The 142,537-nt window shown below is 37.8% G+C and overlaps 7 protein-coding genes and 1 long non-coding RNA gene across 20 annotated transcripts; 4 read left to right on the top strand and 4 right to left on the bottom strand.

The window, feature by feature from the left end:
* The first annotated feature begins 43,912 nt into the window (after positions 1-43,912).
* On the top strand, positions 43,913-60,288 carry LOC108258200 (cyclic nucleotide-gated cation channel beta-3). The gene is made up of 18 exons (XM_017456726.3): positions 43,913-44,139; positions 45,185-45,239; positions 45,547-45,634; positions 46,633-46,793; positions 47,039-47,362; positions 47,450-47,658; positions 47,791-47,841; positions 47,936-48,022; positions 48,111-48,175; positions 48,256-48,378; positions 49,101-49,242; positions 49,507-49,666; positions 56,105-56,202; positions 56,294-56,377; positions 56,462-56,580; positions 56,682-56,834; positions 57,412-57,562; positions 57,820-60,288. The coding sequence occupies exons 1-18, from the start codon at positions 43,990-43,992 to the stop codon at positions 57,838-57,840; spliced, it is 2,241 nt and encodes a 746-aa protein (XP_017312215.1). The 5' UTR covers positions 43,913-43,989; the 3' UTR covers positions 57,841-60,288.
* A 5,434-nt stretch (positions 60,289-65,722) lies between these two features.
* Positions 65,723-86,177, bottom strand: cpne3 (copine III). Of its 3 annotated transcripts, XM_017474626.3 has the most exons (17): positions 86,047-86,175; positions 82,072-82,212; positions 81,780-81,959; positions 80,670-80,744; positions 79,951-80,022; positions 79,500-79,580; positions 77,716-77,805; positions 76,806-76,904; positions 76,627-76,713; positions 76,445-76,504; positions 76,213-76,346; positions 75,172-75,226; positions 75,037-75,088; positions 74,786-74,919; positions 71,277-71,513; positions 70,913-71,027; positions 70,291-70,431 (listed from the first exon to the last, which is right to left on the bottom strand). In XM_017474626.3, exons 2-16 carry the CDS (start codon positions 82,201-82,203, stop codon positions 70,917-70,919), a joined length of 1,599 nt encoding a protein of 532 aa, XP_017330115.1. In that variant the 5' UTR covers positions 82,204-82,212; positions 86,047-86,175; the 3' UTR covers positions 70,291-70,431; positions 70,913-70,916. The 3 variants fall into 3 exon arrangements, with proteins under 3 accessions (XP_017330106.1, XP_017330115.1, XP_053538378.1); XM_017474617.3 differs by lacking the exon at positions 70,913-71,027 and having other exon boundaries at positions 65,723-70,431; positions 86,047-86,167; XM_053682403.1 differs by lacking the exon at positions 70,291-70,431 and having other exon boundaries at positions 70,476-71,027; positions 86,047-86,177.
* A 7,764-nt stretch (positions 86,178-93,941) lies between these two features.
* Positions 93,942-106,343, bottom strand: cremb (cAMP responsive element modulator b). Of its 6 annotated transcripts, none has more exons than XM_047156954.2 (8): positions 106,178-106,343; positions 105,190-105,336; positions 104,722-104,814; positions 102,310-102,377; positions 102,081-102,211; positions 101,806-101,961; positions 97,345-97,501; positions 93,942-94,946 (listed from the first exon to the last, which is right to left on the bottom strand). In XM_047156954.2, the coding sequence occupies exons 2-8, from the start codon at positions 105,226-105,228 to the stop codon at positions 94,814-94,816; spliced, it is 777 nt and encodes a 258-aa protein (XP_047012910.1). In that variant the 5' UTR covers positions 105,229-105,336; positions 106,178-106,343; the 3' UTR covers positions 93,942-94,813. The 6 variants fall into 6 exon arrangements, with proteins under 6 accessions (XP_047012910.1, XP_047012909.1, XP_017330093.1 ...); XM_047156953.2 differs by having other exon boundaries at positions 93,942-94,490; positions 106,178-106,309; XM_017474604.3 differs by lacking the exon at positions 105,190-105,336 and having other exon boundaries at positions 93,942-94,490; positions 106,178-106,306.
* LOC124628355 (uncharacterized) lies at positions 100,483-105,194 on the top strand. The gene is made up of 2 exons (XR_006982857.2): positions 100,483-100,939; positions 101,830-105,194. It is a non-coding gene; the product is annotated as an uncharacterized LOC124628355 (long non-coding RNA).
* Positions 106,344-108,520: 2,177 nt separating the features above from the next.
* fam168b (family with sequence similarity 168 member B) lies at positions 108,521-116,408 on the bottom strand. Of its 4 annotated transcripts, none has more exons than XM_017478848.3 (7): positions 116,251-116,408; positions 114,660-114,748; positions 114,446-114,529; positions 113,543-113,685; positions 111,958-112,138; positions 109,829-109,953; positions 108,521-109,732 (listed from the first exon to the last, which is right to left on the bottom strand). In XM_017478848.3, the coding sequence occupies exons 2-6, from the start codon at positions 114,727-114,729 to the stop codon at positions 109,841-109,843; spliced, it is 591 nt and encodes a 196-aa protein (XP_017334337.1). In that variant the 5' UTR covers positions 114,730-114,748; positions 116,251-116,408; the 3' UTR covers positions 108,521-109,732; positions 109,829-109,840. The 4 variants fall into 4 exon arrangements, with proteins under 4 accessions (XP_017334337.1, XP_017334320.1, XP_017334312.1 ...); XM_017478831.3 differs by lacking the exon at positions 116,251-116,408 and adding an exon at positions 116,161-116,222 and having other exon boundaries at positions 108,521-109,751; XM_017478823.3 differs by lacking the exon at positions 116,251-116,408 and adding an exon at positions 116,161-116,215.
* Positions 116,409-117,940: 1,532 nt separating this feature from the next.
* Positions 117,941-129,465, top strand: abcd3a (ATP-binding cassette, sub-family D (ALD), member 3a). Of its 3 annotated transcripts, none has more exons than XM_017474481.3 (23): positions 117,941-118,097; positions 118,548-118,581; positions 118,970-119,068; positions 119,517-119,605; positions 120,125-120,194; positions 120,610-120,707; positions 120,791-120,914; positions 121,009-121,065; positions 121,155-121,297; positions 121,401-121,470; positions 121,565-121,634; positions 121,750-121,847; positions 122,058-122,149; positions 122,528-122,619; positions 122,700-122,772; positions 122,885-122,948; positions 124,076-124,153; positions 124,361-124,426; positions 124,525-124,614; positions 124,730-124,849; positions 124,962-125,066; positions 125,165-125,221; positions 128,582-129,465. In XM_017474481.3, the coding sequence occupies exons 1-23, from the start codon at positions 117,988-117,990 to the stop codon at positions 128,657-128,659; spliced, it is 1,977 nt and encodes a 658-aa protein (XP_017329970.1). In that variant the 5' UTR covers positions 117,941-117,987; the 3' UTR covers positions 128,660-129,465. The 3 variants fall into 3 exon arrangements, with proteins under 3 accessions (XP_017329970.1, XP_017329953.1, XP_017329961.1); XM_017474464.3 differs by having other exon boundaries at positions 118,545-118,581; XM_017474472.3 differs by lacking the exon at positions 120,125-120,194 and adding an exon at positions 119,749-119,818 and having other exon boundaries at positions 118,545-118,581.
* Positions 129,466-129,705: 240 nt separating this feature from the next.
* Positions 129,706-135,167, top strand: acp5b (acid phosphatase 5b, tartrate resistant). Its single transcript, XM_017474491.2, has 6 exons — positions 129,706-130,488; positions 130,653-130,843; positions 131,531-131,658; positions 131,784-131,975; positions 134,451-134,598; positions 134,678-135,167. Exons 1-6 carry the CDS (start codon positions 130,416-130,418, stop codon positions 134,915-134,917), a joined length of 972 nt encoding a protein of 323 aa, XP_017329980.1. The 5' UTR covers positions 129,706-130,415; the 3' UTR covers positions 134,918-135,167.
* A 78-nt stretch (positions 135,168-135,245) lies between these two features.
* On the bottom strand, positions 135,246-141,653 carry f3a (coagulation factor IIIa). The gene is made up of 6 exons (XM_017474503.3): positions 141,429-141,653; positions 141,157-141,265; positions 139,371-139,564; positions 139,079-139,263; positions 138,071-138,239; positions 135,246-135,953 (listed from the first exon to the last, which is right to left on the bottom strand). The coding sequence occupies exons 1-6, from the start codon at positions 141,505-141,507 to the stop codon at positions 135,808-135,810; spliced, it is 882 nt and encodes a 293-aa protein (XP_017329992.1). The 5' UTR covers positions 141,508-141,653; the 3' UTR covers positions 135,246-135,807.
* Between the last annotated feature and the right edge of the window lie 884 nt (positions 141,654-142,537).

The following is a 142,537-nucleotide window of genomic DNA, read 5'->3' as shown; positions in this document are numbered from 1 at the left end:
CTATAAGGTTCCTGTAAATAGGGAATTCCTCAAGTGTTCTTTAAATGTTCTTTGTATAGTGTCGTTAGCCCCCCAAAAGGGTTCTACTGTGGAACCCTTTCTGATAGAGAAACACTCTGGTCTAGTGCTCTACATGTAACCTTTAAGGGTTACCCAAATAGATAACCTCAGATTTGACCTTATTTACAGTAAACCGTGTACAATACTGTATACACAGAGTAGAGACATCACAATCCTCCAAACAGTGTGTTAGGCAATGCGGACTGAGCTACAGATTGAGATATCACGTACAGTAGGCTTGTAACTGAGCTGAAATGGTATGGAGCTTCGAACCTGACAAAAGTATTTGAATATGAGTTTTGTATATTTGAATTATATATGTCACATTAAATAATTTTTATCCTATGGTATATTTAGTACATTAAATTTTTTTGCTAATGTTTTTTTCTTTGTTTTGTATTGGCTAAGTGTAAGATTTCATTGTTCTAGGCCCATTACCCTTGTCTCTATATACACTCTCTATATACACTTATTCATAAACATGCTATTAGCTTACCAATTAGTAACCAATTCAGGATCCTTTTGGGAAAAGCATATGCTTTCAAGAGAGCATAAATAAAATAAAAATGCTACTCATAGTCCCAGTGTAACTATTAGGTAATGTTCTAGTTTAGGTTACACTAATATTATCTTGCTGGTGATTGCTTAGCTGCTTAATAGGGAATAAGCTATTTCAATAGAACATAAAAAACTGTTCACTGGCCTCATTGCAGTTCATATCACCCATTTGGAATCCATTTAACTCTACTCCATTAACTCATCTCCTCACTTCACTTCATTGACGCAAGCTGTTTTCTTGGGTTTGACAAACATAGAAATATTTTGCTTGTATCTTTCTCATTTGTAAGTCGCTCTGGATAAAAGCATCCGCTAAGTGAATAAATGTAAATGTAAATGTAAATGTAAATAAGCATGGAGAATTTTAAAAGAAGGATTTCATTAAACTTGCTCTCTTATTGTTTGTTCAATTTCTTCTGCAAGGAAGCTGCTCTGAGTGACTGCTGGAAACTCAATCATTTCCTTCTTTTTCATTGCCATCCACTGATGGATTAATTCCCTAAGCAATTGCTGGTGTTTTAAATTCAGATTTTAAGGACATATTTAAATGCAGAATGGTGATCTCGGATGTGAAAGTGAATCTGCATTAACAGAATGAATAGAAATTTGTTACTAACACCTAAAACGTCTCAGAGTTAGTGCTATCGTGGGACAAATATCCTAAAGTCTTTGATCCACTGATTTCTGCAAAACTCATATCAATCACATCTTTTTAAAGTGCTCTCAGTAAATGCAGTGAGGCGCTCAGTCTGTCTGGAAACAGTGTCCACACTGTAACAGAATGGGAAGTGGCTGTATTTGTTTGGGATCGACTTGAAGTGCATATGGTTCCACTTTCCACCAGTGCCAAAGGCCTAGAGGCCAGTCACTCTCTCTGCTTTCCTCTCTCTCTGTTTCTGTTCTGTATTTAGAATCATATTTAATAAGGTCCAGGCATACATAACCTTATATATCCTATATGAAGAAGCAATGTTTTGTTTTGGAAGTCTGCACTTTTTGAGCTTCTACTCCAGTATATATTTCTGAGTGTCTAGAAATGTATTCTTGTCCAAGAACAATAAATGTCACATTTCTACATTGCCACGTTTCTTGAACTGGATCAACCTTGTTTTCTGTATTTCGCATGCCTACATGCTATTCTAATTGTTCTTATAGAATATTCTTATTCTAGTATTCCTATCAATTATTATTGTAAATGAAAAATCTTCTGCTAGACTTCTGGGAGCAAACTACCAACACACAAGCGCACAGACAAACCTAATTAGTGACACAGGAAACTTAGCGTAGCTTTGCAGTTAAGAAAATAAATAAGCTCTTAAACAATATTAACGTATAAAGCCTGGCAGCATTTCAGTTCCCATGAATATTGCACAAACATAACTACTGCCAAATTTAATGACTCATTTACAAGCCAAGCTCTAAATTTACAAATGCCATGTTAACATTAGAAATTAGAACTAGATCATTTATGTGTGTACCTTGGATGCAGATAGAAGCCATTTGCTAGATTTGTCTCACATTCATCATGCCCTGCAAGTGGATTTCTAAAGGGGCTGATTTGCTTAAAATGCACTGCCAATGCAACAAGCAAGTATTAGAGAATCAAATCATAGCACTTAATGCAACTGCATGGAATGGCAAAGACACTGTACAATATAGCAGTTTGACAAAAGCAATATAGCAGTTTGGCACACTATATCACACTTGCCTATGTCCACGTGAGAGAGAGGAGGAACATGTTCCAGCTTCTCTATGCTGCTCAAATAGAAGCCACAGCTCTTTATTTCCAAGAAGGAGCTGCATCTGTGACAGCATAGGGTAATCTACAGTGGCTGATTAGATAGAGACATGGTGAATATACTATCAAAGTAGTTCAAAGGTCTGAATAATGAAAGCACTTGAAATTGGGAGCAGACCCATGACCTTAGTATGCCCCATTTCTCCTGAAGTCAACTCCTGTCACACATGCTTTGGTCTGTGTGGGAGAGATTTGACACAAGCAAGCATGACATGAGATCACTTGAGATCCGGTCACTTTGAGAATTCTAAGTAATATGGAGCACAGTATTCACAACACAGACAGCTTTGTCACACGTGTCATCCTTTATTATAGTCCAAGGTTGATGTTGGAATGTAAATGCACAGCATATGGTACATGGGTCAAGTTGTATCTAAGGAATTGGAAGCAGTATCTTTAAGTATCTGTGCAATTCCACACCATGTAGGTTGATTTAATCAAGTGTACATTGTAAAAAGAAATAAGTTCAAATGAAAATGGAGACGTGGTATTTACAACAGCATGACAATAAATTGAAAGGAGAAAAAAAAATGTATTATACAGAGAATGAGCTTACTAGCCATTTAAATCGATTATCTATCAGCTAATAGGGGCAGTTTAATACTCAGTAAGCAAGTCCTGAACACATATTTGCTGTCTTTACTGAGAATTAATGTGAGGTACTTGACACCGTGTGTGTTCATGTGTCACTGGCTAGAAGGGTTATGTACCAGGAAACTATGATGGATGGTGTGCAGACTACAGAGGTTGGCATTCATTAAGAGGGAAGGCAGACACCATGCAAGGGTAATTGTACTTTTTATTACCATTTCTGTACATATATCAGGCGCAGAGAAAACAATGGTGGGTGTCAATGGGTGCATGTGTGTGACGTCTGACCACTCTATGTTTGTTCACAGAGCCATCAGCTAACTTAAATTCTGAGGTCATCATGGCTCTAACAAACAAATCCAAATGCTAAAATAACAACCACTGCATCTGTTGCTCGGGTGCATAATTTATTATTGCACATGTGGCCATTAGTCAAATGTCGACAAGTAAACAGCAGACCAAAACAGGGCTTAGTTTCCCACAAAAACATTCTAAGGGTGATGCTGACCTCTTAATATCCTCAGGAACTAAATGTTTATTTAAAAAAAAAAAAAAAAAGACACTGGCATACTTTGTGCTAGGGTATTTCAGAACCAGGAAGAGTTTAATCAAAACAGCATAAAGAACAGGAGCACTTTCTCTAGGTTTCATGTCATCTTAATGAGGCTGGAATGTAGATAAATGAAGCTGCAAAGTAGAGCAGGCCCCTGTGTCCACTGGAGCAGGCATGTTAAGTTCATTCTTTATTTAAAGTCATCTATTTCCTCCCCTCATATCCTGAGATGATAATGCCATTGCTCCTCCTGACACCTCTCGGTCCTCAGCACGCACTCATATTGCTTCCACCAAACACAGGAAATGACCTTATCCTCACCTTATTCATCTCACATGCACACCAAAATATTGTACTCTCCTCCACCAGTACTAAGTCATGGGGAATATTTTATGGTAATGCTATGTTAGCATATCACTATATCTCATGCACAGGAAGCAAAAAACAAAACAAAAAAAATCCTGTATTGAATTTCACCTGATGGCGAAATCTAAACTGATTTCATGATGTTCATTGGGACTTCCTTGTAGAAAACCAGGCGAAAACTCTTATCAAAAACAAAAACAACCAGACATACCACCAGTACATTCAAACCTTGCCTTAAGGTATTTGATCTAAAAGCACTATGGAACACTGTAGTTTATCCTCTGAGGATAAATAATACAAAACGGTTTAACGTACAGGATTATATGAAAATAACCAGCTTCCAAAAGGGTCACTCAAGATGTCCTTAAACATATTTAAAGTAATCTTTGCTCAAATATACATATGGATTCATTCAGAAAAAACTTATGATGCTAAAGTGGAGGTAATGCACTGCCAAAGGTCAGTCCAGTGTTATGGCTAAATCATTATTTCACAGCATGTAGCCAGACATGATAGTACAAGTTATTCCCTACAATGATTTAAAGTCCCTTGATTTGGTCTATTCAGTGACCTTTTTTTCCATTACCATTTTGGTTCGGAAGACATTTAGCATATTTACGGGACACACTATGACAGGGAAGTGATGAGGACCTGAAATCTGTGTTTTGTCTCAGTGAATGCTGTAACACATTAATGCACAGATTCAGCTATCTGAACAACAAACAAGGAAAGAGGTTTGAGGTTTGTTGGGTTTTTTTTGTTTTTGTTTTTTGTTTTTTTGCTTTTGTCAAACAAAGAAAGCCACGTTGGTGATTAAAAATGTGTTCTGATGACAAAGAAGTGAAGCACAGGAAGAGTGTAACAATAGGACCACACTTCAGGTGTTGTGTGATGAAGATACTGTCAGCAGAGATGATTGGGTCTTTATGGACCTGTAAGTTAGTCTCCCACAGTTTTGACCTAAAAAAAATAAAATAAAATAAAAATAAAAAATTAATAAATAAAGAGATTTGTCTGGGTTGAGTAAGAGCACCTGGGATCTGACCGCTTCTGTCATGGTAAGTGGGTTAATTATAGCATTATATTTCCGTCCACCAGTCACCCTGGCAAACATCACAGTAGCACTGTGGTGCAAGCTGACTGATGGAGAATAATTACCTCGAGTTTGAAAGGCTTTTGAAAAAGCAACAAGAAGGAAGGAAGTCTTGTTCACAATGATGCAGAAGCCAGTCTCTAAGATTCTTTTATATGAATGGAGCAAATGCAGAGCTTGAATACAAAAACAAAGAATTCCTACTGCTAACATTTGCTCAGTGTGGGGATTCAGAAAGTTATGTCTACCAAATACATCCAACTACACTCTGACAACACATATGCCTTAGAATATGTATTAGTTAAGATTCTCTAGATTTCTTTGTCATTTTGGCAATGCTTGTGTGTAATTTTATACATCTATTTGAAGTGAAACATGAAGGTTGTTAATCGTAATCGTCTGAAGTGTCCTTTGGCTTTATCCCCTGCTGAATAATGTTGAAAACCTGTGCATTAGACAGCACATGTTTTAGTGGTGCAGAGAACATGATCATCATAATAATGTGTCTGATGGAGCACTGCAATATGGCATATGTAAGTAATATGGCTACAAATCATTTCAAAAACTCCTTGCCTTGACAATATGAAATAAAACAGTGTCTGAAAAAAAAGACTGTATCCTTATTAAGTCCACAAAAATATTTTAATAATTGATTATTCATGTGATTTAATCAACAAATAACTGATTAATATGCTTAAACATAAAATACATAAAATGCCATAATGTTTTATTTAATGTGAAACTAAAATATGCAGAACATTACATTATTTAAATAAAAAAAAAAACTCATTTTGCACTAAATGAGGGATTATTCCTTATTACAAAAACAATAACCAATTATATTACAAATAAGGAGTTTGATTTTATTTCAAAGCACAGGATGTTTGAAAATTGTGAATATACAGTAAATTGATCTGTACCTCTATATCTAAACTGTACTGTCACATTTGAACAAGCCAAAATTAAATAGATTAAACATAAGCAGCCTCATTAAACTATAAAACAATATCAAGTCCCTTGAATGTAATGTAATATGAGGCTATAACATCAACCACCAGAGGTTTTGAGTGCTTTCTTTTTTTATCGTCATGCATCGAAGTGGTGCTATGAAATTTATCTCTGCTTTGCATACATTGCTTTATACTATGTGATTACCTTCTTCTGGGGTGAAACTAGATGTGAAAAACAACAAAACTTTTTTTAAATTTGGTCTGGCTTAGTTTGGCTTTTTGTTAGGTAAGAAATGGACGTTGCAAGTGAAACCAGTTTATCCTTTTTTGTGTTCTTTAAAATGGGATTGTGTTGGGCCTGAAAACATTGCTGTGTTACTCCCAGTGGTCTCACTCTAGTATGACATTCTACGTAAAAATAGAGACCAGTTCACTCTTACATTCTTGTGTATAGTGGTGGAAAATACTTGAGTAGTTGTACTTGGTTAATAATGTATTATGTATTATTTTGTCATATTTATTCTTTACTTGAGTGTTATTGAAATCTAATATTCTACTCTCAATTATATTCCTAATGTAAAATTAAAAACTTATCTTTCACTCCTTATATATTTATTTAGACCTTCAAAGTACTCATTACAAATTTCAGAGGTCCATTCTTCTCTCATCCAGCCAAAAACTCTACACTTTACATCAATCAAGTGAGCTCAGTTTAGCCAATCATTTAACTTCCATATAACATCCAATTATTTCACATTGGCATCCAAACAAGTGAATGTAAAAAAAAAAAAAAATAAAAAAAAAAAGGAAACCTAACAAAAACCTTGCCAATTGATCATCATCAATCATCATCAACCTGTCATGCTACAAAATGAAGCTAGCACTATAGCTATCCATGTTTGTTTGAAGATGGATAAGCCACCAGATTGTAGTGTTGACAGTGTAGATGAACGCCCTGGTCCTAGCTCAGTAAAATATTTCAGTATGCTGGGGTAATCCCTAGAAAGCATGAACTCCATCTAATTTGAAAAAGCATGTTGGTAAGATTGGCTAATTTTAAACAAGCTGGCTTGCATTATTTGCTAATATTAACTTAAACTGACTTTAATTGGATAAATTAGCTAGGCAGTAAGTGAAATTCTAGCTAATGCTAAATATTTGTTAATTACTTGATATTTTAATTGCTGATTAATTTGTTATGAAACTATGCAGAATTAATGCATATGGCCAGCAAATTTACAGAGACTGACTGCTGTTTTCAGGCGAAACGGTGTAGTTACTTTCAAAGAAAAATCATCCAGCAGTTTTAGATAAGTAATAAAAGTTCTTTTTCATATTAAAACATGGCATTAACTTAATTTCATCAGTAACATGTTTACTTTATACTTTTTAATACTTGAGTACATTTAGAAGTAGCAATTTGTTTACTTTTGCTTGAGTACATTTTTGCCTGCATACTTCCAGTTTTAATGGAGAAGATTTTCACATTTACAATTTCATTTAAGTATAATTTCTCAGTTCTTTTTCCACCTTTACATTGCTGTTATTGGTTAAGTAAACAACTAGTTGAAAATAAAAATCCATTTTGCAATCCTATTTTTTTAATAATCGACATTATCTATTATTCAAACTAATTATTGCAGCCCTGATTCTCATACAGGCTTATACTTTTTTCATATATCTAAAAATGATCGTATCATTTATTTCCAAGAATAAAACACTGACATTGTAAACACCATCACGTTATAGCAGCATTTACATTGACACAGCCACGCACTCACTTACAAATAAGACCAAACATGTCACTCCACAAATAACTTTATATTGTTTTCATTGTCTACTATGGCCTCTTATATAAGCAGACCATGATGACTAATTGACTAATTTGTTGTTCATGCTACACGTAAATGGGAACATGCCTCATCTCTAATCTTTATTTAGACTATTTAGCTACATATTGATTAGTTCAAGCCAGACAGCTTTGTCACAGGAATTAATCTTGATGGCATGATTCAAAACAAGCAGCAATGTCATCTCCTTGTTATTTTCAACAAGCAAAAAAACAAACAAACAAAAAAAAAGAATTCCCATTTAATCTACATTTAACAGTGCATTTCTTTGACAGTTGGTCCATACTTTAGTTGTTCCCTTATTTTAATGTATCCAATATACTGAAGTTTGTATGTCAAGCTCTTCTATAATATGAGTGTAATATAACAGTATCCTTGTTGGGTTATGAGGTGAAAGTAGGAAATCTTTAGGACTACATAAATCCTCTAACTATAATTGTGAAACTGTGGATTGTTTCATCCTGTTTCATTACTGTACAGACAGTATCAGACAAGCTTGATGACTGTAGTTATTGAGGACGTACTTTTGTCTATGAAAAAAATGGTTGGAATGTATATTTGTTTTTGCTTTTTTTTCTTTCTTTTTTTTTTTTTAAAGAAATAAGAGCATACTAAATAATATAGTCTCTCTGTATGTGTACTCTCTGCTATGTAATGTGAGAGCCTGAGCCTGACACACTTCTTTTTTTTTTTTTTTGGCTCCTATCACCCACATCCAGATTCTCTACCTCCCTTTGGAGCTTCTGCACTTGTGTCTCACTTTCTGCTTTTGTGGATAGTTCCACACTGGATACCCTAAAGATTTGCACTGTGCGAGTCTCACCTTTTTTCAGTGGATAATTTCACCTGGATACTGTACTGTAGATTTTACTGTCTAAGAACTGCTGCTGTAATCATAAAGGCTGTCCTGTGCTTATCCCAGGACCCTTATTCAGAATATGCTCATAAGAGATCATTTTCAACACACATAATACTGTTAGTCTTTGTTATTTTACAGTTGTATACGTTATAATTAAGATTCAACTATCCAGTGTCACCCAGAACAGTTTTTTTTTAGTCTGTTTCCTCTCAAGGTGTCAACCTTATGAGAAGAATTTCACATCTGCAGTCTACCCACTGGTGGGAAAGTTATTCTAAATGTCACTGCTAGAAGTAGCTACAGTACTGTGGATAATACAGTGCTATAAAAGTTGCTCTAACTAACCATTGAGTTGTTCATATATCCACATCACTCGTCTGTGAAATATGATCAGGCTTGCACAAGCATCTGCTAGTTTGAAACACCTTAGCACTGTTTCCATGTCATATGAACTGCTTCCCATATGTGCCGAAAATTGGCTAATGGTGGAGCTTTCCTCTGAGTAGTTTACTCAGTCCTTTCTTCACAGATGTTGACTGGATTGAGATCTAGTGACTACAGAAGAGGCCTTGGCCTTCAGACACTGTATATTGCCTGGATACAGAATTCTTCCTGGGCAGTCCCTGCTGTACAGCACGGAGTGGAAGAACACATTCTGGTATATACACACTGCAGTCATAAAGAGCTGACATGTATGACATTTTAATATCTACTGGCACTGTTGAAATGTTTCTTTACTATCAAAATTCTACACATTCCTGCTTCTTCTTTAAGACCCCATCTATAACATCACACTCACGAACCATATTAGCGAATGTGATTGAATACAGAATATAAAAACACTACCTTAAAAACTGAAGGTCTATAACCAGTTTGAAGAAAGAGAAGTTAAAGGCACCAGAGAGAACTTATATTCATGATAAACATGCTGGGCTGAATCAAACACACAAAATAATCTCAGCTCATCTCATCTCATTTTAGCTACAGGAAAGAAAGTGAGGGAAGAATGAGAAATTTCTGCCACTTTTTAATCTGTCATAATGCCCATAATTACCAGCTGTTCAAAAACAATACCACTGCTGAGTGTTATCATAAACTGTCAGATTTTGATTCTATAGCATGTGCACTCCTGATGGAAGCTTTACTGCAGGACTGTTCAGTAAAAGATGCAATCAAATCATGTGTGGTAAACAAGCATTTGCTGCCATGGAAAATTGGCTCCTGCCTATTATTCATATGGAGTGCATGTGGTAGAATGGAACATATAATGGAGTATACAGTATAAAGGCTTTGAAGGTCGGGGGATCATGGGAAGGGGATTGCTGGTGTTAAAAGGGGTCAAATGAGGATAATCCCATTCAAAGTCGCTTAGGGAGGTGAATGTATTGTGGGCTGTATTCAGAGGAATATTTCTCTTTTTCCTAAAATATTTCTTCATATAAAATGGAGGAATAAAAATTTTATAGCTGAAGTAAAAAAAACAAAACAAAGAGCTGTCTCTTAAAATCAGATAATTATATGCCAATATAGTTACAGATATTACCATATATACACAATATATTACCATATTATTATGTTCCAGGGTTGGCTTAAATAAAGAGTGTACATCATGCAAATACTGAATACTTCCTAAAAAATTCTCTCTCACACACACACACACACACACACACACACACACACACACACACACACACACACACACACACACACAATCATAACACAAAGAGAACATTGTTAATGGCAGTGTGAACTTCCCATTATACACTGTCTCTATGTACTAGTTAAGAGGATCTTAACTTTTACAATGCTTCTGGAAAACCCTCCTATAGCTAATTCTCAGCCCTGCCTGTGTGATCTCCACTACTGCATTGCAGACCACACACACACATACACACACACACTAAAATCACAGAGGTGAACATCTGGGCTGGGATGAGGTCAGCCTCCTGATAGAGACAGCATATAGTATCCCTGATGAGTTACTCACTTGACCTAGTGAACACAGACAAAACACAGAAAAACTAGATTTCTCTGAACCCAGACCTTGGTGGGTCATGTCCATTTTCATTAAAACAAAGAGGCCAAAAGTGTGTGTGCGTGTGTGTGTGTGTGTGTGTGTGAATTCCTAATGAATCTTCGCTTTCTCCAACCGCACACCTAGAGCTGAACCTACCAAGCAGCAACATACTTGAGGCCTTTGTCAAACTGGCATGGAAAGAGATAGAGACTGAAAGAAAAGTTTTAGCTCTGTGGGAACAATAGAGAAAGTGAACGGAAGTCTCAGAATTAGTCATTAAAATGATGCCAGATTTTTTGGGGCGAGGGCGAATTGAATGAGATCCAGAGCCTGGCCTTATTTATGCATCCAGAAGACATCTGCTAGCAACAAAAGCCCTTGAGCTTTCTGTGAGAAATGGAGGAAAAGACACAGAATATGCTTTGGGTCAAAAGCAAAGAAAACTACCTTTATATGATCCCACTTCTTGCCTTTCTCTTGTTTCATGTACTCCTTATTTATCTCCTCCTACTAAAACAAAAACAGGCAGATTGAAAGCAGACTGTAGGAGTGGGGAAGGCCAAAACCAGCACAGCTTGTGCTCATATTCCCGATTGAAGTGAACCCACAGAGTCAGTCTGCATGATAAGAGTTTTAAGGGGTTGGTAAGGGTTGTGAGTGTCAAGAGCTATTCTACCTGTAGCCTCCAACATCCACTCACCTGACCGAGCTTACTGTATGGTTACTGAATCTCTGTGCAAAACAAATCCATTAGAAAACAGCAGGACATAATTCAGATTTACACTATGGTCACATACAGACACTTTGTCTAAGGTCTGTCATAATTGATTACACGGTGCACCATTGAACTTTCATGATTTCTGCAGTGCATGATGAATGATCACTCTGAAATTGAAGGCTGACCCCGACTGAGCACAGGCAGGTCAGAGAGACAGAAGTAGAGGAACCATTCAAATCTGATTTACAGTAGCACCTTTTGTGGGTGTGCTGCATTACATAAATTTGGTCTTTCAACCTTCATTGATGTGCCTGAGTTTAACTCTGACACTCTATCTAGTTAAAAGTTTTACAAAAAGTGCAATGAGATATATACCACAATTAACTTTTATGTGTGGCTCTTTTTTCCCCCAGTAAACATAAAATCATAATCTTATCTAGAGATTATCTTCTTGTGCCTGAGAATAAAGAGGTGAAATAGTAAATGTCATGCCTGGTTCTTGTAACTATTCAATGTCATGTGACCTGCCCTAATTTATTTGCACATGTGTAAACATACACACATACCATAAAAAGGTTCCCGGTAATGTGTGGTGTTTGCATCTGGTATGTAAATGTGTATGTGTTTTGGTCATAGTCATTAATCATAATCACAGTCCATAGCAGTTTTCAAAACACACACAGACTGTGTGTCTAGGCACAGAGTTGTGGGTCAAAACCATGAAAAACTATAAATAACACAGTGTGGAATAGATTGCACAATGCATGACAATACTTTGCATCCATACACAGAAATGCAGAGGGTTAGATGAACAAACTATTGAGGGTATACAAGTAACAGGTGTACACAACTAGGGAACAAACCAATCACAAGATGGGGATGGAGACTCAAAATGAAGCATAAACCAGACACACATGGTAATTGTTGTAAAGAGAGCCATGACATGAACGGCAAGTTCATGATTATTGCTATTCATATTGCTAATACTTGAAATATTGGCCATTTTTAAAGGTTCCGTTTACAAATATGTGACTAGGGAATGGTATCACAAGGTTGATGCCTAAAAATAGATTCCTATATAAAATCTATCTGCATCAGTGATGTTAGAGCCCCCTTTCTAACACCTTTTTATTACCAAGATGAATCAGGAGGTTAATGTACTCATCTTGAATGTAGGCTACGAAGGGATGCACTTGGCTTCCTTTTACAAGCGTTGCACAGATACAACAGAGTTATTTCTTACCATGGCTGCATTTGAAATCGTGTACTGTGACAGTACCTACTGCTCGGCCGTTGATACAGCACATACTGATCAGTATAAGTGTGTAGCATGAATACAATCCGGACGTACTACATCCACTGTATTGGCATTGTCGCGTGACCTACAACTTAAAAAGCGCACATGCTCTGCCTTCCGCCATTTTGGATTCTGCCAGCTTTTCCACAGCAGTCCTATTACCTTAAGGGATAACATAGTGTGCATTGCTTTCATACTGCAGAATCTCGGTGGAAACAGTAGTTTATCCAGGTATTCCTCACTACTGCTTTATGTATACTGAGAATTCAAACATACAGTACAACTTTTTTGGCTTACAGCTTTTTGCCTACTGTATAGTAGGGTAGTAGAGATATTCAGATGCAGTTATATGATGAAGATTATGTTTGTGTGCTGTACCTCTTTCGTGTTTTATTGCTTTATGTTACTTGCAGTATTACACCAGGCACACCGGTGTAAGTATCACAGCACTATACACTTTGGTGTAACATAATAAAACCCAAGGGACAAAAAAAAAGTTGAGAGTCCAGAGTCTAGAGATGAGGAAAAAGTGATACAATACATTGTAAATGACAGAAGTAATCTTGGTTTTGGCAGAGGAACCAAAAGTGGTGGATTATTTCTTCATGTGACAAACCTGCACTTGGTTTGTGGAGGTGAGCATTAAACTGATTTACAGTGAACCCTTAATGGTGAAGGAAATGCTATATATCAACTTTGATAGGTGTTTTTAAATCCTGTAAATCTGTATGAAGCAGAGAGCTAGACAAAATGGACCCATTCATCTGCTTGATGACAGCTTCGGTTTGTGGTGTGCAACAGAAATCCAAGAGAGCATCCGGTAGAATCACACCAAACACCAAGTGTAGTAATTTCATGCCCCATCCGTCCCCGTATCTCATCCTGCATCTGTAGTAAAACTCACACTAGCTCCATATCTCTACTTCTAGCCATTGCAAGACTAATGTCTGGACCACTGGGAGAAATTACTGTGCTTTCTGGTACATGTGCAATATTAGCCTTTAAGCTATTTCACTAATGTGCTGCTTAGACAAGTCCTGTAACAGCATCACTGACCATAGGAATCTCTAGGAATGCATTTATGCATTTGCAGAAAATTTAGACCATTCTGTTTCTGTTCTGTCCTCTGCTTAATAATGCACTTACCCCAGACTTATCCAAGCACATGGGCTTAAGCATTTAGGCCTGTTCCCCACATGGCTGTACTGGCTTGTGTTCAATGACTGTGGTCTACACTCTGCAGTAGAACTCATTAAAAAAAAAAAAAAAAAACTAAGGGAATTTACCTGTCAAATTGCCCCCAACAAACAACCATCAGTGTTCTGTTTGTTTCAGCTAATGAGGACTGTAAAATAATAATTTCTCTCTCATATATGGCCTTGTACTAGGCCTCAGAGTCAAACTACAGCATAAACGGATGCTTTGTCATGAGATAAGTGTAAATATAAAGAGAAGAGGAGAGGAGAGGAGAGAAGAGGAATGAGATCTGCTAGTTTTGAGGGCAATGTTTGATTTCACTTGGAGTATGATTTATCCCTACATAACATTTTAAAATGAAATCCTGTATATCCCAGCTAATAAATTTCAGATGGTTTTCTGGAATCAGCATCTTGGAACTGCAAAAGCTGCTTGGGAAAATGGGTAGTGCTCTGTTTCTGGTGGCCTTGCTTCTTCTACTCCCAGAGAGATGATGGTGCAGTCCAACTGGATAAATACAGGTCAGCTGCTGCCTTTAGGAGCCAACAAAACTGATGTAATCCACACAGAAAGTGGAACATTGTGTAGTATATCTGCACTGTAAAAGAGCACATTAGGATCCTGATGAGAGCTCCACCCACACTCACACTCCTCTTGAGGTGTTGTACTGATTATTAATCCAAGAGTCAGAAGGCTTGTGAGGTCAAAGCCTTCACTTCAGTCCAGAACATTCAAAACAGTGGAAAGTGTGAAGGCAGAAGGAGGAAGAGGACAGCTGCTTGTGGCAGCTAGTAAAGAGGCATGTCACAGATATCTCATTCCATGCCATGGCCAAAGTGTCAGCCCATTATCATCCCCTAAGCGAGTTAACATTCATCCCCTGACCTTTCCTCCCTCTGAATCATCTCACACTTACACATGCATACACCCTCTTCTCCATCACACTGTAACCTGCACTGAAAGAAGACACAGGCACACAGAGAAAAATGACAGAAATGCAGAGCAATGTGGAGAGAAGGCTACAACAGGAGTGGAGAGGCAATGTCAGCACACGAAGGGGGGGAATTCTCAAGTAGTATCCCTATACAACTGGGATATAATGGAGAATCTTGTTGCTTACTGTACCCTAGTATATAACTGTATGTACAGTCGTGTGAAAAAGAAAAAACACCCTCCTTCCAATTCTATGTTTTTATATATCAGAGCTTAAATTGGGTGGTCCTCACCATCTTCTATAAACAAACACATTTCAAAAACAGATTTCAATATGTCGTCATTTTTCCCCAAACAGTAAACCAACATTTAGAAACCAGATGGGAAAAAATAAATACACCCTCTCTAGTTCCACAATCGTTAAAGAGAAATTAGCAGCCAGGTGTTACAAATGAAATGCACAAGATTAGTTCATCATCAAGAAGTGTGACTACCTCTGTAAAAACAGAACTTTTGACAGATTGGTGCTCTGAAGCACTCACGTGTTTCTCTACATCAAGCCAATCGACAGGGCGGCTGTGGTTCAGGTGGTAGCGCGGGTTGTCCACTAATCGTAGGGTTGGTGGTTCGATTCCGGGCCCACATGACTCCATATGCCGAAGTGTCCTTGGGCAAGACACTGAACCCCAAGTTGCTCCCAATGGCAACTTGCTAGCACCTTGCATATCAGCTCTGCTGCTATTGGAATGGGTGAATGAGAAACAATGTAAATCTTTATAGTACTGCTAAGCTTAAAAAAGCGCTATATAAGTGCAGACCACTTATATTATAGAATCACTTAATAATAAGGGTGGCATACAAACTATAAGATCTATCCACATCTCCTCCTCAATTTCCCCTGTTGCTTGTGGAATGGTACAGTATACCCTGTTTAAATATGCACTTTTGCTGCACATTTGTGCATTTCAATTCACTACCCACAATCATTTTAGTAGGTGTTTTCACTCCAGCCACATTTGTTTTCCAGCTTGAGAATTTTTTCATACTGCCAAAACAATTCTGTAACCTACTTGCTATTCAAACTTAATTAAACAAAATTTCCTAAATACAATATTCAGTGGCAGTTTGTAGACAGAATTATATTCTCAATTTTTGAACAATCACTAAATAATTCTCACAATCCTCTGATAATTATCTAATTATCTTAATAGTCATTAAACAGTGCTCAGGCATTTCTCACACACTATCACACCCTCTCACACCCTATCATACCCTCTCACACACACTATCAAATGTTATCTAATTTCCTTACCACAAGTGGATGCCCTGATAAGCAGCATTAGCTAACTAGCTCAGTAAGGTCAACTAAAAATATATGACAGTTTAGGTGTGTTAATACAATTTATTAATTTACTGATAGTTAAATATAGCTAAATGCTAGCTAAATATTTAACTTATCATATGCTAGCGGAGAGAAGCATTCTGTAATGACAGTTTATATCAGCTAGCAAGCTAATGTGGAAGCACTATGCTGAAGATGTGCTTCCCACACATACTGATGACTTTCTGGAAATATAACTTACAATATTTCATTGCATGGGCCATACGGGGTAAATTAACTGTTTTACTGCTAATCTTCACTGTTAATAGCTAAGCCAGGTTTGCACACAGCACAAAATGTAGTTAGTACAATCTGCTCTGCCGGTTGAATGAAAATCCACCCTGTTAAATCTGCCCTGTGTGCTGTTGCTCTTGGGTCTGCCATCAAAGGGGCCCTAGAGAAGTTTCAGAAGCACAAAACCAGAATGTTTGTACACATGCAGCTTGGCTCTATTGCATCAGGTCAATAACTAAGTAGCTTGTTTCAAGCAGCAGTAAATTCAAACATACAAACCTGAACCAAAACCTATATAACTGGGATATAATGGAGAATCTTGTTGTTGACTGTACCCTAGTATATAACTGTATGTACAGTCATGTGAAAAAGAAAATACACCATCCTTCCAATTCTATGTTTTTATTTATCAGAGCTTAAATTGGGTGGTCCTCACCATCTTCTATAAACCAACACATTTCAAACTCAATATGTAGTTGTTTTTTCCCCAAACAGTAAACCAACATTCAGAAACCAGGTGGGAAAAAATAAGTACACCCTCTCTAGTTCCACAATCGTTAAAGAGAAATTAGCAGCTAGGTGTTGCAAATGAAATACACAAGATTAGTTCATCATCAAGAAGTGTGACTACCTCTGTAAAAACAGAACCTTTGGCAGATTGGTGCTCTGAAGCACTCAGGTGTGTTTCTACATCATGCCTAGAAGAAACAACATCGGCCATGACCTCAGAGAAGCAATTGTTGATGCACATCAATCTGTCAAGGGTCATAAGGCCATCTCCAAACAATTTTAAATTCATAATTCTACAGTGAGAAGGAATGTTTACAAACGGAGAGCCTTCAAAGCAGTTGTGAAGACTGAAGCATTGACTTTCATGGAAGGGAGGCTAGGAAAAAGCCCTTTCTCTCCAAAAAGAATATGGCAGCATGACCTGCATCTGAACAAACCACAAAAGCTCTGGAGATGTTTCGTCATCATGCACAGTGTCATGTTTGACAAAAAAAAAAAAAAAAAAAAAAAAAAAAAAAAAAAAAAAAACAGCATATTGCCACAAACACCCTATGCCACCTGTCAAGCATGGTAGTAGAGGGGTCATTATTTGCGACCTGGGAAACTTTCAGTCACTGAGTCAATGGTTAACTCCACATATATATCACAGCTTCAGCTGGGCTGAAATTGGATCATGCAACAGGAGAATTATCCTAATCGCACCAGCAAATCAACATGGGGAATTCAAAGGTGTAGGACGTCAAAGTCCAGACCTCATCCTCATTGAGATGCTGCAGTGGGATGTTAAGAGAGATGTAGATAAACAAATTCCCTCAACTATTAATAAACTGAAGCAATGTTATAAAGAGTGGGTCGAATTTTCTCTAAAATTATATGAGACTGAGAAACTCCTACAGAAAACATTTACTTCAAGTTATTCTTGCTCAAGGTGGTTCTACATGTTACTGAATTATAGGATGAAGTTATTTCTTCCCACCTGGTTTCTGAATGTTTGATTACTTTATTTGGGGGGAAATGACTACATATTGAAAACTGTGTTATTGTTGTCAGCTGATGTTATCTATTTGTTTACAAAAGTTGGCAAGCTCATACAATTGTTACTTAGGCCCTGATAAATAAAATCATACACCTGAAGGAGGGTGTTCTTTCTTAAATTAATAAGTTCATTTGTTTTGTTAATCATGAAGTTATCAACAGGGCAAGAAATGTAACAGCTTTAGCAAAATACTTGTTTGCTAATGTCAACAACAATGGTATTGTTTAGTTTCTCATACTGATTATTTAGAGGTACACAATATCTGATTATTTTTCTATTTATCACAAGATACAGTGGGAATGCATAATTTAGGGTCACTTTAAGACCAATTGATCTTCTGTGTAACCTATATCATCATATGAAACATGAGAGTGGTATAAATTGCTTATAGGCATTCAAGATAGCATCTATTGAGACTTTACAATTGAATGGGTCTGCCTGTTTATTTGATCATTATCTTAAGTCAAATGTGAATGCGGTACCCTAGCTGTGGATCAAGATATGTGAATAGGATTAGACCTGATGAAACTCTCTGCAGGCTCCTGTAGCTTCTCACTTCCTTTGTAACACCTCTAAAGATGGCCCACTGAATGCCTATAAAATTACAATGTCTCCCTTAGTTAGACTTGTTGCCTACAGTGCGAAACAGCATATTCTGATGTTGTAGACTGATCTCTCATTTGCAATAAAGAATCCTGCTGAAGATATTTCCAAGTCTTCTGGTCTTCTCTGCAAATTCCCAACATAACCAAATGATGGGTGTTAAACTCTGGAATGCAATCAACTTTCAAGACATTTCTGCACTTTTCAGTCTTTCAGTCTCTCTCTCTCTCTCTCTCTCTCTCTCTCACACACACACACACACACACACACACACACACACACACACACACACCATGCACATTGATAAGAAGGAATGCTGCTATGGTCTGGTAATAGAAGTAGGGCAGAAAGAGAGATCAGCCAAGCTTCCTCCATCACAAATGATCTAGAGTCTTAAAGCTCTCAACTGGCAATCATGTGTCAGGTGCAGGCTCTGATAAGACCAAATCAATCCTGCTTTTCTATTCTCCCTCACCTGCCCTTTTAAGCTTTTTCCTACTTTTCAATTATGCCTCACCTGCCCTGTGAAAATTTCTTTCTAATCATATCACCCTTCAGGTCTTACTCGGGTTCACTTTTCCTGTCTCTTTCCCTCTGTCTCTAATGATAGGAAATTCCAATTTCAGCTAGAATTTAAAGAACCCATTAAAAAGTACTTATTACAGTATATATAGTCTTTAATCAAACTCAGTGGGAAAAAAAAATCTGGATGGAGTGAGTCAAATGAACACATCTGAGCATTTGAGAGAAGACCAAAGAGAGAGCAGGGGTGCTGTGGAGAGACATCGAAATTAGGTCTCTGAAGAATTTAGCCATGCTGCCTTGGTTTCATCTAATATATCAATAAGGCATGGCCATATGTTTCCCTGTCACCTCCAGAAAAAAGAGTAGAGGGAGGATGACAGAGGAAAGAGTGCACCTGGATTGATCTAATTTGCTTTTAAACTTTTTCCCTTTTCTATAAGACGCCATGACAGCAAGCATGGTTGCAATGGTAGAGCGCTGAAGCACTTGTCAAATAGACAAAAGCCCTATTCGTATTACAGTACTTTTTCCATAGGGATGTGGTGTAATGTAATTATTAGTGCTATATCTCTGAGATTTTAGTCTCATCCAAATCCACCATCTGTAAATGTTTACAGACTGTAAAAGATTACAGCATTTTTTTTTTCTACTAGTATAAAATGACACGCAGAAATAACCACAGGTGAAATATATCCCATCTGGACTGATAAAAATGTAAAGATTTGTGTTTTTTCTTTAGTAAGAAAGCAGCACCCTTTTTTATTGTCTCCTGCTGAAATTAGACCGAAACCAAATACTGACAAAATATGGACATTTAAAAAGTAGACTTGACAGAGAAGCGGCTCTTCTGGTGGTATTAAGTTAAAACAATCAGTTTGGATTAAAGATGCATTATATGTATCTCTCCTTTGCTGTTATAATAACCTTCATTTTTCTGGGAAGGCTTTTCAATAGGCTTTTCAATGGAGCATGGCTATGGGGATTTGTCTCCATTCAAGAAGTTGGGCACTTATGTGCCACACGAGGAGGCCAGATGTGAAGTTGGTGTTCTATCAAATGTTAATCCCGATGGTGTTCAGTGGGGTTGAGGTCAGGGCTTTGTGCAGGCCACTCTAGTTCTTCCAGTCCAACCATGGCAAACCACTACACTTTGGGCATTGTCATGCTGGAACAGGTTTGAGCCCCTTCATTCCATCCATTCATCCATTTTCCATACCGCTTATCCTACACAGGGTCATGGGGGGCATGGAGCCTATCCCAGGGGACTCGGGGCACAAGGCGGGGGACACCCTGGACGTGGTGCCAACCCATCACTCTGCACAGTCACACACACATTCACACACTACAGACAATTTGGAAATGCCAATCAGCCTACAAGGCATGTCTCTGAACTACGGGAGGAAATCAGAGTACCCGAAAGAAACCCCTGAAGCATGGGGAGAACATGCAAACTCCACGTACGCAGGGCGGAGGTAGGATTCAAACCCCTAACACCGGAGGTGCGAGGCAATTGTGCCAAACACTCAGCCACCGTGTCTCCCCTTAATTTCATTGATGGTAAAATTAAAGCTACAAAGTACAAACACATTAATTCTTTCATCTTTGTGGCAACAGTTAAGGGAAGGCCTACATGTGGGTGTGATAGCGAGGTGTCCACATTATTTTGGTCATATAGTGTATGATGTGTACATGGTTTTACTACAGACATCCTCTGGCATCATTACTTAACAGACACATGTCTGGAAATCTTATCTCGTACGAATAAAACCATCACTTACACTACATACAAATTCTGGGTTAAGCAGAAAATAATGTCCTCAATGTAATTAACTGCATTTGTGCTTGTTCATGGAGTAGCACTTCTCATGGTATGAAATCATATTGCAGCTCTGTTCATGAATAAACTCTTTCATTTAGAGTCAAAGTGGGTTTTGAGGGTGGAAAGTGATTTCCTAATTAAGATGATGATCAACATTCAGAGAACACATGCAAATTAATTATAGGAAGGAAGTTAAATGTCTTAAGCACTATTTGGACTAAATTAGTTTTGCATGGGAAGGTGGGGTAATGTAATTATTGTAGTTCTGTCCAAATCTTTCATGTGAGCAATTTTACGTATTGTGTTCCTGCATCTGGAAAGATTACAATACGTTGTGTTTTGATGTATTTAAATATTCCATTACATCCAGTGGGAAAACAGGTTTTGTGCTTTTACTTCAGTATTACAATACTCTAGGAAGCCCAAAGTAAACAAAAAAAAAAACGTGTGTATTTTGTACTTTTCTGCCGATAAAAGATCATTTAATAATAAAAGATCAGGGTAAAATATGTTATGGATCGCCATTGATTGTTTTTTTCAGTGTCTATTGCATAGGCTTACTTCATCATTTTATGCTTTTAAATATTGAGCTATTTTGTGTTTGGGCAGACAAGTTGTTTGATTTCTTTGATTTTTCCAATTCATTTCACTTATAAAAACATTTGTCAAAGTCTAAAGCTTGGAAATGTATTTGTGTTCATTTTGTAACAATTGTATGAAATAAGTTTATACATTCAGCTGGTTGCTTATAAAGCCAAACTTTTCTGCAGATTGAAGTTTATTATCAGTTCAAACAATCTGTTTTATCCTTTATACTGTTATCGTCAAATTGTCCCATGCACTAACATACACTAGGGTTTTCTCTCTGCCAAGAATTTCTTTTTAGCAATGTTGGCATCTCTGCATCTCCCACCAAGACCAAACTGAGACCAAGTATTGGCAGAGTTTAAAAGGCTCAATAATAATAAACAGAAAACATTTAACAGGACTTGTCAAAGAAGTGATGCTTCTGAGAGATTTGAGTTATTGACTTCCTAGCACAGGTATATAACCTACTAATTAAGTGCAGCTTGCATGACCACAAGCCACAGAGCAATCAGCCTTAAAATGATGTGTATGTAGTACACATGGAACCATTGGTGTGACAATTCATACAGAACATGTATGTGAAGACACTCCCAACTCTGTGATTTGTACAGAGATTGCTTATGCCATGCAAATCAATCGTAATTATTACAGACATTCTCCATCAATATCATTTAATAGACATATTTCCTGGAACTTTATTCCATCTGAAAAGTACTATACTATAGAAGAAAAAGTGCACTATGAGTAGGGGAGAAACTTTTCAGATGAATGAGTTCAGCCAGATAGTTAATAGCCACTTTGGACCAATTAAGGTAGACCTGGCAAAACTTGATCAAAGATTTCTTAATGACATGGGCTAAAATCTGCTGCACATTAAAGAAAAGGGCCAGGATCCCATGTTGTTAACACTGTCATTGACCTTGTTAATTTGGAACAGAAAATTATCTTAAAAGCCAGATATCTCCCATATGATGTCATTTATTAGAAACATGAGGTGGTAGTGGAAAAGAAGACACTCAATTAACAGGAATCTGGTGTACAAATAATTCCAAGTTCTCAGGTATGCGGTAGCACTGAGCCCTTCAGTGTCAAGTCAAACGCATTATGTCTGAATACCAGAGTTGGGTGTAAGCGTTACTTTGTAGTGCGTTACTGTAATCTAATTGCTTTTTTTTTTTTTTTTGATGATTCCGTAATGTAATGCATTACATATTAAATTTATGTAGTTTGATTACAGTTACTGATGTCAACAAATTTATTGTTATGAAAACAATATTAAGTACATTTTTAAAATATATTTAAAAAATCCATTTTTAAAATAAATTAAGATTTTTTGCCCCGAAGATTTTTTCTTTAGCCCTGAATTATTCTCAACTTGGAGAGGTTTGCCATTATATAACTGAACGTAAGTAAAAGAAGATGGTGTTGTAATTTTATATCTTCAGTGAACAGAGGCGAGACCAATCAGACAGGTTTACAGGAAAATATGTGGAAATACTCGTGTCTTATTGAGTGACAGCTCTCAATTCTGCCAAATACTCGCTCACAGTCAGTGTGAGGAAAAATGGATATACACCAATTTGTTGTTGTTTTTTTAAACAAGTAATAGGGTTGAAACTGAAACAGTAACATCCTCTGATGCTGAGCAGGAAAACAAGGTGTGTAAATGTCTATATGAGGTCCAGTTTACGTGAACATGATATGAGCAGACCATAAGGACAGATAATGTACTTTGCATGGCACTATAACAGCTGAACCCAGGCACTGAAAGCTTAGCTGTGCCTCCCCTTGGCTAGCGACAACAAACTAGTCTAGTTGGAAAAGTTTTTATTTCTTATCAGTCTGGTAGTCCTACAAATAGTGATAACACCTGAGGCAAGTGTTATAATAAATCCAACTTTTTCTGATAATTTTATACACTGACATGCGCTAAAATTACTGAAAGAGCTATGAGTTTCGCTTTGTAGTATATTTTGTAGGTTTGAAATTAACGTGAAAATAAAGCAATTAGTCTGATTACTTTTTACATGCAGTAATCTGTAATGTAATCAGATTACAATTTTAGTATTTAGTCATCTGTAGTGGATTACTTTGTTTGAGTAACTTACCCAACACTGAATATTGGATGCTGAATACTGGCAAGAGACAAAAAGGGACAATTGGAAATTATGTAAAAATGAAATGAAAATGTGTCAAATAAATAAATAAATAAATAAATAAATTGTAGTGTTTTCATACAAGTAAAAAAAAAAAAAACATTTGTGTTGGAATGGGATGCTCTTTTATGCAGGCAAAACTAATGACCACAAGACAATGAGTGACAACTTCAGATAAGCTGTCCCTGCATTGTCTGCTTCTTAGTTTTATGTTTCACTCAAAAAGACAAAGGAAGGACGTCTTTTCTGACAAAGCAGGCAGAAGATCAGGAAGACCTTTGTAGTTTAATGCTGAATTTTCAAATCTGAATATGATCCACAGTCAGAAGGCTTAATTCTGCATTCCTTTCATCCCAAATAAGTTGAAAAGGAGAGGATATGAAATCAAAGATTCCACACGCATCCCATGCTTTTAACCTCAGCAAAATAAATCATTAAATGAAAAGAGATGAACACTCATGTTCCTTTTTTGGTTTGAAGCACCAATGTTCCACTAATTTCCATATTAAAGAGAACTGCACAAGTGAAAGGCAGAGCAGACGTAGTAATTATGTCAGACTTATCAAAACATAGGCCCTATATATATATATATATATATATATATATATATATATATATATATCTTGCAGCAATATGAATTTAGCTATATCTAAAGACATAAATACAAACGGAAAGAGTTGTGTAAAGTAATATTAGTCCAAAACCCAGAAGATGATGCAAGAGTTCCCTATAAACTTCAAGCATGGCAAACTCAATCAGTAATCCAGCCATGTTCTCAAACTTTCCCTCACAAAGTGACCAAGTACAAGCAACAAATTGCTGTCTTTTATGATCCATAATTGTCAGACACCTAAAACCTCAAAGCCATAAACAAACATATCTTTCAGCCAGCATGTCTGCTTGAGCATCATGCAACTGAACAAATAAAACTCCTGACTGCTGAAAGTATCTATTGTCTCTAGGGTGTAGATAAATCAATAAAGCATTCGACACCTCAGAAATACCATCCACAAAAGAGCTGCTAACTCCATGAAACCTCAGGCTTAAGAGTTTCATTAAATTCTCTTTCCTTTATGTTTTTGCTCAATAATCCTGGGCTGCTGCATCTGTCAAAGCATGTGTTAAAAACAAAGAAGCCGGCCCTGCATCGCATTGATTCAAACAAATTAGAACCTGTTATCCACAAGGTATTGGCAGATACCTGTTGCGAGACCAAACACATTTTCACATCAATAAAAAATCATACTCCTCTGTCTGGGCCCTTTATAAACAGAGACTGGCCAATAACATTCTGCAAATAGAGGAGAATTGTAAATGAATTTTGAGGGGCCATCTAAAGCAAAACGAATGGCATCAATTCAAATATGATAATACATGAGTCTGAATAACATTTGGGAGTATGCCTGATGATTTGATAATTCTGTCTGATGTATAAGGCACATTTCTAAAGGTCAGTTTTGTCACTTCTCTTTGTTTCTCTCCTTTTTCTGTCTATTTCTTCTATGTCACTTTTCCACAGAAATTATGCTGGTGAAAGGACCTTTTTTTTTTTAAATGACATTGCATTTCCACTTATGTAAGATACATTACGCAATCTGTTTAATACCACTGCAAAAATAATGACAGTGAAAACATCTTGAATATACTCAAATTTATTTAGTATTTCCTTACAATAAGATTACAAGAAACCAAACATAAGATTATTAAACTTATTTCTAGACAGTTTTATTAATTTCAAGAGCCAACATACTGGCAGAGAATCTCCTAAATGTCAGCTCCGTACCAGACACAAGTACAGTTTCAGTACCCACCTTTCACTTGCCACAGGTAACTGCATATACTATAAAATATCCTGGCTGCACAGAGAGAATATATGGTTGCCATAATACGAAGTAAAGAGAGAAGTTAACGTTCTCCTTCAACGTGAAAAAAAATGATAAAGAACACAATATTTTTTCCAGCAAAGATTATTTTCAGCAGTAAAAAAATTCTGGGTTGGTATGTGTGTCAACTACTTACTTCAAACTCACTGACTTCCCTAATCATGATAAGAATTATTAATGTCACAATTAAATATCTTAATATGTACAACTACTGTTAAACTTTAAACCCTTATACAACCACAATAAAATGATCTCTTTCTTTCTCACTATCTCTACCTGTTTTTCTTTCATGTCTTCAGAAAGGCCAGAAAGTCAATAAGCATACAGAAACAAAAGGATCTGAGAATTGCACTTGGTTGAGATTTAGGCATGCTGCAGCTTCTTCTGAGAAGAGTAATTCAAAGGGAAATCACTCTCAGCACTGACATGTAAACCAGTGTATATTTCACCGCATTTTCCATCCTCATTCAGGATGCATGTAGATCGCGATGAGGTGAACATGGACATCAGCTACTGAATAATGAATGAGATCCGGTGAATAGTTAAAATCAACAGGCACTGAGAACTCAAAGAAGACATTACCAACAAGGAGTAGGAGAGACCTGAGACATGGTTTACAAAAAAATGAAAAATATTGTGTGAAATATATATGGGCCAGCAGCTTTGGGTAATCAGAATGAGGAAAACATATGATCTCAGTGATTTTGACCATTCCATGGACTGAGTATTTCTACAACTGCTGATCTCCTGGGATTTACACACACAACGGTCTCAATAGTTTACACAAATTGATGCAATAAACAAATAACATCCAGTGAGCAGCAGTTCTGTGGACGGAAACACCTTGTTGATGAGAAAGGTCAACAGAGAACGGCCAGACTGGTTCAAGCTGACAGACAAGCTACAGTAACTCAGAAACCACTCTTTATACAATTGTGGTGAGCAGAAAAGCATCTCAGAATGCAAAACATGTCAAACGATGACGCAAGTGGGCTACAACAGCAGAACACCATGCCCGCTTCCACTTCTGTCAGCAAAGAACAGAAAGCTGAGTGCACAGTCATCACAGACTCACCAAAAATGAACATACATGTAGCCTGGTCTGATGAATCTCGATTTCTGCTGACTCACACAGATGGTAGAGTCAGAATTTCGCACCAACTGCATGAATTGATGGACCCAACCTGCCTTGTGACAACAGTCCAGACTGGTGGAGGTGATGTAATTGTGTGGGGAATGTTTTCCTGGCACACTTTGAGCCTTTTAGTTCCAATTAAACTTTAACTGAATGCCAAAGCCTATTAGAATATTGTTGCTGACCATGTGCATCCCTTAATGGCCACAATTTACCCATCTTCTTATTAACTACTTCCAGCATGATAATGCACCATGTCACAAAGCAAAAGTTGTCTCAAACTGGTTTCATGAACATGACAATGAGTTCAGTGTTCTTCAGTGGTCTTCACAGTCACCGGATCTGAATCCAGTAGAACACATTTGAGATGTGGTAGAACAGGAGATTCACAGCATGATAATGCACCAGAAAAATCTGCAGGAATTGTGTGATGCAATCATGTCAACATGGACCAGAATCTCAAAGGAATGTTTCCAACATCTTGTGGAATCCATGCCATGAAGAACTGAGGAAGTTTTGAGATCAAAGGGATACCCTACCAAGTATTAATACAGAGCTCATGTAGTGCATAAAGTTCTCAGTGAGTGTATATACAGGGTTGTTGCTGTATAATCATGACCAGTGATTATGCATAGTAAAATATTATAATAAAGACAAAATCAGACTGGAGCATTTACTTGCTCTTGAATTCTTCCCAAGAAAATCTCACTTTTTAGGGTCTTAAAAGTTTTTTCATATATATCAAAAATTATGGATTAATGACCTGTCTACTCACTAACCATGCTGTGTTCCTAGAGCTTGATTTTATTAACAACCTAAAGATCCTGCACAGGTATTTGTATAAGTATGGTGATATTGATGATATTGTGTTGCACATATTGTGTTGTGCATACTGTGTTGTAAATTCCATTAAATTATCTCACTATTGAGCATCTTAATCATTTATAAGGTTTATTTAAATCACAAATGTATCATAAATGTATTCATGAATCATTAAAATCTCAGTTATTAACTTAGAACAGTAATAGTCTATGAGTCAAATTTTGAAGACTGGAATACTAAAACAGTGGCTTCAGGCAAAATTATAGCAGGTTATAATAAGGCAAGACAACAGGGTTGATGAAAATGACTATCTACAACTAACAAAGGACAGGCCTAAATCATCTCACACTTGCTTCAAAAGACAATGTTTGTTTAGGTAATACCAATATTATACAAAACAATTCTAATGTAAAATCCAGCCTTCCAGCCTTCAAATCTAGGGCAATGACACCAAAATGATGTATTGAGAAAGAAAGTGATTCTATATTGACGAACCCAATTTGAGGTAACTGTGTGATAATTTACACATGCAGTATGCACAGTTCTGAACAATCCCTCACTTCTTAACTGCACTGGCCCCAGTGCAAAAATAAAGAATCAAACTTCAGATACCAAGCAAATCTGTGCTGAGCAACTACATGCTGGGGTAAAAATTAAAATTTCAGCTGAAGTGCTACTATGTCAATTTACTGTGGGAAAGGCATTCATTTACAACAGATGTAATAAAACTCACTGGGAATAGCACTGAAACAATAAGATCAAAATTATTGCTGACATGGGGTTTTACTCTGAGGTGTGTCCATGTTGTTTGGCTCTGTTTGGAGGAAAGCTCTGATGAAATCGTGGGTAGTCCTCAGATCTATCATTTCCAAGATACTGAATCAGTGATCCCCATATCTGCTGGTCAGGTTAAACTACAGTATATTATGATGACTTCTGAAATCTGGCCATTGAGATGTTCTTTTTTTCATCAATGTTAAAGCAGTGATCCTAATCCCTTCAAACAGGACTACAGTAGTATAGGGGCTACACTGTCAGGGGGAAAAAATGTACTAAACATACACTTGTCTCTGGATGCACAGTTCTTTGTCATTTGTATTTATCTGATACATAACTGAATCTTAATTAGATATATAATGGATCACTATTGTACCTTTAAAGCCTTTAAAATTTTACCACTAAATTACCTTGTTTCTTGCATTATATGTTAAGAGCTTTCATTTGTCTGTGTCAGGTGCTTGCCCTGAAGGTAGCAAGAAGGAATATGTTAATCCCTAAATTGGTCCTTGGCCTGTAAAGTACAGTACTGTGTAAATGTCTTAGGCACATACAAAGAAATGCTGTAGGGCAAAGATACCTTCAAAAATAATTAAATTAACTGTTTTTACATTTTAAAAAATATTATAAAGAGCAATAAACAGTAATAAATGACACAAAGTCAATATTTCGTTTGATGACCCTTTGCTAAAATAAAAAATTTGTAGTCTCAGGTATTACTAATCAGTGCAGTTTTATAAGGACATGAGCTGAAAGTTTATTGAGCATCTTGCAGAACCAGCCACAGTTCTTCTGGAGACTTTGACTGTTGCACTTACTTATTTGTGCAGCAAAATAGAGCAGCCTTCATTATGTTTTTTCTCTTTTTTTATCTGAAAAGTAGTCTCTTACATAATATGCTGCTTTCTTTACTGACATACAAACATTTTCGTAACATTTAATTTCGTGCTGGAAAACTAGTGTTAGGACATCTAAAATGTTTTTGTACTGACTCAATAATGTAGAAGTCATAAAATAAAAATCTATAATATTGCTTGTACTTAAACAAAATCGGTGACTAAGACTTTTGCACAGTACTGTATGTGAGTAGTTTAAGAGCTTAGTGTTGATGGTTGCTTCCAAATCCCCTCTATTCACTCCTTGCAGGTCCAGGGTGAACAAATGCCATGAGATACTCAGGAAATCATACCTACAACTACCAGCCATGGTACCAGTTTGCTTCACAATAAAACAATGAACAATGTGTGTGTGTGTGTGTGTGTGTGTGTGTGTGTGTGTGTGTGTGTGTGTGTGTGTGTGTGTGTGTGTGTGTGTGTGTGTGTGTGTGTGTGTGTGTGTGTGGTTATGCATAGCAACTAAGAAACAACATCTCAATCCACAGACTGAAACATTTGCCTGTATTTTTACTCTGGAACATTTGATAGTAAGATACTAAAATATGATCGCTCTATCTGTTACTAACCCTCAGAAAAAGCATTAGAATAGCCCAAAGAAATTACTACACTACAATACTACACTAACACTACAATACCAGAAGTTAGAAGTTATAGAAATATTGAAATACAGTAATTGTTAAGGCTAAAGTAAGTAGCATTGGATTTAACATCCATAATTATTTGGACAGTGACACAATTTTTGAAATGATGCCTCTGTATACCACCACAATGGATTTGAATGAAGCAATCAAGATGTGATTTAAGTGTAGAATTTCAGCTTTAAATTAATGTATTTAACAAAAATATTACATTAATCATTTAATAATTAATAATTAAATAATTTCATGGAGTCCCTCCATTTGCACAGACTAATAAGCAGTTTCATGGCCAGATGTGGCCTGTTTCCTCATTATTTCATGACAAATTAAGGAGATAAATCTTCTGGAGTTGATTCCAAGTGCTGAATTAGCATTTGTTAACTGTTCATAGGAACTCAAAATGTGTGGTCAAAAGAGGTGTCAGTGCAAGCAAAGGCTGAAAAAACAAAACAGAGATATAATGGTCACATATACATATGCACAGTGAAATTCTTTTCTTCGCATACCCCAGCATGTCAGGAAGATGGGGTCAGACATGGTACAGTACCCCTGGAGCAGAGAGGGTTAAGGGCCTTGCTCAAGGGCCCAACAGTGGCAGCATGGCAGTGCTGGAGCCTGAACCCCAGACCTTTCTATCAGTAATCCAGAGCCTTAACCACCTTGCCACCACTTGATATAATATATAGGAGTATCATCGTTAAAGTCTACAATCAAGAGACACCTTCATGAATGTAAATACAGAGGGTTTACCTCAAGGTGCAACCACTGGTAACACTCAAAAACAGAAAGACCTGATTAGATTAGCTAGAAAACTACAAAAATAAATACATTTTAAAAAGCCCAGTTCTGGAACAAGATTGATGATATGAAGATTAACTTGTACCAGAATGATGGGAAGAGAAGAGTATGTTGAAGGAAAGGAAGGGCTCATGACCAAAAGCATATAACATCATCTGTCAAACATGATGTTATGGCATTGGGCATGTATGGCTGCCAGTAGAACTGAGTCACTGGTGTTTATTGATGATGTAACTGCTGATAGAAGTAGCAGGGTGAATTCTGAAGTGTATAGACCTATAAGTTCTGCTCAGATTCCATCAAATGCTGCAAAATTAATTGGATGGTGTTTCACAGTACAGGTGGATAATGACCCAAAACATACCACAAGAGCACCCCAAGAGCTTCTTAAGGCAAAGAAATGGAATGTTCTTAAATTGCAGAGTCAGTCACCTGACCTCAAGCCAATTGAGCATGTTTTTCACTTACTGAAGACAAAATTTAAGGCAGTAAAACCCACAAACAAGCTGCAGTAAAGGTCTGGCAAAGTATCTCAAGGGAGGAAACATTTGGTGGAAGCATTTGGTGATGTCCATGGGTTCCAGACTTCAGGCAGTCCATGAATGCAAAGGATTTGCATCCAAGTATTTAAAAATAATCCTTATATTTAATTGTTAGTTTGTCCAATAACTTTTGGGCTTGGGAAAATGGAGGGACTATGTAACAATGGCTGTAATTCCTAAACGGTTAATGCAATATTTTTGTTAAACCCCTTGAATTAAAGCTGAAAGTCTACATTTCAACCACATATTGTTTGACTCATTTCAAATCCATTGTGGTGGTGCAGCGGCAAAATAAAAAATTATGTCACTGTCCAAATACGTATGGACTCTATACTGTATTATTTGTGGAGAAAAAACTCATTAATGCATATTCAAACACTGCATATATTGCTTTCTCAACTAAGTAAGAGAGATATAAAACACGGCACAGTATGTATCGCCAAGGGTATTTTGCATTTATAGTACTGATAAAAGAGTTGAGCACGCTGCCCTTTACTTCAGGATTCATAAAAAATATCTACAGAGCACCCACCTTTCAGCCAGCAAGCGTGAAATCCTTTTCCAGAATGCCATACAGAAGCACTGCACATTATGCAGAAGGATAATGGGATATTGAATCTTCACTCTGTCATTTCAGGAGTAGTGCAACTGCATCGCTTAGAGAGACACAATTATCAGCAAAGTTATCTTTCATCAAAAAAGAGTCTTGCTTGCTAATAGTCTGTCACATTTCAGCTCATTGAGTCATGAGCGTGTGTACTTGTAATCCTCCTTGTAATACAGACCAAACAGATAAATGAAAAAAAAGAACAATCAACATCTTATACAATACTTCACATTATGCATACTGTTAAACACCTAAGCGGGTTTTATTAAAGAGTGAGTTAGTAAATATCACTATGAACTCCTACATACAGGTTTTGTATTGACTTTATGGCACAAACCAATTTATTCAGTGCATAGATCTTTGTATATTCTACTGTGCCACAACAACATCAGATGGCTTCCACATCTAAAGCTCACCTGACCCACAGGTTATATCCACCATATGGTGGATATAATACAATCTATTCCATTTATTACAATATTTGTATGTGTAGTATTCTCTGTTTCTCTCCATCTTCCTCAGAGAATCTTAAACCTGTTGTCTCTTGAGGTTTAGTTTCAGATAAAATGCTTAGATGGCCATTTATGAAGTAAGGTGATTCACTAAGGTATAAAATCTATGTGCCCGCTAAGCTTTCATTCCTCTGTTTCAGGCAGGAAGAGCCTGTCTTCTGTCTTCTGTCTTCTTCCACAAGCAGATGAACACCAGCCCTGAGGGAGGGAAGAGTAACTGTTACAGAATTTGTTGTCTCATGAGAGAGCAAGTGAAAGAAAAAAAAATCGAGCCACCTTCTTCTGACTGACTGCTGCCTTTGTTCTCAGGAGAGGAAGATCACTAATGTTTCTGAGCTCTGAGAAAAACTACATTCGATTTCGGGCTGTGTGCCTGGCCTCTGATGAACTGTTTCTCTCTCTCTCTCTCTCTCTCTCTCTCTCTCTCACTTCCTTTCTCCTTCTGTCTGACAGGTCCATGTGTTTAATATTCATGACTTGAAGACAGTTACAGTAAATCACTGTTCCACTTGAATAGAGCTTAAAGTCTATGAAACTCACCATTCAGCTGACACAGTCTTTCTGACGATCTCAAGTTATGCAGAAAAAATGTAAAGGTTATTATTAAAATAATTTTAGATATTACCGAGAGGTGAAGCTTAAGAAATTATATGATATACGAATGTAGTTGACATGGTTTATTTGTCTACAGACCTCTAGCACATTCATTTTTGACTCGTACTGCCTTAATCATATTTTTTTTTTTCTATACATAATAATAACTGCTATAACTGCTAATAACTGCAGAGAGAATGTGTTAATATAATATTATAGAGAGCATGAATTATTGCATTTCACTCATAGAGCTTTGTCTCTTCACAAATAACTATAATCAGCCTTATCTAGAGGTCAATGTATCCTGCTTACATTATCTTATCACCTACCAAATACTTGCTTGAAGAACATCTCCTCCTCCATTAGGGAAAATTTGGTATGGTCTCCTCAACTCCAAGTTCAGCAAACAACAACAAATCAACATGACTGTGTACAGCATCAGCAGTAAACAAAGTAGAGCTTCTTACCTTAAAATGAGTTATGAATAGGCAAAAATAGTCATCTATTTGCTTAAGATCAGTCACATTAGCTTGGTAAATCTATAACACTGACTATACAGATCGCTGTTTTGATAAGGACACATCACTCATCCCAGTTAGCTGGCTAACTTGTTGCTAACAGAAGATAAACATAGAGGTGTCCATGTCTTTCCCCCCATGTTGTAGCTCAAATAAGTTAAATGCAGCATTAACAATTAGTATTCAATAGCAGTATTTCAGTACACAATCCAACACAACTGACTCAGGATCAGTGTGCTCCAGGCAAAGGTAGCTTTCTCAGTGGGCATTTCTAGGCAGTTGGCCTCTGGGGTGTCTTATTATGGTTAAACTTCAATTAAACATTGCATGTAGCTTTCTCTGTGTCAGCCAACCCATTATCCTTTTCACTGGACTAAATATCTGTGAAAGTTTCAACAAACATAGATGCTAAACTGTTACATTGATGTGTAACTTGTGGCTAAAATTACAGAAACTCAAACAAAGAACACAATCTCACAGCTAGCTTAAATGGTTAAAAAAAAATATAGCTAGCTTTGATTTACGTTACCTTTTGTTTAGAAAATGGTAGTCTTGTTTTGGTTTATTGTAATAAAGGTCATGTCATCTAATGAAGAATGTTACATACAGACCACCTTTCAGTTAAAAAGCTGCACAGTGAAGGAGCTACCTTCAAATGAAGCTGCTACTAAGGCAACACCCTTCATAATAGAACATAGCTCAGGTAAACACAGTGATTATTCACATGTGCAGGAACAGGGAATGAGAGTATTGAGCCAGATAAGGACAGCTCAAAGTATACATGTCGACATTAAAGAGCAAAAAAAAAAAAAAAAAAAGAGTGATAAGATTACTCCAGGCTTTCATAGCTATTCCATGTCCAATCTGTCCATGCCAACAAGAAGGCTTACAGAGACCAGCCATCATGGTTAAGAGAGCATATTTCAATATTTTTTATATATTCAGAAGAAAAGACAATAGTGAATATCACAGAAAAGCAAAAGTGCAGGCATTTGTATGCTCAGCCTCATTGAAATGCATTCTACAAAGCTCAGGAACACATCTTCATGTAGGCAGTTGATAACAAGACTGGAAATAAAGACCACTTCTACATCTAAAGATACACTTTACACTTTCCTTGTCACTTCCTGTTCAGAATAAAATATAGTGCAATTTGGAAGCTCAAACTTTACACAAAATGCTGCCTGCTGCAAAGCACAAATCTGGCTAAGCTCAGTACAGGAGCCTGGCCTAAGGCAGTCACAACAGAATGCTGTGTAACTGTGTAAACCATCACGGTATATCCGTTCATCACATCTACAGCAGGTATTTAAAAGTGCATTAGGCAAGACTAGTCTAAATTAATCAACATTAAGTCTTTAGTAGATAAGTAGGTGCAGTTCAGTAAGATTCAGGTTATTTTTGCATTCCTTGAATGTCCATCCCGCACCCCCATCCCCATCCCCATCCCCATCCCCATCCCCCATATCATAGTGGCTGTGTTTTCAGAAACCTAGTTATATGCTCTAAGATAAGAATCTACCCTCAGCATTCATTGATTTATTGCATTTGGCAATTTATGACTATTATATTTCACTTATCAAGAGTGACTTATTGTCTAATCATGTTACACAAGTTGCTTGTTACAGAGGTGGGCATCAGATTCCTGTGTCTCCCTTGTGCAGGCTGTCTTATAACATATTAGGCTGTGCTTTTGCCCATTTGGTCATTCAGCTGCTTGGAAGCTAAGTTATAATACTATAAACAAATGAAGTTCGGCTCACACTGGGTTATGACAGTGTTCAAGAGTGTCTTCTCTGTCCCATTTCTTTGTAATGAGCTCTCATGAGTTTTTAAACTGAAACCTCTGGCTAGTTAGAATTGTTAGCATCATTAACTGCACAGGAGTTAACTAGCATGTCATACATTACTATGAATGTGGTTGATCCTAAGGTTCTCTAAGTGATAAAAACATATTTAGATATTTACCGAACGGAGTAAGGTAAAGCCGGCCATTTAAGACCATTCAAAACAGACAGTGTTTTTATATACCCACCCAGGAGCAACATCATTCCACATCCAGTTTCATCCTCTTCACCAGTAAAAAGTTATTCCATCATGGAAAAATGTTGCTAAATTGAAAATGCAGTAGGTTAGTGTCTGGCTGTTGGGGGCATATGTACAAAATAGGCTCAGGTTTCTCAAGAGTTTTCTCAAACATATAATACACTTGTGCTGATGCCATGGTTTAAACAATTCTTTTTTTATTATGTTCTCCATATTTTTCACGTATTAGTTTGTACTAGTGTCCTAGTATTTCTACTAGTAAGAAATAAACAAAGATGCAATAGATTTTATTTTAAGATTAATGCTTTTCTGTACACACCAGACACCATACAGACTGTACAACACTCTAAGAAATGTAGCACTGAGACTATGCTAATGCCCCTCCTTTTTTTCCGTTTTGTTCAACTGTGCACACAGTAGAAGTGGCCTAGCCTTGATCATTCATTAAGAAGTTAATTATCTATAATCACCTTGTTGAAGAGCCCACAGTTGAGTTGAACATCCAGCCACAGCAGGCAACATTGATGCTCTGGCTGTTATTATATTTTGATAGGTGAAATTATGTGAGAGAGAAAGAGATAGAGACAGTGAATCAGATATACAGTAGAGACATAGAAAAACTGAATTATTTTGCTCGATTTCCCTGTACCAGCTGTTAGGGAGTTGAAGCTCCATCAGAGCAGCTGGTTGTAAGATTTTAGTGATTGTTGCCAGAAAGTCTTGAATCTTGACAAAACGCCTCTCAAAACAGAGATTATGATAATCATAACTCAGACTAAATGAGACTCCAAAGCCAACATGAATGTGTCTTCAAAACTGAGGATTCTTTCTGGATTCAAATGCAAGTGTGGGCAAATCCAGTTATTCTGTAAAAACATCCAGTATTAGATTTAAAAGGCATACAGTAAATTCACAACTTACAAAACTCGCTGATAACTCATCCAGTCTAATAGCTGTTGTTTTTATACAGAGTCTTATACAGCATCATGTCGGTTAATTAAAGGTATATTGACTATACACTGCAGGGTAAGTGTACACATGGCCAAATGAACAGTACCATTGCTGCAGTGCTGTTATAATCACATCTTTATATGAAAGTGACCCAAACAAGTGCCAGGGGCATGGAAAAAACAAAGGTGCTATAATTGGGCTTAATCTAAATCAGACATTACACAGGACCCAATTTAGTCAAAGACAGTGAGTTCATTTGTTTAGTTTGTGGGACAATTAACTGCTCCAGATGTTGGTATTCTTTGTTCTGAACTGAAGAGACATGTTGAGGCTCCAGAACACTGCAGCCAGCTTTGTCCTGTCCTGGTTTAGACTTCTCTTATAAACGTAGACCCTTTCCTTCATCTGACAGTGGATTTTCCAAAGCAGCTGCATTAGCATTCACAGCTCCTTGCTAACCTGCAAGCATCAGGAAAGGGGATTTACTGCAGTGAGTCAGTCAGGACACAGATGGTAATCATTTTTGGTATCTTGCTGATACTTTTTTACATCATGGCTGACTATCGATTTTATTAATCTATAATCCTTTTTTCCACTATGGGAGTTCAAAACAAAAAGGGTTATACACAAATGTCCAGATTTTCCATTGTGCATTGCTCCAATTTGATTTTCCAGTGGTAAGTGTCTGTTCAAAGTCACCTGTCTGATGATCAAAAGATAGATAAGTTACAGATGTGTGTCTTTTTTATTTTCATGCAAACTATGGGAACAGACTGTTTCATTGCATCTTAGCTGGAAACGTGCTGCTAGCTCTGGGATTCACTTCTTAAGTAAAATAACTTAAAGGAGAAATAAGCATCTATTTTCTTATTTTTTGTATGTCTTTCTTACTTAATTAAGTAAGAGCAGTTTAAGTCACTAAAAGGCGAGCCTTCACTTTTCATGGTCTTACCATAACATACAGGCTTGCATCTCAAAACAGACAAAATAGATTTTTCCAGTGAAAAATGTGCACAATGCCTTGAAATAATGTGTTAATCAATTTCAGAATTGAAAGCTTATGAAACACAAATGAATGGGTGTAATGGGCAAACCAATACTACATTGCATTAAAGCCAAGCTTTCAAGCTTGACTTTACCATCTGCGTTAGCAGCTAAGCCCCAAGAGCAACATGTCATCATGACAAAGTTTCAAAAACGTAGACTAGATCTGTGCTCTTGATACATTAGTTTGATAAAGTGGCAGCTGAAAATTATGCCGATACTCACATCCTGAAAGCAGTTCCCAAAGTATTATAAATTACCCAGTTTGAAGAATGTGTGCCAGAGCATAAACAGCATAAAACCTAGACATGCTGCAGAATATACAGATTAAAGATGTAATGCAGGAAAATGTGTCTAGCACAGACATGGAGATGATTTAAAACAGTTGCAATAAATTATATTCACCAGCGGGGAGGCAGAAAATGATTGGCGGAAGTGAGTGAGAAGGAATGTTTTGAAGGTGTCATTATGTCTGATTTTTATGACTGTCTCACATGCATCTTTACTTATACCGTATACTAGTTTCAGGTATCTAGTGCGTGTGTGTGTGTGTGTGTGTATACATATATATATATATATATATATATATATATATATATATATATATATATATATATATATATATATATATATATATATAATATATATTTGTGTATTGAATAGTGCCACTGCAGTTCAAAAACAATGACTGTCAAATGAGCCTTTCGCCAAGTTCTGGTATATTACATGATCTATGTAGCAAACACACAGACATGAGGTCTGCATGAAAGCATCCGTGTCACTGCATACCAGTGCAGTGGGGAACATAATCACATGTGCATAATGATAAAGCTAAGAAGACCTGCATAATGTCAAGAAGTCCTGTGAACATCTACTATCATGCACTTGTGTTAGTATATCATAGCAGGAAAACACAGTTTGCAGTGGAACACTATACAGTACAGTGTCCTATGCCACTGGTGTGTCAGGCAGCACTCAATGGCAAAAGTAGGTTAAATGTTTTTCCACAATGTTCCAGCATTCCATATACAAGAAATGATGGAAAGAGGAAAGGGAGATGGAATGGAAAGCAGTGAGGAGGGAGTATATGGCACAGGTTCTTATAGAAAAATACATGATATACAACAAAAAAGTAGGAAAAAGTGCAGGCCAAGCAGCAGAACTTCCTTCATAAAACAATGCAAGTGTCCTCTACTGGTTCATGCATCAAGGGCCCTTTCTCCACCAAGTGTGGCGCAGGACGAAGCACAGCATGGGGGGAAGCCAAGCACTTCCTGCCCCGGTGCTGGCACACAGAAAGACTCTCACGGGAACAGGGCATAGGAGCAGGAAGTGTGTATGTCTGTGAGTGTGTGCCAGGCAAGCATAGTTGGAGCCCCACTGCCCATGGTCCTGGATGGAAATCTGGCATCATGACAGGAACAGATGTAAAAACATGCAGGGACACATACATTCACACAGCCAGCAAAATCTAAGACACACACACACACACACACACACACACACACACACACACACACACACAGATTCATGGCAGCAGATCAAAGATCACATCATCAGATGACCTAGTCAGCAGATGATTATACTTTAAAGAAGAGATGAGAAAAAAGGCAGTAGGGTGTAAATGACACAGATAAACTCCATACACATATACACACAAACAAACCTCCCACAATCTCGCAAAAAAAAAAAACATATCATTTACAGTGAAACAGTTATCAGTTATTATCTACTTATCTACACTGATTGTCTGCTTAACCTCATATTTACAGTGCCTTGCATCTTATCTTAAAACGTAGACCTGAAATGGTCTTATTTGGCATTCTATGCTATGAATCCATACAAAAGAACCATAATATTGAAGTTGAGGAAGACAACATGGTTTGCAAATGCATTTAGAAATAAAAATATTGTTATTGCAAACAACTATTTATGGGGTGTACAACCCGTTAATCAGTTCTTGCGTAGTCATTTGCTGTCAGATGTCACATAATTAGCTGAATGGTGTTCACCTGTGTGCAATGAATGTGTCACATGATCGGCATATAAATACACCTGTTTCTGAAATGCCAGAGTTTGTGCGCAAACATACCAAAACAAACACTATGAAGACCAAGGTGATATGAAAACAAATCCAGTACAAAAATCTTGAATCGTGTGAATCAGGGTTTGAATCAGGAAAAAAAAAATTTATTACATAATGTGGTGCATCATTAAATCCATTATTAAAGAATGGAAAGAATATTACAACTGTATCTATGTCTAGAAAAAAAAAACATCTGCCAAAAGTGACCAGGTAAAGAGGGGATTACACAAAGAAACAACCAAGAGGACAATTAACTCCATTTTAGTTCCAGGTTGAAACAATACAAAATGTGTGAAAGTTCAAGAGGGATGAATATTTATGCAAGGCATTATACCTCATCTGTACTCATGTAGCTTTATAACTTTACCAGATTGTGGAAAAAGATACTGTACTTCTGCTATAATACTTACAGCAACGTGGATTACACAGACCCAGAGGAATGGCAAATCTCCTCTCCTTTCTTTAAAGTGTAATTGTTTCCCTTCTATCCAGCACATCTCTACAATTTACTCTCCAGCTGATGGATTGCAGTTGGTGTCTTTAACCCAAATACCCACGTAGTAAACTGCAAAAAGGAAAATACGTGAGCAAACAGATCACTGAGGAGATGTTTTAGTGTCCTTCATCTTTCAGGTCATTGTTGGAGCCTTCGCCTTAAATTTCTTTAGGAAACTGGGATAAGGCTTTTGAAAGACTGTAAACAATGAGACTATCTGGCTGTAGTGTAATTGGTCATACAGGATCTCTAAAGCAGCAGATTCAGGTTAGCATATTTTGAGGTGCTGCTCTTTATATAAAATGTTTTTAAATTCATCCTGAAATTCACAGTTAATATTTAAAAAAATGGACAATGTGCTGAACAACAACTATCACTTCATATTTTAGTATTGGCAATTTTATGAGTTGTCTGAATATATTTGCAACTAAAAAAAAATGTGGAAGTGTGAAAGCAACCGAAATGCCCTGTACTATGTGGCTTGTTTGTACTATGTGGGTGTTTCTTCCATTTTTGTAGCATTAAGACCAAGGTTGAGCACGAAACTTGTGAAAATGTCAAACTTCTTCACTGGAAGATATTGTGATAGAAATGAGTACACATTATAGTAGCCACTTTATCAGTATTAATAAAAGCTATACCCTGTGCACTTTTTCTGGTCTGTTGCAATAATTTTAAGCATCTTCCAATACAACAATTTTATGTAAGCAGAACAGTTTCTTAAAATATATGGTTCCCAGAATATTCAATCCACCAGCTTCTGAGTTTTTTGAGAAAACCTTTTACTTCTTATGACATTGCTGCAACATTTTAAAATTTGTAGGAAAGTTAATTTTTAAAAGTTTCTATAATTTTAACACTGGCATAACTTGTAACCTATGTGGTGGCACAGTGGCACAGCAAGCAGTATTGTCACCTAACTGCTCCTGGGTCTTAGTTCAATCCACCTGTTTGAGTGGTTGTGGTTTTCTTCTGGGATCGCTGGTTTCCTCCCAATTCCAAAAACATGCCAATATGTGGATTGGCAACACTAAATTGCCCCTTGGTGTATGAATGTGTGTGCATGGTGGTCCTACATACACTATGTCAATCAACCTATTACCTACTGTAGCATATTCAGTAAAAGAGACAGTAGATAGAACTCTTGTTGTTTGACATAACACACATGGCATTATATTACATCAGTTCACAGCCTTAATTAAAAATAGGTCAGTGTGATATTACATTGAAGATTGAGCAACATACACCGATGTGAAAGCTTTACTCGGATTGCTCACATGACATTTCTGTCTGACCCAGCCTGAGAAAAACCAATAAAACCTACAGACTGGAACCCTGGGTGCATTAGTAAATAGAGAAAAATAAAAACAATGCTCTTGGGTCAAATAATAGTTGACATAACTACAAGCAGCTGAGAGATTACATAAAGGAAACAACTAGCTGTCACACACACAAGGAAGACCTGCGCCTACTTTTGCTCTCTCTCTCTCTCTCTCTCTCTCTCTCTCTCTCTCTCTCTCTCTCTCTCTCTCTCTCTGCTCTATCTCACAGTGATGAAAGGAGCCAGCAGTAGAATAAACTTCCTTATCAAAATATATCAGGATAACACTTGTGATACGCTTATGATTATGAAACAGTTTGGCAAGGGATAACCTCCCCCTGATTTTGTTCCAAAAATACCAAGCTAGTGGCAGTCATTTTTTTTTTTCCTTCTGCATGTGTAGGGGGTGTTGTGTTTTATGCCTAATCTGGCTCCACTGGGAAAGTGGGATGAGATAGTGGATTGCGGTGGGTACTGTATAATTCATTTTAAGACAAAAAAAAGAATGAAGAAACTGTATGGTAGTAAGATTACCCAGAAGCAAGTTTGAAACCAAAAACGGTGTTAGACTGCCCCCAACTGGATGGATTTCTCACTACAGCGTTTTTTAAAAACTATATAATGGACACATTTAATGTAATACACATTTAATGTAATTAATGTAAAGGTTCGCCTTGAGTCATATAAAATTGTAGCCTGAAATTAAATCATATTTGTGATCGACACAAGAATGTGTGCAGAGCAATAAAATCACACCCAAAGTAGTAAAACTTCTTGAAGGCTTTGATGACATGTATCAAAGTTTCTTGGTGTTTGAAACCTTCTTGCTCCTTTCCCAGTAGTTATAAGTAGAGATAAATTAAACAGCCTCTACCAAACTAACCAGAAGAAAAGTTTTCTGTTATATTTATACCAAATGGATGAAGTCAAAATTACCTTCACTGGAGCTCCTGACATATTTTTAAGAGGTAATCGTTGTTGCAGTTGCCATTTAAACCAGCCCATGAATAACTCCTTGGCAAAGCTTTTTACAAGATGCCCAAGCACCAGCAGAGAGCGGATATATATTCAAGCTAATTGAAGGCATGACTCATATGGCACTTTGCACAAGAACATTCATTTTACATACCGGCTAGCCTGTTCCTGTACTGTAAACATTACTCAGTCCATATGAGTGGGGATGTTATGAAGCAGCTTTTAGTGGCAGACAGCAGCACTCTTTGCGTCACAACGCTCCAGGGAAACAAAGTAAGTCAGCCCACATCATTCTGTCTAAAGCACCCTGTTTATGATTTTTTTCCCCCTTTTATTTACCAAATCATGAACCATTCCAAATAATGCTGAACAAATTATTATTATTATTTAAAAAAAAAAAAAAAAAAAAAAAAAAAGATAAATGCAGAGGGTTGCTATGACTGAAAATTTAGAACATAAATTTAGCTTAAGGTGTTGAGATTTGGCCAATAAGATTGATTTGAATCTAATCATTGTGATAATGATGAACTAATTAAAGGTGCACCAGTTTTTTGATACTTTTTGCTGTATAGACTGCCTTCAATTGAAACCTATCTTGATCATTCAAAGTAACTCAAGTAGTTTTCCACCAGATGGCTCTTGCTTAAAGTATTTTCTTGATCATTACCTACTCAAGTGAATTATTACTACATTAGCAGTAGTTTTACGGGTGTACAGTCACAAAGACAACAGCCGCTGTAACAACACTGATCTGAAAAACAACCAACCTGCCATTGCAGAAGGTTAATCTATAACACTATTCACAATCTCTCAATCAGCTCTTAAATTTAGAAAGTGTCTATTTTAATTGGATTTTTTTAATTTATTTTATTTTTCACATAGTTTGTCCAGTGGCATGGCAGCACAGTGGGTAGCATTGTCACCTCACAGCTTGGGTTAGTGTCAGTATGGAGTTTCACACGTTCTCCCCATGTTTGCATGAGTTTTCTCTGGGTTCTGCAGTTTCCTCCCACTGTCTATGCTTTATTGGCTATGCCTAATTGCCCATTGTGAATGAGTGTGTAAAAATTTGTGCATGAGGCCCTGTGATGGCCTAGCATCCCATCGGAGGTGCATTCTCTCGCCTTGACCCCAGTGTTACCATGATTGTCTCTGGATACACTGCGACCCAGACCTGGCTAGGATAAAGTGGCTACTGAAGATGAGGACATACTTTGTTCTACGCTCAACAGTCATTTTTACAATACTATTTCCATCCATTTTCATTTGCCTCTATGTCTTTCCCCTCCATTAAATACCACAGAATTTTACATTTGTATTCATAGATTCAGGGGTAATTAGAGCTAACAAAACCCTTTTATGTTTTATTTTTTAAAACATAAACGCTTTGCCCCATCTGGATGTTTATTAACTTGAATTCGTTTATTTCAACATAACATATGGAAAATAAAACACCAAGATTACTGAATACCATGCAATTTACCAAACCAAAAGCACTTTCATATAGCCTGTGGGAGTGGTAAGTATGAGTGGGGATTAGAGATCTTAAAGTACTTATCGGGCCCTCATGTAAGGAGGACCGTAGCTTTATGCAGCAGCTAAAGGATAAGTGTATAAAGGATATCAAGACAGCAACAGAAGCAGTTGGTCACCGATATGTTTAGCACAATCAAGAAGCTGATCAGGGGCCCTGTGCTAGTTCCTTCACCAGCCACAACACCTGCTCCTACACCTGCTCCTGCATCAGCTCCTGCACCAGCTTCACCACCAGCTCCTGCACCAGCTTCACCAACTCAACCAGTTAAGGTAGGATGCTTTACAATTCACGATTATTTCACTTGGTATCCCAGAATCAGGGTTTTCCCTAGGTTTTCAGAGTGCTTTCTGGGTTAATGTGGGTTGGTAGTGGTTTGGAGGTTTGAAATTATTTGAAAGAAATTGTAATTTATTTTAAGTTTTTTTTTTCATGTAATTTTTGACCATTATCGTTACCATATTTGTGAACAAAAGATGGCAACACTTATTGTGCTTACAGTCAAAAGTCTATTCATTTCACCAAGTAACAGGTTTGAGATTGAATGAAAATATATGTGGATTACCTTAACTTAAAATGCATCCAAAGGACATAAAGGAGACAGACAGAGAATTTCTTTATTTATTTCAACATTTATTTTAACTGCTGTGTTCAAACATAATGGATTTTTTGAAGTGGTCAGCATCTGTTTTACATAATAATCCTTTGGAGTAGACCCCCCTGAGCTTCTTTTGGGATGCTCTCAACTGCATTTTGGACCAGCATTTTTAAAATATGAAAAACACTTTGACCAGTGGTTTTCATCAGAAAAACATGTTTCGTGTGAACACAGCCTAACTTTGTTTAACTACCAAGCCACGTTAGATACTAAAGTTAGTTCAGTCGAGGTATCTTTATGTAATGCCAATTAACTAGCTTCTTTGGCTAAGGTAACTTAATTCAGTAGATGAATTAAGTGTAAGTCGTTCTGTGTAAGTTAGCAATTTCTTTAGTGCAAAACAGACAACATTAGTTATATATTTTCTCTAGCTGCCATCGCTATTGTTAACATCCACAAGAATTACTCCCTAACAAAAAACGTTTTAAGTCCTTCATCTAAGCCTTTCTAAGGTAAGGATGGAAAACCCTGAGAATATTGTCATGGTGCATCACCAAGTTCTTTGTCTTCTTTAATTGTGTGTTTTTCCTGCAATATTACTGTATAATGACCCTACTGAATATTATAATAACCTAAAAAGAGATTTTGTTTTATAATCATCCAAATCAGAAAAATGAAATTTCATAGTTGTGAAAAATGTTGGTCTTTGCAACTTGTAGGATGAAAAGCCTGCAGTCAAAGAAAATGAAGCCAAGAAAGAAGAAGAAACTCCTGGTGAGTCAGCTGCTATTAAACTCTGAATACTACTCAGTAAAACCCAACAGAGCATGTAAAGAATCTTCCTCATATTCATCTTTTTTTTTAAATAATTTTAAAACAAAGCTGAACGTAAGCCAGTGTATTTCTTTTGTTCTTCATATTGTTTTCTGTTAGTGTTAATGTGGTCAGAATCGGTTGTATGTTTCCAGTTAAATGTTACTGCTCCAACTGTGAGGTGACAACACTGCCAGCACTGGCAGTAGTCTCAAAGCAGTGGAAAGCCCCTCTCTGGCTCATGTGTCTTATTTCTGTGTATAACCAGCTCCAGCCCCAACACCTGCACCAGCTGCTGCGCCAAAACCAGAAGAGAAACTTTCCAAGCCTGAAAAAGAACAGCCACCAGCTGAAGAGTAAGACTGGAACATTTCATCAGTTATTTCTTTGCACATGCACCACACAGCCATTCACATTGATAGTGACTCTTTTCCAGTGAGCTCAAGTTACTGTCTGTGTGGCATTTCACATGTCCTCCCTGTGTTTGTATGGGTTTGTTCCCAGCTTCCAAACACATGCCACGTAGGCTTAGGTGTGAATGAATGTGTGTGTGTGCGTGGTGCACTGTAATGTACTGGTGTCCCATTCAGGGTGTATTTCTGCCTCCTGCCCAGTGTTACCAGAGTTTACTCCAGATTCACCAGTTGAATGATGAATGAATTAATATTTTTGTTAATTGATTTCAAGTGGTCCAGTAATCTTGCATTCAGCAAACACAAACATCACTCTCAGGATCTATACTGCCTAGCAGAAAGTAGAAGGATTACTGATGTAAGGAGCAAAGAAGAGATTACAGGATTTGCAGCTTTAAGGGACTTAAGAAGCTGCCAGGGGAGCTATTTAAAATGTAAGCAACAAGACAGGAAGAAAAAAGAAAAACAAAGCCTGAATTAAAGTGATGGGAATGGTGCAGTGGTTGTTACTGTAATGAGGCGTCCATCCCCACATTTATCCTTCAGTGTCACAGATGCATTCATTTAGCTAGGGAAGGATAAATGTTGTTTTGCATTGTCTCCTGTGGGCAGTATGTCTTGTTCACAATGTGCAGAGTTTTGTTGTTGTTTTTTTTTAAATGACCAAAAATGATGTAGAAAAGAAGTTCTAGACCACTCCCCCAGCCCACCCATGTCTATATCTTCACACATAGAGGTAGACAAGGACAAACAGCACTATACCTCTATATCTTCACATATAGAACTGACTGATTACAATTTATGTCCATTTTTAAATACCATAAACAGAAAAAATAGTTACTTTTTTTACTTCAACAGTTTAATTAACAGAAGTGATGTTATATGTACATGTTTCTCTTTTCTCTTTGTTTCTGTTTCTCTTTTTTTTTTGCCTCATTTAGGCAAGAAGCACAGCCTCCTCCACCATGTCAAATTGTAATAAACAAGTACTCTGATGCACATCTTCTAAAAATAGTCCACCAGATGCAGCAACGTACACAAATTTACAAAGAAAAAGTCATAGACCCCTATGCATCCTCACCTGAGTGCAGCCCTCCAGTCAGTGAGTATTTTTTTAAAAATCCATGAATAAATAACTGTTTTAGAGAGTTTCTAACATCCTGGAAAAGGCAATCTAAATGTCTAGACTGAGGGAATGTTAATGAGTGTCTATTGTATATTCATCCTTTTTTTTTTTTTTTTTTTTTTTTTTTTTTTTTTTTTTTTTTAAATCAACAGTAATTGTTTGAATATTTTACTGCTGGCATTACCTAGTATTACTATTGCAGTGTATTTTGCCCAAAATAGCACCTGTTTTGAGAAAAAAGGATTTCTTGAAAAAGCAAGAAGAAGAGAGAAAAAGAAAAGAAGAGGATGAGAGGATCAAAAAGGAGGAGGAGGTAAAGAAAGCAGCAGCAAAAGCCGAGGAAAAGAAAGAGAAGAAAGAAGAGAAGAAGGAAGAAAAGAAAGATGATAAAACAAAAGATGAGAAGAAAGAAGAGACTGAACCAGCCAAGAAAAGATTTCTTACTATTTCTTCGAAAGTCAAATGCACCTGTCTAGACTCAATGCTGAAACCTATTGAAGACAGAATGGATAAACTTTTGGGCACATCCATAGATCCATGCACAGGTTATAAACACATCATCTATGAAGTATTTTAAATCCACTTTGGATACAAATGCAGCAAATTTAACTGATCTATGTGACCATCTCTAGATCGGCGGTACATCACTTGGCTTAGCGTGGTGACTATTGCCTTCAGCTACAACCTTTGGTTCATACCAGTCCGTATGGTCTTCTCCTGTCACACTCCTGGCTCAATTCCTCTGTGGTTTACTGCAGATGTCCTAGCTGACCTGATCTACATCATCGATATGATCATTTTCCAGCCAAGGCTCCAGTTCTGCAAGAGTGGAGATATTATTGTAAGCACCACCCAAATTATATTATTACCATTGTTTGTGTGTTAGCATGGATTGTATTCACTTTGTATATTTGACATATTACTAATGTATTATCTCTCAAATCCCATTTCAAAATGTGTTTCATTTTGTCAGTATGACCGAGCTGTTATTAAGAAGAATTACAGAGCCTCCCTAAAATTTCAGGTATCAAAATGGGAGCTAAAAAGTTTTTCCTATATTTCAGTGTGAAATACAATAGTATGTTTCAATATGCTAATATATATTTTTCTCTGCTAAGCATGCCCTAATATCAGTCATACCCCTGGACATCTTCTATATTCCATTTGGATTCCAATCCATTTTCAGAATTAATCGCATCGTGAGGGTATGTGATACCTGAAGTCTTTCTGATTTATTGGTGTTATTTTTGATTCATGTCAATGGAAATATCATGATACTAACTTTCTTTTAAGTTTGAGGCTTTTTTTGAGTTCAGTGATCGACTTGAGGGCATCATGACAAAGGCGTACATCTGGAGGTACATAATCACAAAGTTATATTACTTATAACTTTTTGGTGTTTGATAATGCTTTTAACTCTATCTGATTTCTTTATCAGAGTAATTCGCACCATTGGATATCTCCTGTTTGTCCTTCATATCAATGCTTGCCTTTACTATGTGGCATCTGCCTACCAAGGCATTGGTACAACCAAGTGGGTCTACAGTGGCCGTGGCAATGCGTATGTCACTTTATTATTTTTCCATGACTTAAGAAATGGATAAGCATTTCAAAAACCTTATACCTATAGTTCATGCAGGCCTTTAAATAATGAGTGTATAATACTCATACCTTTTTTATTTATTTTTTTATTTATTAATTTTTTTGCAAGAATTATTTTAAGGGCGTATTTATAACTGTATTTTTTATTGTCATTTTTGAAGAACAAAAAATGTTATAAAATATGACAAAGATTAAAGACAAAATTTTAAAAACTGATTAAAATGAAGCCAGGTCTAGGTTAAAATTGATCTCTTGATCTCTCCTTCAGTGTTCAAAGAACAGTTCTCATGCTAAATATCTTATGTTGCATGAACTATCTAATAGCATTAGCTTTTTTGGATTTTTATATTCTCATAGCTACCTGAGGTGTTTCTTCTACTCAGAGAAAACCCTGTTGATGATCGCAGAGCTACCTTTTCCAGACACCTTATTTGGTCAAATCTTTCAGATGACCAGCTATATTTTTGGTGCATTTTTTTTGTCCATCGTTCTTGGCCAGGTAGACATTTTGTCTCTACGCTTTTTGCTTTTTTGATCAGCTTTAGTGTTTCATTTATTCACTAACTTTGCAGTTTACATGCACCCAAATGAAGAGTAATTCATTCTTTTTCTGCCAAATTTTAAATAGAAGAATGTTACAACCTATGGAACAAGTTTAAAAACTTTTTATTTTTTCTGTAGGTACTTGCACTGTTACTATTTTGCTGTGCGGACCCTGATCAACATTGGTGGACTACCTGAGCCTTACACTGTTTTTGAGATCACATTTCAGTTGACAAACTTTTTTATTGGTGTCTTTGTCTTCTCAAGTTTAATTGGACAGGTAAAAGATAGATGGTGTAGAATTCCTGTAGGATCATCCAGTCATCAATGTCAATATGTTCCCCACAACTGAATGATAACTGTTTTCCCTCAAGATTTATTCTGTGGACTTCACAGAATAAATCGTTCATCAGTAGTCATTCAAAAAGCCTATAGCTCTTATTAGTACAACTGTTGATTTGGCATTCCAAAAATAATATAATAAAAATGTTATTGAATATAGTAGATCCATTGACAATGTTTCTGTGAATATGGCATATTACAGATGAGAGATGTCATTGGGGCTGCAACTGCTGGTCAGACATACTTCCGTGCCTCCATGGATGCATGTGTAGCCTATATGGTGTCAAATCACATTCCAAAGCTGGTACAACACAGAGTCCGTACATGGTACAACTACACCTGGGACTCACAGGGTATGCTGGGTAAGAACTGCTTGTTTAACCCTACCTACAGTGTGCAAAGGTCCTGAATCTTAATCTTGCAATTGAAGGTGTGCATCCATCCATCCATCCATCTATCCATCCATCTATTGTCCTCCACTAATATTGGGACCCTTGGTAAATATGAGCAAAGAAGGCTGTGAAAAATTATCTTAATTGTTGAACCTTTTAATCTTTTGTTCAAATAATACACAAATTACTCTGTTCTCATGGATATCAAACAGTTGCAAACACAACACAGATTTATAAAATATATATATATATTTATATATATATATATATATATATATATATATATATATATATATATATATATATATATATATATATATATATATATATATATATATATATATGTATGTATGTATATATATATATAATATATCCTTGTTAAATATAGGTGTGTAACAATTATTGGCACCCTTTAAGTCAATATTTTGTGCTACCTTCCTTTGCCAAGATAACAGCTCTGAGTCTTCTCCTATACGCCTGATGAGGTTGGAGAATACATGGCAAGGGCTCTGAGACCATTCCTCAATACAGAATCTCTCCAGATCCTTAAAATTTCAAGGTCCACGCTGGTGGACTCTCCACTTCAATTCACCCAACAGGTTTTCTATGGGTTTCAAGTCAGGGGACTGGGATGGTCATGGCAGGACCTTGATTTTGTGGTCAGTAAACCATTTCTGTGTTGATTTTGATGTATGTTTTGGATCATTGCCTACTGGAAGATCCAACCACGGCCCATTTTAAGCATTCTGGCAGAGGCAGTCAGATTTTCGTTTAATATCTGTTGATATTTGTTACGCCACGGCCAGCAGAGGGCACTGCGGTACGGCTGCTGACTGGTCACGTGACTCTTTTGTTTTCGTGTACTTCCCGCTTGGACACTGAGTTAAGTTTATGTCTCTGATTTGCCACAGGTGCCCATGTTTTGAGTTAATTAGGTTTGTTAGTTAAACCCCCCCCCCATACCCCCCCCCCCAGGTGTGACTGCGCACATGGCGCAGTATTAAAGTTGGTTGAGTTCGTCAAGTGAGGGAAGTATACGGGTATGTGCTAATGTGTAGCATGCTAGAGGTTGTAGCTACGGGACCAGAGTGTGTAGAGTCAGTAGAGACCGCGCTCCCTGTGTTTGTTTATTTGTTTCTGGTTTAAGTAATAAAGACCGTGACCTGCACCTGCGTCCGCCTCCAGTCTCGTTCCGTAATAGAATACTGCGCCAAAAATGCGGAAGCAGCAGGTCGCTATGAGCGCCGCCGAAGAGGCCAGTATTTGGGCGCTTCTCCGTTCGTCCCTGGAGTTGAGCAAACAGCTTGCGGAGGACATTTCTCAGTGCAAAGCCGAGCTGCGCGCCGCGTCGTCCCTCGCGCCATATACCCCGTCCCCGCCGCCAAGGAGCGACACCTTGCAACAAAGTAGCCTGAGCATCTGGGGCTTTCCACTGCAGGGGAGGTACACCTTGATGCGCAGTCCAGAGGTGAAGGCTGGCCCAGAAATTTTTTTTTGGGGGGGGGGGGCAATGAGGACAGTAGAGCTCTAGCCTGAGGCCTACGGGGAGGTCTCAGCTGTGGAGCTCTCACCTGAGGTCAACATGGCGACCTCAGAGGGACGGGCTGAGGAGGCTGTCCAGCTACCCTGCACGGCCGAGGAAGCTGTCCTGCTGTCCAGCCCAGCGGAGGAGGCCGCCCCGCTGCCCTGCACAGCCAAGGAGGCCGCCCTGCCGCCCAGCCCAGCTGAGGAGGCCGTCCCGCTGCCCTGCACGGCCGAGGAAGCTGTCCTGCTGTCCAGCCCAGCTGAGGAGGCCGTCCTGCTGCCCAGTCCAGCTGAGGAGGCCGTCCTGCTGCCCAGTCCAGCTGAGGAGGCCGTCCTGCTGCCCAGTCCAGCTGAGGAGGCCGTCCCGCTACCCTGCACGGCCGAGGAAGCAGTCCTGCTGCCCAGTCTAGCTGAGGAGGCTGTCCCGCTGCCCTGCACGGCCGAGGAAGCTGTCCCGCTGCCCTGCCTGGCCGAGGAGGCCGTCCCGCTGCCCTGCACGGCCTCCTCGGCCGTCCCGCTGTCCAGCCCGGCCGAGGAGGCCGTCCCGCTGCCCAGCACGGCCGAGGAGGCCGCCCAGCCCTCCAGTGCCACCGAGGGTGGCACCCAGAGCTGCCGGGGGTGGTGCCCAGCATCCCAGGGGCGGTGTCCTGCGTCCCAGTGCCGCCAGGGGCGGTGCTCTGGCTTTCAACCCCGGTGGGGATGCTGTTCTGCTCCTCTGCTGCCCGACGGAGGCTGCTTCGCTTTCTGTCACAGCAAAAGACAGTTCGCACAGGGGCCCGGGACCCCCGTTGGAGGGGGGGTTCCTCCCGGAGCACCCTTTGGAGGGAGGTTCTGTTACGCCACGGCCAGCAGAGGGCACTGCGGTACGGCTGCTGACTGGTCGCGTGACTCTTTTGTTTTCGTTCACTTCCCGCTTGGACACTGAGTTAAGTTTATGTCTCTGATTTGCCACAGGTGCCCATGTTTTGAGTTAATTGGGTTTGTTAGTTAAACCCCCCGTGTGACTGCGCACATGGCGCAGTATTAAAGTTGGTTGAGTTCGTCAAGTGAGGGAAGTATACGGGTATGTGCTAATGTGTAGCATGCTAGCGGTCGTAACTAGGGGACCAGAGTGAGTATAGTCCGTAGAGACCGCGCTCCCTGTGTTTGTTTCTGTTTGTTTGTTTGTTTGTTGGTTTGTTTGTTTGTTTCTGGTTTAAATAATAAAGACGGTGACCTGCACCTGCATCCGCCTCCAGTCTCGTTCCGTAACAATATTTGATAGTCCATTATGCCATGTGTCCTAACAAAATGTCCAGGTCCTCCTGCAGAAAAACAGACCTGAAACATTAAAGAGCCACCACCATATTTAACCGTATTTAATTGTGGGCATGAGGTACTACCTCTCTGTGTGCCCCAAAACCACCTCTGGTGTTTATTGCCAAAAAGCACTATTTTGGTTTCATCTGACCATAGAACCTCCCATCTGAAGTTCCAGTAGTGTTTGACAAACTGAAGATGAGTTTGTTTTGGATGAGAGTAGAGGCTTTTTTCTTGAAACCCTTCAAATAACCTGTGGTGCTGTAGCTGACTTCGGATTGTATTTTTGGAGAGTTTCTGACCCCAAGACGCAAATAACTTCTGCAATTCTCCAACTGTGATCCTTGGAGATTTTTTGGCCACAAGGAACCATACTCTTCACAGTGCATTGAGACAATATAGACACACGTCCTCTTCCAGGTTGATTCATAACATTTCCGGTTGACTGTAACTTCTTAATTATTGCTCTGATGGTGGAAATGGCATTTTCAATGTTTGTGCTATTTTCTTATAGCCACTTCCCATTTTGTGAAGCTCAACAACCTTTTGCTGCACATCACAGCTATATTCCTTGGTCTTACCCATTGGTATGAATCACTAAATGAATCATTTACACCCCTGTGAAACAGGAAATCACGGTTAAAAAGTTTAGTTACCCAGGTGTACTAAAAAATGTAAAATATCAATGGGCAAATACTTCAAACATATTGTTCTCATATGAATTCATAGGGGTGCCAATAATTGTTGTACACCTGCATTTAACAAAGGTTTTTTTTAATAAACCTGTGCTGTGTTTGCAATTGTTTTATATCCATGGGAGCAGAGTATTTTGTGAATTTTTTTGAATAAAATGTCAAAAAGTTAAACAATAAAGACCAAGGGTGCCAATATTAGTGGAGGGCACTGTATCTATCTATCTAGCTAGCTAGCTAGCTAATGTAACTGCTGTATCCTGGTCAGAGAGACTGTGGTTTAAATTACTTAGTATTTGTTTATATTTTGGAAAATAGAAATCAACTAAATTCATTAGAAAATATTGTGTGGAGGTGCAAATGAAAATAGTAACTGCAGGAGCAAGTGGGATTTGCCAGGATTTTACAGGAGACATTTGGAAGCAGTAAGAGCATGTGGCCGCCTGGCTGGAATCCTCTGGGTTGGGCTGGCCATCATCTACCACTTGTCGACGCATTTGCTTGAGGGTCTGATTGAACTGCTACACCAAGCCATCTGTCTCGGGGTGGTAGACAGAGGTCCGGATGTGTTTCACATGCAACAACCGATACAGATCACCCATGAGCTCAGAGACGAAAGGCGTACCTTGGTCTGTTAAGATGTCCTTGGGGATCCCCTCACAGTTGAACAGGAGCACCAGTTCTCTGGGAGATGGCTTTCTGCAGCAGGATAGCCTGGGGATACTTGGTGGCATAGTCGAGGACTACCAGGATGTATTCATGACCCCGGGCAGGCTTCGGGAGCAGCCCTAACAGATCTATGCCTGTCCTCTCAAAGAGGATGCCAATAATAGGGATAGGAATGAGGGGCATGGACAGTGGCTTTCAAGGCTCTGTATGCGGAACCTGGGGGCACTTCTGATGAGGAGTGGCCACTTGCTGGCCAGGGAGAAGACCAGGACCTCGCAGAGGGGACCTCCTTGACATCTCCATGGACACAGGTCACCAGGAGGACTCCAGAGGGCTTGGGCAGCTGGTTCAGTGTGGTCGGGCAGACCATATTTTCTGGATGTCCAGAGTCCAGGATGGCTGTGACTGCATTGACATTCACCTTGACAGCCAGGGTTGGGGCTTCGTGTGGCAATGTGGCGTGGAGGGCACAGTCAGCCAGACAGGGCTTGTCGACTCGCGGGGATTAAGCCGAGCCCAGCTCGGTAGGCATGGGTTCATCCCGGGGTGTCCCATAGGCGGGGTGGCTATCCGGAGATCTCCCAGTGTAGGCCAGGCTCCTGCCTCCGTGGGGTTAGACCCCGGCAGAGCCCTGGCACCATGTCCCTCTGATCGCCCCTGCAGATACTCAGGGTGGCTAGGATGCCTTCGAGGGCTTTCACCATCTCTTGCAGGGTGACAGACAGCAGAGCCCTTAGCAAGCTGTCTATGACCATCCTTTCTGCCACTTTGGCAATGATGTGCCACTCCGGCGATTCAGAGCAGGGAGTCCAACGATTCAGAGCAGGGATTCCATCTGTGCCCAAGGGGTGGCTCCCAGCTGGTAGGACCATCAATTCTCAATTCTCCATCAATGTAGCTACTCTAGCCTGTGACAGGCAGAACACAGACACACTGGAGGTGGTGGTACTGGAAAAGTGCTCTTTTATTTGTTCTCAGGTAAGTGGAGTGGAGGTAGGGATTGTGGTCTTCCCGGTGCAGGCTGTGGTGAACGAGCTGAAGCAGCAGCAAGGCGGGACCCAGGGGCCATGGAGCAGACCAAGGGTGCCGCAAACAGGTGCAGCGCAGCTGAGGAGCTTCTTCTCCAATTGTCATTGGCGGCATCTGGAGGACAGAGAAACAAAACGCATAGTATCAAGCATGTGGTCAGAGAACACACTCACCTCTCTGTGCCTGCCGCTCCCTTTTATCCTGCAGGACTCCCTTTTGTCCCTGCAGGACAGTGAGGAGAAGTCGCTCCACTCATCAGCTGCCAGCCAGGTGTGTTTCTAGCACCTCGCCTTGCAGCCGGCTGGCAGTTGTGCAAGGAGTGTGTTGTGTGTGTGGGGGGTGGGGGGGGGTCAACAGGCCTGCCATCAGCAGGACGGATTGTTATTGAAATGGTACTTGCAAATTCTCTTTCATGTACTACATAATTAAACAGATCATACTTATCATGTACATTTATTCATCAGACACTTTTACTTACAAATGCGAGTTACTTTAAGAACAAATTACTTGCCAATACAAGCATACAGCTGAGAAGTTGAGAGTTGTAAGTTTTGCTCAAGGGTCCAGCAGTTGCTTCCTGGAGTCATTGAATCTGGACCTATACTCTAGTATAGAAATATACCTGCTACCATTTCCCAAAGTATTGCTACCCAGTACTGCTCAAATTACCCAAATAAATTCATCACTCAATATATACTACCATGATGGATCATGCTTGGAGCACACAGTGTCGCATATGGCAGGGGTTCTCAAACTTTCAGCAGCCAGAGACCCCTTCCAGTGAAAACAAAAAATCCATGGACCCCTGTATGATGACCTTTCAAATGAATATTATGAACATAACCCAACTGTTAAAAGAAACACATTAGGTAAATGTGTTGTATTTATTTATTGGAGCCAAGAGAGATTTTTATTTTTTTACACTCCCCATAAAAACCAAACCAGTTACACCAAGTTAAACAGTAGACATTTTTTAATCATTAACAGCACTTTTCCTAGATTATTAATTTGGTTTGATTTGAATTTTTGAGTTAATGAGCATTCAGTGGTCAGTTGTATAGGCTTAGAACTACTGTATAATATCTAACTGTAAAGACATGTTTAACCCCCCACTTTAAGAACCATGAGGACATTAGAGTGCTGTATGTGAAGGCCTACTGATGTGCAGAATGTCTTTTTGTGACTCTTACCCCAGATGAGTCAGAGTTGCTGGAACAAATGCCACTGGTAATGAGAACGGCTATCGCTGTGGACATCAATCTCACCACTTTCCAGAAGATTGACCTGTTTAAGGTAAGGCTGGTTTATTCTTAGGCTCAAGTTCAGAAGGACAGGAACAATAAAAAAGAAAGTAAGAGTGACTGATGCTGATGTGCTGCCACAGGGATGTGATAACCAGATGCTTGTGGACATGTTGCTGAGGCTGAAGTCTATAGTCTATCTGCCAGGGGATTTTGTGTGTAAGAAGGTGAGTTCATTAATGTCATTGCCGGCTCATATTTAAGAATGAGTAACAGTGTTTTAAGACCTTTTACCCCTTTCTGTTCAACAGGGTGACATTGGTAAGGAGATGTACATCATCAAAGCCGGAGAGGTACAGGTTGTTGGTGGACCTGACAACAAGATAATTTTTGTGACATTGAAGGCAGGCTGTGTGTTCGGTGAGATTAGGTGAGGTTATAATAAGTACGTTTCCCTACTCCACATGCAAGTGTACGGTTCAGCTAAAGGCTCAATGCATGGCTGTGATGCTACAGTGAACTGTCTTCTAGTCTTCTGCAGTCTTCAGCAAATGGAGGCAACAGGAGAACAGCTAATGTGGCAGCTCATGGATTTGCTAACCTCTTTGTGCTGGATAAGAAAGACCTCAATGACATCCTGGTTCACTACCCAGAATCTCAGAAAGTTCTGGCCAGGAAAGGAAGGTTAGTTTCCTTTTTAAAGATTTGAGCATTATCGTTTATATTAGGGAAATAACTGTATAGAAACATATTATTCAGAATGAACATACAATGTGTTCATTGTATTTCATCAGTGGTTTTCCACAACAGCCTGACCTAAACACTGCTTTACTGAGCTCCAAAATAAAACCATATTTCTATACAAACTGACCCAAAGGTCACAAAGATGCTTTTATTCATAGTGCTTAGTACTTCAGTTGCACTTGTTTATTGTTCTAAAATGAATGTTCTCCATTGTTGGTAAAAGAAAATACTCCTAGGAAATCATGCAGTCATTACAGTGAAATGTCACTTGAAAGACTATGACTAGCAGCATTGTTGTGTCCCAGCATTGTAGTACATTATGATAGCATGTGCAGTGATCTTTTCTGACCTTACTAGAATGTAACAAATGGTCACATCCAGTTCAAATACAGATATCTGGAGCACTAAACAGATAGAGAGACAGATACATACAGTAGCATTCCTAGTTGGAGCATTTGTACTGCAATATTCAAAAGCATTACTAAATATTATTTTTATCTCTTTTTATGGTTTGTAGGAAACTAATGAAGGCCAAGGGTCCAGCTGCGGCCAAAGCAGAAGGGGAGAAAAAGAAAGGCATAGAGCTGTTTGGACCCAAACCTCCCACTCCTAAAATGCTTCGGGCATTTGGAAGGTTCAACAAAAAAGCATTTATAGACAAACTCAAGGTAGCAAACTCAACACAGATTTTAAAGAAATTAAAAGGCATATTTAAGGCACAAAAAATGAATGGTTCTGAAACAGTTATAGTTTGAATGTTGATTTTTTTATTATTATTAAATTGTAATAAACACAAAAATTTGCTTAACAAAGTGTAAAATAATATATAATATAATACACTGACAAATATGCACAGAACAGTTCAACAGATTCCGGGTTCACTTCACACTTTTCATACACATTTTGTTTTTCTTCATTTCTCTAGGTCTCTACAAATATGCAATAAGTATGGCAAAAGGACAATTTCACCATTCCCTTCAGGATGCTTTCACTTTTGTATATGGACTCACTTATGAGTAGATTGTGCATTTTGTACCAAAACATCATAAAAAAATTAAGTTCAGTGAATTCTTTAAATTAAGTGTATTTACACACTAATTTACAAAAAACAATAAGCAGTTAATCTGTTCTCTGTTCATTTGCCAATAATGCTTATGGTCCTGGGAAAAGATAAGCATTGTTGAAATCCCTAGTCTAATCCCTTTAGCCTAGCCAGGACACTGTGAGGTTTCATTAAGTAAGTGGTCTCTCTGTATGTATAGTCAGTGTGCACATGCACAACAGTAAGCTACAGGAATAGTAGCATTAAATAAACTATTCCTGCTTCTGTTCTAGTTGAAGATGAACTATGATGTTTCACAAAGTACTTGCATAAGGAAATAAAGGAATTGCTGGGAAGATTATAGAAATTAAAAATAATTGGGCAAAATATTCAAATTAAAATCTCTTTTGTTCAGCCTAGTTAACCAGTATGGTGTGCATTTGCATATGACACATACTGTAGAAAAGATGTGTTCTCCAGCGGAACCTTATAGAGCTAAAAGAGTTAATAAATTGCAACAGTTGTTTGAGGAAAATTGAAGAATAACCCTGGGCATGAATTCAGTAAATATCCAAAAACACTTATGCCCCAAAGTAATGGAAGCCCAAAAATTCCAGTGCAGTATCTCAAGAACAATCTCATAGTCCTGACTGTATAAGCGAAACCACAGTCACATTTAAAACTATAGTTTGCCATACTTCAGCTTCTTTACTTTGTATGGTATCACACTGGCACAAGATATTCAAAATATTTTTAATTGGCAAATTAATTGTAAATCATATTACACAAAATAGCAATAAGACAGTGTTGACATCAACAGCATTAGAATTATTAATTTGATTTGCACAATACAACAATGCAATAAATGAGATTTCTGGACTGGTCATATTATGGGAAGAAAAAAAAGTAATTGTCACAAATCTCCCCTTTCCGCATGTCACACGATTCAGAGCTCAATGGGCACTACTTTCACATTTTGTTTTCAGTTCATGTCTTGTTTTTTTGTTTTTGTTTACATTGCCATGTATGAAGGACCAAACCTGCAGAAATTAAAAATAAAGAAATAGATAGATAGATAGATAGATAGATAGATAGATAGATAGATGTAATTGGAAAATAAATAAAGGAATAAATGACTCAATAAAACAAATATAAGTCATTGTAAATTTAATTTAATCTTACACTTATTTTTGTATCACTTTTTCCCTTCATTTATTTTCTGTATTATTTTTTATTTATTTTATTCGTTTTAACTTTTATTTATTTATTATCTTACTTATGTATTCAGTTTATTTTTAGATTAATTTCTTTATGCATTCATTCATTTTTTGATTTATTTATTTATGCATTAATTTATTTTTATATGAATTTATTCCTGCATGTATTTATTTCAACATTTTTATTTATTTATTTATTTATTTATTTATTTATTTATTTATTTATTTGTATTTATACTATAAATACAAAGACATTTCTGTGTCTCGTATGATAATTAGGTGAGCTGGTCTCGCTTGCCATTGGCTTCAATCATAGATTGAAGTGTGTGCTCGATTAGTCTTCGCTTGTTTTGGAGTGACGTCAGGTCGTAGCTATCGTGTAAACTATGGCGGACGCTTCACAAATAGCAAGAGAGTTTTGCTCTCTTAGACCTGACGCTTATATGTGAGCTCTCAACCAATGACATGCTGGAGCTACGCAGGGACCACCTCCCTCATTTGCATATTGCACACAATTCTAAATAATTAAATGTTTAAATAAATAAATATGGAAATAAATACATATGGAAATAAATGAATATAAAAATAAATGAACGCATAAATAAATACATATAAAAATAAATGCAAAAATAATAAATAAAAGCTAAAAAAAGAATACAAATAAATCAAATAAAATGAAGGAAATAAGTGATACAAAAATAAGTTTAAGATGAAATTTAATTAAAAATGAATTATATTTATATTGTCAAGCCATTTATTCCTTTATTTATTTATCTATCTGTTTATTTATTTTTAATTTCTGCAGGTTTGGTCCTACATAGCCATGTGCCTGTGTTTTGCCATTAGCAATAATTCACCTAATTACGTGGTAAGACAGTCTTTATAAGATTTTTAATCTGCATGTCAAAATGTCTGCCAGGGTTTGCCCATGAGAAAAGGCTGACTTGGCAGATTTGGGGGTTCAATATGCTTTTGTAAGCTTGAATGACTGTCAAAATCTGGTGACAGATCGTAAAAGTAGACAATATTAATTATCATGAATTTATGGTTTGATTTTTCTACTTTCACTATGGTTTATTGTTGATTAGATCTCCTAAATAACTGCACCAAAATAAAAGACTGTGCTTAACAATGAGCAACTGATTAAGTTTTTCTCTCAGAAAGTGTGAATGCCTTAAACAGGCTGGAGCAAATAAGGCAGAAATCAACGTCAAAGGCAAAGGAGAATCAAAATCAGAATAGACAAAACTATGGAATGGTTTGGTAATAATCAGAGACTATGGCAACTACTTCGTGAAGACCTTGTTACGGAAGCCCTAAGCGGCCATGCAATATTACTTTTTTCTGTTGTTTTCTCGTGATCTTGACATAACAAAAATTGTTTTCTCGTGATCTTGACATAAAAGCTGTTTTCGCATGATGTAATTTTATTGTGAGAAAATCTAGCGCTTTGTGAATGGGACTAGTGTTACATGAACGCTGACATCTTCGCCATAATAAATGGAATAATGGCCCGCTGTAGAGATGGACTTTATCTCCGCATTCAGCGAGTGGAATGTCCCCTTCTCAAGTGTCGGACACTAATGTGGAAGTCGTCAATCCTGCAGGGATGACGTATTTCTGTAGGCCACCCCAGAAGTTATAATCAGCCCTGTTCCCTCGACAAAAAACCAATAGATTTTGTCCACTGGCTTTTGGATTACTGCAGAAAATAAATTCTGTGACCAACAAAAGTTTATGATTTTTACATGTTTCATTCATTAAGATAAGATTCATAAGATTTCGGAGCTATACACTCGCCAGAAGTAAAAAACTAATGTTAGGCTATTAGACTCTTTCAGTCTTTATTTAAACACACACACACACACACACACACAAAGGAAAATACTACAAATTTATAAATCTGCAAGTTGAGTATAAACACGAGGATGTAGTAGATGGGATTTCCTGTTCGGCGTGATGACGTTTAATGTCCCTGACAACCTCTGTAGTCCCGTTTAGCCACCTGTTAGCAACTGTCTTTTTCAAGACACGTAAAAGCTTCTTTTTTATATAAATAAAAATATCCTGAGTGGGGAATTACTGATGTATTTTATGGCGTAGTATAAAACGTGAACATATATTGAGCTTGTGTTAACCACAGACCTTATTTCAGGCATTTAACCAAAAAAACCCATTCAAAATCCCCATTGACTTCGGGCTGATCGATGTCTATTGCAGTGGTTTTCAAAGTGGGGGCCGCCAGGGGGCGCCCGGGGGGCTCGACAATTTGGTGTGAAAAATAAATTCTCATTCTCAGACAACCACACACACAATCAATTCCTAATGTAATGTAAAGATGTAAGACGTATTTATTAATATAAGAGTGGGATATATTCAGAAGTCTGTATATTTAATGTGTTTTAAAGACATCTTGCAAAAGGGGGCCTCGGTCAAATGTTAATTCCATTTGGGGGGCCTTGCCCTCGAAAAGTTTGGGAACTCCTAGTCTAGTGCACAGGAAAATTAAGTCGAGATCACGAGAAAACAACAGAAAGAAAAAAAATAATGACCGCTTAGGGCTTCAGTACCTTGTGCATGGGCAGTCAGTGTGATTGGGAACAGGTGTGTGTGATTTGTCCTCAGGAGAAGGTGCCATGTCTGTGTGTTCCATTGGGAGTTATAGTCGTCGGCCATGTTTGTAGTTCGTGCTGCATTCTGGGAAATGGCGTCACTAGTTTGCCGTGACATGACACTGTTAACACCGCTCAAAAACACTGTAAATGTATATGTCCATCAGGAAAAATAAAAGAGTCATACAATTATTACTCTGTGATTTGAGGATAGCTTGAAAAAGTTATTACAATATATACATGGATGTGCGCACGTGGAGAAGTGCACGTAGAACAATCACCCATTTAAACATGTATTATAAATGATTGATAATACAGAGCTCATAAATGATTTTTTTATCATTTCCATTTATTATTATTCTGTTGTTGTTGTTATATCATACGAGCCATGATTACTATGGTATGGTACAGTGAGGGAAAGAAGTATTTGATCCCCTGCTGATTTTGTACGTTTGCCCACTGACAAAGAAATGATCATTCTATAATTTTAATGGTAGATTTATTTGAACAGTGAGAGACAGAATAACAACAAAAAAATCCAGAAAAACACATGTCAAAAATGTTATAAATTGATTTGCATTGTAATGAGGGAAATATGTATTTGACTCCTCCGCAAAACATGACTTAGTACTTAGTGGCAAACCCTTGTTGGCAATCACAGAGGTCAGACGTTTCTTGTAGTTGGCCACCAGGTTTGCACACATCTCAGGAGGGATTTTGTCCCACTCCTCTTTGCAGATCTTCTCCAAGTCATTAAGGTTTCGAGGCTGACGTTTGGCAACTCGAACCTTCAGCTCCCTGCACAGATTTTCTATGGGATTAAGGTCTGGAGACTGGCTAGGCCACTCCAGGACCTTAACGTGCTTCTTCTTGAGCCACTCCTTTGTTGCCTTGGCCGTGTGTTTTGGGTCATTGTCATGCTGGAATACCCATCCACGACCCATTTTCAATGCCCTGGCTGAGGGAAGGAGGTTCTCACTCAAGATTTGACGGTACATGGCCCCGTCCATCGTCCCTTTGATGCGGTGAAGTTGTCCTGTCCCCTAAGCAGAAAAACACCCCCAAAGCATAATGTTTCCACCTCCATGTTTGACGGTGGGGATGGTGTTCTTGGGGTCATAGGCAGCATTCCTCCTCCTCCAAACACGGCGAGTTGAGTTGATGCCAAAGAGCTCCATTTTGGTCTCATCTGACCACAACACTTTCACCCAGTTGTGAATCATTCAGATGTTCATTGGCAAACTTCAGACAGGCATGTATATGTCCTTTCTTGACCAGGGGGACCTTGCGGGCACTGCAGGATTTCAGTCCTTCATGGCGTAGTGTGTTACCCATTGTTTTCTTGGTGACTATGGTCCCAGCTGCCTTGAGATCATTGACAAGATCCTCCCGTATAGTTCTGGGCTGATTCCTCACTGTTCTCATGATCATTGCAACTCCACGAGGTGAGATCTTGCATGGAGCCCCAGGCCAAGGGAGATTGACAGTTCTTTTGTGTTTCTTCCATTTGCGAATAATCGCACCAACTGTTGTCACCTTCTCACCAAGCTGCTTGGCAATGGTCTTGTAGCCCATTCCAGACTTGTGCAGGTCTACAATCTTGTCCCTGACATCCCTGGACAGCTCTTTGGTCTTGGCCATGGTGGAGAGTTTGGAATCTGATTGATTGATTGCTTCTGTGGACAGGTGTCTTTTATACAGGTAACAAGCTGAGATTAGGAGCACTCCCTTTAAGAGTGTGCTCCTAATCTCAGCTCGTTACCTGTATAAAAGACACCTGGAAGCCAGAAATCTTTCTGATTGAGAGGGGGTCAAATACTTATTTCCCTCATTAAAATGCAAATCAATTTATAACATTTTTGACCTGCGTTTTTCTGGATTTTCTTGTTGTTATTCTGTCTCGCACTGTTTAAATAAATCTACCATTAAAATTATAGACTGATCATTTCTTTGTCAGTGGGCAAACGTACAAAATCAGCAGGGGATCAAATACATCTTTCCCTCACTGTATATGGTTAAGAAGAATTCAATGACTTAAAAAATACATAAATGATAATAATAAATAAATAAATCTTTATGAGCCCTGCATCATCCTTAACAGTGTGTGAAATTAGCATGTGTGCCTTTTCTATCTCAGTGCTGTTTTCGAAACTGAATCCTCTGAAGCAAGATGCAGTTTAGAACAGGTGTTACAACTGTACCACCGACTACACCTACACTTTCACACAATCTTGCAAACAAAAGCAGCATCCACAAACTCTAACTATGCTAACAGGTAGTGTAGAGCCAAAATTAATATTAGAAAACCACTTTCAGTTTTTTTCTTTTTCTTTACCTGGCACAAAATAGTTTTTTTTTTTATAAAAACAAATGATCTAAATCAAGAATGAGTGAAATCCAGAAATGATGCAATTGTATATGGATATAATGAAGTCACAGTTACATGTGTGAAAGCAAGTGTTTTAATTGTGCTAGCTCTCCTCTTCCTCCATTATTAGCTAAGACCATGAGAAACAGACATGTGGCTACAACACCATTAGGGCAGTTATTCCCAAAGTGGGGTCTGTGACTTCCCAAGGATCTGTGACACATAGTTATGGTCTGTGATTTTAAGTTTTCTTACAGTGATGAACATCGCAACATTTTCAATGTTTCTATAGTCATGATTGAGTTGTTATAGTTATTGACAATTTAACTAGTGTCTTGAATTGAACAGGTTTAATGCAAATCTCAACAATCAAAAACAAGTAGGACTTTAAATAATATCAACTTGGACCTAATGTGTTCTATCAGTGGGAAGTACTGTTCTGTGGTCCCAATAATTAGTCAAGATATTCTTGTTCATTTTAATAGTTTTATTATAAAATAAATCTGTACTGAGGGGACCTGTGGAATTTATTTACAGTTAATGGGTTGCTTGGCTATAAGATATTTAAGAACCACTATTACAGAGAACAATTTAGCAGGATAGCACATACTACAAAAAGTGCTGTGTTAGGTATATTCATAAAAATGTTTTCATATTTCAACATTAGCAAATGGCTGCTGGTTCATTTAAACAACTGAATGTATTGAGATGTTCCAAATCACCTACTACAGCCATATTTCCCTGTAGTTTTTGCCTGGTTACTGTAGCTAAACAGGGTTGAGCCTGGTCAGTACCTGGATAGGAGACCTGGATGTGGTATTAGTGAGGCCAGCAGAGGGTGCTCACCTTGTGGACTGTATGGGGCCTAATGCCCAGTATAGTGACGGGGACACTATACTGTAGAAACAGCACTGTCTTCCGGATGAGACGTTAAACCGAACTCTCTGTGGTCATTAAAAATTCAAGGACACTTATCCTAAAAGAGTATGGGTATAATCCTGGCATCCAGGTGAAAAATCCCCCACCCTTATCTATCATGACCCCCTAATAATCTCCCATCTCTAAACTGGCTACATCACTTTCCTCTCCTCCCTGGTGTGTGCTGGGCATTCTGGTGCACCATCATCCAGGTGGATGCTACTAGTGGTGGTTAATGAGAACCCCCCAGCCAAAAAAAAATCTAAAACAGACACTTTATGTGTCTAGGAATATATCTTATAACATACATTAATACGTTATATAAATGTAACTAACTTGATGCGTGAACCGTTGTATGGTGTGTGTTGTGTGGTCACTATGTATAAGGAAAACTAACATGAGCTCAGAGTGAAGCATAGTTAATAAACAATTTTTCACCTTTGTTATTCTTTGTATGGAAATTTCTGCCATATTTTGGAATGATAAAGAGCAAAAATGCCCTAAAAGGTCTGTCTTCTCACTCTCTCTTCACTTTATTTTGTACTACAAAATAGATATTTTTATATTATTTTGTTTATTATTATTATTATTATTATTATTATTATTATTATTATTATTATTAACACTCCTTACATATTGTCACAGTGCACCCAAGAAAACACAGAAGACAATTTACATTTAACAATTTATTGTTGTTCTGTTAGAACAGGCATCTCCATTCTCATCACTTCTTTGGCTGAAGAATATAGGTCAAAGTGAATACAAAGTCAACATCTTAATATAGTTGTTACTGTTCCAGTTCAATCCATTTCACTCTTGAGATGTGTTGATATTGTGGTTGGCACAATGCTTATATGATATGTGGTTGTCATATATTGTAGTCATTGTGTTTAACATAACCATATGTGGTTATTGTAATCAAATATGGACTCTATACTTGACACTGAACTGAAAACTGGTCCACCACAGTGAGTACAATCAGCCAATCAGGCATAAATGCGATATAAAACAACATAACACAATGTCACACGTGTGTGTATATATCACTTCCCACAGTGTTTGGAGAATTTGCATCATTATAGCTTTCTAACAACTGCTTGGACATTTGTTTATACCAAACTCCACATTTTAAAAACATTAAACACAAAAGTAAAATGTGCACAAAAATTTTATTCTCTAACCCAAGAGACTGAAAATTGTAATATTACAACTAAGCATGTTTAGATGCATCTGTAAATTCAAATAATGGTTTTTATAAAACTAGAATCAGCTCATTAATACTGTAATCAGTGGCGGCTAGTCCTAAAAATTTTGGGGAGGGCGCAAACAAACTTAAAATCACACCGTTAGTAATGCGGGACTGCATGTAATTGTTATATAGCCATTTAATAGGTGAAATAACAATGCATCACCTCTGCTGAGCTAAAAATGGCAAGTGTAACTTAACACATGCAATAAGCAAATTAGTGAATTTGAGTTTAATGTGGGTTTATGATCAGTAATAAATCAAATGTAATCAATCAGAAAACTGTAGTCTCTATAAAAAATAATAAAAAATAAAAATTTAAATAACCACTGTAATGCTGCATAAACAATGGCCTGTAGCTTATAAAATAAATCATAAATCCTAAAATGTCTTCATGGAAATGCTAACCATTAAAATAATAATAATAATAATAATAATAATAAAAAAAGGTAATATAGACAGAAGTGTAAAACCTTGCTTTAACCATGACAACCACCCAAAGGCAGCAAAGACAAACAAGACCCATTTGGATGTTTGGTAGACAACTTACAGCATTAAACAAGTTACCTCACCCCCATATAAACATAACTAACACAGTGTGGGATCACTTTAAAAGGGAAAAATCAGCCAAAGTTATAGTGAGTCCTTTATGATGTTAAAAATTATGCACATTGCATCAAACACATTTTTGTCCAACTAAGATAGCTTTTTTTAAACCATAAATTTCTTGAAGTATAAAGTCAAAATGATTTTGTTGCAAGAAATTAGTTAAGAGGAATCTTTTCAACATTTAACATAGCATAATACCTACATATAGATCTGGAGTCTACTCTGGGAACACTGGGTGCCTATTGATCACAGGGCACCATGTACAAACTCATTCACACATTCATTTGCATCAAAGGGGCAAATTAGCATAGCCACTTGACCTAGTGACATATTTTTGGCGGTTGAAAGGAAAGCGGAGGAAACCCACAGAAACACAGTGAACCAGGAACCCTGGTGTGAGGTGGCTACCTATGCTGTGAGGTAGCAACACGACTCAATTTGCCACTCTATTCCCATTCAGAGGCTATAAACAATATCAATAAATCCCTGTGATTAATATTATGGCACTTAATTAGCATAACTGCCCGCAAGCAACATTAACAATTAAAGCATTTTCATTAACAGAACTGTGTAAACTGACAAAATAATTTTCCTTGAAATATAAAAGTAATTTTTATAATGAGATATATATACAGTTTGAATAAAAATTATTATAGCAGTGCTGGAAACCTGATATATAAGGCACCAAGAAAGATTCAATGTAACAAAAAAAAAATTATAGAAAAAAACAAAAAAACACCAATTTGAACCAGTATGTGTAAACATGCAGTTGGGCTATGTTCACATTAGTAGCTTTAGTGCTCAATTCACTTTTTGCCTTGATGCTTCATATTTGTATTTGTACAAGTCCTGGCAAAAATATATAATCACCACACTTACAGGCTGCTCACCCGGGTTTTTTACTTCATAGCAAATAATCAAATCACAGATATGACACAAAGCAAACAATTTTTGTTTAATATCTGAACATTCTGGCTTCCTGAAACATACCTCAATCAAATTATATTAAATTGTTTTAATTAATGTCTTTTTTCCTAGAACAAATAGAGGAAAAAATTATGGAGTCACTCAATGTTGAGGAAAAAATTATGGAATCATCAACAACAACAAAAATCACAATTAGTACTTTGTTGCTCCTCCTCTGGATTTTATGACAGCGTGAATTCTTTGAGGCATGGACTTCAGTAATGAAAAACAATATTCTCCATCAAGCTGGTTCCAACTTTCTCGAATAGCAGTTGACAGATCAGCTTTGCAGGATAGAGCCTTGTCATGGACCAATGTTAATTTCCACCATAAATTTTCTATTGGACTGAGATCCGGACTGTTTGCTGACTATGTCATTAGGTTGATATGCCTTTCCTGAAGAAAAACTTTAACACTCTTTGCTCTGGGGCAAGATGCAATATCATCCTGAAAAATGACTTGATCACCACCAAACCTATTATTTTGAATTGATGGAATGAGAAAAGTGCCCAGAATTACAGTGTATAGCTGTGCATTGACTTTTGATGTCTCCCCTAGTCTTTCACCTGACATAAAACTTCATATCATATCATAAATGAGTGGGGAAATTTGAGTGTTTTCTTCAGGGAGTCATCTTTATGTGTTTCATTAGCGCGGCACCAGACAAAAGTTCCAGCATCATCTCCTTGGCCAATTTAGATTCATGATTCATCACTGAATATCACCTTCATTCAATCATCCACACTCCATGATTGCTTCTCTTTAGCCCACTGCAAGCTTGTTTTCTTCCATTTAGGTCTTAGTGCTGGTTTTCATTTGGCTTTTCTATATGTAAACCCAATTTCATTCGGCCGAATTTCTTACAATTCTGTCACAAACATTTACTCCTGTTTCTGTCCATTTGTTTATCTTTAATGTCTTTCTTGGTCTACCTGTATGTTTTACTTTTATACCCTTCCCATTTTGTTTATACTTGCACCAAATTTTAGACACAGCTGACTGGGAACAAGCAACATCTTTTGACACACTCCATGTTGGAGTTCCTTCTTGAAAGAGTTTTATAAAATTTCCGTTGTTTCAACTCCCTTGTTGGGACCAGTTTACCTTTCAAAAAGTCCTAGGTTAAGGTCTGTAAGCACATTCTTTTAACTGCAGACTAATTTGAATTTTTAAACTTGTGCTGGAATTTGCTTTTGAAATACAAATTATAAGGTGATTCCATAATTTCTTCCTCTACTTGATCTGGAAAAAATATGCCAGTAATTAAAAATAATTTCATTTAACATGTTTGAGGTATGTTTCACAAAGCCAAAATGTACAGCTATTAAACAAAAAATGTTTTGTCTCGTATCTGTGATTTGTTTATTTGCTACGAAGTAAAAAATTCAGGTGAACATCTAAGTGTGGTGATTCCATAATATTTCCAGGGGTTGTATATACTGTAAGGGCATAAACTAGGTATGGCAAAGTACAGCACTTGTACAGGAAATCAGAAAAACAAAGTGTGATCAAATAAGATTGAAAAGATCTGCCTTCTGGCTTCACACAGCTCTGTATAACATTTAGGCAAAAATAGCACTTGGGACACTTCTGTAATGTGAACATAGCCTTAGTGGAGAGTTACATGATACTACAGTCTCTGTATCTGGATTCTTAAACAGCAATTCCAAGTTTGAGCTTATTTGATTGCTGTCAAAACATATCCATTCATGGATCCATTTTCTGTACCGCTTATCCTACACAGGGTCATGGGGAGCTTAGCCTATTACAGGGGTCTTGGGACACACGGTGGGGGACACCCTGGATGGGGTTCCAACCCATCACTCGGCACAATCGCATACACATTCACACACTACGGACAATTTGGAAATGAGAATCAATGTACAATGCGTGTCCTTGGACTGGAGGAAGTTGACACAAAGCACACTTGACTATTGTTTGTGCATTTAGTGGTGGGATGTTAACTGGTATAAAGAATCAGAATCTTGTTTCTGCACCAGTAACAAAAGCTTTCCACAGATTTAATTTGCCTTTCTGAATAAAAAGCTTCAGCATTTAGATAAGTCTTTCAGATTATTCATTTTGAAGTTGTAATCATGATATTGTGCAGTTTATGCTTTTCAAATCATGCTGTCTGCAACTTGTGAACAACATTCATTGTCATTGAGCATGCAGGTTAGATTTTGCATTTTCTTGTGATAAATGAGTAAATGTAAAGAGTAAATGTATGTACTGGACTATCTTATTAATATAAACATTTGTTACCAGTAGATATGAAGTTTATGATCCCAAATAAGCTTTTACATGCTTCCTTAGAATGACTCATTTAGTAAGGGACCAGAGCGTTGTACATGAATTAAGTTGTTTGTTGTCTGGAGCTGGTGAGGTCTCTTACTGGTAGTTGCTGAAGTAGCATTAGGCATTTAGCTTCGTTTGCCCATCAGAATCAGCTACAGGGGTACTTGAATTAAGAGGGCTGAGCTTCAGCATGTTGAAATAATTGACAACCTGACCAGGAACCTCTGCCAGCACACTCTGTGCCAATGCCTCTTTAGGAGCCTGCAAGCACACAGAGACAGAGAGAAAGAGAAGCTGGTGTTACAGTGGTGCTTGAAAGTTTGTGAATGTTCACCTAGAATGTTCACAAACTTGAAAAAGGGTCACATCAGATACTAAATGCAAAGGTCCACATAGTTTTGCCACTCACAGATATGTAATATTGGATCCTTTTCCTCAAATAAATAAACCAAATATAATATTTTTGTCTCATTTGTTTAATCGGGTTCTCTTTGTATTCTTTTGGAACTTGTGTGAAAATCTGATGATGTTTTAGGTCATATTTATGCAGAAATGTATAAAATTCTACAGGGTTCACAAACTTTCAACACCACTGTAGTCACAGAGGGCACCAACAGAGGTGAGGCACTAAATCATTATTCATGTTACATGTTGCATGTCCTTTATGATCCAATCCATGTAACCTTTAGTGCATAGAAAAGCAAGGTGAAGTCAGCAGAGAATAAGACTATAATGGCCCTACATGTCTATGAAGGGGTTGGATCATGGGGAGGATGCAGTTTTTTAAATGTGAAGTAGGACACAACTTGTTGAGGCAACTCTGCCAGTACACAGTGGGCAAGTGCTTCCCTGGGTGCCTGAAATGACATGGAAAAAGAGGGAAAGGCTGCCAGAGCTTCAACCAAAAAACACACACACACTGAAGAGGACATGCACATAATCAAGATGTTTTACGTAAACATGTTTACATAATCACTAATATTCCTATGCAATAATCAACTTTACTCCCTATGTACTATACCTATTTGTATATATGTATATAAAATTAGAGGAAAAAAAGACAGGCCTACAGCCAGAATATTACAGCCGTGCAGAGGCCAACTTACATTCTGGAACTTTCTGTAAGGCACAAACTGCACAATGTCCCGCACAGCTGCCTCTCCTGATGGAGCTTTCAGGCGCCCATCATCCCCATCCAGGATCTCCATGTCAGTGAAGTCAGCCCCGCCCACACCCACAATTATGATGGACATGGGTAAATGGGAAGCAGCTACGATGGCAGCTCGGGTCTGGTCCATGTCTGTGATCACGCCGTCCGTGATAATGAGCAGAACAAAGTATTGCTGTCTCACAGAGAAACACAGAGGGAAGAAATGAAGAACAGTGTAAAATACAAGCAGCTATCGTATATGAACTTCAGCACTGCAAATAAAAGTTTTTTTTTTATATTAAAAACAAATTTAATAATACAAAATGTGCTTATTTCAGTTTAAAACAAACTTTAAGTATATTTTACTATAAAGTCCCCTCTAAAAGTACTGGAACGGCAAGGCCAATTCCATTGCTTTTGCTATACATTGAACACATTTGGTTTTCAGATCAAAACATGAATATGAGACAATAGGTCAGAATTTCAGCTTTCATTTCTTATATATATATATATATATATATATATATATATATATATATATATATATATATATTATATATTTTTGTGTATTGAATAGTGCCACTGCAGTTCAAAAACAATGACTGTCAAATGAGCCTTTCGCCAAGTTCTGGTATATTACATGATCTATGTAGCAAACACACAGACATGAGGTCTGCATGAAAGCATCCGTGTCACTGCATACCAGCATTTTTTTTTCTAATTTCTTAAATATTTCTCTTTTTATTATTATTATTATTGTTAAATTCAAGATAGGTCAGGGTGTTATTAGAAAATAGTCAACTCCGGGGGTGGTAATGGCCTCTGTTTAAGGCTGGGACTCATCTCACCACTCCATCATTGATTTTTTTTTTTTTTTTTCCTGTAACAGCATGCCCTGTTATGTTTTATTCCTTAAATAATAAATACAGACTGGTGAAAGATCTGAAATGTAGTGAAGTTGCTATGTTAAGTTTGATAGTTGAGTTTGTATAACTGATCCTGGGTCTGAATTTGATACCTATTGTGATATCATGACACGTACTGGACTCTTTCACTCACTCTATACTTTTATCTGTTGCTGTTATAAACACAAGGTGATTTTGTTAAAATATACAATATATTTACATAATAAAGATATATACAGATATACAATCATGTGAAAAAATAAGTACACCACATGGAAATTGTTGCCTTGTTTGACATATTTGGACAAGCAAACATTTGATCCTCTTTGAAACAGTGCCTATTAATAAAGTTGATATACTTGAACAAAACAACAAGGAAAAATGGCTTTTTCAATCATTTATTCAACAGAAATATCAGTAGATGTGATATTCTTCCATGGAAAAAGTAAGTACACGCCTCAGAAGCTAATATTGCCCCCTTTAGCAGAAATAACTTCTTGTAGGTGTTTTGCATACTTGTCCACCCGTCTCTGACATCGGATTGCTGGAATTTCTGACCACTCTCCCATGTAATATTCTTTCAGTTGCAAGCTGTTTGAGGGTTTTCTTGCATGCATGTACCGCCTGTTTCAAACCCCCACACAATATTTCAATGGGATCCAAACACAGGCATTTACTAAGCCATTCCATAACTCTCCATTTCTTCTTTTGAAGCCATTCCTTGTTGGATATGCTATTGTACTAAGGATCATTATCCTGTTGAAAAGGTCCACTTTCATAGATGAATCAACAAATGCAAGCTATCCAGTCCCCGAGGTGACGAAGCAACCCCAAACCATAACATTTCCACCACCGTGCTTCACAACTGGTATAAGGTGCTTCTTGTGAAAAGTTGTCTGCTGAAACTGTGGCCAAACAACTCCATCTTTGATTCGTCTGTCCCAAGCGCGTTATTCCAAAAGGCCTGGTCTTTACTTATATGCTCATTGGCAAACTGTAATCTGTAGTTGGTAAATACACTGTGAAATAATATGGTGGTAGACTTCACAAAGAACTCAATCCCACCTGCTCCAATCGGCAGCTGAAGAAGTTCAACCTACCAAAGACAATGATGGTGCACTTCTACTCCTCAGTCACTGAGCCCATAATCACCTCCTCAATCAGCATCTGGTACTCTGCTGCCACTGCCAAGGCCAATGCAGACTGCAGCATGTCATTCACTCTGCTGAGAAGGTGATTGGCTGCAATCTGTCACCCCTTCATGACTACACTTCCAGGACCTTGAAGCGGGCAGTTAAAATTGTGGCTGACCCCTCATCCTGGACACAAACTTTTCAAGGCACTCCCCTCTGGTGGTAGGCTGCAGTCCATCAAGACCAAAATGTAACACCACAAAAACAGTTTCTTTCCATGCGTAACTGGCCTCATCAACAATACTCAGAACATGGTCTCTTATCCACCACTTATCTTTATATTTTTATATTTATTCTGATGGTTTTCATAGCTGTATAGTTTTGTCATGCTTCTGATTTTCATAACTTTCTATCTTGCTTACCTTAATACCGTATATGATTTATTTATTACCATATATTATTTATTTATATCCTTATTACCATAATATTATTTTAGTTCTTGTATTTTACTGTTATTGTTAAGCACCAGTAAACCAAGACAAATTCCTTGTACATGTAAACCCACAGTACTTGGCAATAAAGGTGATTCTGATTCCTGTCTAAAAAGAACATTAGAGCAAGACTAGAAAGGCTTTTTCCTGGCACACCTGCCATGCAGGTCAAATCTGTGCGATCTCTTTCTGATTGTAGAAGCATGCACTGTAACACCAACACTTGCAAGACTTACTGTTGCAAGCAGATCATGTGATGAAATTTTGGGGTTCTTGGAGACTTATTTTTTTATCAGACGGTCTGCTCTTGGGCTGAATTTGCCGGGACGGTCAATTCTGGACAAATTGGCAGTCGTTTGAAATCTGCGTCACTTGTAGCTTATTTTCCTTACAGTAGAATGTATTTCAAATCATCTTTTTAAATCCTTTGCCAGACTCACAGGCAACAACAACCATTTTTCTGAAGGCCTTATAGACGAACTCTTTAGATCTTGGCATGATGACACGACACATCACAATAACAAAGGGAACACCATGCACTAGATATGAGAGGGGTATAAATAAGACATGTTCCACCTGCACTCCCTAAGCAGCTTCTAATCACTGGCACCCAATCTTGAACACCTGATTCTAATTTTATGGATTTGAAGGTGTGATAAATGTAGGGGGTGTACTTCCTTTTCCCATGTGACTGATCATCTTTTTTTGTTCAACTTTATTAACAGGTACTGTTTCGAAGAGGATCAAATGTTTGCTTGTCCAAATGTGTTTTAAAAAATTAATTAATTAATTTCAATGGGGTGTATTTATTTTTTCACATGACTGTACTAAAGGTCTTGTATGTGCAAGATTTTCAATGAAATTGGATCAATTGCTTTTAAAATCAAATGGTTTTAACTGATAGTGGTAGTGGTTGTGTTCGGTGTTGATACTCACACTGGCTGATTTCTGTTGTTGTGCCTGCTTGGCAAAATTGCTCACATGTCTGATGATGGGAGCAAAATTAGTTGGCCCATAAAGTTTGACCTGGGGCAGGCACATCCTGTAAGCTTCCACCATACCCTCTACTCCTACAAAAGCAACATCAGACACACACCAAACATCATCTACCATTCCCCCTCTGACCAATTATTCCATAACTAAAGGAGCTTATTGTCCTGCAACTTGATATTACTTCTATTACATACCAGCACAGAATGGATTAGATGGATTGAAGTTAAGTGGAAACTCATGAGACACCTGTAAAACAAATGTACTCATAACATGTTCATATTCCAATATCTTCATTACCAGAACTAAAGTTAGAATATGTTCATATTTACCTGCCAGTTTGGAGGAATCTGTGCCCCAAACCCAAAGGCTGGGAACAATTTGTCACTGCAAAAGACAATTAATTTTTTTACCAGAGGCAAAAAAATTGAATTTATCCCTGTTTTGGGGATGCCCGTGTTCAGCACTGAATATCTGTGATGTTACAGTTACATTTACAGATCACTTTTCTAGACACTCAAAGTGATTTACATAGTATTTTTTTTGGGGGGGGGGGGGGGTTTCTCCTCAACCACCACTAGTATCCACCTGGATGATGCGACGGCAACCATAATGCACCAGAACGCCCACCACACACCAGATATTAGTGACACTTTACAGCACACTTTACAGCAGTGGTTAATGACTCCAATGAAAGTAGACACACAGGGCTTTAAGAATTTGTTTAAGAATTAATTTTATATAAGTATTCCTTTTTTACCTAGCCTACTAGGTTTAAACATTATAATTTTATTGTAGCGGTTGTGCACAGTGTTTAACTATCGAAAAAGCTTTAGTTCTGCTGTCTGTTTTATCTCTGTACCTGTTATTGTAGAGAGGTATGAATTGTTTGCCCAGCAGGGAGGTCACACCCACCCTTTCCCATCAGCCTGCTCACCAGTAGCTAAACACAAGACTCATGATACTCTACACACAGAAACCCAACAGTGTCCTGACTAATCTTATAACAGACTTGCAGTGATAAAATAATTCATTTGAGCATACTGATTGAAAATGTCCAATAAGTCGGAATTGAACACCATTGTTCAAGTGAATTTCCCCAGTGTGGGATCAATACAATTATTCTTATCTTATCTTATTTTAATGAGGGCATGAAAGTGCAAACAGTTTACTCTTCATGAGTAATGGCAAACCAACACATTTTTCCTTTTGTGTAGTAGTGAAGTGAGACAAATAAATTCTCAATTTCATGTCTATGAAAAAATCCAGATCCTTTTCTATGCAATGGTGATAAATGAGACCAGATTTGTATCTGCCCTGTTTTAAGCACTAAAATTATTTGCATGGTTTAGATTCCATTCTTGCAATTTCACCTGTCATAATCCTGAATCACCAGGCCAACAGACCAGATGGCAGAAAGGTACTCATTGACCCCATTAGGACTGATGTAGTGCAAAGATTCAGGAGACTTTGGGTCACCGTTTGACCCTGTGAAGTCCACTCCAACCTGCAGCAGAGGAAGCATGACAGATGGTAGCCTTATGCTGAGGACCATACTTGACACACTTCAATAAAAGTCTATATTCATAACTGAAACAATCTTACAGTGAAATTTAACTGGCAGCCACCCATGATGTAATCCAAAAATGTGTACTCCTTCACAACCTAAGCAAGAAAAAATAAATAAACAAACAATTTTACATGACAAAAACTAATTCAAAATACAGGTACAGCATCTTTTACAGTGGTGTAAGCAGCAGAAGAGGGCGTGAGACCCGGTACCATACCTGGCAAAGTTTCACACTCACAACACCAGAGTTCTTATAGCTCTTCTTCTTCAGCTTTTTCTTCATGTTTATACAATCAAACTCTGCCTGTAGCACATAACACAACCATTGTGACAAACAGAAATAGAATATAATTTTAAAAAGTATTTTAATTTTAGTATTTTAAAAGGTGTTCTCACTGGAGAAGTGCGTGTAGCCTCCTGCAGGCGTTTCATATTCGTCTCAAAAATCCCAATAAGGTCATGTGACCCGTCATTGTCATAGTCGTAACATTCCACCTTTGGAGGTATCAAAGAAACAATGTGACCACCTACATCTCATTCTCTAACGTCACACTGACACAGCAAGGCAGACAGTAATAGATGGCATGCATCGACACCAAACCAAGAACCATAGATAGGTAAATATCTATGATTCTCTCTATGATGTACATTTGTACAAGTGATTATGATTTGAAAATTGAGTATGATGCTGCTTAAAAAGGAACAGCAGGACAATGCTTTACAAAAGCATAAAAATTAGCACCAGCCACGGTAACATTAGTTATGAAATCAGTAACATAATGTAAATATTAAATGATAACATATGGTATGTGATATGATTTTAAAAAGACACCATACTAAACCAGATATCTAATATTAATACCAAATAAAAGCTGGAATAGGGTTGGGTTTCTAAACCAACACCAATCCAGGACCATGCAACACATCACTCTGGAAGGAGAACGACATAACTGCACTACTCTATTGGGAACACATTTAAGAACATTGGCGTTAATCCAAACCATGTGATATAATTAAACTCAACTGAACCACTTTATGACAGTCGTCTTTCCTTTTTGAAACTTTTGGAAGTAAAACAAGAAAAACATCAAAGTATTATTAGACAAATAATAAACAGCTATCAAACAACTCTGCATGCATTCATTCATTAATTTAAAAGGATTTCAAGATTTAATACACTCTCAAATGAGCCAAAGAAACCATTATATTAGCAACAAGTCCATGAACGTGTCCGATAAGGCGCATTAAATGCAATTAAAATGCTTGATGCCAAATCATGATTCGCTAGTGTAAGGATACACATTACCTTGATGGGTTTCTCCAGGTCTGCTCCACAGAGAGACTGCAGAGGGATTTTAAAAGGTCTCCAACAGGGGTTAAGGTTGTTCTTCACCACCTATGATAACAAAATGAAGGAGAGATGCATCTTCTTAAGTCAGCAGAATATTTAAATACTAAGTATCCAGATGATGTCATCTGACTGTACAGCAATTTAGCAAAACAGGCACCTTATTTATTTGATTCTTACAATAAAGGGGTCAAGGAATGCAAGAATTAGCACAGGATTAAAAATAATAAAACACTATATGTGACTATCTCCAAAATGATAAAACCCATTAGTAGAATTTTAACTAAATACACAACAGACCTCATTGAAATAAATAAAAAATAACGTTATATTGCTTTTTCATTCTTACTTGACTAATAGGCTTTATATTTTGAAAGTGGCTATTACATCCTCAAAATGGGCAATTCATCTATTTTTTTTAAATAAAATACACTGCCTGAGCACTTTATTAGAAACACCTACACCTGTACACCTACTCATTCATGCAATTATCTAATCACTCAATCATGTGCCAGCAGTGCAATTTATAAACGCTTGCAGACATGGGCCAGCAGCTTCAGGTAATGGAACAAATGTGATTATCTGAATGAGGTATTTCTATAACTGCTGATCTCCTTGGATTTTCACACACAACAGCCTATAGAGTTTACTCAAAATGGTGCATGTGATGGAGGAGGAGCTAGGAGCCAGACTGGCCTGGCACTGAGTTGTCTAATCAGTGGGAGAGAGCAATAAAAGAGCGGCTGGAAACAGCAGAGGGGGAGGGAAGGAGAGAAACGCGCGTGGTTTACGTTTGACCCACATTTGTGTGTTTCTGTTACATTGCAATGAAGAAAAAACATCCAGTGAGCGGAGGGTCTGCATGCTGAAACACCTTGTTGATGAGAGAGATCAGAGCAGAATGCCCAGACTGGTCTGAGGTGACAAAAAGTGTATAGTAACTCAAATAAACACATTTAACAGCCGTAGTGATCAGAAAAGCATCTCAGAATGCATAACACATCGAGCTTTGAGGTGGATGGGCTACAAGAGCAGAGGAACATGTTGAGTTCCACTTCTGTCAGCAAAACACAGAAAGCTGAGGTTGCAGTGGGCACAGACTTGCCAAAAGTGGACAAATTAAGAATGGAAAAACATAGCCTGGTTGATGAATTTTGATTTCTGCTGAGGCACACAGGCGGCTAGGGTCAGAATTTGGCACATGGACCCAACCTGCCTTGTGTTAACAGTCCAGGCTGGTGAAGGTGGTGTAATGGTATGGGGAATGTTTTCTTGTCACAATCTGGGCCTGTTAATATCAATTAATCACTGCTTGAATGCCACAGTCTATTAGGAGTATTGTTGCTGAGCATGTGCATCCCTTAATGGCCACAATTTACCTGTCTTCTAATGGGTACTTCCAGCATGATAATGCACCATGTCACAAAGCAAAAGTCATCTCAAACTGGTTTCATGAACATGACAATGAGTTCAGTGTTCATCAGTGGTCTTCCCAGTCACCGGATCTGAATCCAGTAGAACACATTTGGGATGTGATAGAATGGGAGATTCACAGCATTAAAGTGTACCTGAAAAATCTGCAGGAATTGTGCGATGTCAACATGGACCAGAATCTCAAAGGAATGTTTCCAACATCTTGTGGAACCAATGCTACAAAGATTGAGGCTGTTTTGAGAGCAAAGGGATGCCCTACTCAGTATTAGTTCCACAACCCCCCCCCAATTTTCTCCAGAGAATTATACCTCTGTTCTGTGGGCAAGCTGCCACCCTGAGTCGATTTGCCTGTAGAATTCCAGGTAGGGGTCTGATTTTCCAAAGAAATCCTGCAATCAAGACATTTTGCATAAATTATTTAGCTTTGTTGATTAACATTATTTTTTTTAAAGAATTTAAAATACTCAATGTGCAGTACTCAATTACTCAATCAATACTCAATTAAACAGTTTATACGACAAGAAAACATATTTGGTTCAGTTAGGAAAGATGTCCTAGAGAGAGTCTAACAAAAACAATGTACATTAGACATGCTTGCTGGAAAATGGATTGATAAGAGCATTAATTAAATCTGTAATTTTAGAACTATTTAAATAATGAAAGACATTTTAATATTATGCCTTCACGCTAATGCAAAAAAAGTGTTACTTTAATTTTTTTAAGTTCTTTTTCCAAAAAAATCACTAGGTTTTATCTTACCTTGTTATCCAGCTTCCTGGCCTCGACTTCAAAATTTACCACCCTATTATCCTTAATTTCCTCTGCAATAATCTAGAACAAAAACAAGTATTTTCAACAGAAGGAAAAAAATTTGCTCAAACTTGAAAAAAATAAAACTGTCTGGTCTCTTTTCTGCAATTTCTGCAACTTAAACTAGTATTCTGTTCTCCCCCACGATCTTCCCAATTTGGTCCTCTGCCATTTCCTACTCACTAGTCAGCTCTATCTGGGAAGGGTAAAGGTTATCACATACTTGCTCTACGACATGTGAAGCCAGTTCTTACATATTTTAAACTCTGATTGAAAGGAGAGAAAGAGAATGACATCCCTCCCACGTAGAAAGCACAGCCAATGATGCTCCCTAGACTACTGTTATGGATGGCTGTGGTATTGGTGGGATCTGAACTTGTGAACAATGTGAGAAAGAGCAACACAATTAATCAGATGGGACAAATAAATGGTTTTGTCCCTCAAATTAAAATGAATCAGACTGTACTGTTCAGCCAAGTATGCAAACATATCAAAACAACCTGCACTGTAAACACTCCTCCATAATTAACTACACTGAAGGTTCCATGAGCAGTCTAACAAATCTAGCAATGGCACGTAACTGCAGCCAATTATAAATATAAAAGTTAAGCAACATATCTCAAATTTCTTTCTGTCATATTAATGCAGTATAATGGACGAATATTTACAGTAATGGTTCCTTTTCCTGCTGGTCTTTTGTTCTTCAAGATCAGTGGTCTGGTCAACTTCCCACTGGACACAATCTGTGTTTCCAAAGGACATAAACAACAAAAACAAAGAAAAATGACTAAAAAGTCTTTAAATGTGCTTCAGATACATGCAAACATGAAGAACCCAATTTTTGTGATTGTGAAATCCTGGAGGGACTGAATTATATCCTTCTCACAACAAATGTCATGACTGCTCTGTGACACGCCTAGGTTTTCTTCCTGGACACTTTTCCCTTCATTTCCAAAGAGAACTGAGTCTCATGGCTAAGCAACGGATATCCTTTAGAGGTGCAGGCCCTAGCTAGCAAGGTGTTTGTTAATGAGGTACTAGTTGTTGAGGGGTTTGTTGCGCTCGGGCTTGGCAGCCACAAGACATCAAACACTACTACATTATGTCGTGCTGACGTAAAAGTTTTGACATATTTAAAGTGCAACCTCTTTTACAGCAAATAATTATTTCTGCATTTACTGCACTAGGCAGTGTCCTCAATTTGCTTCAAAAAGCCAAGCCACACTTTTAACAGTTTCAGCCTTTCCATAGTCCACTGTCTGACAAATAGCCCAACAATCAAATCCAACCTATATGCTGATGTATTGACACGTGACATTGGCAAATCCTGAAAGACAGCCACGTCCTTACAGATGTAGGAGCATTAATCAAGGACGTTTATTCAAAACATGCGAGTAAACTGCACTTTTAGGAACCGATAAGCAGAACTGAAATGTTTTGGGTTTTTTATTTTATCAGTTACCACTCTCTTGGAATTTTGTTACCAATTTCTACTTTAGAACCAGGTTTCGATTTCCAGCCCTGCTGTAGAGACATAACAGTGTATTCAGCTAGAGAATGCATGTTACCATAGTGCATGTATTCTTCTATTAGTGCTTCTCCTACTTCAAAGTGAAAGTACCTTTACATAACTACACATACATGAGTGGAAATATGATGAACTGATATAACAGGACCGGGTAAGAACAACTCAAACAGCATTGCACCAGAAGTTGATAAAGAGAGAGCAGTGTAATTATGATTTTTGTTGATCAACAGTAAACAGCACACTTTCTTACCTGACCCAAGGTACACTCCAACTCTCCAAGGAAGTCATCGTCACTCAGATCAACGGTTTTGTTGTCTATATCGTAAATGCCAAATTTAAGCTTCTGTACGATTTCGAAGTGATAATCTATGAGAAACTTCTTGGCAAATTTGGGATTCAGGCAATTTTGAACTTTTTCTGTGCGGCCCACCTGAGAAGCCAAAAAAATTCCCTTTGTTAAAAATTTGTTATAAACAATGCCGTTTTCTTGAGGTCTGGCCTTTACCCACCTTTATTTAGTATGCCAGGTCTTAAATACTCACCTCAAACCACTGATTTCCAGATGCATTCATATGCAAGACACACAGGGGGTCAGACTTGGAGCCCACATCCATGTCCAAAAGATTTTCACAGGAGACTGTGAGCTCCACTTTGGTCACACACTGCGTCGCCATTGAAGGAAACTTTAAAACATCATACAGAAAATAATGGTTTTATGGACAATGTTTGCTTTCAATGTTTTACCTGTCCCTGTTTTGTCCACAGTGTTTTAATTTGAAATATGGTGTACTATTATAATAAATAACATACTGTACAGCACCTTGCATACTTATTTACAGCACAGAAGAAAACTTTACCACATCACTTCCGTTATTGCATCACTTCACGTTTTCAAGCACCAAAGTCTAACTCCACCTCTAGGAGTTATATCTGTGTAGTAACTGTGTAACTTTGGAACACAAAGGTTACAAAACACTGAAACAGTTCATCCTCATCCCTTACCACAGCACTTCGGTTTACACGTCTGTAACTTATGCTTACGCGGTGGTCCTCTCCCTAACAATCCTCAGTTTTCAGTTATGTTCCAATGACTATGAATGCAGATCATTCAAAGTTAGGATCCACTTTTTGTTAATACACATAGACAGGCTGTCAGAAAGCTGTTATCATCTATGGGAGATTAATTAAAGCTGAACGTAACACTCACTAGGTTTACAGGGACAGCGATAATCTAATTATTGACCTTATTCTGAATAAGACGATATTTTGATTAAGGTGTTTACATGAGTCGCTTTTAGAATATTCCTTTCATGTTCAGGTTTTACATGTTATAGAACGTAGATAGATTAACGGCACACGTCATTACGTTCCCACGCCATGCCATCCGACATTCCCTGCAGAATTTCCCGTATTAACATACAGTTCATCTTCGTTATGGTACCGTATACAGTTTTAATTTTCAATTTCACGAAATCTTCAAGTGCAGTTCATTATTTGTCATGCTGTACGTGCAAATAGACGACTGCTTGAAGCCAGGGGCTGCGTCCCAAACCGCGTACTTACCTACTATATAGTAGCTGAAATACATGTATCTCGCCTACTATATAGCAGGTAAATACGCGGTTTCAGACTCAGCTCTGCCATGTGTGCACATGTCCTGTTGCAAAATGTGGTGAAAACTCCCACACGACGTTAATAGTGTGATTAAGGTGTTTACATGTCTGTAATGCACATCGATAATGCGACTAAAACAGGAAAACAGGAATACTCCACATGTCCTAATTCAATGTGTGTTTACTTCGAGTATGACTTTAGTCGGATTAATGTAATAAAAAAAAATTGCTGTTTACATGGTAGTTTCTTAATCTGAGTATTGTGCTAATCGGGTTAATATTGGATTATTGTTGTCCATGTAAACATACTGACTGACAGACCCATGCAGGGCCATAATCACCACAGACATTGAGGGGGACATGTCCTCCACAATAAACAGATAACCCCCCCCAATATTTGATATTTTTGATGCTGCTCTGCTGTAGTCAGTTATGCACTGCTATGCATGTTAGGGTAACAAAAGGTTTTTTTTTAAAAAATACATTTAGGCTGGTCTGCCTCAGTTGTCTAGCAACGTTCTTCAATGTCAAAATATTTGAAATGTCCAATCAAATCAAAGAGGGCAGAATCCACGCAATGCTTCAGTTTTAATGGTGAAAGACTGTGAGGTAAAATGTAAGTTAAGTAGCTAAAGTTTAATATTTGCCAACTGTTTTACGACAGAAACATTAAATGACAGACAGTAATATCCAGGTATGCAAACATTTATGTGATTCATGTAATGTAATTTGTTATTGTCAATGTGATGAGACAAGGAACATTAACAGAGAACTTTTCAGTATATTAGGGAGAAGATGGACAATGAATGTGTGAATATTTTGAATGAATGTAATAAACATGGTTACCTGACTTTACAGGTAATCTTTCAGTAAATTCACTTATCTAAGCAAATGATTCATCAAACTAAAAGTGGGAGAGTTATCATCATCAGACTTAAATTTTTTTAGGTTGTGATTAGGACAGTCGTTTTTTTTTTTCTTTTGTTTTTTTTTAAATACAAAATATATTATTTGCAAAACTTTTCATAACATAAAAGAAGATCCCCCCCAACCCCCCGCAATCTTTTCCACTCTATTAGAGCTTTATTCCAAAAAATGGCAGTAGATCGTGATCATGAGCTTGAGCTATGGTGCATTATAAAGGCACCATAAAAACTATACTCCAATAGGCCATATGAGAGCTTTGTGTCATATGGACTGCTTTTCTGTATAGCTGTGTAACCATTATTCGAAGATCTGGAACAGCTTGAGGGTGAGTAAATAATTTTGTGCAAGTAATTTTGTCTGGCTAGTTGACACAGTCATGTTGTTTTACTGAGACATTATGACAATAATGAAAAGACAATCAAATTATATTAATTTTTTCTTTGGGGAAAAAAAGGGTAAGCTGACAGGAACAGGAGAAAAGTTAGCAGTATATACACAGTGGACGTTTTGTAATTCCTATTTGGTCTGCTCTACTGTTTGGAACATATTATTCACTATATCTGTGCATAATAAGATAAAAGCCTGGGGGTAGAGAGTGAGTACATATGAAATATAATAAACCACTATCTATCTAATCTATCTTGGTTTTGTACTGTAATACTCACTGACATTAATGCAATTATTTTGGCCCTAATATAAAAGGTCTTGCACTGTGTATATAAATCATGTGTATATATAAATATTTGGGCCTTTATTACATAGAGAACTAAAAAGGACCATTACATTTGTGACCCCACCCGCACCAAATGGTTTGGTCCCCCAATCTTCAGGATGTGGTTACGGTCTTGCGTGCATGAGTAAAATGCTGTCTGCAAGTTTATCCCCAAATCCTTTAATATTCTAAAGGAAATGCGAAGGAGCACAGCAGTGCAACGGATAGCGTTCCCAGGCTTCTGGGCTCAGATTACTGTGTGTCTGTGTGACATTTCACATGTTCTCCTAGTGTTCACAGAGTTTCTTCCCACTTCCCAAAAACATGCAGTTGATGTTAGTTACTAGGCTTTGATTAGCCACTCTAAACTGCCCCTATGTAAAAAAATAAAATAAAAATGTGTGTATGTGTGTGTGTGTGCATGGTGTCCAGTCATGGATTATCCTCCCATCCTGGGTGTATTCCCATTTTATGCGGTCTTCCCAGGAAAGGTTCTGGGTCCACTGCAACCCTGACCAGGATGAATGTGTGAATCAATGAACGAGTGAATGAATGAAAGTGTCAATCTATTCCGCATTATCTTAAAGTATGTTGCATGTTGATTCAGTCTATACGTATTTAACTTTTGATTCACTTCTAAGTTATAAATATTACATGTCATGCATTGTTTTGATTTGCCGATTTTCTACTCCACCTTGTTAATGGTCTGTTTCATTCTCGTGATTAAAAAAATATTATATATATTTTTTTATATTCCAAACTTTTTGTGAAAGTAACATTATAACGACGACGACTACTTTATTACGACTTTTTTAAAATCATGTTTATGTTCATATTTACTCCTAACTAACCTAGTTCATATTCAAACGATTGTTTGTTTATATTTCTGCCTACAGTAGATAGTTGGAGCAGCTAAAACAGGTTTTTTTTTCTTTAACACAGCTTGGTGATTTGCATTTAACCCAGTGTACTGACATTAGCGACTACTGCGAAGCTACTGGTATTAAATATGATGACTATTCGAGCCATTTTGTCAGCCTCGGAGATCTCATACCAATCGAGCTAACTTAATAATTCACCTCAAAATATTGCGGAACCGTTCATTAACAGCTTGCTAGCAAAGTAAACTGGTTTCGCGGGTTACGTTACCAGGCTAACCTCACATTTGTGTTTAGACACTTACACTTCAGCTTCAGAGTCTCAGTAAAACGACTACAAGACTACTGGACAAATAGACTATAACAGCAGCTAGATGGCAAACTCACCAGTGTAATGTATTTTTTTTCCCGAAGAGAAGATTTCTGGCAGCGACTTCAACTCCACTCCCTTCCGACAGCACACTCTCGTAATGACAACCGTGCGCATGCGCAGAACGCTTGCTTTCGGTTACATTTTGCAGTTTGTCTAAATGCGCGAAGGTGAAGTCACGTTGTGCCTCACTTGGAGACTTTTTCCGCGTTAAGTAAAGGAAAATAGTACGTGATTTAATCATTTTCTTGTAACAGGACGTCCCGAAGTTTTTGCCCCACTTATACCAGAGCAGTTTTCCAAGGATTAAATATATATATATATATATATATATATATATATATATATATATATATATATATATATATATATTTTAATGTATTAATGAATTTGAATGGGGCTGCATAGCCCATGCTGACCCATGTCCACTGCCTACAATGGACATGTGAGCATCAGAACCGGACCATAGTGTAGTGGAAGAAGGTGGCCTGGTCTGACGGCGGGTGTATGCGCGTCACTTACCTGGGGAAGAGATGGCTAGAGTTGGGGTACTCGTCCCAGGACTCGAACTCAAGTCCAATTATGAAAGAACTCTTGTCATGCAACTGGGTAAATTTATACTCGAACTTGACAAGGACAGTCAAGTCCACATCATGTGTAACATGAAAAGAAAGCTAAAAAATAAATATCAAGATAAAATTAAGATAACAGGAAATGATTGAATATCTCCCTGCCTGATCACGGGCTTTCTGTGCACACACACTTGAAGCCGCCTCATCATGCAAGTACCAAATTGAGTTCTCTTTTGTGGCTGATTACACTTGGACTGTCAAATAAATACACACACATCATCCAAAATGCAGGTCTAGTCGAGTATTCATGCCTTTTCTTTAGTAATGGAGTCCTGCGGGGTGAGCAGTGGAGTACATTGCCTATTGTTTTCTCTGTGATGATGACACCTGCTGCCTCCAAGTGTTTCTGGAGCTCTTTCTGAGTGGTCCTTTGCTTTTGGGCTACTCTTCTGACTATTCTACTGACTGGTCAGAAATATTACGAAGAGCTCCTGTACGTGGCCGGTTGATGACGGAGTGATGTTGCTTCCACTTGTGGATAATGACCCCAGTCTTGCTTACTGGAGGATTCAGAAGTTTTGAAATATGTCTGTATCCAATTCCATCAATATGTTTTGCAACAATAAGGTTGTGAAGGTCTTGGGAGAGCTCTTTGCTTTTACCCGTCATGATGTTTCTCGTGTAACACCTTGGTAATGAAAAGCCTTTTTATAGACCATCAATTTACTAACCCAGCTGATATTAGTTTGCACAGATAGGGGGTATAATTACTTTCTAACTATTTATGGATTTCAGCTGTTATTTTTAAATATGATTACACAAAAAACTATTATTATTATTATTATTATTATTATTATTATTATTATTATTATTATTATTATCCTCCTGTCAACTCTGTCCAGCCTGGGCATCACTGGAACGGTTCTGCGCTGGGTGGAATCCTATCTCTCTGACAGATCCTTCAATGTATCATGGAGGGGAGGTATTTCTGAAACTCAGCAACTCACAACTGTCATTCCACAGGGGTCAGTTCTGGGTCCACTCCTCTTTTCTATCTACACTACATCTCTAGGGCAGGTGATTGAGTCTCATGGCTTCTCATATCATTGCTATGTTGATGACACCCAGCTCCATTTGTCCTTCCAGCCTGACGATCCATCCGTCTCTGCACGCATCTCTGCTTGCCTTTCAGACATCTCGGTCTGGATGAAGGAAAACCACCTTAAACTTAACCTGGCAAAATCTGAGCTTCTCGTCATCCCAGCCTGTCCCTCAATCAACCACAACCTCACTGTACAGCTCGGCTCACTCACACTCATGCCAACCAGGATGGCCAGGAACCTTGGGGTGATTCTTGATGACGGCTTGACCTTTACAGACCATATCTCAGCAACTGCAAGGTACTGTAGGTTCATCCTTTACAACATCAAGAAAATCCGACCCTACATCACCAAACAGGCTACACAGATTCTAGTCCAGGCTCTTGTTATCTCTAAACTGGACTACTGCAACTCACTGCTTTCAGGCCTCCCAGCCAGCTCCATCAAACCCCTTGAGATGATTCAGAATGCTGCAGCGCGCCTCGTCTTCAACCAGTCCAAGAGAACCCATGTCACACCCCTCTTCATCTCCCTCCACTGGCTTCCTGTAGCTGCCCGCATCCAGTTCAAGGCCTTGATGCTCACCTACAAGACCTTGTCAGGAACAGCACCCTCCTACCTCAACTCTCTCCTGAAGGCCTACGTTCCCTCTCGCAATCTGCAATCGATTAGCGACCGACGTTTAGCAGTTCCAACTCAGCGTGGCGCAAGGTCCCTTTCCAGAACCTTCACACTAACTGTTCCTCAGTGGTGGAATGTACTTCCAATCTCAATCCGGGCCGCAGAATCTCTCACCATCTTCAAAAAACAGCTAAAGACCCACCTCTTCTATGAACACCTAACCAACTCATAATAAAAAAATAAAATAAAAATAAAAAAAATGTAAAAAAAAAAAAATGCACTTACACCTCTACTCTGCACTTTGCTTCTTCTGGAATTCAATTAATAGATCTTGAATGGTAGCACTTCTTGTATTGTTCTCTGCTTGATATCGCTTTGCTTGTATCTTTCTCATTTGTAAGTTGCTTTGGATAAAAGCGTCCACTAAGTGAATAAATGTAAATGTAAATGTAATTATTATTATATAAACATTATTGTGCCACATAAAACCCAGGGTTAGTTTTAGAAATTACAGCAAAATGCTGTAATATATATATATATATATATATATATATATATATATATATATATATATATATATATATATATATATAAAGTAGTTTTTATTGCTAAAAAATTTCTGCAAACAATTAGAAATGAAACTCAACAAATGTTATGATTCACACTATATTATATCCAGAGACAACTTGATTTTGAAAATAATGTTTTTTGTTAAAAAATCAATAACTTTATATAATAATAATAATTATTGGCTATATTTGTAATCACATTTAAAATGTGTATCATTAAGAATTATTAATAAAAATATATACTATAAAAATAAATCAATGTTATCCACATCATAATACTGCAATTCCTTAGATATCTAGTGAAGTAGAGGAGTATAATCTTGGTAGAATCGTACACAGTTGCCAGGTCATGCAATTTTTAGATGTTCCCTTACTGACTTCTGAGATTCTAACATGTGGTGGACTGTAAGTGATGTCACTTCCAAAAACAAACGCCCCATAGTATACTCCCACCCCAACACTAATTGACAGGTTTCTGTGCAATGATTATCTATTCTATATAAAATCAATCTATATGTAACCTAATCTATAATCTGTTTTATTAGATAGATAGATAGATAGATAGATAGATAGATAGATAGATAGATAGATAGATAGATAGATTTTATTTGCTGTTGTGTTTTAAAAATAACTTTTTTATAAAAAAAAAAAAAACTATATAACATATAGGTATGGAACATGAATGATCAAAAATGTTTCTGAACACTATAACTACTGTGAACAAGAGAATTAGGCTGTTATAACATGTACTATTTTACATGTAAAACATGTTGCACTACATTCGTCTTGTATTCTAAAAACATTCACATATGAATGATGTAAATGTGGACGAAGGGCGCGTCTCGTTATCCATGACGTTGTTAAATCTCCGGTTCTCAGACCCTCACTGAACAGAGCAGACGAAGAGAGAGGTGAGAGTGCAGCAGGAAAGCAAAACTTTGCGCTTGCAGGAAAGTACTGGTCACATTTGGAAAGTCGCTAAGGTTTGTCCAAAATGTCACTAGATTTGCCATTAGGTTCTTTTTTTTTGCACACAAAAAAAGTCGCTAAAGAGGTCTGAAAAGTCGCTAAGTTGGCAACACTGGTCTACACTGACAGCTAGATAAAAGGCAGGCTAAGCTCCACCTCTCCCCAGCAAAAAGAAAATACAGAGGGAGAGGGATCACACAATTTTTCATTTATGCATTCTATTTGAAAAGCAATAAAATACACCAAGTACCCAAATGATGCCCTGTCTGTTTTTTTTCTTGAAAACAATTTGCACAAATATCACAATTTATGCGTCCACATATAGGAAATGCAAATGCAAATACAATTTGCAATTGCTTTTGAATATTGTCCGCAAAATACTTCCATAGAACACAGCATAAGGACAGTTAATGTACTTTGCATGGCACTGTAGCAGCTAAACCCATACACCGATATCATAGTTGTGCCTCCCCTTGACTAGTGACAATAAACTAGCTTAGGTTCGTGTTTATCTTGGTCTCATCAGACCTCAGGACATGATTCCAGTAATCCATGTCCTTAGTCTGCTTGTCTTCAGCAAACTTTGGGGGCTTTCTTGTGCATTATCTTTAGAAGAGACTTCCTTCTGGGACGACAGCCATGCAGACCAATTTGATGCAGTGTGCGGCGTATGGTCTGAGCACTGACAGACTGACCCCCGACCCCTTCAACCTCTGCAGCAATGCTGGCAGCACTCAAATGTCTATTTCCCAAAGACAACCTCTGGATATGACACTGATCACGTGCACTCAACTTCTTTGGTCGACCATGGTGAGGCCTCTTCTGAGTGGAACCTGTCCTGTTAAACTGCTATATCGTCTTGGCCACCGTGCTGCAGCTCGGTGTCAGGGTCTTGGCAATCTTCTTATAGCCTAGACCATCTTTATGTAGAGCAACAATTCTTTTTTTCAGATCCTCAGAGAGTTCTTTGCCATGAGGTGCCATGTTGAACTTCCAGTGACCAGTATGAGGGAGTTTGAGAGCGATGACACCAAATTTAACACACCTGCTCCCCATTCACACCAGAGATCTTCTAACACTAACAAGTCACATGACACCAGGGAGGGAAAATGGCTAATTGGGCCCAGTTTGGACATTTTCACTGAGGGGGGTGTACTCACTTTTGTTGCCAGCGGTTTAGACATTAATTACTGTGTGTTGAGTTATCTCGCGGGGACAGCAAATTTACACTGTTACACAAGCTGTACACTCACTAAAGTAGTAAAGTATTGTAGCAAAGTGTCATTTCTTCAGTGTTGTCACATGAAAAGATATAATCAAATATTTACAAAAATGTGATGGGTGTACTCACTTTTGTGAGATACTGTAGCTAACGTCCCTGATCTGTGAATTAGGTCTTAAAGCGTCATGAAACACTAAACCACATTTTCTGAGATTTTAACAGAGGTGTTCTTATGACACATCATAAAAGACAATCTTAGCATCCAATGATTCTAATTGTCGCTTTTTTTCACTATTTTCATCTTCCTCGATTAAAATCTGGGTCACAGGCAGTGATGTGGCAATGTGCTGTAGTACTTTGATGACGTGTCGGTGTCTCATAATTATTCATGAGCCTGCGTGTTCTTATCCTATGAGAAGATGCTGTCTCTTAATTATTCAAGACAGCACCTGATGCTTTCCAATAGATGTAGTAGATGAGAGAGGTGTTCAAATGGGTCGCAGGTGTTTGTTTCAGTGTTGTAAGAGCTCGAGTGTGTTTATTCGGGAGCGCTATGAGAATTGGAGAAAGGTGGACTTCGGACTTGGTCATGAAAGCAGTTTGCTTCTACACAATGATGTGGTACTCAGTCCCGAGGACTTTTCTATCCCTTTAAATGAGGTATGTGTCTAATTTTTAACCATGACAGTTTTACTTGCCTTTTGAGCTAATTAAACTGCTTAAAGCTCTGCGGGCCATCGCATGTAAAATTATGCAACGAGAGTCTGCGTTGAAGGGAAGAGCCTTCGCCTTTTATTCGTGAAAAGCTCAGGCTTATTCGCTAACTACCATTCCGACACTCCTCCCAACCTCCAGTTTTATTTTATGTTTTCGTCCATAGTCACACCAGGGCTAATAGTTTAAATAGATAGGGCAGAGGACCTGCACCGCTATATATTGTGTCTCCATTTAGTCCTGGGGATTCAGGAGGAGAGAAGTCCGCTGTCTCATCTGCAAACTTTGTCACTATTAATCTTTTTTTTTTGAGTGTTCTGAAGGCTCGCCCCCCCCCCCCCCCTTCCTCCCCTGCCTTTCCCTGCCACGCCCACTCCCCCTCCCTTTTTTGTACAGCCATCCATGCCCATTTAAGCTGCATTTTTCAAAAACATTGTGAGGTAGACTTGAGCTGAAGAGGGAGGTTTCATGACCGTTTAAAATGACAGCAGTCTAATAAACCTGCTGCTGTCTGTGTCATTAATGTTAATCAAACAACAAAAGACAAAGAGAAAATTACTCACTGTCTCATTGACTGAATAACTTCAGTAAATTTAATAAGAATCACTGTACGTCATATAGTGAAGTCTATTTTATTTTACATATAATTGCTTTATTCAATTTCTGTAGCTACTACAATTTCTGTTTACTTGAATACTACTGATAGACCTACCTGAGAAAACATATCGTTATTGTGAAATAAGACTGTAGTCATATAGCCCAGCCCTAAACATTAGCATTTGGTGATTCCAGGCTTGAATGTCATGTAAAATGTGAAATGTACTTCTTAATGTAGTTAATATCATAAACCTTGCTGATAGAGATTTTTAAATTTATTTTAGGAATTAAAATGAAAAAAGTTTCAAGAACAGAGCTGTGTTCAGAAATGAGTTTGTTGTCATTCATAGTCAGATTAAAAGCAGTAATAAAGCAGGAAGCTTGTTGTTATGTCATGCTGCTAAATGTAACTCTAGTCCATACTCTATCTCTCTCAGCCTATATAACTGTGAGGGAGATGCATCAAATAATTGAAATGTCAACTCGAACTGGAGGACCCGATATAGTGTTACAGTAACAAAACAGGCCTATTTGTATTTCCATACACTTATAATAATAAAAGTTCTACATATACCTTTATATCAGTTTTTTCTTGATAGGAAACTAGTTGAGGTGCTGATGACATGAAATAAAAATATTAAATAGCAATGGCAATATATAATAGTGGTATTTTTTGTTACATTTGTGTTGCCATTGGTTTGTGAAGGTTAAAATATTATTTAACAGCTCAGTGTTGAGTATAGAATTACACTTTCAAATAATTTTTCAATTTAATTACTTTCTGGACTCGGCAATTAAGGCCATGGCTCCTGGTATTAATGTGGATGTTAATTTGACACATACCACCTACCTGAACATTGTTGCAAAAAATTTTCAGGAATGGTTTGAGGAACATGACCAAGAGTTGTTAAAGGTGTTGACTTGGCCTCCAAATTCCCCAGATCTCAATCTGATAGAGTATCTGAGGGATGTGGTGGACAAACAAGTCTGATCCATGGAGGCTCCACCTCGCACCTTCTAGGACTTAAAGGATCTGCTGCTAACATCTGGTGCCAGATACACAGCACACCTTCAGAGAGCTTGTGGAGTCCATGCCTTGATGGGTCAGAGCTGTTTTAGCAACACGAGGGGGACCTACACAATATTAGGCAGATGGTTTTATGGCAGATAAATATTAGGCAGATGCTATGGCTGATCTTTGTATTGCAATATGGCTCAATTGCAAAACTAGAACAGCGTTACTTTCTTTATACAGATACACTACAGATAAGGATAAGGTTATATAAAAAATCATCAGCTTCGAGGTACCAAAACTGTAAAACTCACACATTCTCTCTCTCTCTCTCTCACACACGCACACACATTCTCTCTCTCTCTCTCTCTCACACACACACATACACACATTCTCTCTCTCTCTCTCTCTCTCTCTCTCTCACACACACACACACACACACACACACACACTCTCTCTCTCTCACACACACACACTGTAATGTAACAAAATGCTATGTAAAAATACACAGAGTTATGTACATAAATCCTGAAAAATTAAGTGTCAAAAATATATTTATTCAAGATTAAAATTCACTACATAGATAAAGATCCAAAATCACTTCAGTATTTAGTTCACTGTAGACGTTCAATTCAAATACCTCAATATGTAAGGTTTGTAAAATCAAATATACACATACAACAGCTTCTTTAATATATAGTCTATCCTTATATATTGTAAGCATTTCAAATTTAAACATTAATAAAACAAAAGATAACTTCTTTTGTTAAAACCCAGGATAGCCTGTTTTTGTTGTTGTTGTCTTTTGTGCTGGTAAATTTCTTTCGCCCCATAGATATAAAAACAAACTGAAGCAGAAGATTAAACATGCAGTACAACTGAATAAAAATAATTAAAAAAAGAAGCAGAGGCAAAGCAATGAGGCAGTAACTGTTAAGACCTATCTTGACTTCTTAGCACAGCTTTCCTTCAGATACTTTAGCTCTTCCATGAGCATCTTGTTCTGCTGCTCCAGCATGGAGATATGGTCCTCTAGGCAGTTTACATACTCCCTTTTTCTGCGGCGAGACTCTTTAGCCGCCTGCCTGCAAAAAGCACAAGCCACAAAGGCAAAATACCACATTCACTGGTTCAGTGCAGCAAATCAGCTCTACCTGACATACACACATACAATCTTTACAGTCGTCAAGATATAAAACTACATAAACAATGCATCTGTAGCCTTTTTTCTGCATTTGCGAGCAGTGACTATACAGAGAGTGAAAAGTGCTTTTGCTTAGATGCATTCAGTAATCCGTAAAGAGCAGTCTCTCATGTGTGACCACCAACATTTTTTTTTTATTCAGTCTTGCGACAGTACAAGTCTTTTAATGCCTTGAGTTCTTCGATGAGTGTCTTGTTTTGATTTTCAAGCACGGCAACACGATTCTCGAGACATTTGACATACTCTTTCTTCTTCCGGCGACATTCCCGTGCAGCTTCCCTGGAAGCGATAACAAAGACCCTGAGCATGATCACATCCAACTTGACTTCTAGAGCCACTTCAATCAGGGCAAAAAAAAACAAAACAAAAACTTTTCAGCACTTCTGTCAAGTCATGCTACACATGCAAATGGAAGGAAAAGGTCATAATCTGGATGAATGAATGAATGAATGAATGAATGAATGAATGATAATCCACGAATAAGAATAAAATCCATGGCCTGCCATAAGAACCAACCAGTGCATGATCTTGTGATCAATAAAATGTCAAGATCCTGAGTTCTAACATTTGTGTACAATATTTTAGCAATATATTCCCACCATTCCAATACCATGTTGAATATATGCATGTTCTGGCTTACTGTGCAGAGTGCAATCTTTGAAAACCCAGTAGTTTAAAACTGTTTTCTTAAAGGGGGAGTTCTCCGTTCTTCACATTTTACCCTTTCTAAGCACTTACAGGGCGATTTCTAGGTACCACATGCAGATTTTATATCAATTGAACACTGAATCATGCTCTCAATGGAGCATTTCCACAGCCTACAACTTGCACCACATGTTGCTATTGAGATAACTAGGTACTGTCACCAAAACAATATCGGCTTTGAGCATGATTCATGGACGCAAATTTATTTATTTTTTAAACCAATCAAAAACTGGAGTGGTTTGTTCCGCCTCCAGCACCCTTAAACTATAAACCACAATGAAGAGAATAGATCACGGCAGGAAGACGTTACAAGTAAACAATCATTGGTGGGGAGTAAAAATGAAAAGATCTTAAAACTTCATGTATTGACAAAAGAAATGTCTGGGTGACTAGAAATCAACAAATAAATATTTAGAACTACTCAAATGTAAAATAAGGTGAACTTTAAAAGGTGGGTGAATGCTTCTACTTGTTGTGCCAAAACTGACTCTTTAATACAGCAAATTACATTTCAATTACAATCTAAATGTCCTTTCCTTTCAAATGATGAGTATACTTTAGAACAAAATTTAGACTGTAGCAAACTGGCTGGCTCTTGACTTAAGATGCAATGTTCCCCCAAACCCACCAATCACATAATTTCTTATTTAAATCACTTTTAATCAATTTAGCACAAAATTGAACAATCTTTTTTTGTTTTGTTTAAATCACTAGTTTTACCCCTGGGATAACAACATTAAAACAATTATTTTAAGTAGATATAAAACCATTCTTTATTATAAGATTGCTATTAGACGCATTATATTAAATTTGCTTTCATCAAAAGCCACTCCGTGCTTTTAATGCTCGCATCAAATGTCTAAAAATGCGATCACAGTGGCTTTGATAGTGGCATGGTCATTGGTGCCAGACGGGCTGGTTTGAAGCCAGATGCAGTTATTACAGTTAACTGTCCAGTTGTGTTGAGCCTGTGCCCATTGAAGCCTGTTATAGGCTCACAGGAGTGGAACCTGATGATCTGCTTTTTGTTAGATTATCTGATCAATGTTTGGCATGTTATGCGTTCTTAGATGTTTTCTGCTCACCATGGTTGTAAATAGTGCACATTTGAGTTACCATAGCCTTCCTTTCAACTCAAACCAGTCTGGCCATTATCCTCTAACCTCTCTGATCTCCCGAAATGCTGCTCGCTGGAAGTTTTTCGCATCATTCTGTGCAACCTCTATAGATTGCTGTTTGTGAAAAATCCCAGGAGATGAGCATATTTCTAAAATACTCAAATCAGCCCATCTGGCACCAAAAACCATGTCATAATCAAATTCACTGAGGTCATGTTTTTTCCCCCCATTATGATGTTAGATGTGAAGCTCCTGACATCTCTGCATGATTTTATGCACACACTGCTGCCACATGATTAGCTGATAGGATAAGTGAACAAATTAAAGTGGCCGATGAGTATAAGTGCTGCAGAAATAAGTAGCCACCAACTGAACAGAAACAAGTGCAATCAGGAACCAAATTAACACTAAACATGTCTCTATAATTTATGGGAAAGATCTTATAAACATATGATAATGTAACATTCCCAAGAAACTTGATTAATGTCACAGTACATAAAATCAACTGACATTTTTAACACATAATGAATTCCTTTTCTTTTTGTAATGGAAAAAAAAAAGATCATCGACTGATATCTCACTACTGCAGCAAAGAATTACAAGCATTTAATTCTTGCAGATTTCCGGCAGCACAAACCTGAAATGGAACTAAGATAAGTGTGTAAGTGTTACCAAGCGATAGTCAAAGTAGAAATGTATGTACAGTTTGTAGAAAGCTTGAAAATCTAATGCCACCAAGTTGACAGAAATGGAAACATCATGCATAAGATGATTTGATGAGAGCGGTTATATGCTGAAAAATTATTAAAATGGGCAGCATAGTGTTTGTGCAGTAGGGTACCATTTAATACCATAACACACATAGAGAAATGTAGTGTGTAGTGTGCTAAGTAGAGAACCAGAGTATGTTACCTGTTCTTCATCAGGCGGAGCTCCCTCTTGCGTGAGGCCTCCTCACCAAGTTGCTGAGAGCTGTGCAGAGGGCTGGTTGAGCTCGCCATCGCTACACCCTGTGGCAGGCTGGAGGTGGGAGAACAGATCTGATATGCTGACACGTCTCCAGTACCAGCTACAGTAACCCACACACAAACAAACATAACTTCAATCAAGAGCATGTCCTGTATCTCTTCAAATCATTTTAAAATTTATTTTTATTTGAATATACACCGCAACAATAATATTAAAACTACTGAAAGGTGATGTGAATAACATTGTATATCTTGTTACACCTCAAAAGAGGTGGGATATATTAGACAGCATGTGAAGTGAATGTGTTGGAAGCAGGTAAAATGGGCAAGTGTAAGGATCTGAGCGACTTTGACAAGGGCTGAATTGTGATGGCTAGACGACTGGGTCAGAGCATCTCGAAATTGGCAGGTCTTATGTGGTGTTCCTGGTATGCATTGTTTAGTACCTACCAAAATTGGTAGGTACAATGTCCACACTGCAAAAATTGTTCAGGAATGGTTTGAGGAACATGACTAAGAGTTCAAGGTGTTGACTTGGCCTCCAAATTCCCCAGATCTCAATCCGATCGAGCATATGCTGATGTGCAGTGCAAACAAATCCGATCCATGGAGGCCCCACCTCACAACTTACAGGATTTAAAGGATCTGCTGCTAACATCTGGTTGCCACAGCACACCTTCAGAGGTCTTGTGGAGGCCATGCCTCAATGGGTCAGAGATGTTTTGGTGGCATAAGAGGGACTTACACAATGTTAGGCAGGTGGTTTTAATGGTATGGCTGATCGGTGTATAACCTAATGTGCTCATGATAAAACAAGGAAGTTTATTTGAGCCCTGCCTTTCTTAATGAACAGCAAAACATTCTTTGATATTGCTGTACCAGGACAACTGAACAAGTGAAGGTATAAAATAATATGTAAAGAAATCAAATACAAAACAGAGTACAAACCATAAAAGAGACCAACATATTCAAAGCGGGGGAAAAACATGACTGTTTATGAAATAATTTACAACAGTGATTCACAACCATGGTCCTGCTGTACCCCTGTTCTGCACTTTTATCCTGCTCTACCAAACCTGCGTCGCCTCAGGAAGTGCATGTTAATTAGGTAATTAGTTTGATCAGCCATGTTTGAGCAGGGACAACAACAAAATAAACAAGGCAGGGGTACTCTCTGACCATGGGATTTAAGTGAAGGTTTAAAGTGTTTATTATTATTATCATCATATAATTCAATAAACAACTGAATGTTCCAATGGTCCATGGTCCATTATAAAATGGTCCATTATAAAAGATAATCAACTTTAACAAGCCAATAATACTGGATCAACTGACATATAGTCTTGACATATATAGTTATCAATATATTATTACTATTTAAGTAGGAGATAATAATCCAAAGCAAACACATCATCAGTTCATAAACAATGTCATGCTTAGGAACAGTCTTTGAATCTTTTTAACTTAAGTATTTTGTAAAGATCCACCTGACTACTGAACAGGTTGAATAGACGGCTGAATAGTGGATTTTACCTGTGGATTGTACATACATATGTACTGTATACAGCACGCTCTCGTGTGTTATTCCTTACAGATAATAGGCATGTTAGTTAACTAGCAAGCTAAGCCTGATAAATTCTTAGTTAATCTGCCATTTTTACTGATATGATAGTTAGCTACTAACAATGCAATGCAAAGACAGAGCTATTCAGACCAGAGTTGTCACTTCAAACTGCCTGTAAATGCAGTTTGGAAGGGTGTCTGGTTCAATAATATACACCAGCGGTGCTTAAACTTTTTACGACTGCAATCCACTTTTAAGAATGACAATGTTTTGCGAAGACTCATTTTTGACCATGAGTCTGGCTCTATACTTGTTCTTCAGCTACACCAGCGCTGAAAAACCAGCCTGCCTCACACACATAGGTCGATGCGAATGGGAGAGTTTGTTTTCAATACCATGTCACCAAGTTCTCGGTATTCGGCTTACACGGATATCCAAAAATCCGCCAGGGGCTTCTCTGTGAACCTCTGTTTACAATCGTTTAAAAGAAAAGTTTTCCCGCATCCCCCAGGTTCAGAACCGCTGGTATACACAATGTGACATTTCAGATCAAAACAATCTGGCTTTGTCTGGCTCTGCTCTTTTTTTTTCCAGGATATCACAATGTTATCACAACACCGCTTTGTTTTGTTTCCGTCAGAGGGAGACGTCAGAGTGACGTGTCTCACACAGAGGTCCGGATTGTTTGATCAATACGGATTCCCTATGGTTGAAATTGCATTGGCATATTACATGCTGGGTATTGTAGTTTTCGCTTCACTGGTGGGTGAAAACAGGGAAATGACATAAAATCATAAATTCTGCTAAAACCCAGGCAGTAAGAGATACCATCCCAGGCAACAGAATACTACATACTACATAAAGTATTTCATTTTAGCTTTATTCCAGAATTGTCACCAATTGATAACTTCCAGATTAACCTCCTCTTTCACATGTAGTATTATGTGATAGAAAAGTAGTACACAACCAGCCTTGCCACAGATAGCCTGGGTTCAGATTTCTTGCCAAGCCACAGTGTTCAGCGGAAAAGCACTAAAATGTGATAAACTTCCTGTTTTTAACTACAGCTACTTCCAAGACCCCAAACTGTCTTTTACTACCAGATACCACAGATAAAGCGCCAGTGTTCAGAATGTTAAACAATACATTCAAGTTTTATTTTACCTTTCTTGCTTTTTTCTCACAAAGCTATTTCCCTGAGGCTCTTTCTCTTTTCTTTTCTCTGTGGACATCTCTGTCTTTCAGAGGCAGCAACGGTTTATTACATAACAGATGATTAATTTTGTAATGTCTTGTTCTTGCAAAAGGAACTGCCGGTAATCACAGCATGACTCTGTACTGACGTCAATGTACATCTTATTTGCTGTTCAGCATTTACATTTCCCTGCTGGCGTCCAGTTCCAGGAAGCATGATGACGTCAGTGAGTGGGTTGAGCATTCAAGCGTTGCAGGAAGGGGGAGGGGGATGGTGGTTGAGAGACACAGAGGGAGCGAGAGAGAGAGAGAGAGAGAGAGAGAGAGAGAATGTGTCCTTGTGTGTGTGTGTGTGTGTGTGTGAGTGAGAGAGAGAATGTGTGTGTGTGTGAGAGAGAGAGAGAGAGAGAGAGAGAGAGAATATGTGTGTGTGTGTGTGCGTGAGAGAGAGAGAGAATATGTGTGTGTGTGTGTGCGTGTGTGTGTGCGTGAGAGAGAGAGAGAGAGAGAGAGAGAGAGTAGCAAAAGTAAAAAAAGAATAAAAGGAGGGCTGGAGACAGAACCGTATAGACCAGGAAGCACTTGCTGTTGTTTTACTTATTGTAGAGGTTTAGAACATAGACTTTGTATTTCATTACTAACATATGATAAATGATAAATATATGAGGAATTCCATTACTAACAATTTAATGTCTCAAAACAAGCTGAAAATAGTTCACTTTTTAACTATTCTCTTAACAAAGCTGGACATTTTACAACATTACAAAAGTCACAAGACTTGGTAAGTTACTATTTATTTTCAGAATACTCTAGTTTTATCAACATTTAAAAGGAGCTTTTTCAGCTAAAACCTGAAAGCAGTCTTAAATATTATACTGTTTGCTGTAACACCATGCTATACTGTTATGTATTAGGAACAATATGTATGACCAATAGTACCATTTATAACATAAAAAATCAATAAAAACTTACCTGATTCTGTCTCCTCTCTAATTATAGCCATGTGTTTCTCCGTCTGCATTCAGCATACACTGACTAGCTATGTGTGCAATTACAATTAAAGCTATTGACATCACTATGACATCACCAGCCTCCTGATGTCAGTAGCTCAGTGGCTGTCTGAGCAATCCCCGCCCCCCCCCCATCTCTTCCTCCTTCCTCAAGCCAAAAGCATTTTGTGTTGTTATTCTTAGCTTCAAAGCCGTATTGTAACACACAGTAGCAAAATTTTCAGATGCCAAATTCTAACACTGACTTTGAAGAGGTTAGGGAGAAATTTAAAACAGATAATGGAGGGGTTTTTTTTTTTAATGATTAAAAGGTGAGTGTGTACAATGTGTTTTTTTTTTTTTTTTTACCTTGCCCTCCTGTTAGATTCATGTTGTATGGTATGTTTGACACCCCGCCCCCTCCCTAAATGCTTTCCTTTTAAGATATCCTAATTGATTAATTCACACATTGTGATATCCCTTTGAATACAACTACCCATGTCCATCTATTTTAGGTTAATCGATTAATTAAAAAATATATAACAGCATATTAAATGCTGTCCATGTACGTTTTACATATTGAAAAATAATAATTTGATCCATAACTCTGTGACATTACTTTTAATCAATTGAGGCAGTGAATAAAGCATAACTTTACCTTCAGCTACCATTGTGTTGGCAGGGGCATAATATTGAAGACACTGGACAAAGGCAGGGCATGGCTGTGGGGCATCTGAAGTGGATATGGTGAAACTCTGATAGCCCGGATCGCTGCTGTCAATCTGCCAATCTGCTGCCTCAGACTTGATGTCATCTATAGGCACATTATATAAATTCTAACAGTTAAGAATTCTTTTGATACAAATAATGACTTAAACTCATCTAGCAGCAGCTTAAATAATATTTGTACTGGATTTTTCATAAAAGCCTTACAAATCTGGCCTCTGTTGGTGTTGTAGTAGGTGGGTGCGTGTACACTAGGGGGAGCAGCTTGTTCATTTGTCAACGTTTCTGCAACCATCATGGCCATAGGTGCAATCGAACCAAGCTCATTCAGATTATTCCTTGAACACACAAAACACTTCAGCTTTAAAAAATTTTTAACAGTATAATTTAACTATAAATACAATTTTTTTTTAAAAAAAAGCAAGCGGTTTGTTACCTGTAGGAGCTACTTGGATCAAAGATATCTTCTCCATATTTCCCATTTGTGGAGTTCCCCAGTGCTTGCTAAAGAAACATCCAATGCTTTATGATTTTTGAAATCTAGTGTTTTAGTGGAATCACAATATACACAATACTGTCACCTGCTAATGTGTCTATAAAATTTATAACATATCAATACACAGAAATGTTTATTCCTGAGAACAGGTTGCTAAAGTGAATTCCTAAGTAAAATGTTGGTTTCAGTTGGAAAGTATACACACTGTGACACTAAAATGCTAGTGCAAAACTATAGAAGACCAGATCTGCCAAAATAAAATAAAAAAAGTAAAATAATATATAAATATATAAACAAATAAATTAATGCATAATAGATAGATAGATAGATAGATAGATAGATAGATATACCGATCAGCCATAGCATTAAAACCACCTGCCTAATATTGTGTAGGTCCCCCTTGTGTCACCAAAACAGCTCTGACTCATCAAGGCATGGACTCCACAAGACCTCTGAAGGTGTGCTGTGGTATCTGGCATCAAATGTTATCAGCAGATCTTTTAAGCCCTGTAAGTTGCGAGGTGGAGCCTCCATGGATTGGACTTGTTTGTCCAACACAGTCCTCAGATACTCTATCGGATTGAGATCTGGGGAATTTGCAGGCCAAGTCAACACCTTCAACTCTTAGTCATGCTCCTCAAACCATTCCTGAACAATTTTTGCAGTGTGGCAGGGCGTATTATCCTGTTGACAGAGGCCACTGCCATTAGGAAATACCACTGTCATGAAGGGGTGTACTTGATCTGCAACAATGTTTAGGTAGGCAGTACGTGTCAAAGTAACATGCACATAAATGCCAGGACCCAAAGTTTCCAGAGAAATCATTGCCCAGAGCCTCTTGCTGCTGTCCACTTGATGAGCTTTCGCTCCTCATGCTTCGCTGACCTGTAGTTGGTTGTCCTTCCTTCAATTACATTTGTTAGGTTCTAAGCTCTGTATACGGGAAACACCCCACAAGGTCTGCCATTTTGGAGATGCTCTGACCCAGTCGTCTAGCCATCACAATTTGGTCCTTGTCAAAGTCTCTCAGATCCTTACGCTTGCCCGTTTTCCTACTTACAACACATCAACTTCTAGAACTGATTGTTCACTTGCTGCATAGTATATCCCACCCCTTGACAGATGCTCTTGTAACAAGATAATCGATGTTATTCACATCACCTCTCAGTGGTTTTAATGTGATTGCTGATCAGTGTATATATATATAGTAGTTTTCTATAGTGGACTAATTATGCTAAAATTTATATATATATAAATTTTGGCATAATTAGTCCACTATAGGAAACTGCTATAATCACAGCTACATTATATGCCCAAACATTTGTGGACACCTGGCCATAATGTTTATATGTGCCTTTTGAATATCTCATTCCAGATGTATTCCCTCCTTTTCTGTTAAAATAACCTCCACTCTTCTGTGAAGGATTCCCACTAGATTTTGGAGCATGGCTGTGTAGATTTGTGCTCATTCAACTACAAGAGCAATAGTGAGGTCAGGCACTGATGTCAGTTGAGGAGGCCTGGGGTGCAGTTGGTGTTCCAGTTCATCCCAAAGGTGTTCAGTGGTGTTGAGGTAAGGGCTCAGAATGCCATTTGAGTTCTTCCCCTCCAACCTTGGCAAACCATGTCCATCTTTATGGATCTCACATAGTAGACGATTGTGTGCTTCCAACTTTGTGGTAACCGTTTGGGAAAGAACCACACATGGGCGTAATGGTCAGGTGTCCACATAATTTTGGTCATAGAGTGTAAAGTTTGTGCAACCCCTCTATGAAGACTCCATTAAGAATTTATATTGTGCCATATTACAACCACAATTCCAAAGACATTGGGATGCTGTATAAAATGTAAATTCGAAAAAATAGAATGCAATAATTTGCATATCTTAATCTAATTAGTTGTTTAATGTTCTTCCAGCTGTTTCTTTTTAGTAATACTTACTTTTCCAGCCTTTTTGTTGCCCCTGTCCCAACTTTTCTGAGACGTGTTGCAGCCATCAAATTCAAAATTACCTTATTTTTTTTCTTATTACCTTATTTATAATTTCCTATAATTACCTACCAAAAACATTTGATATGTTTTCTGTGTTCTATTGTGAATAACATATGGGTTTATGAGATTTGCAATTCATTCTGTTTTTATTTACATTTTACGCAGTGTCCCAACTTTTTTTAAAACTGGAGTTGTACACAAGTCAATGTTGATGTTAGTACTGGCAAAATAAGATAATTTGATTGGGTTTTTCATTTAATTTCATTGCTTCTGACTGATTCTAAAATTCTGCTGACATAAAACTATGGTATCTAATATACTCCAATGACTTAAATATGCTTACTGCTTGGTTTAAAATACCTGATGAAGTGCAGAATCTTGAGTCATAGTAGACTGACTTTCCATATTAACTTGTAGAGGAGAACTTTTTATATCCATGAAGGTATTTTGACTCTAAAATCAAGTTAAACAAAGAAAAAAATACATTATTGCATGACCGGTTTGTGTATATGTAAATGTAAATATAATGTAAACTGTGTGTGTGTGTGTGTGTGTGTGTGTGTGTGTGTGTGTGTGTGTGTGTGTGAGAGAGAGAGAGAGAGAGAGAGAGAGAGAGAGAGAGAATCATCTGCACATCTTCTAAGACCCTGAAACAAAGCCTGTTTGAACTGCCTCAAACCGCTTCTTATCAGTACACAGAATTATGTCATGCTCTGCCTTTCATATATATAGTAGTGGTTCAGCACAAGTGCTTCAGAGCGCTCTCATTATTCTATCCTGCTTTATTCTATCCTTTATTAACCATCTTTCTGTAATAAACCTTTTTACCTTCAGAGGACGAGTCTGCGAGTGTTGTCTAACTTCCATGACAATTTGGCACAAATCTTTTCAGCTTTTCTGGACAACAAGAAAACCAGAGGACGCCCGTGGAAAAGTTTCACCCTGAAGTCCGTATTGACACACAGGCGATTTGCCCTTTATTGTGCAGATCGAAAGACCAACCTTACTACTGACTGATAGGAATCAAGAATTTAGAATTAGAATTAGAATTTATAAAGTCCTTTTATGTGGTGCTGTTATTCAACAATTATGTTGATATACTTTTTATTTTGAGTAACAAACATTGTAACAAGAAATCAAAAATATGTGTATTAAAATATATATAAAATACAATAAAAAATATTGTAAATGTGCAACAGTGAAATTCATTAACAAGTTGAAACATGTTTAAGAAATAAAACCGTTTTCCAAATTCAAAACATGAAAGATGGCGACATCTTCAGGACGAGAGTCGAACTACAGATAATATTCACATCCTCTCAAGTAAAGCACTCGCATTAAGAATCGATTCGCCGATTACCCGTATAGATATCGTTTCGTTAAATTGAAGATCGATTAAAATCGGAGAATCGATATTTTTTACCCAGACCTAATAAATACGTCAAAAATAATACTAACATTATTATATGTATATAATACATCAATACTAATAGTAAATAGTCAACAGGTCAGTGATACTGCCAACAGGCGCTAGTTTTAGTAGCTAACTAACCTATGATGGTATTATAATTTGAATTCTATATTAATTAAAATCATTTGCACACACACTTTAAGCATGTTAAAAGTACCTTGAACATTTAAAAATTATTCATGATCAAAAATAACAAAAGGTTTAGGAATCTAGGTTAGGTTAACTTACCCTCCAGAAGAATAGGATATAGATTAGCTGATCTATATGACAGGGGTAATAGTATTACGAAAATAAAAAAATAAAAAAAAAACTCATGAGGAAAAAAACAAGTTAAATGCCCCTTACCATAGGTGTGATACCGTAAATGGTTCCAAAAACGGAAATGATTAGTAAAACTGGTCATGTGAGGTGGTTGTTAAATTGCTCTCACGGCTTCTAGGTGTTTTATTTTCAAATGAATATTAAAAGAGCGCGTGCTCTTCAACGGTCGCATATGTGGAGTAATTTAACGGTTTTGGAACGCTGTAGTTTAATTGCCGCTAATAAAGCAAAGGGCCACTAGAGGGCGTGCGGTACAGTGACAATGTAAAAGATTCCGTCTTGGATAAATATTTGTATTTATTCATTTATTTATTTATTTATTTTTTCCACTATTTATCCAAGGGAATTTTTATTTTTGTTACTATTTTTCATTTTATCAAATAAATAAATAAATAAATAAATAAATAAATACACATGATGCAGACGGTAGGGTGACAAATCCTTAAAATGCCTGTTCAAACATAATGTACAGGAAACTGGCTTTCTTTCTGGATTTAAGAGACACAATGAAAGATGTCATGTATAGGCTACCAGATGTATAGTAGTGTGGAAATTTGCTAATGCCCTGTTAACCCAAAAGTTAACACACACACACTCACAATCTCTACAGAGATCTATGGTAAATACAGCATTTAGTTACCATTTAGTCTCATATAGAAATGTAAACACTTTTTAAGAGATGGTCCAGTTCATAAAATTATTCCAGATTCCCAATAGCACAGGACCTTTCCCTTCGATACTGGTCAGTATTTTTATTTTATTTTTCCATATGAGGCTGTTTCCAACATCAGCACCCTCCATTCTTTGAGAGTTGGAGGCCTGGGTGATTTCCAGTGTTGCAATATTATTCTAGCTGCTGTAACAATTCCAACTATCAGGACTGAGAGTTCTCTCTTGTTCTCACTAGGTATTTCAGTTCTATCCCCCAGTAGACATAGACATGGCGATATTGGCAGCATCAAGCCTAACTAATCACCCAAGAATTTAGAAAAATCATACCAAAAATGGCTAGACCAAACAGCATTACTATGCATGATGTAAAAAGGTACTTTTTTGCCACTTCCAGCACAAATTGCTACTAGTTATTCCTGCTCTAAAGAGCCTACATGGTGTCCATGTTGAAGAAAACATTACAGGCAGATTAATTACTTATTAATAAAAATAAATAAATAATAAAGTATTTACCCTGCTGGAAAAAAAATATATATACACCATTACAGAAATTCTAATGGTTTCTACTGCAAATATCATTACAAACCATCAGCTAACCATTAAAACCATTAGCATTACTGGTCTTTAATGGTATCAACTAGATATAACATGTAACCAATAGAAGGCATCAAATTACCAATAGACACCCACAGGGACTGTTACACTTTCCATTAAAAACAATACAATTCCCATTATAACCATCACAAATTCTATGAGGGTTTTTCCCCCAGCAGAGTAGTGTAGGCTAATTTTTTTAAAATTATTTTTAATGTCCATAGTAATTAGATTTTATTTCGAAGAACTACGCAGGTGTTTAGTATCTACAGAAGCAGCTTTTAATGAAAAGGGAAATTTTGTTTAATTCTTATGCCATTATATCATTTCATTTCCTCTCACAGCATAACACACTTTCAAAATGTTTAATGACAAGAATTTACTGTCTCATATGCGAATGTCAAATTTGACAATTTTTTTTCTTAGGAATTAAGTTGCCTATGCATGATAGACTCACATGCCATTATTACAGTACAGTCTGTATCAGTCAGTCATGTGGCAGGACAATACATAAAATCATACAGATAAAGGCCAAAAGTTTCAGTTAATGTTCACATCCAATATCAGAATGGGGAAGAGTGTGATCTCTGTGACTTTAACAACAGCACAGTTGTTGGTTCCAGATGGGCTGGTTTGAGCATTTAAAAAAATGCTGATCTCCTGGGATTTTCACACATAACAGTCTCTAGAGTTTAGAGAGTGGACAGGCCATGACAGCTGCGGATCACATCACGCACCACTGCCATCAGTCTACAACAGGAATCCAAGGCCCCAGCGGGCACAGGCCCACCAAAACCGGACAGTCTAAGACTGGAAACCCCTCACCTGGTCTGATGGATCTTACACCCTCTGCAATATACAGCCAGTTAGAGCTTGAATCCATGGACCCAACTACAGCAACAGCCAAGGTAGGAGGTGGAGGTGCAATGGTGTGGTGGGAAAATGGATCATGCTGATCAACATTGGCTTAACAAAGTTTTTCTAGTACACATGACCTCAACCACCATGCTTTATGTTGCTGCTGCTGACCTTCTGGTCTGGTGTAGTTTTTTTTTTCCAATTTGGCTCTTTAACTCTTAGCACTCAAGACTAAAGACAATGTTCATTATTGTATTTATTTTTGGTCTTTCTTGAAAGTACAAAACAAAAACACAAACATTACAAAACATTCTTTAACCAAGGCGACATAGGCAATATGAATAAGTAAAAAGACAATGAATTTCAGTCAGTAATGGTGCAACCTTGAGGTAACAAGCAATGTAAGTGTTTTGGGGTTTCTTAACCAAATGTCTCCAATAACTTACTATGTCCTCAGTAGTGTTATCAAATATGCCTGGGTTATAAATTGGCCACATAAATTTGTTTTTACTACATGTCAAAATGTGTTAGATAAGCAATGATTCCACCATCACTCTTTGTCAATTCTTTAGCAAATGCAAACCCTAAAAGCACAGAAATAAGTAGGCATGCTTTCAGCACCAATACACTGGTATATTTGGCAGCTCAGCTAACCAATCTGTTTCCACACAGGCAAAGATGTGCAATAAGTTTCTGTAGCAAGAGCACGAGGAATGATAAACCATCATAACGGAAATGGAAATCTGTGTTTGAGGCACAAAAATAAAAAATACCCAACCCAACATTCACATACAAAGTGGCAGAAGAGTAACATGTGTTACCCAGATACAGACATCTGTTACAATTAATCAAATTAAAACCCATGTTAAAACCAAAGCAATGTAAGAATTGTACAACACTGTCTTTTTTTTTTTTTAATGGAAAACATAATTTATATTTTCTATGTAACAACAATAAAGACACTGCATTAGAGATGTGAAGTTGCTGCGTTGGCCCTAACAGTTTGGATGTTGCTTCTTATAAACTTTTGATGGTTTTGCATCAATCATGGCAGGTAGATTCAGCTAGCATTATTATTTTCAATACGTACATGCACTCACTTCAATATGGATTCCAAATACAAACTAATTCCACTTCCCTTCTCTTTTTTTTTCCAACCACTTCAAGAGTTAAATGCTATAAAAACTGCAAGACAGTCCACAAAACACAAGTCTGCATGAAGAGCTAGTCTTCTGATGTGAAATATGCCAGAGAACATGAGTAATGCTAACAAATGTGATCGGAAACGGAAAGGTTTTCATTCCCGCTCCAAAATTTTCTTTCTTCGTCCAACGGGGTTCAGATTCACATTATGCTTAGAAGGAAGAACGATTGGCTGGGAACACATGTGGCATCAGCCCCAACTGTAGCTGTAAAATACTGGACTGTGCAAATGCATATCTATCATCTTCTAACCTGGGGAGGACACAGGGGACTGTTAGAGAATAAAATGCTGCATATTCTACATTTTTCTGTATAGCAGTAGGAACTGAGATAAGGGTTTGTACTCACAGTGCTATCTGTTCACCACTGAGGGGGCACATAGCTGTAGGTGGGTGTGCCAGGGGGTCGATATGTAGGCACTGTGACGGGGTGGGGAGCTACTGCAGTTGGGGAGTGAGTTGTTAATAAAGTCCCTGTGGAAAGGAGGAGATATTACATACCACCTGACCATGCACACATGCAATAAATAAATACATAAATAAATAAATAAAATCCCATCGCTATCATGAAAAACAAGACAGGACTGCATAAAATGGATGCAGAAATAGACAGAGGCATGATAAAAGCATAAATCATGGTAGGTAGATTCAGTTAGCATTAGTACTTCAGAAATACAGTGCCCTGCACAAATATTGGCAACCTTGGTAAATATGAGCAAAGAAGGCTGTGAAAAATTGTCTTTATTGTTTTGATCTTTTGTTCAAAAAATTTACCAAAATTCTCTGCTCTCATGGATATCAAACAATTGCAAACAACACAGGTTTATCAAAAATATCTGTGTTAAATATAGGTGTGTAACAATTACTGGCATGCCTAGGAGTTCATTTGAGAAAAATATATTTAAAGTATATTCCCAATAATATTTTACATTTTCTTTAGTACACCTGGGACTAGGAACAGGAAATTGTTCAACAACAAAAAAAGACAATTTTTCCACAGCCTTCTTTGCTCATATTCACCAAGGATGCCAATATTAGTGGAGAGCACTGTATAAAGTTTGTGAACAGTCCATAAATAACACAGTAGCTTCCAAATACCCGACAATCAGGGAGAAGCCAGTTGTGTTGATATGTTCATTTAACTGTTGTTACAGGATGTGTAACACTTGTTTAAAATATTTCACATGATCAAGAAACTGCTTTATTATTCACGTATATACATTACACTAGATAACAATCTGGACACATTCTCAACAAACTGGAGAAAAATAAAGCAACAGGTTGTACCATTCTTGGTACAGAAAAACTTTAAAAATAGGAAAGTATACTACGGGTTGTACCGACTATGCCACTATTGAACTAATACTTTCACTAATGGTTTTCTGAGGGAAGCTGTACTGTAGTCTTCTCGGGAAAGTGTAAAAGAAAACAACAACAAAAAAATGGTGAGATAGGAAAAAAAAAATCGGGATAAATAAACTTCAGCATTCTCGAAACACTGAACCCAATTCTACAGTCAACTAGATACTGGGTAATACTACACTGGGAACTGGCCTTCCTTTTGCTTTAATGGAACATAATCACTTTTTTAGGATATGCTTTTAATCCCAATCCTACCTGCTTCTGCAGTTATTTTAGTTTGTACCTGTCTGTGATATTTTCTAATGAACCTCAATTTTCCAAAATTATAACAAATAAAACTACAGACCCTGACCTGGATAAAGCAGTTACTAAACATGATCGAAGAATTGAACAAATGAGTAAATTCCAGTTTACACCAGGTGAGGTAAACCTGTTACATAGAGCGCCGCGAGTATCACACTGCCTCCAGTACACTCCCATGTAAAACAACGTCTTAATCATGCCTTTCTTTCTCGCATAATATTCATATGACCACTTGCATGTAATAAGAGTAAAAGCCACCTGCTCCCACAACTTTTCTGTTGGGTCATGCAGGACCTCACTCCTAATTAACACCTCTACTGAAGTGTTTGATTGTTTAAGTGTCAAGTAATTATGAAATTGTATAATATACAGATTTATTCTTTTTTATTTATTCTTCTTATTATTTTCATCTTTAAAAGTGCAGCCTGAAAAAAAAGCACTAAAGCTCTAAATATACTTTGAATCCAGTGTATGGCTTTTAATTAATGTGCAGTTTGAAGCGCTGTTTAGTAGCATTTAGCACAAAATTCTGAAGACATACAAGTCTGCTAGCAACCTCCCAGCAAAACAATAATGCTGCATTTTAAAAATGACTTGTGGAAAAACTCGATTATACTTTTATTTGATTAATTATTTACCACTGAAAATTCTTTACAAAATCTGAACGTTACAATTTCACAGATTCAGTATAAAATGTTAAGAATTACAAATTGTTTATAATTGGTATAAAAATACTGACAATACTAGTGAAGACATAATACTGATATATCATATTATATTGCCCAGCTCTAATCAACAATATTTTACACTTACCCGCTGACATTGCCATAGTAGTGCCTGCTACCATTCCCATGGCGACTCCATTAGGGCGTGGAGGAGGGATGGGAGGAGCGTATATAGCCGCTGGCATGCCATTGGGCTGAACCACTGTAGTGTGATGAATGACATGAGGCGGCGCAGCATACAGGGGCTGTGTATAGTAAGTGCCTTGCTGCTGTGGAGAGTATACATTTAAAAAAATTGCCATCTACATGCATACACATGAAGGATAACATACAGTGCTGTGAAAAAGTATTTGCCCCACCCAGATTTCTTCTGTTTTTGTGTATGTGTCATATTACTAGTTTTAGAGCAAAATACAGCATAAAACAAAGGTAACCTGAGTAAACACACAATACAGTTTTTATTAAATTTATTGAATAATAAAAAAAGTTCTCCAACACCAATGTGAAAAACTAATTGCCCCCTTAAACTTAAAAATCTGGTTGTGTCACTTTAGCGGCAATAACTGCAACCAAACACTTTCGATAACTGGAGATCAGTCTTTCACTTACTTCTACAACTTACTCTTATAATCCAGTTGTGCTTGAGACTATTAACTTATGGATTATGAGACAACTTACAGACTGAAGACCAGACATTCTCCTTTAGGATTTTCTGGTAGAGAGCAGAATTCATGTTTCCCTCAATTATTGCAAGTTGCCCAGGCCCTGAAGCAGCAGAGCATCCTCAGGCCATTACAATACCACCACCATGCTTGACTGTAAGTGTGATGTTCTTTTTGTGGAATTCTGGGTTTGATTTATGCCAGATGTAACGGAACCCCTGTCTTCCAAACAGTTCCAATTTCAACTCATCAGTCCACAGAACATTCTCCCAAAAGGTTTGAGGATCATAAAGTATGGTTTGGCAAAATTCAGACAAGGCTTAATGTTCTTCTGGGTCAGCAGAGGTTTTCACCTCGTCACTCTTCCATGGATGCCATTTTTGCCCAGTGTCTTTCTGATAGTGGAGTCATGAACAGTGACCTTTACTGATGCAAGAGAGGTCTGTAGTTCCTTTGAAGTTTGCCCTTGGCTCTTTTGTGACTTGCTGTATGAGTCGTTGCTGTGCTCTTGGAGGAATTTTGGAAGGTCGGCCACTTCTGGGAAGAGTCACTACTGTGCAGAGTTTTTTTCCATTTGGAGTCCCAGAGCCTTTGAACTAGCTTTGTAACCCTTCCCAGACTGATGTATTTCAATCACCTTCTTCCTCATCATTTCTGGAATTTCTTTCAATTTTGGCATAGTGTGTTATTGAGTAAAACCTTTACCAACTTCATGCTGGTGAAAAAGTTCTATTTAAGTGTTGATTTGATTGAACAGGGTTTGCAGGGTTTGTCTAGTCCAGCTAAACCCCATTATGATTACCGTTTAAGAGATTTGAGGAATTAGTGACTACATTTTCACACAGGCCCAATTGCTATTGGAGAACTTTTTTGTTTCAATAATTAACATTATCATTTAAATTCTGTTTTAATTTCTGAACCAATTTAGCATGAGATGTACACAAAAACAGAAGTAATCAGAAAATACTTTTTCATAGCACTGTACACATCTGAATTACTTAAACCTTTCACCTGAGCATAGGGATTCTGCTGAGGATAAGAGCTCCTCACAGGATACACAGCAGCAGGGTATGGGTTAGGGGAGGAGGAGTAGGGGGGTACAGCACCTGTTGTTGGGGAGCAGGACATTTTGAATGGTGTCCCTTGGGCATAACCTAGAAGGTGGAGGTGGTAAAAGAAAAGGTTGAATACATAATCTTTTTCAGAAGACCACACAAACATTCATCACTGAAGATTTTCTCTCTCTCTCTAATTTTATATATATATATATATATATATATATATATATATATATATATATATATATGAAATAAAAATTCAGGAAACTGCTGTATGACATCAAGCAAGAAGGAATTTGAGTGAAACTGATCAATCAGATTCACCTGCGTTCACCTGGACGCAGGCTCCTGCCCCCTAGTCCCTTATTTACATGTCATGTGTGCAGCATACCTTAATTTAGCTTATGCAGATGTTTAAATAGTTTAAATAGTACAGGTTACAATAATCCAAGATGCAAATACAGATGGAAACAAGCAAATCAAAGAGGGGAAGAAAAATTCAGCGAAGCATAATTAGTGATGGTGGTGCCTGTAGTAAATAAAGGTGTTCTTTTTGGATGCCTTAGAAGTGACACAAATGTGTGCTCCAAGTAAAGACTTGGAATAAAATATACTCTACTTCTAACAAATCATCACTGGACCAAGATGTTTGTCTTCATAAGAGGTTCTTTTTACCGAAATTACTGGCTTACAGCATAAACAGATGACTATGGAAGTGTGATTTTTTTTCCTTCTAAATATGTTTAAAGCCAAAAATGATTGAGTGGATGAGATTAGATGATATGTCCACCACATAAGACTCTTTCCTACAAGGATACTAAGAAAGTTATGTTCTGTGAGGTGTGGTTTTCCTTACCTGCAGGAAACGCTGGGTTTGCTCCAGAGTACACGCTGGGGGAGTATGCAGGGGCAGCTGTTGCATAGCCAACTGGAAATCCAGCTACAAGACAAAAACAGAACAGAAAGTGGTAATACAACCTACATAGTACAATTTTCAGCCACACTAACTTTACAAACCAATTAGTCCACAAGAGAACACAAATAGTGAACGAGATCTCTTCAGTGTTTACCTGGGTATCCTATTCCTTTAGGGTTGGCATAAGGAACCCCTGTTGGTGCAGGGCTGTAGACAGGGTTCATGGTGTTGATCGTTTCGCTCCTTTGAAAACAATTACAAGGTACTGAATAATAACCAAATAGATTAGATGCATAATGCAGAATAGGAATCAGCAAACCTAACCACTGCACCGTAGAAGGTCGACATTTCTGTATTATAAATTCTTTATTTTAATATTTTGAGATAGTGGATTTTTGATTTCCATGAGCAGTAAGCTGTAATCATCGAGATTTATAAAAAAAAAAAAAATTAAAAAAAAAATTAAAAAAAGCTTGAAATAATTCACTTTGTGTAATGTATATATGAAAGTTCCACTTTTCGAATAAAATTACAGTAAACAATGAACTTTTCCACAATATTCTAATTTTTTGAGATGCATCTGTGTATACCGTTTTCATTCTTGATGGAAAGTGGCATGTTGGACCTCATTAAACAAAATCCCTTGACTTGTGTGTTTTCTTTTAACTCCTAACTTCACTCTAACATGGTTTCAGCTCGATGGTGTTCTCAGAACATTATTTATTGTAAAGGTTTTTGTAAATGTTTGATGGTGACTAAAAAAAAAGCACTCCTGTAAGTCACTTTGAAAAACAGATGCTGTAAATTTAAATGTAAACTCAATCACCATTGAAGGTCACGGTGTTGTTATTACTACTTATTTATTGTACTGCAATACTGAAACTATCCATGAATGCCTCTAATAAGCTGCTGTATCATTGTCTCTGCAAATCTGCAGTTTAATGTCTACACACACACCAATATTTTTACTGCAACTTTTGTGTATGTCAGGACTTTTCTATACTACTGGGATACAGCAAACCAAATTTCACTGTAGATGTACAGTGACAATAAATATATACCACAATTTAATCTTTACATTTATTTTCAGATACATTTACAAAACGCTACTGCGTAGTAAATCTAATTATTCTCTGAGCAACACTGCAGTAAAAACAGAGGGACTGACTCTCTTTTGTACAGTGATGCTGATCTACAGCACTTCAGGACCAGGTCCATCTGACTGTCATAAACACTGGAGCAGACTAGAGTTTTGCTAACACACACACACACACACACACACACACACACACACATACACTCCTGAGGATGTTTCAAAAATGACAACAGAAAAATAACAGTAGTGCCCTTATCAGCAGTGTCTTAAATGGTTTTTGAAGAGCCCCGCGGTGCGTTTCTGGTTAGCCGCGTCTTCCTAAACATAAGAAAGCCGCGGGTCTCGAATGTAAATAATATTTCTCACACACACGGAGAACAAGGCGGAACTGTTGTTTTTCAGCATGTTATAATTGCAGCAGTGAGTGAATAAAGGAGAACATTGCATGCTAGCGACATGAGGAGGTAGTAGCAGTGTAGGCCGCGGACGGCTCGGCTTTGCATCGCGCTGCTTCATCCTCCCGCATCCCCGGATTGTGCCACCAGTTTCTCCCACTCACATCTACACCGCATCCATCTCCCGCTCACACAAATCCCCGCAACAGGCCCCGCACCGAGCGCCCGTCAAAACAGCAGTGACGGATACTTACGACTGCTTGTGTGTTCGTGCAGATTGTAGCTCCTCCCTGCAATATATATAATAGAAATAGCGCTATTTTTTTTATCAGCAGCTAATGTGTTGCGCTCTAACGTTTGCTACGAACACTGCGCAACAAGCCTGGCGGCGACGTGCGTCACTTCCGGATGCATTAGCGGAAACTATGTCGGATGGAAAGACACAGCGGCGCTCAGTGGTGTGTGAGAGAGAGACAGAGAAAGAGCTCAAACAAACACTTTTATATTATTATTATTATTATTATTAATAATAATAATAGTAGTTGTAGCATTAGTATTAGTATTAGTAGTAGTAGTAGTAGTAGATGTAGCATTATTATTATTATTATTATTATTATTATTAAATTGTAGGAGTAGTAGTAGTAGCATTAGTATTAGTAGTATTAACATTATTATTATTATTAGTAGTAGTAGTAGATGTAGCATTATTATTATTATTATTATTATTATTATTATTATTTAATTGTAGGAGTAGTAGTATTAACATCATTATTATTATTAGTAGTAGTAGTATTAACATTATCATTATTATTATTAGTAGTAGTAGCATTATTATTATTATTATTATTATTAGTGGTGCTTGAGAAGCACTACTATTGTTCTCTTGCATACTTATTATTATTATTATTCCACTTTTTTTCGGCGTGTAACTAGTCCCGCACCGTTTGTCGGAGATCGACGGGTGAGGTGTCAAATCGATTTTTTTCTTTTACATTTTTATGTACCGATAAGGAGCAGTTTGAGGCAGTTCAAACAGACTTTGTTTCAGGGTCGAACCCTTAACAAAACAACATGTTTGTGTCTCTGTAAGCAGATAAACATTTTGTACTAATCTAAATGACATGAAGTGACATGACCTTCTTTGACATTATCCTCAGATGAACATGAACAGAACAAGAACAAAACTATTACAAAGTAAAAATTATTAACTTCCCTCACATAGTAGTAGTTGTAGTGGTAGTAGTAGTAGTAGTGTTTTTGCTTTTGAGTTTTTGCTTTACAAGATTCCTTTACAGATTTCTCCAGGCAACAAATATCACTGATGTCTAAAGACAATATAATATTTTAGTTATTATTTTTACCATATATGGCAGAAAGACTGTATAGTACTCAGATAAATCTGCAACTGACATGAGTCCAGCTACAAAATCCGAATAGGCCTACTTAAAGCCTCTGTAGACTCTTTACTGAATTAAGAATGTAATATGGTTTACACGGTATCTTAAAAGTACTAGTTGTTATAACAGAATATCGTTTAAAGAAAACCTCTATTGAATAATTTGGTATTTAGTGCAAAGAGTAAAGATAAACATCTTACAGGTTGTTAGAGACTATTTATATCACATTTGCTGCTAAACCCACTCTAAAGCGAAATTGTGAATTGCAAACGTGAAATTATTATTATTATTATTATTATTATTATTATTATGTATCATGATTTATAACATTAATTTGTTACATCTACAACTCTAACTGTCTTGGATAAATTAAATTAAATTTAAATTCACTGTCACGTTCATTTTTGTCCCAAGGACACTCGGTTCAACGTGTCTTTGAGGAAACTGTCATGTCCGCTGCACTTCTTTCGCCTTTTACTCTACGTGACATGAAGCTGTAAAATCTTTTGCGCTAGAGGGCGCGCAAGGTTCTTTTTGCTAGTTTCCCGGCATGCACCTGTCGCTTTTGCCAGTCGTCTCGCCGCACTCAGAAACATGGCGGTTATCAGCAAATACTTGACAGCAAAGAATTCTTCGATAGCTGGCGGTGTTCTGCTTGTTCTGTATCTACTTAGGCAAAGACGAAGGTCCTCCAGACTGAACAGGTGCGTAACGCGTCAGTAAACCTTCATCATTAATGTACATTACGCCACTTTCCTACACGCCGCTTTCACCGCCACTGAGTGGAGTTAGCTTAGCTGGGTGACACTTGACCTGCAATACACAAGCTGTCAAAATGCTAACGGTCAAACCGTGGTGTGATTATTGGCAATGAATGAACACCACTATTCGTGACGGATTAAAAATGTATTTTGTTTGGTACACAATGTGTGTGTAAGGTGACTTCGGAGATTCATTTAATTATTTATTGTCAATAAAAATGGCTCATGGACACAGTTTCAGCAGGCCGGCACAATGAGTGAAAATACCACTCACAAATCTACAAATAGTTTTTTCCTCCCAAATAATTATACACTGCATGCATGTTTGTCAAAAGTGATTTTGGTAGTTGGCTAACATCTCAGTTTTGTTTTTTTTTAATCCCAAAACAGCAGGAAGGGTTCATCAGAACTGATCTTGAACAATGAAGTAAGTCATCTGTTTTATATATATGTCATGACAAAACTGTCATTCAGTATGTGGAGTTTAAGCGACTGTGTGTTTTTGACTTATAAGCATTAGTATATGCTTAAATAAACATACAAAAATAATGCTGTATCAGAGTTCACATGTTTAACGTGAATATAGTTTCAGGGTTTGTTGCCTTTTCTTACTGATATTGCAAAAACAAACAAACAAAAATAAAACCTGGCACCATTTAAACTCTTATTACTCTATTATTTTTGTATATTATGTATTATTGTTCTATATTATTCTATCGTGTTATTTTATATATATATATATATATATATATATATATATATATATATATATATATATATATAATAAACTTTTTTTTTCCTCCTCAAATTAACAGAAAGATCTTAAAAAAGATCGGGCAGCTGTGGACAGAGTGTTTTTTGGCCGAATCATGCGAATACTCAGAATCATGGTACCGAGACTCTTCTGTAAAGAGGTGAGGGCTTCATAAGAGTACAACAGTTTTGTTTATATTGTCATTAGCAATTAACACACTAAGCAAGTGTAGTGATAATGATGGCAGTTAGCGTTGGCTTGGTAAGGTTAAGCTGTAACTTCATGCTGAACGCACAGACACCAGTTAGTATTCCTGTTTATAACCTCTACTATTAAACATCTGCATCTACATCTAAGCATTGAGATTGGTTTTATTTTTAGATCACTACAGACATACTTGAAAGGTTTATTAACTTGTTTATTACAATTCCTCTCAGAAAAATATGACACAATAGTTTTTCCTTCATGAATAATGTATATAGGAATGCATGTAAAAATAGGACATCTTCCCAACATTGGCTATAATGTATATCAAAGAGTTTGCTAATCCTGTCATCTTTATTTTGTCCAGCCTGAAGTATTTAATGGTAGTATTTTGTTTTTCCTAGTCCTGGTACCTGATCATGATTGCAGTGATGCTGGTGGCTCGGACTTACTGTGATGTTTGGATGATTCAGAATGGCACAATGATTGAAAGGTTGTATACTGATTCTTAATTTGAGTAATTTAGTGAAAAGTAAAACTAGTAAAACTTATGATAATATTTAGATAGCAAATGTAATTATCTAAACGAGTTTTGATTATATAATATATATATATATTTTTTTACATCTTTCACAGTGGTATTATTAGCAGAGATATCACCCTGTTCAAAAGGCACTTTTATTCCTACATTACAGTCATACCAGGGGTAATGTTTGATGTGGCTTTAGCTGTGAAAATATTTCAGACTAAATGTGTGAAATTACGCTTTTGACATAACATATGTCAGCTGGCTGATATCAATCAAGAATATCGATTAAACAAACTAATAAACTACTTAGTGTGTTGGTTTCTCCCGCTGAAATACAGATCTCCTCTGATGTTGTTTTTTTTTTTTTTTTGGTATAGTCACACATACAAGACAAGAAGTCTTTGTAAGGCACTGAATGTTTTTAATCAATTCTTCTCTTTAAAAACATTCTTCTCTTATTTTTGTGCATGTTGTGGTTTACAGTGCAATTATTGGTCGCTCTACAAAAGACTTCAAGAAGTATTTGTTCAACTTTATGAGAGTCATGCCCCTTGTAAGTGTCTCTCTCTCTCTTTAAAAAAAACAAAACTATTTAGCTATAACTCGGTATTCCAGATTTCTCTGTGTTTTAGTGTAAATATTTTAGTTTTCAATTTTGACACAATGTAGAATGTCAGAGGAGACCTGGCCAAATATAGATACATACTTTAACTTCTCTTTAACAGTCTAAATTAAGTATGTTCTTTTCAAATGATAAAGAACTACAGTGTTTGTGTGCACATTTAGATTGCTAGCGTGTACTAACAGATAACTGTAGCTTATCCATCCTCTTGTTGCTAACGTGATGTAGCTGCTTCAGTGTAGAATTTGAATTTTTAGTTTTACATCGTTAAATTTAATCTTTTCTGCATCTTTGCATCTGTATGAGAATGAGTAGTGGACACACAACATGCCTTTCCGCCCTGTAGATCGCCCTGGTGAACAACTTTCTGAAGTTAGGACTGAATGAACTGAAGCTCTGTTTCCGTGAAAGACTTACTAAACATCTATATGATGAGTATCTGAAGTAAGAAGCAGATTGTTTCTTCGTTAGAGTCATGATTTCAATGCCTGATTTGTCCCAGGTGCTTATATTTCTAATCATTTCAGAGGATACACCTACTACAAGATGGGAAACCTGGATAACCGAATTGCCAATGCTGATCAGCTGCTGACTCAGGATGTGGAAAAGTTCTGCAACAGTGTGGTGGAGCTATACTCCAATCTCAGCAAAGTACAAAACATTTTAGACACAGAATTTTAATTCTGATAGCGATGCGCCAGTGTGTCAATTGAACAAAGTTACAACCATATTTTCTCTTTTTTAGCCTCTTCTTGACATTGGACTCTACATCTTTAAGCTGACAACTGCTATTGGGGCTCAGGTAGAATTACGCTCATTTTCTGACTGCATCTGTAAAACTTGAACCATGTGTCTAGCAACGACTGCATTTCATGTCATTCCTGCTATCAGGGTCCTGCTTCTATGATGGCCTACCTGCTGATCTCAGGTCTCTTCCTTACGAGGTTGAGGAGACCCATCGGAAAGATGACGGTCATTGAGCAGAAATACGAGGGCGAGTACCGATACGTCAACTCCCGGCTCATCACCAACAGGTGACCTGCAAGATTTCAGTGCTGTAACCAATAGTATACATTTTATTGTCGCAAGGTTAGTGCTTTTTAAAATCATTTGTACTTTCCTGGTGGTGTTCCTTAGTGAGGAGATTGCTTTTTACAATGGAAATCTCAGAGAGAAACAGACCATTCACAGTACCTTCAAGAAGTTGGTGAGAAAGACTTCGGCTTTTATCGCACATCAAGTTCTTCAGATGTTGGAATAATTTACTGAATTGTAATTTCCTTAATGTACTTTGCCTTCAGGTTGACCACTTGCACAATTTCATATTTTTCCGCTTCTCCATGGGCATGGTAGACAGCATCATTGCTAAGTGTAAGTTAAAATTTGTTGTAAACAGACGCTTGTACTATTACGATCACTCTCACTAAGCACAATGTTAATATTAATTTGAATACGAATGTTTACTCTCTGTTTGTTTTGTGTGCAGACTTGGCCACGGTAGTTGGTTATCTTGTTGTGAGCCGCCCCTTTCTAAACATGGCACATCCGAGGCACCTTCACAGCACGCATGCGGAACTGCTGGAGGTGAGCTACCTCACACACGGTTTAAAATACATTAACGAGCTAAAAAACTGATAATGTAACTTTATGTAGGATCAGCTATTGTTATGCAGCATTTCTATTATTTTAACTTGCACAATGCGAAATGTAGTGAATCAAATCACCAGCAGGTGTATTCGTGTCATTTTTATGAATAAATACCCAGTTTATCATCCATATTTCATAATTTTGTAGGATTACTATCAGAGTGGCCGCATGCTACTGCGCATGTCACAAGCTTTGGGCAGGATCGTGCTTGCAGGTCGAGAAATGACCAGACTCTCAGGGTAAACTTATTTCTTGTGTGTATGTATGTATTTATTTATTTATTTATTTATTTATTTATTTCCCCCGCATGGGTTTTATTTAAACTGCACCATACTTAAGACAAGACTGTCTTCATTTAGGTCTGTTAGTGACTGTCTGCAGGTGTCCTCTGATTTAACATAAATCTTTTTAAAGCAGGAGTGTTGTCTTAGAAATATTAGAAAGGTTTGTATTTTAAAGGATGCAGGGCAAATCCATGGCAGACTACACTGCAGTGGTGATTTAAATATGAGCATTTAATGATGACAGAAATCTAATTTTGTAGTCAGGAGTTTGAAGACTGTTTCTTCATGCTGTTACTGGATGATCTTGGTGTTATGATGTCTTCCCCCTCCCAGGTTCACCACCCGTATCACAGAGCTGATGAAGGTCTTGAAAGAGCTGAACACAGGGAAGTATGAACGCACTATGGTGTCTCAGTCAGAGAAAGGTGAGCTCTAATCAGTGTTGACGCCAAATTAATGAGAAAGCATTTGGTTATATTATTCTTACATAATATCTCATTTCCAGAAGCAGACTCCTTAGAAAAACTTAACCTGGTGCCCGGAAGTGGACGTATCATATTTATGGACAACGTTATCAAGTACTTATAAAACCTTTCTCTGGTTACGTTTTTCACCGTGTTTTTCAGATTACTCGCAAGCTGATTGCCGTGTATTTTATAAGAGATGTTTTATCTGTTATTCTTCGACTAGGTTTGAACATACACCCTTGGCAACACCCAATGGAGATATTTTGATTAAGGACCTCAGTTTTGAGGTACTCTTTGTATTCCTCATTTACAGAAGAGTTTATATTTTGCATAAATGTGACTTGATATCATTGTATTATATTAATTGTCTCATAGTTTATAGGGGGGAAAGCACATCAAGGGATGAATACACTTTTGAAGCGCAAAATTGCTGTTCACTATCCGCTTCTTAAGTCTGATGTCGCATGTGTCATACACCCATTCCGGGTCCAAACGCTCCATCAGATCCCAAAAGCCAACAGCAAAAGTTGACATTTAAAGATGATCTACCATTTTCTGGCTTAAGTATTTCTTTAAAAAAAAAAATACAACAATGTACAGGACTGCTATAACTTTGGATGTAAACGAAGATGAAAGAGGGATAGTGAAGTTAGACAAGTTGATTTATAATGATCTGCAACCCTCTGGCTAGCAACAGATGTATCGTTGGGCTAATATAAACAGCACTGCTGATGTCTTTTAGAAATGGTAGGGTGAGAGTTAAATTGTTATCATTATAGGTGCATGTTGAGGGTCAGTCAGTCAGGTACAGCACCTGCGAGTGCCCAGTTGCAGATACAAGCGCCATCATATCATACAGCAGCTTTATTGATTTGGTTGGTGTGGAAGAAGGCAAAGACACTTAAACAGACCAAATTGCAGCCAAAGAGTATCTGAAATGACACATTTGCAGTTAATGCTAACGTTGTTGCGTGGTTTGAATGATTTGCATAATGTTATGCGGTTTAAAGCCATTGTATTACGTGAAGATGAATTGTATTCGCCAAAAGCTGCATACATTCGTGGTGTGCTGTAGTACTACTGAAAAATGCTGATCCTAAGCTTTATAGTTTTTTGGTCTCCGAGCTATTCAAACAACAAAGGACACAGCATAGACGTGTTGGAAATAGGAGAGCGGTAGCCTACGTAGTTGGACCCGGATGTGGTATTATCAGAAGCTTGTTATGTCACAGCTTAACAAGCGGATAACAGTTCCACAGTACAACAGTCCAACCGCAAAGGTTTTTTTGCACAATAAAAGTGCAGTTGTTCTCTGTGGCCTGTCTGTTAGAATATTTTTGCTGACTTTTATGTATGTACAGTTCACACAGCTTTTAATTGAATACTTACCGTGTTTGTGTTTTTGTGTTTTCAGGTGAAATCTGGCGCGAACGTTCTGGTGTGTGGGCCCAATGGCTGTGGAAAGAGCTCACTCTTTAGAGTGCTCGGAGAAGTAATTACTTGAATTTAAAGAATGTTAAAATTATATCAAGTTATAGTTATAATTTTGTTCCTCATTCTCCTTCTGTGCAATAAACCAAGTCCTTTGTTGTCTTAATTCTAATATGTATGCAGTACCATCAGAGAGCAGTCTCTATGAATCTTTGTTATATGAGAGAATGTTAATGTGTGGGTTTTTGGGGGGGTTTTCCCCCTTCAGCTGTGGCCTCTGTTTGGTGGGAGCTTGACCAAACCTGAGAGAGGGAAGCTCTTCTATGTCCCTCAGGTAAGATTCCTGAAAAAGAATTACAAGCAGCACCAGTAGTGTAGGGAATGTCTTAATAGTAATGTCCTTACTGTTTTTATATTTGGGTCCCTTTATAGAGGCCTTACATGACACTTGGAACACTTAGGGATCAGGTGATCTATCCTGACACCTTTGAAGACCAGAAGAAGAAGGGGATTTCAGATCAGGTGCAAGAGAACATTATAACAATTGTGATAAATTGCTGCTTCGTACATTCTCATCTCAGTCAAAACAATATATTGTATTGCTTTGTTTCATTAATATGATCTCTGTGGGCAAAAGGTGCTGAAAGAATACCTGGACAATGTGCAGCTCGGGCACATTCTTGACCGAGAGGGCACCTGGGATACTGTTCAGGACTGGATGGATGTTCTCAGTGGTGGAGAGAAACAGAGAATGGCAGTAAGCAAACAAGCATCTCCATATAATCAAAACATTGCCTTACATACCACATTTACCTGAGCTGAATGTAGATGTATGATACCCTCAGCCAATAAGACTTTGTTTGCTGCAGATGGCTCGGTTGTTCTATCACAAGCCTCAGTTTGCCATTCTAGACGAGTGCACCAGTGCTGTAAGTGTAGATGTGGAGGACTACATCTACAGCCATTGCAGGAAGGTAACGAGGCCCATCATAGCATTCCTGTCTTGTACTAACTCTTACACTCTGCATCTTTTATGAGACACTGGCCTCTTCTGTGTTTTTTTTCCTGGCAGGTGGGCATCACTCTGTTCACAGTCTCTCATAGAAAGTCTCTCTGGAAACACCATGAGGTGAGAAGAACTTTTCTGTTAGCATCTAAATAGTTTCTTATTTGTTAAGATGTTTGTATTAAGAATTTCCAGTCTGTGTCTTTATAGTCCTGTTTCATAATTTTGAAACCTGAGGTCATTGTGTGGGTCGCATACTGTAGGTGCCCGTCATCATGTTTGAACATGATATGAATGTGTCCACCAGAGGGCAGAAAATGAAAAGTTGAAAGTCTGGCTCATGTTTCACTTCATAAAATCAAGTCACGATATTTCTGAGAATCCCTACTATGTACTTCTGGCTTCTAAATCACTGATACTGTGCTGTGATAGGAGACAGTGTGGGGAGTCAAAGATGAGGCTAGATATCACATATTAAACGAGAATATGTAATTGACCTGGGGTGCATGGTGGCTTAGTGGCTAGCACGTTTGTATTGCACCTCAGGGGTTGGCGGTTCGATTCCTGTCTCTGTCCTGTGTGCACATGAGTTTCTTCATATTTTGGGGTTTCCTCCCCCAGTCCAAAGACATTTCCAAATTGTCTGTAGTGTGTGTGTTTGTGTGTGTGTGAGATTGCGCCCTGCGTTGGGTTGGCACCCCGTCCAGGGTGTCCTCTGACATGTGCCAAGAATCCCCAGGGATAGGCTCCAGTCTCCCTTATGACCCTGCGTAGAATAAGCGGTACGGAACATGCGTGGATGTAATTGATCTTTTACACTTCCGTTTTCATTGCCAGTAATATGAATTGCTGTTATATCAAGTAATATGCATCTGCAGCCCTGCACAACAAAACCTAAAACGACTCAGTATGGGATTGCTGTAGCCATTTGTGTGTTTTTTTTTTTTTTTTTTTTTTTTTTATATTGAGATATAAAATTAGATTTTTATAATTTATAATAATCATATAATAATCTGTAAAGGTATGTAAATATAGTTGTGAGCATGCGTTTCCTGCCTACACTGACAAGCACAGCTGCATCTCGACCCTTCCCTTTCCTATATCTTGCTGCCTGAGCCTAAAGGTATGAGATCAAAGGAGCATTGTTGTTTTTTTTGGCAGGACTTTGTGTTCATTATTAAACCACATGCCAGGAGTGCAGTCAGAGTAAACCAATTATAATGGACAAAAAAGCAGTCTTTGAGCACACCATTTTGGGGCACCCTTTGATTATACAGAAGAGTCATGATGTGACTGAAAACAAATCAAAGACAGAGGATTGCATTCAGAAATGAGGAGATTAAAAACTAGACTTTAAGGATCATTCAGACAGCATTTGCTTTAAGCAATGCACTATTAGGGCTATGGAGGACACACGTCAGGATGTTTGTGCTCATCTGCACACTACTTACTTTTAACCTGTAAAACCTCTCTCTGCACCTCCGTTAACTGTGCAATAATCCATTTATCACTTATCTGTATATAAACAAGGTGTTATTATCTGTATATATTCATATTCATCTGCACATACATTTAGGTGTTCATAGTGTACATATTAGCATTATTAGATTTTACTATTATTCTTTTATTCCTATATATATATATTTATACATACACACACACACACACACGGTATCTCACAAAAGTGAGTGCACCCCTCACATTTTTGTAAATATTTATTATATCTTTTCATATGACAACACTGAAGAAATGACACTTTACTACAATGTAAAGTAGTGAGTGTACAGCTTGTGTAACAGTATAAATTTGCTGTCCCCTCAAAATAACTCAACACACAGCCATTAATGTCTAAACCGTTGGCAACAAAAGTGAGTACACCCCTAAGTGAAAATGTCCAAATTGGGCTCAAAGTGTCTATTTTGTGTGGCCACCATTATTTTCCAGCACTGCCTTAACCCTTTTGGGCATGGAGTTCACCAGAGCTTCACAGGTTGCCACTGGAGTCCTGTTCCACTCCTCCATGACGACATCACGGAGCTGTTGGATGTTAGAGACCTTGTGCTCCTCTGCTTTCTGTTTGAGGATGCCCCACAGATGCTCAATTGGATTTAGGTCTGGAGACATGCTTGGCCAGTCCATTACCTTCACCCTCAGCTTCTTTAGCAAGGCAGTGGTCGTCTTGGAGGTGTGTTTGTGGTCGTTATCATGCTGGAATACTGCATACTGATCATACTCTGCTTCAGTATGTCACAGTACATGTTGGCATTCATGGTTCCCTCAATGAACTGTAGCTCCCCAGTGCCGGCAGCACTCATGCAGCCCCAGACCATGACACTCCCACCACCATGCCTGACTGTAGGCAAGACACACTTGTCTTTGTACTCCTCACCTGGTTGCCGCCACACATGCTTGACACCATCTGAACCAATAAGTTAATCTTGGTCTCAAGAGACCACAGGACATGGTTCCAGTAATCCCTGTCCTTAGTCTGCTTGTCTTCAGCAAACTTTGTGGGCTTTTTTGTGCATCATCTTTAGAAGAGGCTTCGTTCTGGGACGACAGTCATGCAGACCAATTTGATGCGGTGTGCGGCATATGGTCTGAGCACTGACTTGCTGACCCCCCACCCCTTCAACCTCTGCAGCAATGCTGGCAGCATTCATACGTCTATTTCCCAAAGACAACCTCTGGATATGACGCTGATCACGTGCACTCAACTTCTTTGGTCGACCATGGCGAGGCCTGTTCTGAGGGGAACCTGTCCTGTTAAACCGCTGTATGGTCTTTGGCCACTGTGCTGCAGCTCAGTGTCAGGGTCTTGGCAATCTTCTTATAGCCTAGGCCATCTTTATTAGAGCAACAATTCTTTTTTTCAGATCCTCAGAGTTTTCTTTGCCATGAGGTGCCATGTTGAACTTCCAGTGACCAGTATGAGGGAGTGTGAGAGTGATGATACCAAATTTAACACACCTGCTCCCCATTCACACCTGAGACCTTGTAACACTAACAAGTCACATGGCACAGGGGGAAAAGGGAAAATGGCTAATTGGGCCCAATTTGGACATTTTCACTTAGGGGTGTACTCACTTTTGTTGCCAGCGGTTTAGACATTAATGGCTGTGTGTTGAGTTATTTTGAAGGGACAGCAAATTTACACTGTTACACAAGCTGTACACTCACTACTTTACATTGTAGCAAAGTGTCATTTCTTCAGTGTTGTCACATGAAAAGATATAATAAATACAAAATTGTGAGGGGTGTACTCACTTAAGAGAGATACAGTGTTTGTGTGTGTGTATATATATATGTGTTTTATTTTTTTCAATTCTATTCCTGTTTAATGTGTATTTTTTTCTTATCTGTATTTTGTGTAATTGAGGTGATTTGCCCAGTTTGGGATCCATAAAGTTTTTATCTTATCTCTATACAGATGTGCAAAGGTATAAACCAACTTTAACCCGTGTTTGTTTCTGTTTGTTACAGTACTACCTCCACATGGATGGAAGAGGGAACTATGAGTTCAAACTTATCACTGATGAAACGGTCGAGTTTGGCTCTTAGAAGCGTGGACAGCTGCACACATGACTCCAGATGAGATGCATAGTAATACTGCAGCAGAATCTAGGGTTTTGTTTTTAATCACTTGTAACATTTCTGTTTGTTTTGACACTACAGTTCTGTTTTTCATGATTGTATAATTGTATCATTTGTAATTTAAAGTGCGGTCCGATTTACTGGACAGCCACTAATGAGAATAGTGAATGGGCTAATCCTAACGAAATGTGTTCACATCTTATATGTGAACTAAATCATGTTTTAGATTAAATCATATTATAGGAATTAGCCTGTATGGTTCTCTGTATGAAATCAAAGCCAGTGAAGTGATCTCTGGTGTTTGATCAGGATTCTTGTAATGTTAGTATACTAATGAGGCTTTTTTGACACCTGAAAAATATCATTGTTATAAAATGTTCATCTACTAAGTGGCCTTAGTTCTCACTGTAGTGATGTGTCAAGGGTGTGTTGTGTGGTAAGATGGTTTAATGGACCTGTTCTCGGAGCGTGATGCCTTCGATGGTGAGCAGTCGTGGGGTAGATTGCACTGATTCATTGATTTGCAAGCCAAAAACGCCTGCAATACTTACTGTCTGTAATCGCCCAATGGTAGCCTAAATGCACCTTTTTGTTCCAAGCAAAATATAATGTTTCACCCTGCTGTTGTTTAATAACTAAAATGTCTCTGTAGACTTCTTGCATTTTGTACACAAAAGACTGTAGAAATCAAGTAAACCAGAACCACGAAAAGTCCACAGATATGCAATGTACTCATTAGTGCAATTTCATTAAAAAGAATTCTGGATCGGTTATTTTGTGGTTGTGTGCTTGACACCCACCCCCACCCCATATCTGGGTTGTGCACTGGAGGGGAAGCACTACTTGTGATTAACTATGCCTCATCTGCAGACACACTGGAAGTTTATTTCCATGTATTAGATATGAGTGAAGGGTTGTTCAGATCAATTGCTCATTTACTCTTTCACCCTGAATAGAAATGTTTACTGAAAAACTGTTTCTGTTTACTGATTTTAAAAAATAAACACTTTTTTTGTTGTTTTTGGGGGGGTTTTTTGCAATCACGTATGTAAATATCTTTTATCTGAAGCAGTAGAATGTTCTGAAATATTTCTGCTTAGGGTACATATTTGGGGAACATTTTCTTCTGGAACATTATAGTCTTTGTGAACACAGCAGCACCTTATCAAGTCACCACCCCACCCTGTTCTTACTAGGTTAAAGGCTGTAACAGGCAGTCTTATTGGCGCTGCTGCGATGGTGTGACCATTAGCTGCTAATCCGGTTTTGTTAATGATTAGTAAGGAAGCCAGTGAAGAACCTCAACTCAGTCGCTCTGTAAGAAAATAACATATTATATAGTTTTATTACAATGGATTGTCATAAAAATTTTATATCAACACCAGCATAAACAGCTTGATGATTAATAAATCATATTAAGTATTAAGTTTCCCCAGCTGTTATAGCAGTAACATTCAATTGTCTAAACATGCCCTGGTTAGACTGTTGGTAATTTAGACTACAACAAAGTTTAGTTTACTGTCTCAATATGGCTTGATATCACATGAACTGCATGACAGTTTCCCCTTTGATGTCAATACAGGAAGGTATTAAACCACAAACTACTTCCTCATCTAAGTAGAAAAGAAAGTGTTTATAAAAGCATGGCTCTTCGGTTCTGCTACTCTGTTTTTCTTTTGTGTTGAGCGTGATATTCGACACGGATCTCAATCTCAAACACGCCATGACCTACCTGGCTGCATTGTTCCTGGTCGTTCTACAGACAGTCTACGGGCCATGTCAAGCTCAGGAACACAGTACGCAGCTTAGCTCTTTTTAAATACTAGTTTTGTATAGTTTTATCATTTTACATAGTCTGATTTACCTTAATTTCAAATTTGTGATCAATCAGTTTCATTCCTCACTTTGTGTCTGTGTAGCAGGTCTTCTCCATATCTTTTTGCCTGTTGTGTCTCTTAAGGTTCTCTGCGTTTTGTTGGTATTGGAGACTGGGGTGGCATTCCCTTCTCTCCTTTCTACACAGCTCATGAGCAGGGGATAGCTCAGGAATTGGGTAGAGTTGCTGAAAGTGTGGGCTTGGACTTTGTCTTGAGTTTGGGAGATCACTTTTATTACAATGGAGTCAAGGACATTGATGATATACGTTTCAAGGTCTGTTGTCATCATTTATGACTGGATATATAGTGGAAACGTGTACCATTTTGTGACTTTGATTGTGAATGTGGTTTGTTAAATGCAGTTGTAGCTTAGTGATTAAGCTTCTGTGATAATGACTGGAAGGTTGTATGGTCAAATCCTTAGACCATTTGGCAGATGTTGGTGCTTGAGCAAGGCCCCTTTACTCTCAGTTATATCCTTGCATTTATATGTATTCTGTTGGCAAACCCTTTTATCCAAAGTGAATTACAACTGGGCAGATGAGGGTTAAGGGTCTTCCTCAAGGACCAACAGTGACAGCTTGGTGGTGCTAGGATTTTAAATAACAATCTTCCTATCAGTAGTCCAGAGCTCTAGACACTGAGCCACCACTGCCCTATGTTTGGGGTTAATTTCGTCTCATTCCAAAGATGTAATTGTAGATTGATTATGAACAGAAATTGTTTCAGATTTTTCAGAGTTTCTAGAGTCAGGACAGCAGTTAAATGGTGGCTAATAAACACACTCGTGACATGCTGCTAACAAAAGTATGTTAAACCTGCCATCTGGTGGAAGTAGTGTTACATGCAACAATTTAACTATTTCAAAGTCACGATTTAGTTTTTCCACAGTTGTTCAGTACAGTAGCAAGGCAAGCACTTCCAGAGTCTTGGGTTTGAATTTCAGTCTTTCTGCTTTCAGGCTACATTTGAACGTGTGTTCTCTCATCCAGCTCTGATTGCTGTTCCATGGTATTTGGTGGGAGGAAATCATGATCACTTGGGAAACATGTCCGCTCAGATTGCCTATTCAACCAGATCAGAGAGGTGGTGAGTGAGTGCCAACGATTAAACATTCTCAGCTATGGTATTACATCATGTTACACTTTGTCTGCTTTTCTCATGAGATGCCCCACCAAATTTCTACTTTAATGTGACCGTTGTTCAATCCATAGGCATTTCCCTGAGCTCTATTATGAGCTGCAATTTAAGGTTCCTCACACCAACGTCTCCATGACCGTCCTGATGATAGACACGGTGGTTCTGTGTGGGAACACTTATGAAGGAGACCAGCCCAAAAGACCAGAAGACCTCACCCTTGCAGAACAACAATTTGAATGGATCGAGAAGGCACTGCAAAACACCAAGTAAGATTGGCAAATTCTGAAAGAAACCAGACACTCACATTTAACTGAACAAACACAAGTTAAAGCACAGCTCAGGACACATAATCAAGCCAGATTAAGTATCCGAGGGTAAACCGCAGTCTGGTGGGAAATGTGATGACTGAGCTGAAAGTGTTTTTTTTTCTTTTTCTTTAACAAAAAATCGTATGAATCCTTTAGGAGGAATGTGAGGACTTTGAAGCATGTTTTTAGAAGTCCTAATCTGACACACTCCTCTCCATACCCACATCCACACAAGCATACCTGAGGACAAATTGTGACTGAATAGCACAGTGTCCAGACAAGCAACCGTATCTGATTTCCCAAAAATGTTTAGTATTCAACATTACAGTCACTCCCAACAAATCCTTAGTCATGCTTGAATAGTTGTGAATGAATACTTTGGAAAAAAGAATCAGAGACTTGCGTAACTCAAAGCAAATCTTGAAGACTTCAACAGTTTTACCTCAGGTGTACAGTGAGGGAAAAAAAGTATTTGATCCCCTGCTGATTTTGTACGTTTGCCCACTGACAAAGAAATGATCAGTCTATAATTTTAATGGTAGTTGTATTTGAACAGTGAGAGACAGAATAACAACAAAAAAATCCAGAAAAACGCATGTCAAAAATTTTATAAATTAATTTCCATTTTAATGAGGGAAAAAAGTATTTGACCCCCTCTCAATCAGAAAGATTTCTGGCTCCCAGGTGTCTTTTATACAGATAACAAACTGATATTAGGAGCACTTCCTTTAAGAGTGTGCTCCTAATCTCAGCTCGTTACCTGTATAAAGGTACAGGTACACCTGTCCACAGAAGCAATCAATCAATCAGATTCCAAACTCTCCACCATGGCCAAGACCAAAGAGCTCTCCAAGGATGTCAGGGACAAGATTGTAGACCTACACAAGTCTGGAATGGGCTACAAGACCAGTGCCAAGCAGCTTGGTGAGAAGGTGACAACAGTTGGTGCGATTATTCGCAAATGGAAGAAACACAAAAGAACTGTCAATCTCCCTTGGCCTGGGGCTCCATGCAAGATCTCACCTCGTGGAGTTGCATTGATCATGAGAACAGTGAGGAATCAGCCCAGAACTACACGGGAGGATCTTGTCAATGATCTCAAGGCAGCTGGGACCATAGTCACCAAGAAAACAATTGGTAACCCACTACGCCGTGAAGGACTGAAATCCTGCAGCGCGCGCAAGGTCCGCTACTCAAGAATGCACATATACATGCCCGTCTGAAGTTTGCCAATGAACATCTGAATAATTCAGAGGACAACTGGGTGAAAGTGTTGAGGTCAGATGAGACCAAAATGGAGCTCTTTGGCATCAACTCAACTCGCCGTGTTTGGAGGAGGAGGAATGCTGCCTATGACCCCAAGAACACCATCCCCACCGTCAAACATGGAGGTGGAAACATTATGCTTTGGGGGTTTTTTTCTGCTAAGGGGACAGGACAACTTCACCGCATCAAAGGGACGATGGACGGGGCTATGTACCGTCAAATCTTGGGTGAAAACCTCCTTCCCTCAGACAGGGCATTGAAAATGGGTCGTGGATGGGTATTCCAGCATGACAATGACCCAAAACACACGGCCAAGGCAACAAAGGAGTGGCTCAAGAAGAAGCACATTAAGGTCCTGGAGTGACCTAGGCAGTCTCCAGACCTTAATCCCATAGAAAATCTGTGGAGGGAGCTGAAGGTTCGAGTTGCCAAACGTCAGCCTCGAAACCTTAATGATTTGGAGAAGATCTGCAAAGAGGAGTGGGACAAAATCCCTCCTGAGATGTGTGCAGACCCGGTGGCCAACTACAAGAAATGTCTGACCTCTGTGATTGCCAACAAGGGTTTTTAAACCAAGTACTAAGTCATGTTTTGCAGAGGGGTCAAATACTTATTTCCCTCATTACAATGCAAATCAATTTATAACATTTTTGACATATGTTTTTCTGGATTTTTTTGTTGTTATTCTGTCTCTCACTGTTCAAATAAATCTACCATTAAAGTTATAGAATGATCATTTCTTTGTCAGTGGGCAAACGTACAAAATCAGCAGGGGATCAAATACTTTTTTCCCTCACTGTAAGCTTAACCCTGCAATATGTTGGGGGAAAAAGTTACATCCATTATGTTATGGGTCAAAATGACTTCTACAGATTAAATGCACACAAAAACAGCAAAGAACAGCTTACAACAGTAAATCTTTATTATGTCTTGTCTGAGACAAGCCATAAGAAGAAATATTTGCTTATAAGTTCATGACCCTAAATGAGGACAGTCAAAAAATTTAAAAGAGAAAAAGACAGATGTGGAATGGGTCAAATTGACCCATAACATAATAGGAGGGTTAAACATGTTCTGTTACCCTGACCTGCTAGTGCCAGATAATTCAAATACCTGTATGACTCAGAACTTTGGGGGGGGGGCTTCTTTCTGATCTGTTATTCTTAGGTCTGAATATGTTGTGGTGGCTGGCCACTACCCTGTGTGGTCCATCGGTCACCATGGTCCTACTCACTGTCTGGTAGAGAAGCTGAGACCACTGCTGAAGAAGTACAACGTCACTTTATATCTGAGTGGTCATGACCATAATTTACAGGTGAACACCTTTTTAATCACATGTAATTCACATCAAAGTAGAGCATTATTTATAATGTCTTTCTTTCATCTTTCATTAGTTTATTAGAGAAGTGGATGGAAGCTCATTTGTTGTCAGTGGGAGCGGGGATGTCCTGAACAACTCCACTCACCACAGGAAGAGCTTCCCATCATCTTGGCAACTGTTTTCTAGTCCAGTGAATCACACTTTAGGTGGTTTTGTATACTTTGAGGTGACAGAGAGCAAGATGTCAATTAGTTACCTGCAGTTAGATGGGAAGTGTGTGTATCAGACCTCTTTTCTTAAACGCACCATATGACAGACTAAAGGAAGATTAATAATGAAGTTGCTCTGAATGAACTGAGCAAAACTGAGTTTATTTTATTTTAACTAGCCTCATTGCACATGATCTAAAAATATATTGCAAGTGTCTGTTTTCTCAATTGATTTTCTCTCCACATTTCATTTCAAAATTAAGTTTTTCCTGTCACATCATTGTGAGACACCTTCATGTTTTTTGACATTCATCACAGTGATGTCCACAATAAAAGACAATAATGATGAAATTGTTCACTGGTCAGAATCTCAGTGTTTGTATACTGGTATGTATAGCTGAAACAGTAAAAAGAACAACAAACACACAGATCTACATGAACTTAGAGAATTTATTTGAAGTTTTGTAGCTTTTTCCATAGAATTCACATTTCTATAAACCTGTGGCTGTTTCGTGTCCATGGATATTTTCTCCAGGTGTCTAAGTAAACATGTATGTAGTGTAATGTAATGTAGTGCTCTCCATTTTTAAAATTTTATGTTAAGTTTTTCATCTATTAAATCAGCAAATTGCAAAACAATAAATACGGTTTTACTAGAAACTAATATACATATAACTTTTATAAAACTAGAAAAATAAAATATCTATCATAAAAGTAGTACTGTTGTTACAAAAAGGTAGTGTTTATGAAACATAAAAAAACAGTAGATAATCCCAGTGTTGAACGTAATGATGGAAAAAATAGCCAGAACATCTTCAGACATCTGTTAGATAGTAAATCCTATGTGCAATGTGTACCTTGCTTAGTTTCACAGAAACTAAATTAATTACAGTGTTTTACACTGTAATGTTGCAACAAAGATGCTTTGAAAGGGTGAGTCCAGTTTTGTACCATGTGCTCCCATGAGTGTGAGTTTCTGTGTTCAGAGAAGTTATCACACACTCTTTAAAGGTACTCCCTCTTTTCCTCTATTCTTTGCTTCCTGTTGTCGTTTGCAGCAAATAACTATGACAGCAGTCACCGCTGATATTATGACAATGATGGTCAGGATACCTCCAGCAATCACTGTAGTGCTATAATCTAAAAGAAAAGAAATGAAGAGAATTGGTGAAATGTCTATTTAGTAGAAGAAGCCCTTATTTGTCAAATATATATAACAGCAGAGTGAATTTCTTTTCTTCACATATCCCAGCTTGTTAGGAAGTTGGGGTCAGAGCACAGGGTCAGCCATGATACAGCGCCCCTGGAGCAGAGAGGGTTAAGGGCCTTGCTCAAGAGCCCAACAGTGGCAGCTTTCTGATCAGTAACCCAGAGCCTTAACAGTTGAGACACCAATTAAAGGTGGCTGTGGCTCAAGTGGTAGAGTGGGTTGTCCACTAATTGTAGTTTTCTTTTTTTTTCTTTTTTAAAAGTACAGACCATTTACCACCTACCATTACTACTGTACCCTGTATTTAGAGGCTACTGATTATAACATACATATAATTGTTGTATTTTCGTACAAAAAAATTCTTAAATCTTGGATTGGTTTGGCTATCTACCTGACAGACCACCAGCAACCCTATTCAACATACAGTTGCAATCAAAATGATTCAACCCCCATTACAAATCAGGTTTATTGTCAAAATTTTCAGCTGTTTGCAATGAACAAATCAAACAAAAGCAATTGAAATAGTTCAACACAATGAATGCTTCAAGTGGTTTCACCAAATTCAACTGAAAATGCCACTTATAATGACTTCTCCAGTTTCAAAATTATTCAACCCCTTCATGGCAAACATCTTTAGTACTTAGTAGAGCACCCTTTTGCTGGTATGACCTGCTGCAAATGAGATGCATAGCTTCTGGCAGCGTTCCTGACGAATCTTAGCCCATTCCTCGTGAGCAATGGCCAGTTCAGCAATATTCTTGGGTTTGCGTGCTGCAACCGCTTTCTTCCGTGTTCTTTCTTCATTCTTCTTCCTCCAGACATACCGCTGATCCATCGTGCAGAAAAGTTCCAGTGTTGTTTCATCTCTCCACAGAACAGAATCCCAAAACTTCTGTGGCTTATTTATATGATTTTGAGACGACTTTTCTTGTGCTTTTGGGTCAGTAGTGAAGTACCTCTTGGAGTTCTGGCATGGAAACCTTCTGCGTTTAGTACGCGCCTTACTGTACTCACTGAAACCTCAGTGTCTGTTGACACCAAGTCTTGCTGCAAGTCTTTTGCTGTCACTCGAGGGTTTTTCACATCCTGCCTTCTCAGAAGTCTAGTTGCAGCCATTGATAGTTTCCTTTTTCTGCCCCGTCCAGATAGTGTACACTCAACAAATCCCTAGCCGGTTCAGGTATTTCATGTGTTCCAGCTCAAGCACACCTGGTGTAACTAATGAAGGCCTTGATTGATTGCATCAGGTGTGCTTGAGACAACATCTGTTTTGCATATTTGTGCTGTTGTGAGGGATTCTATTCAGGGGGTTAAATAATTTGAAACTGGAGAAGTCATTATAAGTTGCATTTTCAGTTGAATTTGGGGAAACCATTTGAAGCATTCATTGTGTTGAACTATTTCAATTGATTTTGTTTGATTTGTTCATTGCAAACAGCTGAAAGTCTGTACATTTTGACAATAAACCTGATTTGCAATGGGGATTGAATAACTTTGATTGCAATTGTATGCTGTGCTGATTAGATCAATATTGTTGTCGCTTGGGTTGATGCTGGCATTTTAAAGTTACCCCTCCCATTCTGTTATGTTACCCCTGCCGTTCTGTTCACTACTTAGCAATGGGAAGCATAAAAACCAGAATATAAAACCAGACTTTCAACTTTGTAGTAATACAGCTGTAACATTTATTTTAACATACCTGTGATATAAATGATTTTTTAAATAAATTAAATAAAAATATTTATTATTATTATTATTATTATTGATATATATATATATATATATATATATATATATATATATATATATATATATATATATATATATATATATATATATAAATTAAATCCACAAACAGAGCATAAGAGCAGCTTATGCTAGCCTTTAAAAATGTGATGGAAACATTCTGAGAAATATTTCTTTGCTACAGTAGAGTGGTGTAATGAATATGTCTTCAACTCTGTGAAAAGGTTTACATTCCAGGATGCATGTTAACTGCCACCAAATATTTAGAGAGGTACATATTGTACCACTGTTAAGAGCTTACCATTAAAAAAAGATATGCCCCCTGCTGGAGAGCACTGAACCTGACTAGACTCTCCAAGCTGTTTGTTAGTGCTCCGGGAGGGAATGACGACTTGCACAGTGAAGCAGTAACTCTCTCCTCTGTCCAGATCAGTCAGCTCTATCTGACTGCTCGTACTTATCTTCACTTTCTGAGTGGAAAAACACATTGCATTTTTTATGCACTATAATGTATATCTTATTTTAATTTTAATCTACAGACATAGCAGATAACACGTTCTGGCTCATTTTCAAATTACATTGCAATAACTAAACAGATAAAGGTCAAAATAGGTTCATATATGAGATTCCAACACGACTGCAAGTTTGATATAAACCAGGCAAAAATAACCAGGTTCCAGAAGTTTAATACAACTATTTCCCATGTTAAATATGCAGCTTGAAAACAGATATGGGAAAACACAGCAAATCTTTCTTTCCTCTTATCAGTCAAAAACCACACCCAGTGTAAAATAAAAAACCCTCTTATTAATACAGAAAATGCTCCCTCCCCCCAACAATTCAAACATGTTATGCATAGACATATGTATGCAATCATATTGATTTGTTGCACCATTTGAACGTGTATTATAAAGCAATTTACCCTGTGTTAAAATAAGTTAATTATATGAACTACCCTATCACTATGTTATAGTTATAAAGAGGGTTTTACTTTAACTGATGTGTAATGTGTATATTACAGCACTTATGGAGTCATAACTGGTCCAGTTTTAACAATTGTCCATAAGAATCTGCTGACAATTGAACATAATGTGGCATAAATTTAGTATGTAGGTTTGAAATAAACTCATACGTGTGCCAGAGTTGCTTCACTGCTCTTGCACACCACAGTAACATTATCAGATATCAGAAATTTAAACAGTACAATTTTGATACTGATAACTAGGGGAAGCTTTAAAGACACACCATACACTTATACACATAGATTACTGTATTTACAGGTATCTAAGGTATAATAGTCATCCCTTACCTTTCCAGAGCTCTTGGCTTTATTGTAAGTGATCCTGTAGTGCAAATCATTTTTAAAGATATCCTGAATTGTTCGCGTCTGCTTCTGTGCATCAAGGACCGCTGTTGGGATATCTTCTACGTAGAGGGTTGTCTTCCGTTCGTCCTTGCTTACCTCAATCTTAAATTTAGGACTGCCGATGACGGCTAGACAAAAATAGGCCACAAATGAGAATTCAGCAATGGCTCATCCTTTTTCACTAATAAACAACATAAGCTATATTGAATGAAGCACAGATTTTACATAAACTTACTGTCTTGATAGGGGCAGAACTGATCAGATGCTGTACGGGGGAACTCAATGAGCTCAGAGGACATGTTACGCAAAGGTTCTGACAGAACGTCTGCTGTGTACTTGCTTTTCAGATCTGTGAGTTCAGCTGTGAGATCGCATTCAGTTTCACTCATCTGAATGCAATGAGGGGTCCTTTGATTGTCCTCACCAAATCTGGAAGCATTACATTGAGCCAAGTTATAAAGCCATCACACAAAAGCTTTCAAGTAACTGAAGCATGCTGAAACATGCAAAGGGTGTGGATTTTAGCAATACCTATACACGATGCACTAATGCTAAAACACTGATCAAAAGTGTTAACAGTATGTATGTAGCTTAATTTTCACCCTCAGCTTATAGGTTGCTAATTACCCTTTTAATTAAGGTCTCAGTTATTATTTAGTTATTCATTATAAAACATATTATTCAGTAACTAGTATGTATAATGCAGAAACTACAGTAAAACCTATAGGAAGGAAAACTGATTAAAAGACTGGAAAGATATCACTGATTCTTGGAAGTGTATGAGGTGAAATTAACACATAAAGCAATAGTACCATAAAATTATGTTTAAAACATGTATAGAAGGTCCCTCTTAAAAAGACTATTTATATAGCAGTAACAGGTTTGCCTGTCCCCAGTAAGCACAAAGGCTTTACAAAGACGTGAAAATGGCACCTTTGACATTGTATGACGGTATGACTACATTTCTGCCAGAATAAAAGGGTTTCAAAACTTAATCTTCAATAATTCATCTTGGCTAGCCACTTTATCCTGGTCAGGGTTTTGGTGGATCTAGGGCCATCCCAGGAACACTGGGAATAATTTTTGGATGCATCCTGAACGAGAAGCCAGTCCATCACAGGACACCATTCATGCACTTTGTTAGGGGCAATTAAGCACAGCAAGTCCACCTACAGTACTGACATGTTTTTGGCATGTGGGACAAAACCCCGTAAACATGAGGAGAACATGCACAGCAAGCCCACACAGAGTGTAACCTGAGCTCAGGATCAAACCGGGAACCCTGGAGCTGAGAGGCAACAACACAACCAGCTGTACAACCAATGCCTTAATTCATTAATTCATCATCTTAATATTCATCTGTAATACATACAAGCCATCAAAATTTAAAAAACCAAAGAAGTGTCCCAAAAGTCTCCATATATAGGGGAAATCAACACTTTTTAGCAAAATGTTTTCCTAAATTGTTCATGCGTAATTTATATTATGTTTTTTCTTTCTCAAATAGAATTTGAGAAAGATGAACTTTAACAGGAAACATGGCAAGCACATCACAGACGACCATCGAAAATGATTAACAAATCCAAAAAGGCTGGAAGTGTTGTGGACCAAACGAAAAGCGGACGTCCACGCTGGAATACGTAGTCCCCTAGGTATGGATTCTTGTGGGACGCCCTGTATTTAAGGACCAAAACAAAGTGCACCAGGACCAACTTCCAATGAATAAACTACTATCAGTGTTTTAAAATGGGCCAATTTAAATAAAGAGCGACTGATCCAGTAACGAACATCGGTCTTTAATAATTAATAAGGTCCATTTAATAAAATTATTTAGGCCTACCTTCAGTCATATATATGAATGTATTGATAAAAGTGATGTGATCTATAGGCTATGTTAGACATACACACAGTCAGAATATGAAGAATAGTTTTTTGTTTGTTTGTTTGTTTGTTTGTTTGTTTTATAAATAAATCAGTAGGTAGGCAGCTCCTAAAACTTATAGTGTGTGTGTCTTTCTTACTTTGAGAATTCCACAGTGTAGGAATAGTCCGTTGGTTTCGGGCTCCACGTTAATAACGTCTTGAAATTGAAAGAAAGCCAAGTGACGTTCTGAGCCTTAGGGAAAGAGCCTGAAAACAGAAACAAAAACTATTCTAAACAAAACCAGACACGACTGACCGAGTGAAAATGTCAAATCAGACATCTAGGAAATATTCCGTAATGATATGAATTAAAAGAAAGAACGAAACCGCCGTACTGTCCACTTATAAAACCCATCTAACTGGAACTCACCTGAAACTGAAGCGCTCAGAAAGCAGAGCAGCAGCACACTCACAAAGCTCCAGTGTTTCTCCGCTCGCGTGCTCTTCATTGTAGTCCAGCAAGGTTAAGGTTATAATAATGATACTGTAAATCAAGTCAAACTTCTGTAAACAGATGAAACTCCTGTCGTGGGATTTACACTGTCCCGGAGATTATACATGCGGTAAGTAATAAATGCGGTAGTCACAGTCGCTGGATATAAATCCGGGTGTGAAGCTCTCTCATAGGCTGCATTAAAGCACGTACATGTTGACCATATAAGGTCATCCGCTTTCAGCGCTGTCAGACTTTATCAAGGGGTTTTCCATATAATTACACTAAAACCCAATGAACATGATATGCACAACTATATAAAATATATATATATATATATATATATATATATATATATATATATATATATATATATATATATATATTACTCTATATATATATATATATTTCACTTTGTGAAAGTACGGTTAGTAATTAAAATATATATATAGTTTGATATAATATTATATATTTTATAAAATGATGGGTTTTCTAAGTATTCCTTGTTTGTCAGTCGTGGCATAAAAAAAAAAACCCTAAATATCCTCTGATTATTATTTGACAAAGATATGTGATGCAGTAAAGCCTTTAATGTGCACGACACTTAATTATTCTCCGTACTGTAAACTTTTTAAATACATAAAACAGTGAGAAACTGTGTTGCATCTTCATTATTATCATCATCACCACCGTATTCCTGGGTATGACTTCTATCCAATTTGAATACCAGAACAAAAACATTTTGAAGTTTCTTTTCTGAAATAAATAGCTTTTTTAAAAAGTCTATTTTGGTATTAATTCATTATATCATCAAACAAATTGGGTCTTGGATTATTTGTGGTGATTTTTATTTATTTATTTATTTATTTTGAGCTCTGCCTTCACAAAGAATCAGTGATGTGTGAAGTATTAATTTACTGTCTGGTACAATGAAGACCAAACAAACATTTCCCAGCATAGCTCCACAATGTATTTTAACTGAAACGAGAAATGTTTATTCTCATGTGTAGACTACACCAGACTGTAGTGTAAACTAGACTTACAAT

Source organism: Ictalurus punctatus, chromosome 1 (genome assembly GCF_001660625.3).
Source record: "Ictalurus punctatus breed USDA103 chromosome 1, Coco_2.0, whole genome shotgun sequence".
In the NCBI taxonomy this organism is placed as follows: domain Eukaryota; kingdom Metazoa; phylum Chordata; class Actinopteri; order Siluriformes; family Ictaluridae; genus Ictalurus; species Ictalurus punctatus.
The sequence above is the reverse complement of the archived record's forward strand: the minus strand, read 5'-3'. Positions and strand labels throughout refer to the sequence as shown.

Excerpts from the sequence above, each read along its gene's own strand:
- LOC108258200 (XM_017456726.3), top strand. The coding sequence starts at position 43,990 with ATGTTTAGCACAATCAAGAAGCTGATCAGGGGCCCTGTGCTAGTTCCT. Across the intron at positions 45,240-45,546 it reads GAAAGAAGAAGAAACTCCTG|CTCCAGCCCCAACACCTGCA; the intron begins GTGAGTCAGCTG and ends GTGTATAACCAG. Across the intron at positions 48,176-48,255 it reads ACAAAGGCGTACATCTGGAG|AGTAATTCGCACCATTGGAT; the intron begins GTACATAATCAC and ends TTTCTTTATCAG.
- cpne3 (XM_017474617.3), bottom strand. The coding sequence starts at position 82,203 with ATGGCGACGCAGTGTGTGACCAAAGTGGAGCTCACAGTCTCCTGTGAA. Across the intron at positions 77,806-79,499 it reads AGCTTGCCCACAGAACAGAG|GTGGTGAAGAACAACCTTAA; the intron begins GTATAATTCTCT and ends TTGTTATCATAG. Across the intron at positions 76,505-76,626 it reads TGAGTGTGAAACTTTGCCAG|GTTGTGAAGGAGTACACATT; the intron begins GTATGGTACCGG and ends TTTCTTGCTTAG.
- cremb (XM_047156953.2), bottom strand. The coding sequence starts at position 105,228 with ATGGAAGTTAGACAACACTCGCAGACTCGTCCTCTGAAG. Across the intron at positions 102,378-104,721 it reads AAGATTCTGCACTTCATCAG|CAAGCACTGGGGAACTCCAC; the intron begins GTATTTTAAACC and ends ATGTTTCTTTAG. Across the intron at positions 102,212-102,309 it reads GATCCAAGTAGCTCCTACAG|GAATAATCTGAATGAGCTTG; the intron begins GTAACAAACCGC and ends TGTGTGTTCAAG.
- fam168b (XM_017478831.3), bottom strand. Across the intron at positions 113,686-114,445 it reads AAACCCAGCGTTTCCTGCAG|GTTATGCCCAAGGGACACCA; the intron begins GTAAGGAAAACC and ends TCCACCTTCTAG. Across the intron at positions 112,139-113,542 it reads AGCAGAATCCCTATGCTCAG|CAGCAAGGCACTTACTATAC; the intron begins GTGAAAGGTTTA and ends TACTCTCCACAG.
- abcd3a (XM_017474464.3), top strand. The coding sequence starts at position 117,988 with ATGGCGGTTATCAGCAAATACTTGACAGCAAAGAATTCTTCGATAGCT. Across the intron at positions 122,773-122,884 it reads TTTATGGACAACGTTATCAA|GTTTGAACATACACCCTTGG; the intron begins GTACTTATAAAA and ends TTCTTCGACTAG. Across the intron at positions 124,615-124,729 it reads AGAAGGGGATTTCAGATCAG|GTGCTGAAAGAATACCTGGA; the intron begins GTGCAAGAGAAC and ends TGTGGGCAAAAG.
- acp5b (XM_017474491.2), top strand. The coding sequence starts at position 130,416 with ATGACCTACCTGGCTGCATTGTTCCTGGTCGTTCTACAGACAGTCTAC. Across the intron at positions 131,659-131,783 it reads TCAACCAGATCAGAGAGGTG|GCATTTCCCTGAGCTCTATT; the intron begins GTGAGTGAGTGC and ends TTCAATCCATAG. Across the intron at positions 134,599-134,677 it reads GTCATGACCATAATTTACAG|TTTATTAGAGAAGTGGATGG; the intron begins GTGAACACCTTT and ends ATCTTTCATTAG.
- f3a (XM_017474503.3), bottom strand. The coding sequence starts at position 141,507 with ATGAAGAGCACGCGAGCGGAGAAACACTGGAGCTTTGTGAGTGTGCTG. Across the intron at positions 139,565-141,156 it reads TACACTGTGGAATTCTCAAA|ATTTGGTGAGGACAATCAAA; the intron begins GTAAGAAAGACA and ends TAATGCTTCCAG. Across the intron at positions 138,240-139,078 it reads AAGCCAAGAGCTCTGGAAAG|AAAGTGAAGATAAGTACGAG; the intron begins GTAAGGGATGAC and ends TTTTCCACTCAG.